General features: G+C 38.8%; 1 protein-coding gene across 1 annotated transcript; it reads right to left on the reverse strand.

Annotated features, from left to right (window-relative positions):
• Nucleotides 1–18,488: 18,488 nt before the first annotated feature.
• On the reverse strand, nucleotides 18,489–81,529 carry LOC308666615 (putative ATP-dependent DNA helicase HFM1; the record flags this gene model as incomplete). Its single annotated transcript, XM_081325509.1, is given in 40 exon segments — nucleotides 18,489–18,555; nucleotides 19,574–19,725; nucleotides 20,947–21,058; nucleotides 21,546–21,651; nucleotides 22,357–22,593; nucleotides 23,378–23,481; nucleotides 24,932–25,014; nucleotides 28,048–28,166; nucleotides 29,372–29,470; nucleotides 30,296–30,430; nucleotides 31,723–31,826; nucleotides 31,917–32,074; nucleotides 33,819–33,902; nucleotides 35,204–35,289; nucleotides 36,224–36,355; nucleotides 36,930–37,027; nucleotides 37,475–37,522; nucleotides 41,210–41,316; nucleotides 44,271–44,362; nucleotides 46,372–46,452; nucleotides 47,763–47,810; nucleotides 56,107–56,240; nucleotides 57,037–57,131; nucleotides 60,564–60,709; nucleotides 62,007–62,108; nucleotides 62,200–62,243; nucleotides 63,262–63,350; nucleotides 63,439–63,639; nucleotides 70,379–70,540; nucleotides 70,622–70,699; nucleotides 71,146–71,297; nucleotides 72,378–72,510; nucleotides 75,932–76,002; nucleotides 76,513–76,560; nucleotides 78,483–78,547; nucleotides 79,402–79,462; nucleotides 79,465–79,480; nucleotides 80,553–80,566; nucleotides 80,761–80,873; nucleotides 81,468–81,529. Coding segments are annotated over 40 exon segments (4,038 nt in total).
• Between the last annotated feature and the right edge of the window lie 43,262 nt (nucleotides 81,530–124,791).

The following is a 124,791-nucleotide window of genomic DNA, read 5'->3' on the forward strand; positions in this document are numbered from 1 at the left end:
CAAAGGAGAAAGACTAGCTGAGACCCATAACAGGAAAGTACAAGGAAAATAATGGAACTGGAGGTGGTCTTTATGGCTTGTCTGGAAGGCTGCTAAGTTCTTCAGCTTTTTATTTTAAAACACATAAGTAAAGGTAAAGGTTCCCCCGCACATGCATGTTAGTCGTTTCCAACTCTAGGGGCCGGTGCTCATCTCTGTTTCAAAGCCAAAGAGCCAGCACTTGTCCGAGGACGTCTCTGTGGTCATGTGGCCGGCATGACTAAACGCCAAAGGCGCACGGAACGCTGTTACCTTCCCACCGTAGTGGTCCCTATTTTTCTACTTGCATTTTTATGTGCTTTCGAACTGCTAGGTTGGCAGAAGCTGGGACGAGTAACAGGCGCTCACTCTGCTACGCGGCACTCGGGATTCGACCCGCCAAACTGCCGACCATCTGATCGACAAGCTCAGCGTCCTAACCCACTGAGCCACCATGTCCCTTTAAAACACATGCATACATACAATTCTATGTACCATTTCTCTGTCGAAAGCCCCCTGTGATGTATTGTAATGGGATGTATTCCTCACCAAGCATGTTTAGAGGAGCTGTAGTAACTGGTAGCCAGCAGAGGGAATGTTCTCTATAAGCTAAGCTATTTTAGAGAGCTAGGAGGAGGCTTCACAGAAAGCCACTTTTAAAAACAGGCAATGTTCCTTTAAGGGCTGGTATCAGAGGAAAAAATAATGCTGGTTTCTTGCTTCCCCCCACCCCACAAACAGATGGAGGTTTCCTAAGCATGCCTCAGGCTGGAGGCTGTTAGCATAATTAGGAAGGGAAAATGTCCAATATGAGACCTGTATGAACGCTATATTAAGCCACTTAGTGTGGGGTGCATCAGGAGGTTTGTATTCCTCCTTGACCTTTTAAACAAATACGTTTTGAAACCTCTGGTTGAAATCGGTAGGCAAGCACAGATGTTTACAGATGTTATCCAGGACATGAAATGATGTCACTAATGCCATTTCCTAGCAAAGACGCCTCTCATTTCAATTCTGCCACAAATGAGAATATCAATGCAGGGATGAAACGCTTCCAGGTCTTTCTTCAGAGGAGTAAAAACAGGTGTTGTGAAAAAGATGGGAGGAAAAGAGAGAAGGATGTTTCATTTTTTTTTGGTTTTCCTCAAAATATTTCTTGACGGATGCACCAGTCACACTGGGCTCGTTTCAGATGTGGCTTTGAGTAACTAGACTCAAATTTGCAAGCACAGGGTTCTGAGAATTTGACCGCAGTGTTACCAGATGTGATTTTTCACATCTGTTGACGTTAGGGCACACATTAGAAGGAAGCTTTGGTTTCACCCTGCCTGTGTCCCAAATCGTGCAGAGTCATATATACATTTCATGCATATGTTCACCCAGATAGACATATTTGTACTGTACTTTTTCAAATGCAGACGTTTTACAAAGCCTCTTTCCCCCAAGGAAATAAAGTGTTGGTGCACATCTAGCACTTGGGCAGACAGATCAGCCTCACAAGAGAAATAAAATCAAACTTTATTGAGAGGGAGGCAGGGAGGCAGAGAGAGAGAGAGAATTCAAGGAGCCCTTTTTTTGCATTAAGTAATCATATGTGTGCTGCCACCACGTGGCTGTTCTTGGGAAATTACCAATATGCTAATTGGGTCTGCCAGTACCTTCCCCCTTTGTGATGTATTTCCTATCCTGCTCATGATGCTGTACTAGGATCCACCCCTTCTGGGTTGGACTTCCTCCTTCTCCTTGCTCCCTTGTGTTCCATCCTCCATTGTAACATCTGAACACAAGCCATGCGGACAGTAATCCTGTTACTGTCTTTTGACCTTAACGTACCGACCAGATTCAACTGACCACGCCTTCTCTGCTGTAACCACCTTCTACATGCAAAATAAAGGTATTTCAGATGAACCAGGTGCTTTATGAGTTCACTGTCTGCAAAGGGCCGTTAAATGTGACTAAATTCGCTTAAACAGATCAATAAGTGTCTTAACAAGGAATTAAAATCACGATCACAACGTGTCTGTAGCAGAACAATATGCAAAACATTTGGTGACAAAGGAAATAGTGTAGAGATCATGAGTAAGAAGGTCATTGCCTTCTTTCTTCCTAATAATGATGGAGTTCCTAATAATGACTTGTTCTTCTGGATTCTTGGGAAAAGAAAGGATGAGTTCTCCATCTGAGCACATGGGAGTCATTCAGGAAGAGAAATGCTCTACCAGACATGTGAAATTCGCGATGTCACGTGACGTCGCGAGACGTATCGGGACTGTTTTGCCATTGCCGGCAATGGGGTGGGCGTGGCTTCTGGATGATGTGTCCGGCCAGCCGGCCGGCAGTTTGAGACCTCTGCATGATCTCTGCAAGCTTCTTTGCAAAGCCCATGTGGAAGACAGAGATCCATCTCAGTTCCAGAACTAGTCCAATCTTTCTGAGCTTGCTGAATATGTCTCATGAAGCAGGTTAATATTCCCATCTAGTTAATTTGTACTTTCCTAAGAGCTATGAATGACTTTGCTTTAAAAAAACAAAAAACAAATAAACTCCAAAGCAACACACATGAAAAAAAAGCATTGCTGGCAGCTCAACTGAATGGGAGCAACTCGTGATCATATTTCAGAATACAGATTTGAATCATTTTGACTGCAACTTTGGAAAACAATACAATGAAAGTGATGTTGGCGATCAAAAGCTTTTGGCCTCTTTCTTTCCCTCCTTACACCAACATTAAAAAAAGATGGGTTTTTTTTGGGGGGTGGGGGGGTATGTATCCTGATGTGACTGATAGAATCCAATAGTTAAATTGCAAAGATCTGGAATTAATGGTAGTATAGCGGTAAAAGTAGCATAAACAACTTGCTTAAAAATCTAGCTGGCAAGAACAGAAGCTTTAATGTAGTCTGAATAGAACATTGAGTAACAGGGTTGGAAGGGACTCTATACTAGGGGTCTGCAACCATAACAACTTTAAGACTTGTGGACTTCAGCTCCCAGAATTCCTCAACCAGCTATGCTGGCTGAGGAATTCTGGGAGCTGAAGTCCACAAGTCTTAAAGTTGTCAAGGTTGCAGACCCCTGCTCTCTACCATTCCGAACAAATGGCTGTTCAATCTCTTCTTGAAAACCTCCAGCAGTGGTGCAACCCGGAACCTCTGCAGGTAAACCCTTCCACTGATTAATTGTTCTCACAGTCAGGAAATTTCTCCTTAGTTCTAAGTTGATTTTCTCTTTAATGGGTGGATCTTCCACCCATTATTTCTTGTCCTGCCCTCCTGAATAAGTTCAGGCAAACCCATTTTGAATCACTCAGAATTCCAGCCCTGGGTGTCATCAGTATATTTACTACCAAATCCATAAGTAGCTAATTGATCTCTTATTAAAGAGAAAATGCTAGTGTCCAAATGCTACTAATTATTATTTTTTTCTGCTCATAAGGTGCTTTAAAAAACCTGATTACCAGCTTTTATAGATGGGGTAATCGGTTATAACTTTGAAGCTATTATCTTATTGGAACCCCCAGAGTAAACTTATCACCTGGAAAACATTTTACATGGACAATTTGACTTTCAAGCAGAGTGTCATAATATACCCTAGATGAAAATCTAAAATAAATTATATGGCATTCAGCCTTTCTAGTGCAGGAATTTATTGTTCCCACACTACAGTAATTTTGAAAACTGTTTTCCTTAAGCTACCAAGATGTGAAATATTATTAATTGCCTGAACTTTTAAGAATATCCTGATTGGCTGATAAATAGAAGTTGGGATTCATTTCTATGGAGTAGCAAGCTTATCACAAACAGTATTGCAACAACTAAACTGCTAACTTAATTTCCTTGCAGGACCCAAAAAACACTTATATCACCACTATCCCCAATGTGTGTTGGCATTTCAGTTCAGCTTTTCAAAAAGGGAGAATTTGGCCATGCCTGTCTCTTAATACAGTAGCCTGGGACAAACCTATCCCAATAAGAGGGGCGGGTGTTGTGATTCAGCATCAGCCTGTTATACCGGCAGCTGAGTCTGATGATTCTGAAGAGGAGGAGTAGGAGGGGTTTGGAGAGCCTTTGGTGTCAGAGGGAGGCTCTGATGCACTGCAGGACTCTCAGCCTGGCCCCTCCCACCATGTTCCTCATCAGACTCAGCCGTGTGAGCACAAGGTATTGGACGTAGATGATTCACAGCTGGATCTATTCAGGGACGCTAGGAGCAGGAGGCGATCCAGCAGAGTAGAACAGAGAAAGGCAATGAGGCAACTCGGTGAGAGGAGGAGAAGGCAATGAGAAGCCACACCTTGGGACTGCTAATAAAAGGGGAAGGTGTGGGAGATGCTGGTTGCTGAAGGCAACCGTTTGAAGATCTTCTGCTAGAGTCCTGGTCTGTTATTCCTGTTTAACTGTTCTTTGAACTTTTGGTTTAATTCTTGTTTGAACTTTTGATTTCTTTGTAAATAAATTTGGTTGGGTTTTTCCAGCCTGTTAACTATAAAAAGGGGTTGTCCCTGACATTCAAACAGGGCTGGTCGTAGGCTGGAACAGAACAGCGGGTTTTAAATCAGCCAAGTCTTTCCTTTCCCTTCTTCAACCCACTGGACCTGAGAATGCATGATTTCAGGCAAATGATTGGGAAGAATAAAAATTGATTGTACTTTCTAATGGGGTGAAGTAAAAAGCAACATATTGAAATTACATGCTTGTGCTTCTCAGTCATGCATTTTCAGTGTCCTCCTTCCTCAACAGAGCTGACTGCACAAGAATAGCAATGCTTTTAGAGGGCAATCACAAAAGATGATGTACACCAGAACAGCCCTGACGTAAGCCAGATCTGCCTATTTAAATTTATAGCCCGGCATTCTGCCTTGTGGCCATTATAGGCTCTCTATATTTCATGCTTCTCTTGAAATGGCGTTGCCAGGGATGCGATCTGTCGTCAGACCATCTAAACTAAACCTTTATTTTTTAAGTGAAGAGCTATAGTTTCTCTCTCATTGCTCTTGAACGGCCAAGAAGAATTTGCTTTTGGAAGGAGACATGGATTTTTTTTTAAAAAATCCACCGAAATAATAAGAGTTGATGACTGGTGTTCCATGATACCCCTCACCAACTGAACCCTCCACGTAGCTCAAGATTTATGCAGATTTAATATTATGGTCAAGCCAAGAGACCAAAAATGCTGGTTGCAGGAACGGTCATCTCCCTCAGTCAAACTGATACACTGATGCATAAGGAGGAATTTGGCAGGCATGTCCAGTTGGGGAGAACGAGTTTGGTGTAGTAGTTAAGGTACTAACTAGAGTAAAAATCTGGAGACTGTGAGTTGAAGCTTCATCTTAGGCAGGAAGCCAGCTAGCTGACCTCAGGCCAGTCACTCTTTCACAGCCCTAAGAAAAATATGATCAACCACTTCTGAAACACCTTGCCAGGAAAACTGCAGGGACCCCAAATTGGAATTAGTGTGCCCTCAGTTGTCTTTAGCATGATCCCTCATGTTCAGCAAATGGGAATGAAAGTGATATTATAAGGACCTCAAGGTGATTTTTCCAAACATCCCCGCTAAGTTCTTCCCATTTGCATCACTGGTTGCTGGTCTTGGGAGAGGGCAGATATCCTTAAAGAGATTCCATATGGAATAGATTCATCCTGGGTCATTCTTTTCTTTAATCTGAGCAATAGACATATGCTTATCAATTGCTTATCTGTTCTTTCTTAACCAAAAGAACATCCTTTTAGGGCCATCAACCTATTGTTCAGGCTAAGAGATCTGCTTTACTGACTCTCTCTCTCTTTTCTCTCTGAAGCATCTTATCAGACTCCCTTCTGTTAGTCTTGACTGCAACTTTTGTCCCTATTTTCCCAAGGTTAATTTCTTATAAAATGAGAAGTAAATTCCACTTTTCTGTCTTGCTCTAACCTCCCCTCTCCTCTCCTCTCTTTATCCATAGCTGAAGTCACTCAAGGAAAAATTCAGAAAGAGCCAGGTATGGATAATAATAAGTCACTGTGTAGAAATGCCAACAGAACTGGGGCTGGGGCAAGACCCAAGGTCATAATAGGAGAAAACATTGAAGAAGTTTCAAATGAAGTTTATCTTTCTGACTCTTCTTCTTACTCTGTCTCTCTCAATATTGAACAACCATGAAGTTGTTCCATAACTCACTGTTAAGCACCAGGAAATATATTTAGAGGGCTACTAAAATTGTCTCAAAATGTTAATTGGAAGATCTCCTAAATCCAAAAAGTTAATAGCCATAGAATACTTACCTACTAGGACTGGAACTTTAGGGAGAAGAAGGTATTTATTTCACTTTAGATATATGCATATAAAATTTGTCATCTCTTTGGGAAAGGTCAAATTAAGGGATAAACAATTCACAGATTACTGGATTACTCTATTGTTATAGATATAATAACAGAATCTTGACCACTGAAATTCTGCCAAGTATCCTTTTAATTCTTAAGAAAATCAAAGTGGGATTATCTTGAGTTTCTTTCTCACCCCTTCTTCTTTCCCAGGATTGTCACTTACTTCATGGTTCTTTCATTCCTTGGATTATCTGCATACACTTCCACATAATTACACTCTTAAAATTTGGGGGGCGGGGGCCTTTCTAAATGCATAGCTTCTTTACTATCACTGTTTCTGTAGTTTTGTTATTTTTAATTCTGAAAAGCTGCTTTTGATTGCCTGGAAAGGACAAGCGTGACATCTGTCAATGACCCATTAAAGTAGATACCTCTTTTTCCAAGACCACACAGCTGAAGCAGCTGGTATAAAATGCTGCTAAATGGCATTGCATAATTAATAAGTCATAGATAAGTGGTACATTCATGCTCCTATACTTCCTCTCTTCCTTTTGGGAACTGAATCTGAAGCCTTCCTCGCTCCTAAATCATATGTTTTTAGAACTACAAGAAAGCATACCAACCTTTGACGTTGCTAGAATTCTTTTTAGCATTTTTCAAATTATTCCTTTTTAAAATAATCCTTTCCTAACATGGCCCTCTTCAGTTTCATGGGACTAGAATTTTCATCACCCCCATGCTGGCTAAGGAACTAATAGGCTTGGATTAATTCATTAGCAGTCACCAGAAACTGAATGGGGTTTCATTTTATTTTTGTTTTTAATACGTAATCAAGCTTACAAAAAGGTAGTTTAATTAGTACAGATTTAAAAATATATAGAGTGGGTAAAATTAACACTGCTTACACACATTTGGAAATGCAATCAATTGTTGCCTCTGCCAAGAATAAACTAGGAAGGGGAGAGAATGGGAAGGACACAATCTGACCTTAATATGTGTAGTTCTCCAAACTTGCACCGTAGCAACGTATATTTTTCAATATTCCTCTCTGAGCTGAAATCATGTCATTTATATGCAAATGAGACCACATTCTGCAGCTGTATCTTCTCTCCTGAAGCTCTGGGAATTATTTGCACTTAATAATATCTCATAAATAGATTTTGGCCTTAAACAGGTGGGGGAGTAGCAAATTGATCATATCAATTTTCAGTTGCAAGTTTCTTTTCATATTTGAAGCCAGGCATCTTTTAATAGATAGTTTCACAGTTACAAGTAAATCACAATTTCATTTACACAAACAAAAGCTTTCTCCCATGTATATATTATTTTACCATCAATAAGAAGGAGGCTTTTTTTTAAAAAAAGACACACAAAACATAATTCTAAACGTTGTAATGTTTGATATTTTATAAAATGAACCATCCTTCTAGAAAAGACCACCATCTTCTAAGTAGCCTGGATAGTGACCTTTAAGAGTTTTTGAATTTTTCTTTTGCATGGCTTTCTTACTTGAAAAATTATGTATATATTACTTATACTAAACTCTTTGAGTCGTTCAAGCAGGGACTGCTAGGAACCAGAAATGGTAAATGGATGCATTAAAGAAATCTTTCTCCAAAAAATGACATTTTCAGGGAACAAAATACTATTGTGGGGCCAGTTTTGCGGATGGATGGGGTTTTTTTTGGTTATTGTCCAGACACATTTATTGTTTATTTATTAACTTACTTATCCATTTGTATACCACCCAGGGTCATTTTAGAGGGAGATGGATGGTCTCTAAATATGATCATAAACAAATAAATAAATAAATTTAGGTACCACCCATCTCACTGTAAGGTGAAAGACTGTCCTTTTGATGTTCTTTCATTTCAGCCTTTATTCCAAAAAGCTATTTTCTGCACTTGGTGGTTGTCTTCTTCGTAGCATACTTTACCGAAATAATACCTTTCCTACAAGAATTGAAGCCTTTTTCTTTCACCCTGAATGTATTTGGTAATAGCTGCCCCTATAGCCGAAGCAGGGTTCTTTCCAGTGATGGGATTCAGCCAGTTCGCACCAGTTCAGCAGAACCAGTAGCTGATTTTTTTGTTGCCCAAGCCCAGAATGGACTTCCAGAAGCAGCACCCACTCAGAGAACCGGTTGTTCACATATTTGAATCCCACCACTGGTTCTTTCTCTCCCCTCTCCTTGCCCCTAACTGGGTAGGCAGTGTTTTTCCGTGTTCGAGGTGGGCCAATATTATTGAAGGGATTTTATTGTGCTTATGATTTTAGTATGTTTAAGCTTGACACTAGCAGCTATTTTATATATATAGTAACCATTTTATATTGATACTTGTAGTGTTACTATGTAGTCATTGTTTTGTTACTTTGTAATCATTATTTTCTAGCCAATTGCCTGAGGAGATGCTTTATGTATATTGGAAAAGTAAAAGTCTCATGTTAAACAGATTGCTTACATGAAAAGAGCACAGTAAGGGGAGGTGGAAAAGGAGTTACGGATGGAGCCTGGGATGCTGTGTATGAGTCATCATCTTGGAATTGTTTTTCTGTGCTACCTGGCTCCTGATACAGACACCTGATCTTTTTGTTCAGAAAAGGTACAGTATAAAAGGTGGAAGACATCTTTCCTGGTTGTTGCCTTCATCCCTCTACCAGCCACGAAGAGAGATAAGGTCACCCCTCTCTGTTTTGAACAAAATTAAGTTGTAATTCTTTGCTGAAACCTCGGCTCAGGAGTTTCTTTTGGCTCTTTTAAATTCCTGAGTAGCGCTGGGACAATTGTGAGGCTAAGTGGAAAACCTCACATTATGAAAGCAGGGCAATATTTTTCTAGATCTCTTCTGTGCTTCTTCTTGTTAAATTATTGCTTATTTTTATCTGAATTATCGGAATATCAACTCATGCACTCTTACATACATCACATGCTAATATGAAATTGAACTAACATAATCTCCCTTAATTTGCAATCTTTTCTTTTCTCTTTTGGCCCTTCCCCTTTTTCTTTTTCTTTTCATTGTTTGTGCTTCTTGTCTTAAGACCGACCTCCTAAGGCACTTACCTATGAAAATGCTATGATATTGATTCCTTGTCTGTGTTGGAATTTGGAACCCTCGCTTCTAGAGACATTCAGAACAGGTGGCTGTGCTCTGGGAAGACGAGCTCTCTGGTATGAAATTTATTTTATTAGGTTGTTTTTTTTAATCCTGTCCTTATTACTTGTATAAGTGATTCCAGGCAGCGAACATACCTAATCCTCCTTCCTCCTCCTATTTTCCCTACAAAAACAACCCTGTAGGAACTGAGAAAGAATGATTTGCCCAAAGTCACCCAGCCAACTTTCATGCCCGAGGCCAGGCTAGAACTGACAGTCTCCTGGTTTCTAGGCCAGCATCTTAATAATCACTAACCAAACTCCAAATCAAAGATGCCTCATTATTCAATTATTCCCCTTTGCTGCAGAAGATGTCTTCACCAAGGGACAGTATGCTGGGATTGTACATCTGACCCTATAAATCATGACTTACAATTATCATGGCTAGTGTTGAATGAAAAAATCTTCATCAGGGTCCAATCCAAGCTGGGGATAAACAAAACAGAGACTGCTTTCGAAAGGAGGTTGTGGTTTATTGAAGAGCAGAACCACAAGACATGAGGCTCTGGAGCAGCTGATCACATGTAGCTGGGAGTGGTTTTATACCTTCTGGGACTTTTGTGTTTGGAGTTCCTGTTTCTGTGGCATGAACTTTGGCCTGAGCTTTGGAGCGTGCCCTTTTTGGTATTGGTGGGTTAGTCCTCTTATGTCCCAAAGGTCATATCCTGCTTCTCTGGGGCTGTGGCTGATGGCTTATTTCCTGTGTTGGATTTCTTGGGTGAGGGGTGGCTGGTTCTAATTCTATCACTCTGCTATTGTTAACTATCAGTTTTGCTGCAAGTTCCTGTCTTGAATGGGCTTCTGCCTGGAAGTATTTGTTCATGAATGGGGTCTCAGACTTTCTGAATGGGATTATGAAATGTGCATTTCTACAGACCTGACCTGTGCCTGGGGCTATTATGAAAAACTGGACCGGGTTTTCTGCCTTTAAGATCCTTTATAATGTCCCCCAAAATATTTTTTTCTCTGGGGGGGCGGGGTGCTGTCCTCCTACACTAGTTACACTTATTTTACAACAAATCCAAGCGAAGAAGGTTCATCTCCTTCAGGGTGATTGCTTCCCAACAAGCCAGAGAAAGGCATAGAAAACACTCAAATTCTACAGGGAAAATGAACAGGAAGGGTCAATGGGAGTTTGCCAGGGCAATGAGCTAAAGGCAATGGTGGGATTCAGACGGTTTGCACCACTTCAGCAGAACCAGTAGCTAATTTTCTGTTGCCCAGGCCCAGAATGGACTTCTGGAAGCGGCATCCACACAGAGAACCGGTTGTTCACATATTTGAATCCCACCACTGGCCAAAGATAGTCTTTAAGCAATTTTCCCTTTTAAATCAAGAGGTTAATTTGAAAGCCTGGGCATAAAGGGAATAAAGAAAATATAGGGCCACCACCAGCAATGCCTCTAGGGACAAATGAAAAGGAACAGATAGAAAGAAGTCTGCAGATCTTGTGGATGTTTATATCACTGCCTGACAATAAGGCAGTGATGTTTGCAGCAAGTGCAGTCTTGTAGTGGTCCTTGAAGTAAATGGCCCCTTTTCAGGTGACAAAGAATTTGTCACATCAAATAAGATTTTATAGCAGAAGCAGGCAAAGAACACACTTTCTGCAAAGAAGACAAGTGAATAAAGGAGTAACCCTACTGGTTGAAAATAAAAACTAGAAATAAGAGACATTAGAAGAGGTCTCTGTTTCCTTGCAATTCAGAAAGTATCCAGAGACTCACAGAAGAAATGGGTCTGAACCATCAGGGGAAGTAAATAAGACATTAAGGGAGCAACTATGTCCTGCAATAAGACAGAAGTATTGTCTTATCTTCACTTCAACAAAAAGCTAAAATTAGATCCAATTTGGTCCTTTTCTCACTTTACTCAGAAATATTGGAGTAGTTGATACCTCACTATTCCAAGGCTTTGAAACAAATGTGTGCCAGCAGGTGTGTGAAATGTATTGTCTACCAAAAGCAAAAATGTGACAGAACAACTTTCAACATTTATTTATTTATTTAGAGGCTGCCTGACTCCAAGCCACTTTGGGTGGCTTACAAAAAGTAGAAATTTATCGAGTCCATTGAAGGCCATTGTTTCCTGCTAATTCACAAGGAAGCTATAAATATATCATGTTGACTTGAAAGATCTAGGAAGGATGTATAACATTCTGGAAGTTTGGATGATGTTTTTATCTGTTCTTGAAGTTATGGAAAGAGATGAGAAAAGAAAACAAGAAATTGACTTTAAGTACCATGAGAGGAGAATTTTGGTTTCTGGAATCATAACTAGAATGATCTAGATCAGTGTTTCTCAACCTTGGCAACTTTAAGAGGTGTGAATTTCAACTCCCAGAATTCCCCAACCAGTGTGATGGCAAACTGGATTAAGGGAAGTTTTAAACTATGGGATCGGAGAATTTTTTAAAAAAATACTGAACAGAGTTTGCCATAAAGACTTATGTGCTGCTAAAAGAATTGGGATGTAACAGTCAGGTTTTTAGAACCAATTGTAAAATAGTAATGAATATCAAACAACAAATATAATTACTTTTCATTATTCAACATTTACTTTGGACCAAATGAAATATAATGGAAAGCACTTTGCTGGCTATTTTATATTTCTATTTTGAACTATTTCATTTCAAAATAAACTACAAAATATAAAACTGCATCTTGCTCTTAAAACAATGTGCCTCCATATTACTGAGCTTATCTGATGTGTGATATTGTATGCTCTGATGTGTTACTGGAAACATGTCTAAGCAGTAAAAGCAAAGGTATTTTTGTGGCGATTCCTTTGAGGTTCTGATTTTTCAGAGAAGGATTTTTTTTTAAAAAATAAATGTTTCCCTTTCATGTTCAGGTGCAGATTCTGTCAAACTCACTTTATAATTCAAATCAATACACCAGGTAAGAGAAAAAATATATATAATGGTGCTGAAATAAAATTAAAAGCAGGTAGCAACATGTACAGTAGTTTATTACCAAACTCAAACCAGTATGATGGCAAATGTGACTCTTGTTATATTGAATTTTCCTTTGTTTACCTTGTTATAAGAAAAATATAGTTGTGATGCAAATTGTATAGACTCTTCTGTTGAATAACAGCTTTAGCATTCTACTATGTCATTTGAGTTAGGTATCTCATTTCTTTCCTTTCTGAATAAGGAGTGCCGTATAGTGTTACATTTTAGTTGAAGAAATACATGATACTAATGATTTAAGTAAGCATCTGCACTTGGAGTAATTTCTGTAGCAGCTGGATCATTGTCCCACATGAGTTCCGTGTAACCCTAGTAAAACTTTGTTTCAGCAATCAGCTTTTAGAGAAACTATAAAGGTACAGGAGTCCTTGGCTTTCAACCATTTGTTTACTGACCATTCAAAGTAGCACTGAAAAAATGACTTATGACCGTTTTTCACACTTATGACCATTATAACCTCCCCATGGTCATGAGATCAAAATTTGGATGCTTGACAAGTGACTCATATTTATGATGGTTGCAGTGTCCCGGGGTCATGTAATCACTTTTTGTGACCTTCTGGCAAGCAAAGTGAATAGGGAAGCCAGATTCACTTTACAGCCATTTTACTAACTTAACAACTGCAGTGATTCACTTAACATCTGCGGCAAGAAAGATTGCAAAATGGGGAAAATTCATTTAACAACTGTCTTGCTTAGCAATGGAAATTTTGGGCTCAATTGTGGTGGTAAGTCGATGTCTACCTGTAGGCACTCAAACTTCCAAAATTTCTCTCATGGCTTTAAAACAGGGCACCCCAAAGTGGTCAATATCAACCTCCAAGCTTCAATGGGACTATCTAAGGCAGGGGTAGGGAACCTTGGCTCTTTTATGACTCATGGACTTCAACTCCCAGAATCCCTGAGTCAGCATGGCTGGTTCAGGAATTCTGGGTATTGAAATCCACAAGTCATAAAAGAGCCAAGGTTGCCTACCCCTGATCTAAGGAAATGATTATTTTTACTATGATTATTGTTTTTGGTAGCTATATTATACTTAGTTAAAGAAGGAATTATTACATTATTTTTCTATAATAAATGATTGGAGGTTGATGAACAAGCTGAAACTTTATCAAGGGGTCAATGAGCTGAAGAGTTTGGGGACACCTACTTTAAAAGTTACAGACCATGACCTTTGCATCCTTCCTTATTCCACTCCTTCAAGAGTCATGGAAACTTCCACTACTGCAAAATTACATGTGGGTGACAGTTCTGTTTCTTCTGCTTTCCTTACCAAAACAGACTTATCTGGTAAAAGGTACAAGTATGCAGTAGAGTCAGCTAGGTTGCTGATAAGGGTGTAAACAGAACAACTAACAAGCATATGCAAGGCGGGCATTTCTTTTTTACCTTCTAATCTGGAGGTTTAGGGCAGTAGTATCCTACAGTTTTCCACAGTACAGTATATTATTCCTAATGTCGTTCATTTCTGATGAATCTTTAATGTGATAAAAGGTGAACCACCAAAATAGGGCTCATAAAACCAGCTCACATGTTACTATAAGAACAAGCTGAGGTCGGGCCAAAGAGTGTTCCTGGAAATTAGGGAGCTAATATGGAAAATGTTCTGGATGCTGCCTCGTGTTCTCCATTGTCCTAAGAAGTGCGGGTATGGTTTCAGAGAGATCTTGGGGTTTCCCCTGTGGATTTGGTGGGTAGTTTAGTTGAGGCTTTGGGACACATTTCCTCTATGTGGCCACTCCTTATGTGCCAATCCAGGATGCTTCTTGGTTTATTGGAAAGCTCTTGGAAACGAAGAAGAAACACTAAGCACCAGTCGAGGAGATTTGAAGCAAATCTGACCAGACAGGTAAGAGCCCACATTAGGGATTACCTTGTAATGATAAGGACAATGAAACATGAATGTGTTTCTGCCATTATTATATCCATTGATAGCCGTCCCTGTTGGGTAAGGAAGGCTCCCTGGAACATCTGCTGAGCCACTATGAAGACTATTTACCCTATCTAGTGGATGGAGGGACGCGGTGGCTCAGTGGGTTAGGACACTGAGCTTGTCGACCAGATGGTCGGCAGTTTGGCAGGTCAAATCCTGAGTGCTGCGTAACAGAGTGAGCGCCTGTTACTCATCCCAGCTTCTGCCAACCTAGCAGTTCGAAAGCACGTAAAAATGCAAGTAGAAAAATAGGGACCACTACGGTGGGAAGGTAACAGCATTCCGTGCGCCTTTGGTGTCTAGTCATGCCGGCCACATGACCACGGAGACGTCCTTGGACAAGCGCTGGTTCTTCGGCTTTGAAACGGAGATGAGCACCAGCCCCTAGATTCGGAAACGACTAGCACGCATGTGCGGGGGAACCTTTACCTTTACCTTAGTGGATGGAAGTCATTCAAATCTACTCCAACTTAGACTCTGAATGGGCAGGGCAGGCTGAGGTGCATGAGGCACAATCTGGGGTTGTGCACAATCCGGGGATAAAATTGAGTGGGTGACTCCTGAGAAGGGGACAGGATTCTCTGTAATGTCAGCACCACCAGCTATTTTGTTTATTGGATTGAACCTCTTCAGGGTCATGAAAGCTGCCAGGAAAGTCAGCTGCAGTTGGGTCCATGCTGTGCTGTCAAATCTCTTTACAAAAGGGAGTGACACTTCTTGCCTTGAAAGTGGAGATGGTGTACCATTTCTCAAGAATCTTATTCTTGGACCTAACTATTGTCAATAAAATGTAAACCATTATATTGATTTTTGAAAATATCAATCATTATCATTCTCAAATTCAGTTGTCCTACATTTGCTTTTTTAATTGAAAGTTAATTGAATAAGGACAGCTTCACTAGGCAGGCCCAAGGTCGAAAATACTGTATAATTGGGTATCATCAATGTACTGATGACACTGAACTGTAAGATGGTGGATGGCCTTGCCCAACTGTAAGATGGTGGATAGCCTTGCCTAGCATGTAGATGTTGAAGAGGAGGTTAAGAAAGAGTAAAACCCTGTGGCACCCCACAAAGGACCCTATTGATCAACCTCTCTCCCCTGACCACATTTTATGATTCTCCTCAATGTAGTTGTTGAATATGCCTGGAGGCTGTGCGAGTGCGAATGGGGAAGAACTGTCTCAAACTTAATCCTATTAAAATTGGCAGAATGCAGGGGAGCAAAAGGGCAGAGATTGTGGGAGATAGGCAAATGAGGGTTGTTGAAGTGCACCCATTGTTGGAGTTGGGCAATGTAAAAATTTAATTAAACATTAAACAAACATTGGAGAACATATTGAAACAGTTATCAAAAAGATTCCCCTGAAACTGATTTCTGGGAGAGGCTAGACTCTAAAAGAAACATGAAACCAGCCAGAATTAATTAGTGGAGAAAACAATATATTTTTTTGTTTGGCACAACACAGATTTTATACTCCTGTAGATTTCATATTTATTATAAGACATTCTTAACAAGAAATGTACTGTAGTTACGAGAGATGTAGCGGAAATTGTTTGTTAAAAGTTTTATTGGACATAGTCTTACCAGAAATCTGTTCTATCATTCATAACTTCAAAACTTGCTGATGGATTTTACTCTTATCCTGTGGTAGAATATGGAAATTAAAGCCTCTTAAAATAAAAAGCGCAGTGTAAAGTATATTGCAAAAAGAACTGAAGCTGTTCCCTAAGGTATGAGAGACAGATTATTGATGAGCAGCATATGAAAATTGAAAGCAGTATTACATAAAGAAAAAAAAGTTGTAAGAAGAAACTTCAAATTTATCTTTTGAACATTAATCACTTTTAAGACTGAAATAAAAACATTAATAACTACTAATCCCACCCTTGGGCAAGATTTAATTTGAGAAGAAAAAGAAAGCAACCCGGAGAGTTATTTTTTTCCGTAGTGCTATCTGATATAAAATCTACCCAAAATGTAAGGTGGGAGGATAATATTCCATTCATTTCATCTAAGAGTCAGACTGATAACCCTCATATATCTACTAAGAATTAAACCCCACTTATGCCATTGGATTTTCTCCTGGGTAGATAAGTAAACAGTAGGACTAAATCTGTTTATATTGATCAATTGTTTCCAGTATGATGGTGGAATGCTCTAGAAAGCTGCAAATCATTTTAACAGGGGCTGCCACAAAGGAGAGGGAGTCAAGCTATTCTCCAAAGCACCTGAAAGCAGGACAAGAAGCAACGGATGGAAACTAGTCAAGGAGAGAAGCAACCTAGAACTAAGGAGAAACTTCCTGACAGTTAGAACAATTAACCAGTGGAACAACCTGCCTCCAGAGGTGGTGAATGCTCCAACACTGGAGGTTTTTAAGAAGAGACTGGACAGCCATTTGTCTGAAATGATATAGGGTTTCCTGCCTGAGCAGGAGGTTGGACTAGATGGCCTCCAAAGTCCCTTCCAACTTCTTCTTCTTCTTCTTCTTCTTCTTCTTCTTCTTCTTCTTCTTCTTCTTCTTCTTCTTCTTCTTCTTCTCCTTCTCCTTCTCCTTCTCCTTCTCCTTCTCCTTCTCCTTCTCCTTCTTCTTCTTCTTCTTCTTCTTCTTCTTCTTCTTCTTCTTCTTCTTCTTCTTATTATTATTATTATTATTATTATTATTATTATTATTATTATTATTATTATTATTATTATTATTATTATTATTATTATTATTATTATTATTTAATTTTGAGATGAGAGCCACAGGTGGCTGAAGAGGAAAGCAAGTAATAGGTATGACTGAAGGAAGAACAAAGATTTGAATCTAATATATACCAGTTTTCACACCAAAATTAAAAAGACTTGTTTCTTTGGCTATTTTCATCACTGAATTAGTTTCTGAGAACTTGGATCTGTTAAAACTCAAAAAACTTAATCAATTTCTATTGATTGCCCTTAAGTTTCTGCATACCAACTGGACACATAGTAAGATTCAGTGAATGACAATGGAATATTTACAAACATTTGAGCCGAACTTCTTAGAGCTATACATTTCTGTTTTTATGATCGACACATATATAAACATAAATGGCCAAAGACCACTGTATGTGCTGCCTTTAGTTCTTTAGTACATTTTTTTCTTTAAGTAGAACCCATGGGCTCCTCCAAAGAAGCTCTGATATTGGGGAAAGGTTTTTTTTAGAGGTCACCAGAATTGCATGCAGAAGGAACAGCTGAGAAACATACATACATTTACAGTATGCTCATGTTTTTTATAAACAGCATTCTATTCTATATGGTAATATCCTAATGTCCAGTTAAAATACGTATATATTTTCTATGACAAAAAACCCCCTCATTCATGAAAATATTTGGATCCAATGCATTCTTACCCTTGCTGAATAAAAACCAATTTGAGATAATAGTATTTAAAACTACAAAGAGTTGGCAATACACTCACAAGCACACACTTAATTTTAAAATGCAAAGTTAATACAAGTAATTGACAGATATAAAAATCTGGAAAAAGTACTTTTTTCAGTAATAATTTAAGAATAAAGCTATTGTGGTGTAGTGGTTAAAGGTGCTGAGTTAGAGGTCTTGAGGCCATGAGTTCTAGTCCTGCCTTGGGTTTAAAGCCAACTGGACAGCCTTAGTCTAGTCCCACTCTCTCTCAGCCCTAAAAAGAATGCAAGGGTAAGTTGCTTCTGAAATCTTGCCAAGAAAACTGCAGGGATTTGTCTAAGCAGCCACTAGTTGTCAACACTGACCAAAGGAAAGAAAACAATAAAAAAATAAAAAGTAGTTCACAAAGATATTTATTTAAGAGATATATTTAGCAAAGATATTATTTTCCAGAATAAAACTGTAAAATTTAAAATTCAAAAATAGTATATTTTGAATACAATCTTATCTAATGAAATGTTTTGACATTTAAATAATATTACAGTTTAAGTATATGAATAAGTAAATATATAATGTTTTGGTAATTACGGTATTATCCATATAGCAAAATTGACTATCAATGAATTATTAGAAACCAAAAAAGTAGAAAATTCTCATCCTCAAAATTAAGATTTATTCTTCTCCACTGATAAAATATTTTGTTTATGAGCATTAGAAAAGGCCATCAAATATGCCAAGAAAAGGCTTAATATCACCATCATCATCATCAAGCTGTTGCCTAGGACAAAAAAAATCACAAAGAAGATATTATTTCTACTATATAAACCTTATAAAAATTTCTATGTTTAACATAATACGGAAAAGCTGTTAAACCAAAATATTGTACTAAAGTATAAATTGAAAGAAAAATTACTCCTGGAAACCACTACATAATTTCAGAATGACAACGGTCCTGATATTGATCTGGATGAGGAACAAAGTGTTCCAGGATTTTCTAGAATATTTCATTCGTAAAGCAATGACTTTTGTAGAACCCTAATTATTTGTATGTCTTGTCTTATGTCAATAATGAGCATTCTCAAGGGTGTAAAGAGAACAGTCAAATATCCATTAACTAAGTCAGGAAGAAAAAGTTTAGAATCTATACTTTGGAGCATACAGACACATAGCACTGTGGACTGCAATAGACAATCTTCTGTGTTTATGGTTTTACTGTTGCCTGAAATATAGAAATTAGTTGAGTTGTGTCTATATACTGTACAGTTCCAGAGAGTGCAGATTTGCAGCCATACATGGGAGAAGTCTGAGATATATAGTAGGAAGGTAAAAAAAAGTTGCTTAGTTGTGAGTTTAAAGGTAAAAGGTAAAGGTTCCCCTGCACATGCATGCTAGTCGTTTCCAACTCTAGGGGCCGGTGCTCATGTCCGTTTCAAAGCCGAAGAGCCAGTGCTTGTTCGAGGACAACTCCGTGGTCATGTGGCCGGCATGACTAGATGCCAAAGGCACACGGAACGCTGTTACCTTCCCACCGTAGTGGTCCCTATTTTTCTACTTGCATTTTTACGTGCTTTCGAACTGCTAGGTTGGCAGAAGCTGGGATGAGTAACAGGCGCTCACTCTGCTACGCGGCACTTGGGATTCGACCTGCCAAACTGCCGACCTTCTGATCGACAAGCTCAGCGTCCTAACCCACTGAGCCACCGCGTCCCTTGTGAGTTTATGACCTTTGAAATACATGTTCAGCAATCATTATGCAAATTTCAGTTTGGTGATTCTACTAAAATGTTTCTTAATACCTAAGATCAGCCCCCTTTGTCATATTTCTGTTGGTTAAAAAAAAGTCTGCCTTTCCAGCAATTTGGTAAGATCTCAAGGCTGTTTCTGAGGTTGCAGTTATTTGTGCCATTTTCAGATTTTCTGGTGGATTATATTCTTCTTGAAGTCTAAACTGTAACACAAAACCCCCCAAAACAAGTGGATATATTTAGCACCATAAGAATAACAATTTACTTCTGTATTACATAATTTTACACAATTGAGTCTTAAATAAAAACTTAAGGCCTAATATTATAACAGGGTGATTCTATGCTATATTGTACAGAGAATATTTCTCAAGGGTCCAAGTATCAAAAGTGACACTAAATTCAGAAATATTTCCCGGTGTATTTCTCTCTACCACAATACAAATATCAAATAAACAATGAAGTCATAACTGATCTTTTCCCCTAGATATCTTCCCTGTAAAATATCCTAGTTAAAATTGATAATTCCTTAGCAAAAAAAGAAAACTATGTAGGAGAAGCTGAGGAGGTAGGCCCCAAGTAGATACTTAAGGCACTGGGGGCCACATTGGTCCCATGGACTGGCATCTTGCTATCCATAATATAGTAGATCAACTACAGAGCTAACTAGTGGGAAAAAATAAAGATAGAAAAAAAATGTGGCCCCTACTTCCCAAACTTGTAGATATGACCAGGACCAAACCCATTTCACCACTGTACTTAATTCCATCACAGCCATAAACGAGCATCCCTGCCTTCAGAAAGAGCTTCTATCTAACCAAAGAATAGAAACTTCACTCACTGCTTATGCTATAACCTAAGGACGGCCTTAATAAAGAATTGCAATAAAATAACTAGGTGATTAAGGTATCATCCTTAATCAAAGTCAGGCAGTTGATTAGCATCTCCTGAACAATGCCGCTGCCTCTTCTGAAAGTGGCACTTTTGCCTAACAACAGAAATGCCCCAGGCACACAGTCAAGGACCTGCTGAATTTCCCCAATATTTACCAACCAATTCAACTCTGAGCATTTTCTGCCTGTAGCCCTCAACCTCTATAAAACTCTTTGCTTTCCCATTGTTTGGCGTCCCACTTTCTTGTAAAACTCATTGAATAAATGTTTTGGTTATTTCTACTCTTTGTGGAACCCTTTTCTTTTTTCTGAATTTTTCAAACAGCAACAATCTTCCAGAAAATGTTACGGAATCACAGACATCCAAGTATGTGCAACTGTTGTCTCTGTTTCAGTCATGTACACAGACAAACGTCAGAAAAATTTAACAGGTAAAATTGGTAATAAACATAATAAAAACTAGCTGTGTTCTCAATACACATTTAGCACAATTTTAGACCAGCAAGATTATCAGATTTGAGAATCATCACTTACAATATTTTGACTTTCATATTCTGTAAATAATTTGCTACTGGATGGAGGAGTCAGTGAGGGGGAGTAAGAATTTTGCAGGTAGATATCAGGTTTCATTTTATCTATAGAATAACTGGGGGGGAAACAGAACCCAATACAAAATTAAATACTGTGAAATAAAAAATTATTGTATAAGATTTTAAAAATGTATAAGGTTTTATGTAACATTTTGAAGCATTTTTATTCTAGACGTACAAGATGCATAGTAGCTGTAACAATATATATATTGCACTCCACTCTAATTATACTTATATTTAGGATGTTTCTGGAGAAGATTTATTTACAACAGGGGTGTCAAACTGCCGGCCCACAGGCAGATGCATCATGTGGAAGCCGCGCCCACCCCATTGCCGGCAATGGCAAAACTGTCCCGATACATTGCACAACGTCACGTGACGTCACGAGTTTGACATGTCTGGTTCACTTAACAACTCTGGCAAGAAAGGTTGTAAAATAGAGCAAAACTCACTTAACAAATGTTTCACTTAGCAACAGAATTTTGGGCTCAGTTGTGGTCGTAAGTCGACTACCTGTAGTTATGTTACTACATTTATAGATACCTTTTAAAAGGTACTCCAGGAGGTTTATTCTGAGTATTTTGGCAAAATGATGAGTTTTTTCTCAAATTCTGCATGCACATGTTTCTGGATTCCAGCGGAGAAGATTCTAAAACATAAAAATAATGCCAAACATCTTGCAAATAGTATCCAAAGATATCTGAAATTGATATGATATATGTAGCATTTTAGTACTATAATAAAAAGGATTGGTCCTTGATTGATTTAAAAAAAAAACACAGCTGTAGACTAAATAAGTAAAAAGTAATCCCGTAAAAAGGCAATGGAAAGACACTTCTGCATTACTGCCAAATATTTGCACTAATATTTTAATACAGTCACAGGAGTTAAACTCAGCAAAACAGAATCTTTATCAAAACAAAATCTAATCAATCACACAGCTTGCTTATTTGTGGTTTAAATCTATCATCTTCCTCAATGATATACTGCAAACTACACCTTTCTTTTTAACATCCTGCTTGTCTATATTCCTAAAATCAATACATGGAAAGATCAGATATGAAAATTAAGTGTATCAAAATTATTAAGTGTATTCCAAATTATTAAGGAATTATCCCGGCATGCCACTATGGGTATGCTATGTTATGTTTTAGAAACTGTATTCTATTATTTTATTTGCCCCTTTTTATAAAATAAAAATAATATTTGAGCCACTTGTTAAAAACATTTTATGCACTGTGTTTGTGGCCAGAGAGGCTTTCTATTTTTAAGCTGAAACTAATAATGCTGATTTTATATACAAAATACTAGTACATAGTTTAAACTAAAATTAGATACTACATTTAATTTTTACCTGGATCTTTTAACTTCTGCATATTAGCAGTAAAAGCATTGCCATTTACAAAACTCCCATTATCATAATCATTCCAAATTTCATTTCCTAATTCAAAATTTACATTCAAAGTTTCAGAAAACAAACAGATGCTTTTATCTGCATCAGTCAAGTTGCTCATTGGAGATTCTTCAAGACTTTTGTTTGAGCTTATTGTTGGGTCATTGTTTTCCTCAGACTGCTTGATAGCAAAGTAATCTAAAATTTGACATAACAATAATATTCAAATACAATTTCTTACATTATTAAAATAATACGTTTATCCAATTTAAACAAAAAGACAAGTGAACACACACCATTTTTGGAAGCAGGTATCTAATAGGGAGCAGATATTTATTTATAAAATGTGCATTGGGTTGCATTCATTTTTACAAGCTTTTCTAATTATTATATACTTATCTGAAACATTCATATTCAGATACTTATGGCACTGTCTTGGACAATACTTGTATAATTTTGTGTCAAAATCTACAAAATAAGAATAGGTAAAGGTAAAGGTTCCCCCACACATGCGTGCTAGTCGTTTCCGACTCTAGGGGCCGGTGCTCATTTCCGTTTCAAAGCCGAAGAGCCAGCGCTTGTCCAAGGATGTCTCCGTGGTCATGTGGCTGGCATGACTAGACGCCAAAGACGCACGGAACGCTGTTACCTTCCCACCGTAGTGGTCCCTATTTTTCTACTTGCATTTTTACGTGCTTTTGAACTGCTAGGTTGGCAGAAGCTGGGACGAGTAACAGGCGCTCACTCTGTTACACGGCATTCGGGATTCGACCCGCCAAACTGCCGACCATCTGATCAACAAGCTCAGCATCCTAACCCAGTTTATTCCTTTATGTTAGCATATAATGAAGCGAAGTAGCATGATATTCCCAAATACTTAGTGCAATTAATTTATATTATTGAAACTACAGGAATTAAAAGCATTGAACTGTGACTAAATTGTGGCCAAGTAAAATAAATGCTAGAATCGTTAGAAATGTACCATTCATTTTGCGAACTTCAGGTTCCAGTTGAAATCTTTGAGAAACATCACAACTGTAGACATCTTCTGCTAAAGGGGATCTTGGATGTTGTACATGCTCTATTCTTTAGAAAAATGAGAAAATGAAATTAGTCTTTTAGTCTCATAAAGCCCTGTAGCTGTTGTCATTAGTTTGGTCTTCTTTATGTATAATTTTAATCCAAGTGCTCCTTGATATTCACTACCAGAGCTTGCAGATCCTTTGCATTTTCAGCTTTCCAAGTTGTGTCATCAGCATACAGCAGATGTTTTTTCTTCCAGTTTTAAAACCACTCTTATCTTCTTCCAGCCCTACTTCTCTTAATGTATATAGAGTATTCATGAGGGCTGAATAAGCTACGGAATGAAATGTAGATTGACCTGTTAGCTATTATGTCATTCTCCAGATTTGCTGGTGTAGCTTGGTTAGAACCTTGACTGATTCTTATCTTCCTTGCCATATTTCTGATTTCATCAGTTCCTGTAATCTTCCTACCAAGTAAAATGTGCCAATAACTATTGATTCTATGAGTGCCGATCTAACTTCATCTTCTAGTACAAGAGACTCTAGTAGAAGTAGGTATATTAGATATTGAATTTCTGCTGCATATACTGTACTTCAGTATACTCCTTCCATCTTTGTTCTTCTTTGAATCAATTACCATCTGCCATTGGCATCCTTTAGTATACCAATTCGAGGTGGGAATCTCCTTCTGAGGTCAAAGATAATGCCTTTGCCATTATCACTAAAGTGATCTTGCATTTCCAGCATCTTCCTGTACTGGTACTGCCCAGTTAAAAGTGCCTACTTGCTTTAGCTGGGCAACTTGCAGAATCTTTATGCCTTGTTTTTTTAGCCCTTCTTCTTACAAACACCTCCTCCTGTCGTGTGTGTCTGTGTGTGTGGTTAGGAGTGTTCACTTTAAATCTAGATGATATACAGTATAGTCATAACTAACGCAGGGCTTCATCTTGGCATGCCCCTTAATTTCTTCCAGATATTGAACTTCACTATACAGTAATTTAGCAACACTCTCAGATTATATTGTTTCCTAGTAAATCAACGGAATCACAACCTGCATACTATTTGTTCAAGTTATTCGGTATTCATTTTCCAAGCGTGTTTTAATGCTCTCCCCTCTGCAGTTATGGATGGCAGGTATAAAGGAATCCCTTGTGTTTCAGGTGAAACTGAAACACTAAAACATGTTTTTCTAAGATGTAAATTCTATGCAGAACTGTGTAGTCAATTAATTCACTTTCTGGAAACGCTGCCTTGCCCCCAGATCAAGGTTATCTAGAAGTTTTCTTAAATCACAAACATTCTGAAATCACTGTTTTAACATACAAATCTTGTGCTGTGGTGATAAAGTTATGTCATATCCAGATTTGTTATTAAAGTACATCATGTATTGAACTGTTATATTATTATATTTTGGGATTGTGTCAGATTTGTTCTAATTTATGTCTTACTAATCTTGAACCGTAATAAAGAAAGACAATGATGATAGATGACTCTTACTATTACTATAGTACCTTGGCAATGCTGGAAGAAAAGCTTTTGGAATATAACTAAATTGTTTAAGATCAACTTTTCCAGATTTATTTGACATCTGCATCTAAAAGGTAGAAAAAGATTATTATTATTATAATATATACGGACACATATACTTGTTTCCTGTATAGAAAATGAGATACCATAACTAATAAAAACTATATATTAACATTATGTTTCATACTTGATATGTTTTTATATGGTAGAAAATAGCACTTTGTGTATGTATGTAGAAAATGAGAGAGATCTACTTATCTATGGGTCCAGAGCTTTCTATGGTTAAGATATTGGATTAGGAGCCAGCTGGGTGATATTTTGAACCTGTTACTCTCTCTTAGACTTAGATCTGGAAGCTGAAAAATATCTTGCTACCAACATGTACTAAACCAACATAATAGATAACAGGGCATAACCTTCAGTGAAAATGGCTTTATATGGGAATGGATTGATCTGGAATGATGATAGAGATTTTATTGAATAGCAGCTTTGAATTATGCAAAGACCTCAGCAAACAAAGGGTGGCTATAAATCTATTTATAGTTTATTATTATAGTGTATTGTAGAAATATAATGTATTATATTTCATTTACTATCATGTTGTAATCATTTTATGGTAAGAGAAAATTCCTACAAAAAGGAAGAATAGTTTGAAATCTGTACATTTGTTTAAGTTTAGCAAAGGGGAAGAATAGATGGCAATCCCACAGAAATAAAAAAGTTTGCACCATAAAATTTTAAGAACAGAGCACAAAATTTATCCCCAAACCCTGCTTAGTTGGCAGGCAAGAAACATTGTCAAACTTTTGTCTGCAAAGAGTAGCACAATGTACAGTATTCAATCTTGATTTGCTATTCAATCCAACAATCATACTCAAATTAGCCACTAATGCTTAAAGAAATCATATATGCCAAAATGCATATAACTTTTTCATTTCAAAGCTACCTACTGTGGAATACTGGTGTCAGCTTCTACCCTACACTGATTCCAAATAAATTGTCTAGAAAATTATAAACATTTATTTCCCAATAGTTTTTTCTGGAATAATTTGTACTATCACCTTAATCTTTTTTGTAGGCATTTTTTAAATGTTAATATAATGTCCTGCCTCTTTTCCTATTTCACATAAAATATTCAACATTTCTGGATTTAAAGTTAATGCACAAAAAACTAAAATTCTGGCCAAAAATATGACAGTATCGCAAAAGGCTCTTTTAGAAGGACTAACTGGATTTGAGATTGTTAAAAGGGTCAAATATTTGGGGGTGTTTTTGTCACCCTCTAATACAAAGTTATATAAAAATAACTATGAAAGATTGTGGGGAAAAATCCAAAAAGAAATGGAGAGCTGGGAAAAATTGCAATTGTCTTTGTTGGGGCGAATCGCAGCAGTGAAAATGAATGTCCTGCCTAAATTTTTATTCTTATTTCAAATGATACCGGTTCTTAAGAAAGATTCTAATCTGGAGGAATGGCAGCGAGGTATCAATAAATTTGTTTGGGCAGGGAAGAAGCCACGAGTTAAACTTAAGATTATGCAGGATACTCGTGAAAGAGGTGGTCTTAAAATGCCCAATCTTAAATTATATTATGAAGCTGCTGCGTTAGCAGGAATAAGTGATTGGATTAATTTGACACAAGAGAGATTATTAAATCTTGAGGGCCATGACTTGTTGTTTGGCTGGCATGCATATTTGTTGTATGATAAAAAGGTAGATAATGTGTTTAAAGCGCATATTTTAAGACAAGCATTGTTGAGAGTTTGGAAGAAGTACAGACATAAGTTAGGTTGTAAGATACCATTGTGGGCAATCCCAAAACACGCAATAGAAAATATAAATGTTGGTTTCAAACATGATGTGACTACGTATAAGGAGATTTTAAGTCTGGAAAGAAATGTTTGGCGTCTGAAACCGTACAGTCTCTTGCGAGATGAGAAGATTGTTCAAACTTGGTTCCAATATATTCAGCTACGGGCCAGGTGGAAAGAAGATCAGAAAACTGGTTTTACAATGACTGATGAAAATCTGATAAAGCAAATTAGAAAGCAGGGTCCAGCACATATTAAACGGATATATCTTGCATTGATAGAAATTGATTCAGAAACAGAACTTGTTAAAGATTGTATGATAAAGTGGGCCCAAAATATTCAAGAAGTTATTACAATGGACACGTGGGAAAAGATCTGGGTGAGGAACGTAAAATTTACACAAGCTCAAAATTTAAGAGAGAACTTTTATAAAATGTTTTATAGATGGCATCTAGATCCTAAAAAGCTTGCAAGTATGTATCCGAATTATCAGCCCAAGTGCTGGAGGTGTGGCGATGAAGATGCAACATATTTTCACATATGGTGGACATGTAAAAAGGTTAAGGCCTTTTGGATAAAAATTTGGTGGAACATGCAGAAGATTTTCAAGCAAAGGATAAAGTTTTGCCCGCAATTTTTTTTGTTAGGTATAATTACAGATGCTGCGGTTGTGGACACTAAGTTGATGTTGAATTTAACTACGGCAGCAAGACTCTTAATAGGTCAATATTGGAAGAAGGAGGAACTGCCGACTATAGAAGAATGGACTTTAAAGGTTTCTGACCTGGCAGAGATGGCAAAGATTTCGGCTTATTTGAAAGATCACTCGCAAGAACGTTACATTATGGAGTGGAGAAAATGGATTGAGTATATCCAGAACAAATATGGGACTAAAAAGTTTCATGTAGCATTTGAATAAGTCTTCCTTTCTTTTCTTTTTTCTTTTTTTATAGTTAATAGTAATAGTGTTTGTAGTTATCCTATATGAGCTAGAGAGTGATAGATTTCAGAGTTTATGGTTGTTAGCATTTGGATGTTTATGAGTGTTTTTTTTTGTTTTTATACCCTGTACTTAGCTCTGGGAAGTCGGGGGGGGGGAGGGGGGGAGGGGTAGGGAGGGTTGGGTGTGGGAGGGGGAGGGGGGATTGTTAAAGATAAAATGTATGTTAAAACTTTTTAATAAAAAAAATATTCATTAGATATTATATTTCACTAACTAAAATGCTCTTAATTGCAAATATAGCTATTTTGTTTAAAAAGGACACATATATTCTTCCAGATTCATATACCTTTAGTCGCTTGACTGGGGGAATGGCAGATTCAGCATTCCGGTTTCTTAAGTCAGTAAGATATGAAGAAAAAGCTGACTCATTCTTCATGTTAGATTTCTCTGAAACTCCAATTTTACCTTAAAAATGTAATATATATTTTCATTTTATATTTAAAATTTATTTTTGTTACAGAAAACTAGAAATAAAAGAAAAATAGTTTATAGAAATTTCAAATAAGCTCTTGTATGGCAACAGCCAACCACTTCTATAATTGCACATACCAATTATTTCTAAATAATTCTTAAATCCATTTTAATAAAAAAAAAAACCAGAAGCAGTGAGGAATATAGGGCAGTTTTGAGTAAAATGCAATGATGATCTGTTCATTTTTATTGACTTTTGGTCTGTTTTTTATTATACTCTTCAAGATGCACATTTTTTAAAAATTGTGGGTTTGGGCTGTATGCCATCAAGAGTCATTAGGGAGTCTTGCAAGCAGTTTTCAAATTGAATAAATAAATATTGAGGCAACGTCATAGCATTCACAGAACAAAGCAGATTAATTTAAAATCTTAACTCAAAAACCCCCACAAATAAACCCCAAACCAACAACCCTTTTCTGAATATATAACAGCTTAGACCATCAATATTTTCCAAAGCTAGCCTAGGCATATATACTGTGAAAGAATGATTACTACCTGGCTATGTTTACTATAAATGTGCATCCAATAATTTGTTAAAAATAGTTTTTTGCCAGTGAAACAAGAGATACACTTGGATATCTTTCTTTAAAATGTCTACCTTTTTGCTACGGGATATCTGTAGCAAGTATGAAATAATCTTGAACAGCAAATTAGAGAAGGCCTGAGAAAACAGCTACATTTTGAGGAGCATTTTAAAGACAAAAGCTCTGTTGTTCTTTAAGATGATGATAGTTTCTGATCTTGTACTTTGAAATGCTTTTAGTCCCAGTGGCATAGGTCCAATTTACCAAATTACTCCTCAGATGCCAGAATAAGGAATAGAATAAACTATAAGGAATCTAAAGATGTCAAAATTGTATATAAATTTTAAATCAGATTTTTTTTTTAAAAAAATAATAATCACAATGACTTATGAGACAATATAATTCCTCATCTCATTCCTCTAGTCACATATCTGTCATGTTCCAAATGCAAAACCTCCTCCAATATGCCCACTTTTAAAAGATCCACAAGAGTTTACATTTATGAGTATGTACACATTTTCTAAATCTAAACTCAAGAGACTGAGTGAATCCTTCTCATAATTCTTTATATGCAAACTATATCATTCATAAGTTACAATAAGAAAATGAACTCACAACAGTCATGTCCACATGTTTCTTTATTTTTGCAGTGGTGATTGCATTTTCTATTTCCATTCTTTATGCTTAGTGATTCTTGGCTACAAGTGGTTTCTACTGTTTTATGATAGGAGAAAAAGCTTTAAACATATCACAATCAAATACATGATAATCAGTGAAAAATTGCAGCATTTGCAAGATATTTTACTGTTTTTTCATAAATTCTATAATGTAATATATAAGTGAAGATGGAACAGATAGAAAACATTTGAAAATGATCATGTAGGAAATAGGATATGAGATGATAAGCCTACTAAAATTACTATATTTTAAGTGAATTTATCCTTAATCTACAAGTTTATACACTGGCACTTTAATGTCAGAATGAAAGGATATAAGGAATACAGTATACATTCTGTTTCTAAAAATTTTGTACCAAATTAAATCCCACTGTGTTCAAAAATTCATCTGAGGATGCTACAATTTAAATAAAAACCAACTAAAAATATACAGATTCAAAAAAACAAGATACATATACATTAGGAATCTATTTTATATATTATTTTTAATGAATTGGCCTAAAATCATAAGAAAGTTGCATGCTATTTAAAGTATTAGAACCAACCTTTAAAACAACAAAAATCCATCAGAATTCTAGCACTATTTATCATCACAAAGAGAATACCTCAGGCAAATTTCAAACATCTACTAAATAAGTGGGATTTACATTTTGAATATTAACCCAAAAGCACATTGATTTTTCTTGTTTGCCAACTCATCTCATAATTATTTTAATATTCTCAATCAAAAACTTTCGAAGTAGGCCTGTACCCTTTATAGTCATACATTATTCACCATCAAACTGAGTTCTGACATCAAACACTTAACCTAAAATCCATTCTGCCGCTAGCAATAAATATTTAGTATAGAATATTTGTTTACCTTTATTTGTTCTTAATTTTGATGACCCTACTGAAGAAGTTTGAGAGCTATCAGGTTTTCCATGAGTGATCATAATTCCAACCTTCTTTGGTCCTAAGTAAAATGGTTTATATTTCTGCTGAATATCCAGTCCAACTATTAGGGGAGAAAATTATATATTTAGCTTTGCAAATATATCTGCATATATATGAATGGAGGGAACAGAAGAAAAAGCAAGTTTAATGCAAGTCCCCCTTTCTTGCCAACAGAATGTTACAATCGCTACATGAACTATGCCCTTCAGGATTTAAATCCAGCCTCCACTCGTCCAGTAGCAAAATTTTGTACTGCTGCAATGATAATGAAGGCTACTGCTAAGCTTGTAAGCCGCCCTGAGTCTTCGGAGAAGGGCGGGATATAAATGGAATTAAAAAAAATAAATAAAAAAAAAATAAGGGCAAACGCCTCAAGAACTAAAGATCCTTATTCATATTACTACTTTGCTTCGTTATTTTCCAATAATTTTTAGAGAATGTATATATTTTAACGTTTACCTTTTGTGCTGATCTGTGACCATAATAGATTTGATTCTGATTCTGAATGTCACGATTGATGCATTTTACATTATAAATAGAGTGTAATACTGGATCAGAAGCTAATTTGAATATTTAAATATATCTGTCATTGAACTTCTCCCTTTTTCTTTTTCCAATGTTTTTTTTCTATTGACTGTATCTTTCAACAAGGCAGCAGAGAGTGGGAGAAAATATAGGTATGCATTCTGTTTGATAACAATAACACTTTTTATAGGTCCACATGATCTAGGAGCTATATACTAGCTAAAATATACATACTATACATACATAATATTTACTTGCCATTATAAAAATAAATCTAGTTTGTTTCATATTTTGTATAATAAAAATATTATAAAATAACAATTATTTTATTAATTATATTTTAAATATTATTTTTATAAATAATACAAGGTGGTGAATATCCTTTCTCCTACTTTCCCCACAAAAACCACCATGTGAGGTGAGTTAGGCTGAGTGACTGGCCCAAAGTCACCCAGCTGGCTTTTGTGGCTAAGGCACTAAAACTCATGGTCTCACAGACTCTAGCCTAGAAGCTTAACCCCGGACTAAATTAGTTTATCTTCTATGACAATCTTTGTCAATCTATTGGGCTTCTCTGACAGTTTGGCTGGGAGCCTTGTATGATTGTTTTAGGATATTTCAATCAATAACTTATGTTTCAGATCTCCATCGCTTTTTGTTCAAATTCACTGGATAACTTTTTTCATTACACAAAATGGTGTAAAGCAGAAATGTAGTTTCACTGTAAAATCAGCATATATTGATTTAAAAAAACATGTAACCCAAAAGATTCTCAGTTTAAAACTTAGGAGACTTATTTTTAAAATCCATATCCATAAATGAATTTACCATATTCAGAGCTGATTAGATTTATATTAAGCTCATCAGAATTAACAGCTCTTCTCACTTCAATCTTTTTTGTCCAGTTTCCAGTTTTCAGCAAAGCAGAATCCCTGCAAAGTATATAATGAATCAATAGCTTAAAATTGAATATACAAAATTGTACAATTGTTAAAGTTTCAAAATAATTTAAATTTACTCACATAATCTTTTGTCTAAAAATCACATTATTATCATTATCTCCTATTACTAGGGTTGCATAATGAGAATCTGGAGCAGTTCTTTTTATCTGCAGCTGTTCAAAGTTGGTTAATATGATTGTCACTATGATTTCAGCTACTGCTTCGTTGTACTTTGCCATCTTGAAAATAAATGACATACAATTCAAAAATAAAACTAGCTTTGGCATATGATATGTTAAAGAAATATGAATAGATTCATATTGACTGAAGTCAGATACCACACTAAGCTAGTTGAATGTTATGACACACCTGTAATGATGCCATCCTCCCCAAATACCACCAGTACATCCCATAGTCTGATACATAAATTATAAAATATAGAATGCAGAATAACAGAGTTGGAAGGGACTAGAAGTCCAACCCCGTGCTCAAGCGGGAGACCCTATACCATTTCGGACAAATGGCTGTCCAATCATTTCTTTAAAATCTCCAGTGATGGAGCACCCACAACTTCTGAAGGCAAGCTGTTCTGTCAGATAATTTTTTCCCTAGTTCTAGGTTGGACCTCTCTTTAATAAGTTTCCATCCATTACTTCTTGTCTTGCCTTCAAGTGCTTTGGAGAATAGGTTGACCCACTCTTCACTATGACATTCTCTCAAATATTGGAAGTCTGTTATTGTGTCACCCCTAGTTGGAGCATTGGTATGATGATAATTTCCCTTGCCCTTGGCCTATTGTATATACCCATAGTATTAACAAATATTTAGAAAATCAAGGCATATCAAACTGAGGAGAAAACATGGATGATGAGGAGATGCCTCTTAACTAGCTGCTATATCTAGTTCCTAGATCACTTTTCCTTTGCAGGATTCATAGGCTTAGAGATCATACCTGGGTGCATTCTTTTTACCCTCCATACCATAGAATTAAATAATCCCAGGCAGAGGTAGACAATAGTTATTTAAGCGCAAACATCACTCATTAGTGATATGGCAGATAGTATGACCAAATAGTGTTATCTTGCTATATTGTAATGAAGCATCTGTTGTTCTAGCCACAGAGCAAATTTCTCAATTTTTCCAATCTATGATTAAGATTTAAGATTTAAGATTTATTGAGATTTTTATACCGCCCTTCTCCCAAGAAATCTTCACTATAGGCTTTCTAGTGTATCACACTTCATACTGTACTAGTTGACTCCAGTACATCAATATGAATTACTGGCTCCACCGTTTGAAGACTTTTTTGGTAATTATTTAGTGCAGCACCTAAAACACAAGTGTAGAATAGAATAGAATAGAATAGAATAGAATAGAATAGAATAGAATAGAATAGAATAGAATAGAATAGAATAGAATAGAATAGAATAGAATAGAATAGAATAGAATAGAATAAGAGCTGGAAGGGACCTTGGAGGTCTTCTAGTCCAACCCCCCGCTCAAGCAGGAGAACCTATACCATCTCAGACAAGTGACTGTCTAGTCTCTTCTTAAAAACCTCCAGTGATGGAGTGTCCATGATTTCTGAAGGCAAGCATTTCCACTAGTTAATTGTCTTCACTGTTAGGAAGTTTCTTCTTAATTCCAGGTTGCTTTTCTCTTTGGCCAGTTTCCAAACATTGTTTCTTGTCCTGCCCTCTGGTGCTTTGGAGAATAATCTGACCCCCTCTTCTTTGTGGCAGCCCCTCAAATACTGGAATACTGCTATCATGTCACACCTATTTCTTTTTTTCTGTAGACTAGCCAAACCCAAGTCCTGCAGCCGTTTTTCATATGTGTTGGTCTCCAGGCCTCTGATCATTTTAGTTGCTCTTCTCTGAACTTTTTCAAAAGTCTCAACATCTTTTTTAGGAAGGAGAGTTTCTTCTAAGTTTTCTTTTCAATTCAGTTCTTTTGCAATGGGAACACAAAACAAAAATATACCTGCTCTATGTTAAGTTCATATTTTGGAAGATGTGCTACTGATTCTTTAATTTGATTTCCAAAAGGAGGATGTCTGTTCAAAATCTGGAAATTTAAATTCAGATAGCACTCATATTAATTTAGAACATAGACCAATATTTGCTAAACAGAGCACAAAAGCTATTTAGAAAACATAGTTCTCCTAGCATTATATTGTTATCATTTTTCTTTAAGTCAATCAAAATGGCAACAGTGCCATTTTGGGATAATTTATGTCAGTTTGTCTGTCTTCCTTAGGGCACATCCACACAAACGTATGCCATTGGATTGAAAATGCCTTGTCAAATGTTCATTAAAAATGTATCTCGATGCAGATTTCCCCTTATCCCCAGCCTATTACTGAAACAATTAACTCCAGATTTTTCCAAACAGATGTGGAAATGCTGTTTTCAATCTTCTCCCAACACAAGCCTTGCATGATATATGGTATTTTGGCAGCATCTATATTGACGACATAGTTAGAAGCAGCAATCTGGTCAGGGAATGAAATCCAATAGTCTCTGCAATATAACTTGCCCAGCAGGAAACTCTAAGCACAATTCTCCAGCCTCATTAATGAGGCAGAATAAAGACTAGCTATGTAAATAGAGCAAATATATTCTGACCTTTTATATCCCACCTTATGGGTTGGAGAACAGGACATTAAACTGGCTATCTGGATATGCCTTCAGGATGATCTAAATAAATTTCCCGTATTCAACCAGCTACTTACTTTTTTTTTTCTTACTTTCAGCTGCCATTTCCAATCCTCCCCCACCACCAATGGCAGTTATCCACTGAATTTATCAAATGAAATAAGAATGGTAAAAACTATGTGTACTACAGCTATAACAAATAATTACATTTTTGTTCAACTCTTCTATCAGTTACAAATAATTCTGCAATTTTGGCAGTATGAATTCCTTTTCTGTTTTTCTCACCTCAGATACCTTACTATACTAGTATCTGGTCTTGAAAAACTATGAATTCCTGACAACAGGATATTTTGAAGATACTGCTTATATCATTACTCAATACATTTTTAAAAATATTATACTTAATCTCAGGAATAATGAATCTAGTATGGTGTGAACAGAAAGTCTCTTGTTTTAAGGCATTTTTCTACCTCTCCTCTCTATAACAGACTTATCAAAAAATAAATATAAGGAAAGTTATAGAGGGAAAAGACCTCTCTTATTACCACTTCTGCAGATGGAAATACTCATTTCACTGGAAAAACAGCTGTGTGTTCCTTCAAGTTATTTGTATGCTTTATTTAGAAAACAGCAGAATACAAATCAGATAACATGTGATCAAAAGTAGAATAGTATATGTAACACACAACATAAAAATTATAAAAGAAGTACCAATTCAAGCTCTCTTGCATTTATATCTTCTATTTTTTTAAAGGATGTCAGTCCTGCATTCATCATTGCATTTGATAAAGTCATGCCTGTTGAAAATGGAAATATGCTAAAGATTAATTTATCAAACTGCATTTCCTCATAACTTATCTTTTTACTAGTAAGCAAGTATAAAATATCATTTAAAGTAAGCATAATAATATCTACTCTGAAATATATTTCAAAATGGCCATCTGTCAGGGAGTTGTGGCTGATGGTTTAAGGATGGTGAGTTTTGACTAGATCGCAGTTTGGGTGGTTTATCCCTGGAGGTATTTTAGACTGAAGGCCAGGTAATAGGGAAAAAAGTGCAACAACAGCAGAGATTGTGGGCAAACTCCAAAGCACCAACAATATCCAGCTGAGTGGCTGAAGCATGGTGTGATGGTTCTCCATTCACTTAATAACTTGAGAAGTAGCTTAATGATCACAACTGAAAGTGCTGGGATGGCAATCATTGAGCAAAGCAGTCACATGGGTGTCTTGTTTACTAAATGCTTTGCTCAACAACCAATATTACAGTCCCAGTTTTGGTTGTTAAGCAAGGATTATCTGTAATTATTTTAAATCTGATATTTAAAAATACAATAGAAAATCTAGGAATCATCCTCAATATTATTTTGCAGTTTGTACTTCTAATGTATAACATACTGCTGTACAAAATTCTCATCACTGTTGCCACTTCCTTTTGTAAAGCTAAGCAGCATATTAATTAAAATAAGAAAGGTCTAGAAATATGCATGGATTCTGAATAGTTTTGCAAGTGATATTTAATGTAATATGATGCACATTTCCCCTGCATTTCAATTTTCCTCAATATCTAGAGAGCTTTCTCTAGTCTGAGGATGGAAAAAGAAAACAATTCTATCATACTATTTTTATGCTATGAGATTGAAATGATTGGACTTTACCCTAAATAGAAAAATGGTCAACTTTTTTATTGTATCCTAAGTTGAAAGGTAGAATAATTTTTATGGTACCTACCAATTTTTTCTAGCTGCTTGGATATATAGAGTGAATTTTCCCAAAGTCTACATCTGAAGCACTTTGCTAAAATCAAAGCGTTTAGTAATACAGTAAAGTTGTTTTGACGGGTAGCCAGAAATTCAGATAACCCTACACAAGAAAAGAAACAAGTGTAAAAAAACAGGAAGAGATAGAAAAAAATACATGCTAATACATGTACATGATAATAGTGTATATTATCATTATTATATTATATGGTTCACTGCACAGTCAGCCAGATGTTGAGACTGGATTTGTCATTTTTGTCTACCTACTGAATTCTTTTCAATGACATGGAATAGGCAAATGTAGATATTTGATGGTATTACAGATATTGTTGCAGGATGTAAGCTTATTATTATTATTTAAAATACATTGCTTCTCTGTTTTACTTTTATAAATCACTCAGACTTATTAGAAAATGAGTGGCTCTAGAAATTTAAATTAGTGACTGACTCATTTAGTGACCATCTCCAGTTATGATGGTGATTAGAAAAATAACTTTGTGTCCAGTCTTTGCAGATCTGTAAAGCAAAGGAAAGCTGAACATTTTAAAATTTGCACTGTTTCATTTAGCAGCCACTATACGTAATAACTGAGTTGCCAGTTCCATTTTTGGTTACTAAACAAGAATTAGCTGTATGCAAATATGTAATAAAAATAGTAATTTTAAATTTTACCATACATTTTGTAAGTCTTATGCCATTTCTAAAAATGTTTCCTATATCTTGCGTCAAGGTGAAATCTTGGATGGGAATGCATCCTAACTGTGCCTGAATAAGACTGAAAAAGAAGTTACAAATTTTTCAAAATATTGAAAACACCAATATGTAAATATCATAAACAGTAAATCCACTGATTTTATAAAAAAGCAAGCTCAATAGCAATAGCACTTAGACTTATATACCGCTTCACAGTGCTTTACTGCCCTCTCTAAGCGGTTTACAGAGTCAGCCTATTGCCCCCAACAACCTGGGTCCTCATTTTACCAACCTCAGAAGGATGGAAGGCTGAGTCAACCTTGAGCTGGTGAGACTTGAACTGCCAAACTGCTGACAGCCAGCAGTCAGGAGAATTAGCATGCAGTACTGCATTGTAACCGCTAGAGCCATCACGGCTCTAGATAAAAATCTAGAGAGGATGGAGTATAAGAAAATACCATACAATAACTCATCAATAATCCTTATTGCTATTTTAAAATAATAATAATATATTGCATAAAATAATTACCAGTTTACTTTCATTTCTCTTGTTTTTATTTTTCCTTCCATTGGATATCTGTACATAAAATATACAGGTTTTTATTTACGTGCTAAATAAGTGGCATTAACTTAGAACATAAAATGAAATGCATTTCCCATTATCAAAATGACATAGCGGTATCATACATATAAAAAAGAGTTTAGTAAGATTTATTTAGAACTATATTACTATAGAGTTATAGTTTCAGAGCAGGGTTATTGGACTTGTGGCCCTCCAGATGCTCTTGAATTAATCTGTTCAGTTTGGGGCATGTGGACTTGAGATGGGGTTTGCCAATCTCTGGGAAAATAAAATTTCTCCATACTTTATGGCTTCAAATGTGCACATTTTTTTATTTTTTTATTTTTTTATTTATTTATTTATTTATTTATTTATTTATTATTATTTTTTAATTCCATTTATATCCGGCCCTTCTCCGAAGACTCAGGGCGGCTTACAAGCTTAGCAGTAGCCTTCTTTCTATGCATATGCCTGCTTATTAGGGCTTTCACACACACACACACACCCCAAGCGGCATTATTACAAAGTCAGCTTAATTGCCCCCAACAATCTGGGTCCTCATTTTACCTACCTCGGAAGGATGGAAGGCTGAGTCAACCTTGAGCCTGGTGGGATGCGAACCTGCACTAATTGCAGGCAGCTGGTGTTAGGAGACATTAGCCCACTGCTCCACCAAGGCTCTATTTATTTATTTATTTATTAGATTTATATACCGCCCTTCTCCCGTAGGACTCAGGGCGGTTCACAAGGTTTTTAAAAGCAATACAACAAATTACAAAACTTAAAATCAATTAAAAAGATTATATTGACCTTGAAATAAAACCCCAATTAAAATACAATTAAAATCCCAATTAATATTCTCAGTCCAGGCCAGAAAGCTCAAAGAGCCAGGTCTTCAGGTCCCTGCAGAATGTGCGAAGGTCAGGGGCAGTCCTAAGCTCTACAGGCAGTGGGTTCCAAAGGGCAGGTGCACCCACAGAGAAGGCCCTCCCCCTGGGTATTGTCCGCCGGCAATCTTTTACCGGCGGTACCCTGAGAAGACCCTCCCTGTGGGAGTGCACAGGACGAAGGGAGCTTGATGCCGGCAGCATGTGTTCCCTCAGATATCCCAGACCCAAGCCATTTAGGGCTTTATAGGTCATCACCAGCACCTTGAATCTCACCCGGAGGGCAACCGGAAGCCAATGCAGCTCATGGAGCAGAGGTGTTACATGGGAGTATCAGGAAACCCCCATCACAACCCACGCGGCTGCATTCTGCACCAGCTGAAGCCTCCGGGTGGTCCCCAAGGGCAGCTCCATGTAGAGAGCGTTGCAGTAGTCCAATCGGGAGGTCACGAGCGCATGAGTGACTGTGTGCAGGGCATCTCGGTCCAGGTAGGGCTGCAACTGGCGCACCAAGCGAACCTGGGCAAAAGCCCCCCTGGTCACGGCTCCTATATGGTCTTCTGAGCCGTGAATCCAGGAGGACGCCCAAGTTGCGAGCCCTGTCGACAGGGGGTAACACCTCACCCCCCATCATTAAAGGTGGAATGGACTGGTTAGTCCGAGATGCCGGTATGCACAGCCACTCAGTTTTGGCAGGAATGAGACGAAGCCTGTTTCTCCCCATCCAGACCTGGACTGCCTCCAGGCAACGGGACATCACGGCGAGGGCATCACTGGGTTGGTTCAGGGTGGAGAAAAAAAGTTGGGTATCATCAGAGTACTGATGCTACCCCACCCCGAAACTACAAATGATCTCGCCCAGCGGCTTCATATAGATGTTGAACAGGAGGGGAGAGAGAACCGACCCCTGAGGAACTCCACAAACGAGAGGCCTCGAGGCAGACCTCTGCCCTCCTGTCAACACCGATTGCGAACGGCCCAGGAGATAGGAGGAGAACCACTGCAAGACACTCCCAACCCCCTGAGACGCCGCAATAGGATACCATGGTCAATGGTATCAAAAGCCGCTGAGAGATCTAATAGAACTAGGACAGAGGAGCAACCCCTGTCCCGAGCCCACCAGAGATCATTCACCAGTGCGACCAATGCCGTCTCCGTGCTGTACCCGGGCCTAAAACCCGATTGGTATGGGTCCAGATAATCAGTTTCCTCCAGGAACAGAGGAAGCCGATGCGCCACCATGCTCTCAACAACCTTCGCCAAAAAGCGAAGGTTGGAGACAGGACGATAGTTGTTTAAAATCGCTGGGTCCAGGGCAGGCTTCTTGAGAAGGGGCCTCACCACCGCCTCCTTCAAAGCGGTGGGGAAGATACCCTCACTCAAAGAGGCAGATATTACTGCCTGGAACCAGCTTCGTGTCTCCTCACGAGCCACATAAATCAGCCAAGAGGGACACGGGTCCAACAAACAGGTGGTGGAACTAAGCCTTCCCATAATCCTGTCCACATCATCAGGGGAAACAGGATTGAACTCAGTCCAGATAACATGCTCAAGACCATCCGATTCCTCCACATCAGACTCTGCCCAGTTAGAGTCCAAACTGGCCTGGATCTGAGTGATTTTGTCCGTCAGATGATGACTAAACTCCTCGGCCCGCCCCTGCAAGGGCTCCTCTCTCACCTCCTGATTAAGGAGGGAGCGAGTCACCCTAAACAGGGCGGCTTTTAACATTGAAAGCTCTAATGGGTGTGGCTCCCCACCCACTGATCCCAGTGAGCTGCTCATTTTTTGAGAGCTCTCAAAAACAGGTGAAGAGATGTTTGGACATTTCCTGTGGTGAGTACAACTGGACATCTGAGCTTACTCTTTCATGATACAATCGGTAGAGCAGGCTTGCTTATCTACTTTATTGCATCTCTAGAAAGTAAGCTGAACTGTTTAAAATGATCTGGCTCCTACTGGCCATAAGACCAAGCTATTATAATTTTTTGTGATTCTTTTATTGAGCAATTTGGGTATGCAACTGTTCTTACTCATTCTAAATTGGAAGCTGGATAGAAAGAATCTTTAGATGACAGATATATCATTTTGTAATGTTACCCCAAACAATTTGGTGGACTGGAGGAAGTCAGTTCATTGGGATGGGAAGAGAGTTCAGTGGTGTTGATCATAGTATCCTTCTAGACAATTTGTATGGGTTTGAAGGCACCATATAACAGCATTTCTATCCCTTACTGAGTAGGTAGGTCCCATTTTGTGTTGGAGGCAAGAGGTTGGTCCCTCCAGTATGAAGTATCCCAGAGCTCAGTTTTTTTCCTTAATTTTATTTAATATTCATGCAAAACTGCTGGGAGAGGTTATCTTTCAGTTCACAGTGAGACGATATCAACATGTGAACGATACAAAGCTGCATCATCTTACAAATAGGAGATCTGGTAGACGTTATGACCTGGTGTTTGGAAACTTAGAAGGGGAGAAACAGGTTCAGACTCAATCCAAGCGAGTTTGGGTTAAAGCCTACTAATCCCCACAAAAATACCATAATAGATTCTTGATGAGATTGTGATTCCCCAGGTTTGCAATCTGGAAGTTCTTCTGAATTTGGGGGTCTTGCTAGAATAGCAGGTAAAGGACATGGCCAGGAAAGTCTTTGCCCAAGCATTGACATCTCCAATATGAAATAGAATTAACTGTAAGGAGGGCAGAATTTATAATAACTTATCGTGTAGGTTTTAAGCACATACACTATGCAGAAGACAAAAATGTTGCTATAATTAAAATTACTCCTTAGTTAAAAATAATTTTAAACTTGTACCTTATGTTCATCCACTTCTTATCTTTGTTCAAGGAATTCAGTACTTTTTTCTCATTTGTTCTTAACTTGATGTCTGAAAATTCACTGCAACCAGATATCAATACAACCTGCAATAGTTTCTTTCATTAATTTTGTTCTATTTTTGTTCTGTTTATTTCAATATATATTTTAAGCATTTACTTTAAAAAGTATCTAATTACTTGGATGGAATTGAGAGAAATAGGTTCAGAATGATCTCTGGCAATTCAGTTTTAATAGTTCACAAGACTTGATGGAGGTATTATTTAGTTTGTTTTTATTTGTGGTTGTTATTTTTATATGGTTATTTAGCTTATCCATATTTGTGGAAAAACAGAATGCATTGATCTTAGTAGAATTTACTTTTGAACAGACAGACATTGGATAATGTTGTTTTTATTACCAAGCCTGGAAGAATAATCTATAGTTTTTCCTGGAATACAGCTGGACAGTTTAATATGCAGCAGCAAGAGGAAAAACAATACATTCATGTAATGGGTTAGTGCTGAGTACTAAGAAATTTACGAACCAAATTTTGAGAATAAAATATATTGCTTACATTGCTGCTGTTGTTTTATTATTTATTTCTTAACTTTATCCAAATTGTCAGTATCAAGATACCACATATTGGGTACATTTAACAGAGTCCCTACACAAGCATGTAACACCCTAAAAAACAAAGAATCTGTTTTTAAAAGTATCCCATGCATTTGAGCCAGGAGGTTAAACAAGCTCTGACTGCTACTGTTGTTCTATTATGAGTTGGAATAGCTGTTCGTGACCTCAGGCATTTATGATTTAAGTTGTTTAAATTGTTGCTCTTAATTTTGTATACCACCTAGAGTCACTGCAGTGAGATGGGAGGTCATATAAATTCTACAAATAAATAAAATTTGATTGGTTCATATTTATCACAGTTGTACTGTAAGGATAAAACCTGGCTTTACATATTAATTTCTCTCATTACTGTATTCAGGGCTTTTTTTCTCATAGAACGCTCAGAACGGAGTTCCGGCACCTTTTTTGGATGGAACCTTGTAGGATAGGCAAGGTGGGTTGTATGACATGTGTGAGTTCCGGCACCTTTTTCTTTTACAAATAAAGCACTGACTGTATTTCAATGAATACTTTTAATTTTTTGCTATAAACAGACTGGCAAAATATGACTAATACTTCTGAAAATCAGGATAACACCAAACAGCCACAGTTGACAGAGCATCATCATAAACCCATGTTTATTTATGTAACATCGAATACATTCAAAATTAAATGGGAACTAAATTTCTTTGATAGATAATCCCAGTGCTACCATAGAAATACCAAAATTCACAGTTCAATGAATATTGTTCAAATTCTTATGCACAGAAAAATGCCAAATAATATCTCAACTGGTCTAATGGAACCCCTCCCAACACTATAGACAAAAAAGAAAAGCAATGAAAAATATTTGTCTGTTTTGCCAGAAAATGCCTTTCTATGTTATATATCACTAAAAACAGTTTAAATATCCTGCTTACATTTATTGTTTCATGTATTGCTGTGGTTCTCATATAATATGCTTCAGCACAAAAACTCTGTCATAAAAACAATTTAAAGGCTTTTTCATATTTCTTTCATTAGGTTTTTAGTCCAAATATTATCCAAATACAGGGAAAATTATGTGTGACATTTGAAGGCAAAGTGAGATTTAATTGCTCCACAGGATAAGTATTTCATGAGCAAATTGCCTAAGCAAAACAGATACCGGTAACTTCTCCCAATTTTTTAGATAATTAATTTTTCATTTAGAATTTGGGGGCAGATTGGGTACATTTTGTCCAAACTGAAATTAAAAAGGGCTTAGATTATTTATTTATTTACTCAGTATGGATGACCCCCCCAACCTATCACAGTAACTCTGAGCAGCTAATAGCATATAAAAAGAGTAAAAAATAAACATAGGCAACAATACATTGACCTTAGATCCATAACATACACTTTAGCTGTACTAAAGTCTGTATTAAATACTTACTAAAGCTGAACCACAATAAATGTATACAAATAATATAAGTAATAAAGGCAAAAAGAAAGATGAAAAGTTGTATCCACTCAGCATTAGTTATTTATTTAAAGTCTAAAATGTTAAAGTCTAAAATGTAATAAGATTTGACATCTGCAGCAAGAACTTTTCGAAAAAATATTACAGTATTTTAATATGAAAGCCAGGTTGGTCAGTAATTAAGGCACCAGGATAGAATTCAAGAGGCTATGAGGTCTAATCCCACCTTGGACACAAAGCTACCTGGGTTCCCTTGGGCCAATCACTCTCTTTCAGCCCTAGGAAGCAAGCAATTACAAACTTCTGAAGTCTTGCCAGTGAGAAATAATGATTTGGTAATGTGGTGTAATGTAATGTGGTCTTCTTTAAATCAGTGATCCCCAACCTTTATGGCTTGGTGACCCAGCAGGGGGCTAGAGGGGAATCGGACTGTGAGCGGTGGGCCAATGTGCACGCGCGTACACACGCAGCTTGACTTGTGTGAGCAACAGGTTGGCGTTCACATGCATGTGTGCACAGTTCAACTTGCACAAGTTGAGCTGTGCGCACGGGTGCATGTGTGCCAGCCTGCCACTTGTGCAAGTTGAGGTGCATGCGCATGTGCCCACAGCTCATAGGGCCTGGTTCCAAATAGGCCACATGCCAGTAGTGCAGGAGCTGGGGACCCCTGCTTTAAATAGACTATTCTTGTGAGTCCCAGAGAATTGGTGATCCAGTTCCACAAATGTTATTTTCAAGTTGAACAGATTGTTTTCTAATAACTTTGCATTAGAGTTTAATGCCATTCCTGATAATTGTACTATACAAATTCTTCTAGTAGCTTGCACAATAATTAATGAACTACAAGTAATTTCTTCTCCAGCTCACAACTCTGATCACAGATCTAAACTAAATGGCATGAATTATGTAAAGTTTCAGTAAAAAGCAACTTTCAAAAATCTAAAACCGTAAATGGGTTTTCAGCTTTGTAAGAATATTAATTCTTCATATGAATAATAACATTACCAGTTCAGATAAAGTTACTGTTCCATTAATCATGAAACACTTTTTTACAGTATCAAATGCAATATAATACCAAGCCATCTGCCGTCCAGTTTCTGTAGAAAAAATACATAAAATTAAATTTTTTAATAAGTGAAATATAAAAGGCAATTTTTTATAGTTGAAAAATCGTTTTAAATTACATGAACACGTATGTTAGGAAAACCCTTTTTAAATAGTAAGTTCTCTTTCGGTACCAATTATCTAAAGAAGTGGGAGATTCCTCTTCACTGGATTGGCTAGACAGCCATCAGTTTGGGATGTTTCAATTTAGATTCTTGCACAAGATTTGGCTCAATGATCTAAAGGGAACTTCCAACCCTTATTATTTTGTGACATTGATTTTAAATCAAAGGACTTTGAATTATTTTTACCTACTCATCTTTATAGAATGGGAACATATCAAAAATTAGATTTAACAACAAAATATGTTTTAATCTATTAACTGGCCTTCTAATTACAACATGTTCAGTATACCATTTCAAAGTGAAAATGTTATTACTATTTAAGACTATACAAAATTCAAAAAATATTCATGAATTTTCCACACTCCCATCACTGAGAACAATCCCACAGAACTTTGAGAAATATTGCCATTATTTTTTATTGGCCTTATAATCATGCTTTTCTACAAATCTGAAAAAGATTTTAGTTTTCTTTTGGTTGTCCATTGGTTAATATCCAGAGGGCAGTTTAAAAAAGAAGAAAAAACAGCCACTATCACACACTTCTCCCACAAGAACGAAGCTGAAGTCACCAGCCTGAGGATGACGGATGAGATTTCGTCGAAACATTGCCCTGATACCTCCAATTCTATGTGGGGAAAAACCCAAGTGACCAAAGATCTACATACAAACACCCGCGAAAACCTCAGAAAAAATATATATATATATATATATATATATATATATATATCCTCTTTTACCGGTCTACTATAGAGAGCGTCCTCTCGTATGGTATTGTGGTTTGGAATGCTGGTCTGACAGCCGCGGATAGGAAAGTATTACAGAGGGTAGTGAGCACAGCACAAGACATTGTGGGCTGTCCCCTGACACCACTGGATGACATCGCCAGGGCTCGTTGCCTTGGAAGAGTGAGGAAGATTCTCAGGGATGACTCACACCCTGGACGGTATCTCTTTACTCTCCTACCATCCGGTAGGAGATATAGGAATATAGCCAGCCGTACCAACAGGCTGAAAAATAGCTTTTATCCGTGGGCTATTAGGCTTTTAAATGGGACATAATCTTATGCAGAATTGACTTGGGAGGCCGGTGTGTGGTGTAGTTGGTTCACATAGTGTGGTGGGATGGAGGGTTTGTTGTCACTGTGTGTTGGGGGGAGAGAGCACAGGGGGAGGCTCAGCTAATCTCAATGTACACATGTTGTACTTTGTCAATAAAGGTTTATTATATATATATATATATATATATATATATATATCTTATCAAGAAGCTGCCCTTAATTTATGGAATGCTCTAAGAAAAGGAGGAACAAAGTTTGTAACTGGAATTGGTCACAGTTAACACTTTTCTGAAACCTGAGAGTTGCAGTGAGTAGTGCCATGATACCGGTAGGCAGAACCAGGGCTTTTTTTCTCATAGAACGCTCAGAAAGGAGTTCCGGCACCTTTTTTGGATGGAACCTTGTAGGGTAGGCAAGGCGGGTTGTATGACATGTGTGAGTTCCGGCACCTTTTTCTTATACAATAAAAGCACTGGGCAGAACCATGATACTATAAATGTGGCTAACATATTTTGTTCTGATATTATTTTCTATTGGATTTTTTAAAAACTACTGTTATGCCTATTTTATGGCTGATATTACAGTTTTCAGGTGTTTACTGAGAATGACAAAAACTACATTATCAATTTTCAGTCATTATGGAAAGAAAGAAATGGATACATAAAAGAGACTTGAGAGAAGTATGAAGTCTTGCAATTGCAGATTGCTCTAGGGTACAGTTTTTATGAGAACAATGCAACCCCCCCAAAACATTTGGAATATTAAAGTATTAAAAAATAAATTCTGAACATTCAGATAATAAGAGATTATGTAATATTACCTGTGGTTTTGAAATAGAGATTATCATCCATTTTGATCAAATCAAGCGATGACAAATCATTCAAATTCTTCAAACACAGTTCTGTCCAAATTGAAGGGATAATTTTTGACATGCAGGAAAAAATATTTTTTGCAGATAGAAAAAGCAGAACATTTATCAATCTGCTGTGAACAGGCAAATCCTGATTCAACTCAGGCAAGGCAAGCACTTCTGTTCCCCACATTCACTGACCCTATTTCCCAGACATAAAATCAACTTCTTAAATATCTATGTAATAACTATGAACATGTGACCAAACAAGAAAAACAAGTTTACACTTGCCCAGATAAAATAAAGGGTTTTCTTGGTGAGTTTAAAATCTTAGTCTCACATAAAAGTAGGGAGTTGCGGAGAAGGTTCTTCTCAGATCTACCTTTGTTTGGGGAAAAGCTTTGATTTGGGACAAAGGGAAACAGCGTGGCTGAAAGAGAAGAAAGAAAGCTTTTCTGGGAAAAGACCAAAAAGGAAGATGCAAGAGAGAGAAGATGTAAGCAAGATAGACTGAAAATGACCACATATTCCTAAAGAGCTAGATCCCAAGAAAAGAAGGAAACTAAGCAATGCTGAAGTGGAAGGAAGCACAATACCGGTAAAAGTAGAGCTGAACTTTGGGATTGGAAGTGAAAAGATTGGAACCAAAACATCTTTGGGGGCATAGAAATAGGTTTGCTTTATTCAGAAAGACAAGAGATTCTAGGTCAGTGATGGCGAACCTTTTAGAGACTGAGTGCCCAAAAACTGCCCCCCACCCCTGTCCCCACTCCGCCCTGCCCGCTGAGCCACCCACCATCTCCACAGCCCGCCACAGATCACCCAAGTGGCCCAGCAGCACCATGGCGGCCACGCCCTCCTCCCGTGCCCCACAGCATCATCTGTGTGCAATGGGCTGCAAGGGTGGAGTCTTGTCCCCGCTGCCCAGCTACCATGTCCTTGGCTGTGCTGCTTCACGTGGGCTGCGCCTGGGGGTGACTCTCCTCCGGGGGGGCTGCTGGTGAGGAGGGGGCCGTGGGAGGAGGCGGGGCTGGGGCAACGGTGTGTGTGCCCACAGAGAGGGCTCCGAGTGCCGCCTCTGGCACGCGTGCCATAGATTCACCACCACTGTTCTAGGTAAAGGGAAAAGAATTCTAGAGTTGGTGGTAAGAGCAAAGCTATCTGTCTCTGCGCTAGAGGGGAAAAAAGAACCACTTCATTGTGGTCCAATAATCTTTAAGGAATCAACAGGAGCTAAGAGGATAAACAAAAGAATTAGCAGAACTAGTACTAGGATGCGAAGCAAAATGAGCAAACAAATTTAAATGTCAAATTAAAGCCTATTTAAATACATTGTTCTTTGCGTTTTCAAGAAATCTGACCTTGTAATTTTGCTTCAATTCCATTTCTGTCAAGTCCAGCTGAAAACCCTTGATTAAAAGAATATTTTTGATTATTAATACTTAATTTGTAAAACAATAATGTGCAGCTCTTTTGTTATAGAAACCTATGTAAAGTTTTGCAATCAACAGATTTGTATACTAAGCACACAATTTATTATGGGACACAAAAGGATTCCTAAAGAGATTTATAAATTATTTATTAATTTTACATTTATCCAAGTTTAAACAAAAAAAACCCACATTACACAGTTTGGGCTTTTATTTATTTGTTGTCATCAGCCACAACTAAATTTAAAAAGTATGTATGTATGTATGTATGTATGTATGTATGTATGTATTCATTCATTCATTCATTCATTCATTCATTCATTCATTCATTCATTTACAATGTGTTGATCCAATGTATATGGCCACCTATCTATCAAAGAAACTCTGGGTACAAAACAAACAAAAACAGGAAATTCTTAAAAAAATCAATTAAAACTACATTGAAGCTCAAATATGTCAAAGCTCCCAACTGACACCTGGAGGAAGAGCCAGGTCTTGACTGCTTTGCTAAAGGCCAATAGAATAGGAGCTGCCTATATTTAAGGGGGGAAGCTGTTTAACAGAGCAGGTGCCATAATAGAAAGCATGCTTCCATGCCCATTCTGCCAAATTTGTTTTTTTTTTAAAATATATATTGTAAAATAAGTAATCCTAAGAGAAGCAGCACTCGTAAATAAATAAATTAAAAATAAATTAAAAATAAAAATAATAAATATGGTTCTCATCCGTACAAGCTTGTCATATGTTATCTTGCTTTACTTTTGTGTAATCATGTACATGTTTTTCCTGTACAGTTCTTCAGAAAATACATATTACATCCAGTCGAAATTTATTTATTCATTTAAATTTATTGGTCACCCAGCTCCCATGAGTGGCATACTAAACTAGTGAAAACATAAAAACATTGGATTACACAGATAGTCCAGATTAAATGGACCTCAAAAACAACAAAACGAAACATGGACCACTGAACAAATAATACAATTCAATCTCAGGCCTGGATCCAGAGCCAGGTTTCAAAGAGCTCCATTCCTGAAGCTCACCAAAGGATTTTCCCTCCTTGCACAGAGGGGAGCTGAAATCCTTTCACAGGCTGCAGGAATGTTCGAAAGCAAAAGGGCTGCTTGCCAGGAGGATTTCAGCTTTTCATGGAGCTTAAGTCCTCTCTCTAGGCAACTCTTTCATTCTTCCACTTAATGACCTAGGACAGGGGTCAGCAACCTGAAACAGCAAAAGAGCCACTCGGAACTGGTTCCGTCACATACACAAAAAAGTGGGAGCTGCAAAATGTGTGCGCAACAAAGCAAAACATGCACCAGCCCTGCCCCCGTCCACCTCTAGCCTTTTGTGAAGCTTCGGGATCAGCTCCTGCCCTGGATCTCTTGCACTGTGCCGATCCTCGGCAGCCCTGACACCCGCACCGCATCCTGAGCCGCACGCACCTGTTGCCACCCGGTGCCGCCAGCTTACTGGGGGGATTCGCAGGCTAAGACGACCACGGAGGGCCGCGCAAAGACGAGGAAGGCCCCCCCTCAGAGGCAATGGGCCCTTCCTTGGCTGAAGGAAGCCTCACGAGCATCTCCTGCAGCGTGGCTCCCCCAAGCAGGGAGGCACTCCCTGGTGACGAGCGCTGGGTCACAGTGCCACCTTCAGCCCGGGCGCCGCTGGAGCCACCCGAGCACCCTGCCCCTCCACCCGGGGCCTCCAAACTGCCGCTGCCCGTTTGGAGAGCTGCCGCCTCCATCAAACATGGACAAAGGCAGAAGCTCTGCAAAGGGATGGTGGAGGTTTGGAGAGCTGTGCACGCAGCTCCCCAAACCACTGCCACCCGTTTGGAGATCTGCCGCCTCCGTCAAACATGGACGAAGGCAGAAGCTCTGCAAACAGGACAGTGGAGGTTTGGAGAGCTGCGCACGCAGCTCCCCAAACTTCCACCGCCCGTTTGGAGAGCTGCTGCCTTCGTTCGCGTTTCTTTCAGCCCCAAAAGTCACCAGCTCTCCAAACCTCCACTGCCCCATTCTCTCAATGGGACTTTTTTACTCCCACTTTTTTTTCAGAATGGCGGAGGAGGACTGGGAGCTGCAGGAGACAGCTTAAAGAGCCGCATGTGGCTCCGGAGCCACGGGTTGCCGACCCGTGAAGTAGGAGATCATCTAAAGACTGCAACCGGGAGAGATAGGATTGCAGTTGTTGAACAAAGCAGTCATGTGGACATCTCACTTAAGAACCGCTTTGCTTAACAACTGAGATTTTGGTTCCAATGGTGTTCATTTACCTCTACTGAATAAGATTTCCTATCACTCTTCTAGCTCTTTTATACACATACACATGTACCATCTCTTCTTGTGCAATTTCCAACTTCTGGAACAGATTTCCAGTGCCTGCTGGTACATTGCTACACATATTGTTGTCCTTCCAATATAGAAGGAACAGTGAATAAGAAGACCTAGACACCATACACTATGTTTTAGAATGTATCAACCCATAAATTCATGCTATAGTATATAGCTGGTCAGCTAATGATCTAGATCAGGGGTGTCAAACTGCCAGCCCGCAGGCCGGATGCGTCATGCCAAAACTGCACCCACCCTATTGCTGACAATGGAAAAAAGTCACGACACGTCGCAACACGTCACATGATGTTGCAAGTTTGACACCCCTGATCTAGATATACCAGAAATTTCAAATTTCCCTTGAAACTGGCTTGTAGAACTAAAGTAATTGCTGCTTGTTGCTCTCACATATAACAATCTGTCATAGCGCTTCATCTTAGGAATTGAATACCCTCCTCTCAGAGCTCTGAATTTCTCCTTTCCTCTTTTAACATAAGCATCCTAATTGCACAAATAAATATTTGTTCATTATTCATGATACAACAAAAGAATCTGTTCCAGAAATAAAAATGGCTTAGAAAAATAATATTCAGTTTTCACAGTTCAAAATGCTTTCAGCATTTGACATATTCCCTATTTTCTATTTCTATTTTTTAAAATCTCAATTACAGAAAAAGCAAGACAGCATTCAAGCATTAACATTTGTTCCATTATATTTGTGGCAACAAAATAGACCTTTATTTTTTTTAAAAAATATTTATTTTTGTGAATAATTTTGCAGTGACTACTACAAAGATTTTATATGTGCTTTCATCTCTCTATCTCGCTTTCTCTCTTTCTCTTTCTCTCACACATACACACATATATACAAAATCAGTGTGAAAACAGATGTAGTGAAAGGTGCTAAATGTCCTAACTGTTATCATTTAAGGGCATTTCAAGAAAGTAAGTATTTCATTTACCACTTTTTCTCTCCCCCCTTTCTTTCACAGTTCTAAAAAGCAGCTGTTCCACATACAGAGAGATCCTACTGTGCTGAACACTGCAGAATGCCTTATGCTGTGGTGATGACAGCAAGAAGGATCAGTGAAGAAACAGAAATTCTGCCTTTGGGGAAAATAGATCTGCATTCACTTGATATAAAATAGTTTATGAATTTTAATGTTCTCATTTGATCCTCTATAAAAACAAGCTTATTTAGCTGAAAACTTTAGAAAAATTATACAGTATTCAAGAAAGTGAATTCATCTTTTTCAAAAGCAGGCAACCTAATACTTACTGTAGGGAACAAAATACTATCTGTATCACATTCCAATATGCTACTAACATTTTAATATTCTGAAATATTGCAGAGAAACAGTTATCAGACTTTTACAAAAGAAATTGCAATATGAATCTGCAATAAGCCTGTTAAAAGTCTAAGTATCCTCAAGGCTATGCATGGAACAAGAAGAAATAGGAGCTTCAGCTACAATATCCCAGACTAATTTTCTGTTTCCAAGTTCTCCAATATAATTTTAACTTTCCGTTTTGACTGCTTAAATCCAAGCATGCCATTTATAAGCTTGATAAAAATTCGAATTTGTAATCTAGGACGATAACTTATCAAGTAGTTTACAGACTATGAAATAATTAGTAAGCAAAAGATACATCAAGATACAAAAGAGGTTCAGTATTCATAAAAGACCTTGCCAAATCTAACTGTTTTGAATTACGTACATACAGGGCTTTTTTTCTCATAGAACTCTCAGAACGGCGTTCCGGCACCTTTTTCTTTGAAAAAAAAAAAGCTCCCTCTGAAAGCCTATTGCAGGACTAGGCAATCTTGGCCCATTTTTATGACTCATGGACTTCAACTCCCAGAAATCCTGAGCCAGCCATGCTGAGGGGAAAGGGAGAGGTTTCCAAGCTGAGCCATGTTGGCTCAGGAATTCTAGGAGTTGAAGTCCTTGAGACATAAAAGAGCCTGCACTAGAGGAGGACATTAAAATTATTTACAGGGTTACTTCTTTAGGAACTAAACTTTTAGAATCTAAAACAGCTAATTCAAAAAAGCCAAAAGGAAAGAACCTCACATTTTTCATCTGCTTCTGTCTTTTGGAAGGTAAAATTAGATAACAAAATAATCTATTTCCTATGTTAACATCTCTGCAATGATGATTTCATAAAGGTAACAGGAAAGAAATGAGAAACATTTTTCTCAATGTAATATGTCTAATTTAGCTGATGCTAGAAAAAAATAGTATCTTTTGTACATACTCTTGAAAACTATTTTAAATCTAACCATCTATTACAACTAAACCACTTTAAATTAAACAATTCTTAAGAATGAAATATTCTTAGTCTGGACTTTACTTTTACTGTTTGGACTGTTGTGTGTTTTGAAAAATAGATTATTTAGAATCTAGTTATGTTGCACTTCAGTCTTTAAATAATTAACCTAGTATATACATAACAATATATGATGTTTTTCATGGTGAGCTTAACATCAATAACAACATTTATTAAAAAGGCTAAAATAATTTCTGGTGGTATTATCTGTACATTAAAATTTTGTTTAGTCACAATCTTTCACTTTTAACATTCTGGAAAAGCAGTGGTCATGTATCTTAGCAAAAGAAGTTACATATGTGCATAAGCGTAGTCAGTAGCATATGCCTTTTTTAAAATATCAAACATGCAAAGTCCAACAAAAAAAGTCCAAAATATTTGTATTACATCCAGAAATGCCAACTTTGCAACCAATATTTCTCATCCATAACTATGGCACCCTAAGGATACCTGCATACATGCAAATGCTTCTCTGGGATCAGGAACGCAGCAGGGATTGCTTTTTCCTTCCAGTAACAGATTGCTGGGAAATACCAAACATGGCCATAAGAATTCCAATGTTTGTTACAAATTTTTCTGGATGTGGTTGGAAAGAGGCCTAGAAATGCCAGCACAAATACATCACACTTGCTGAATGTGCACATGCAATTAATTACAATCTTCAATTATATGTGATATATCCAGAGCTTTTTTTCCCATAGAACGCTCAGAACGGCGTTCTGGCAGCTTTTTTTGCACACACACAAAAAAATCTTTTGCACAAGCTATGCTACTCCCTTATTGGCTTTCAAAAGCCTTTTGGCTTTCGAAAGCCAATAGAAATTGCTGCTGAGTGTGCCAAAAGACCAGGCCGGCAAACGTTGCACCGGCAAGTTGTCTGCAGCAAAGGTGAGTTGGCAGGAACTTTTCATCCCTCCCTGCTGCCCAACTACACCATCTCAACTAGGTAAGTAAGAGAGGACAAGGAGTGGGAGGTGGATTCTGCGGAGTCCATGTGCACTCCTTCCTTGTGCTCACCCGTGTCAGCCAGGCTGGTGGCCTACCTGGTGCTGGACCTGTGCCACTGTCACCTCGCCCTGCATGCCTAAGTGGCCACCCTGCATCGCCTGGTCCGCACCGCCTCTGCTGCCCACCCCGTGCAGCCCCGCCATATAGAGCAGGCCCCGCTGCTCCCACAGCACCACCTGCGCCAGCTCCAGCCCCAGGGGGCAGCTTGCCACCAACAGCCCTCGCACCCATGACCGCAGCATCGCCACCCCCCTGCCACCCCACCTCCTGCGCTCGCCAAGATGACAGTTCCGGCACCTTTTTTTTTTAGAAAAAAAGCACTCCGTACATAGCTACAGATAAGGTAAGGAAAATGTATATAACTTGACTGGGCTTCAGTAATTTTTCCCAACACTTTTATTAAGTGTTGGAGGGATCTGTATTTTCATCTGTGTAACAAAATAATATGTTGCATCTATGTGTATGTATATGTATATAAGCAGTGCTTTTTTTCTTAAAAAAGAGGTGAAGAACTCTCATCTTGTTAATCTTTTATTTATATAATTTTATTTATATGTTTATTTGTATAATTAAAAAATTATATATTCAGTTCTTAATGCATTTTTCAGGCATTCACCAAATAAACTAGAATTTGTTGTGAGCATCTCCTTAAATACAAACAGCTCATAAGCCAGACCTACCTATATTAGCAAGCACATTATTGATGGCTTGTACATACCATTTTAAAGATATGATCACATTGAATGAGATGCTTCTATAACCTAAAATGCATGCTATTAATTCATCCCTGCCAAAATATTTTCATCAGACTTAGTTCATGATGAACTTAGAACACTAAGTTCTGTTTTATCAAATTAATCATGAAGACAGCATAGTAGGCTGCCATAGGGGTGAAAAATTGTGGGATAGCTCCCCCATGTTTATATACTGCAGGTGGGTATAGTAAAGATGGAATATATTTTTTGTCTACTTGGAAAATGATGTATTGCACTTTAATAAATGAGGAGACAACTTTTGCATATATAGTATGACATATATTGAGTTCCTTTTGGAAGGACTAGCAGTGGGAGATAATAGATATCTAATACAAGTGCACATGCTGCCTTCAACGTGTATGTGTTTAATTGATGGAGTCATGTTGCTGACAAGATAATGAATTGCAAAGAAATTGTTATTAATACATAAGTTAAACATTTTGTTTCTATTTCTTTACAACTGCTGATAAAAAATGGCCTGACTATGTTCAAATTATACACAAAAGAGAACAGGCTTAGGTGAGAGGGAAAGTGTTACAATTCAGTCTATTTATGAATATGAATGAATATGTCCATAATTGCCCAGTGTATTTTAACAATGATATAGAACTGTGCTATGAGGAGTTTACAATTTACATTTCTTATTCTTAATGACAGAAAGAAAATAGATTGAAAAAAGTAGATGCAAAAGTAACATTAAATAAATATGATAAAATATAGTTGCATATCCTTAAGTAATTTATGAAAAAAATGCTTAAGATTACCACTTCAGATAGACGTACAAAATCTGCAAGAACCCAGATAACCACTAAAATAGTAGCCATGAGACACAGTTCCTGGCTGAGGGAGTAAAGGAGACTATCTTTTAGAAAGCTAATTTTCACTCTCAGTGGCCATTGAGGACCACTTCCTGAGCTTGGAGCTAAGTAGGGTCAAATCTAGTTAGTGCTTGAATGGCTGACTGTCAGGAAATCTCAGAGATGTAGGTTAGATTGGGGAGTTGGGGATGGGGACGTAAGGACATCATAAAGGAGACAATGCAAACCAGTTATATACTGTTGCAAAAATAAAGGCTACCCAGATGTCTCCATGAAATGAACAAAAGAGGACTTTAACTGAAGAAAAGTTTACCTTGCTAATCCTACATGGTTCTAAAATTAAGAAATGCAGGGATCTGGTGACAGACAGGCCCAGTGTCACACTTTAATGTACCTCCCCTCCCCGCCAGGCCCTCTTCCTTCACACCTGCTGCTAAGCTGCAGCTTGGGCAGCCTCGCGAGCCTCCTCTGAATTTTGCTAGCAGCTGACACCGCAGCAGCAGCTCCCTCTCCGGAAGGAGAACAAAGAAAGACCCTATTGGCTTTCAAAAGCCAATAGAGGGAATAGCACAGCTTCTGCAAAAGTTGAAAGAATCCTTAAAAAAAAGGTGCCGGAACGCCATTCTGAGCGTTCTATGAGAAAAAAAGACCTGTATGCATTGGAATGGACAGGGCAGGCTGTCCACTCTTTGCTCTTGGTCATATGATTAATAAGAACGACAGAGGGGAGTTTAGAATGGAGATGCTAAAAACTATCGCCCATCTCCCATAGGGATGCACTGGGGAACTTTTTTTTTCTGGAAATTTTTTCTCAGTTCCCAGCTTGCTCAAGAATGTTCAAGATGAACATAAGCAATAAGAGATTACATATTCTGATCATCTAGACTTGTACTGAAAAGGTAAATGCATAAGAAATATCTTTAATGTTTTCTATAAATTATTTCCCAACAGAAAACTGTTTTATCATAAGAAATTACCACATCACTTTTAAATTGTCTATTTCAATTCACAAATTTTAAGTGCCACCTACCATAATAAGCTGGATTTTTCAAAGCTCTGATATAGAGGAAAGTTGATCTCACCCATTCTAAAGCTATGTTCACATCTGTGATGGTGTGAAGCACTATTTCAGCATTTAAGTGCTCAATTAGATGTTTGTGCAAACTAATATAAAAAGAGAGAGAAAATGAAAAAATAAGATACAAATTAAATGCATAAAATAGAGAACTAGTGATTTGGAATTTAGTGCTGAATCCCTTAAATATAAACATTTAAAAGAATAATACATTTAATTAATATTAAATATTAAGATGTAAATAGTTGATTTCATTTCTTTATGGGAGAGCTTAAATACATTTTTATGTCATCCAAAGGAAAAACAACAAAACCTGGCAGCCTTCAGCATAGGCCTACTACAGTCTGATTTCTTCTAAGGATCTTGAATTCTCTAACTGAAATTTTCAGACTCAGAAGCAAAACTTATAATACCTCAAGTACACTGTACATTTTATTCAAATGATAGAAGCTTGAGACAGTAGTTCTAAATATGAAATCAAATATGAAACACTTTGCTGAAATACTTTAGTCAGAACCTGATCACCAATCTTCAAGGCATAACAATCCCAAAGCTCCTTCTAAGCTGCTTAAGAAAAAAAGAATATAAAGAATCATATGTATTTTCTTATTCCAATTCTCATATTACTACTATTATACTACAAATGGTTGCATATGAAGGATTGCAACATAAACTTGTTTCTCTTCTATTCAGATTATGACAGAAAATACTGTGTGGTCTATTTGCCTTATTGCTTACTCTTCTGGTTCATGCTTAAAATACTAAGATTTTCCAAACTTTTTTCCTCATAGGCCTATCTTCATGAACCTAGAGAAACATTTTTAGCAATAATCAAACAAATATGGACAGCATTTCTAGCTATATATTAAAAACAATTTTAGTTACCTGCTTTCTATTGTATCTGCACCATTTAACATATGAACATACTTGTCTCTTGTACTTAGCCTTGTCATGATAACTGCTGTTGCTGTTGTATCAAACTGTGGAAATATATATATATATATTCAATACACCTTCAAGTATAATAGGAAGTAAGTAAGCTGAGGTCTTTGGGATTTGTAATTCTAAAAGCTTCAGGAAAGAATTTTGTTATTATTATTATTAGTTAATTCAAGACATTATTTGCTATTGAAAATCACGACATGGCTGAGGGATTGTGGGACTCCGCCCCCAACACCTGATTTCGTCCTGCCAGGGGACCCTAAATGGGTTTAAAGTCGCCCTGGAGAGGCGACAAAGAAAGACACACACACCCCTGGTCAATCATGGAAATACAGTGGTCGATCTGTTTGATCCGGGGGAAGCCCTCCAAACTGACAGGAGAAAGGCTAGCTGCACCGTGGTGACTAGCCCAAGTTACTAGCAGCCGAAGTCCAAAAGCACTAACCAGAACAGCAGTGAACAGCGTGTTTGAAACTGGGTGAGAATACTGATCTTTTCTCTTCTCTCTTGCAACTGATTTCCTGGAAAAGATCCTCAAGAAGAAAAGTCCTCCAAAAGTGAGAAGGAAGGGGACTACAGTTCAACCCTTCCATAGTTGGAAACGGTTCTAATTTTTATGGCGAACGGAAACATATTGAAATGGAATTTAATATAAAGATATAGTCTGGACAAACCTGAAAATTGTGGAAATTGTTGAGATCTTCCCTTTGAAAGAGTATTGATGAAACTATAAGAAAATAATTTTCTGTTTTAAAAGTTGGAAAAAGAAGAGTTACTGATATCTACTGGTGGATTAGAGTATAAAATTATAGCTGCTTTGGCTCAGAAACTGGCAAGATGCCCAGAAACAGATAACAACCTGTCTCTTTGATCTGCAGTGACTCTTAACTAAACAAAGAACAGATGGGAACAGAGGAGAGAAAATACATTGGGCTATCTACTACAGAGTGAGAACTACAATTGTTATAAAAATTGCTGACCTTCTTGGATTATAAACACTTACTGAGCTGTGACTTTCATGCTCAAGAATTGTTTGCAGTGAAAGAAAAACCTTGACTTTTGGCTACTCTTCTAGGGGGGAAGCACCTGGATTGCTTTTAGGTGGTTGAACATTTTGGATTGCAAATTTTGGCTGATTGATAATTGTAGGACCCCTGAATAGAAGAACCATTATAAAATATTGCTTTTAGTGCTGGATTGACAATCAGAAACACATTGGACTATAAAGACCATACATAAAGATAAGAACTACACAAGACTTTGTTGTTTGGACTCTAGGGGGGAGATAAAATGGATGTTGCATACCTAACTAAAAGTGGTAAGGAACCACACCCAAGACTCTTGTGAAGCTCCCAATCTGGAATGCTAGAGACCTATAGGAGTAATATTTTTAAGACAAGACAAATATCTTCCAGGAGGCAATGCATGCTATGTTGCACCTAATTCAAATGACAATTGTTTCAAATCATGATGAGATTAAAAATAATTTAATGACATAAATGAGCACATTTTTAACCTAGGCTCACAACTAAAAAACTCTCATAAAATGACAACAAAGAGTGAACAAATAAATCAGACAATTGAACACAAATCAGAGGAAAGTGACCTAAAGATGAAGACTACAAATGAAGGGAATTACAACTCAGCACAGGCAAAGAAAAATCTGCAAGTTTCTGTTATAATATTGGAAATGGAAAAGGCATTCTATCTTTCAAGACTTCAAAATAAACCAGAGAATAAGAAAGAAGATCTGGTAAAATGGATTATAGAGACATCAGGAGGGAGACAAAAAATGAAAAGAGAAATTGAGGGAGAAGGAAAGTTGAAGCTCTTTAACAAATATAAATGGGTGAAACTCCCCCTCAAAGTATCTCACCTAATCTGTCTTCCGCATTCCTAACAACATTCATAAAAATACAGGAAGAATTCCCTGGCAAGCTGAACACACTGACTTGGAAAGGTATTGGGCAAAAGAAGAAGGCTAGAATTAGATTTAAGAGATCTGATGACTTGAATTATCAGATGGAGTACTATATGATTAAACACTTGTTTGAATATGGCTAAAAGAATAGATAAATTTTGGATATAAATGGGTTCTATAGTAAGAGGGATGTGATTTATAAGTAGTATAGTATTTTTTCTTTTTTTTATGATATGAGAAATGTAAAAATATTAGGATGGCTTATGTTGTCCGGACACTTAAATGTAATTAATTTTGAGAAAATTATAATTGACAAGAATGTTTTGGATATTGTGGGGAAATTAAGCTCAAATAAGAACTTTGAAAACAGGACTTATAGTGATTTAATAAAATAACTTTTTGAAAATACAATTGAAACATAAGCTGTTTGTAAAAAATATTATACACTGATGTTAATATTATTTTTATAAATATTACAAAAATATTTATATTTAACTTTGTATGTATCAAAAGTATTAAGAATTGTATTCACTCAATGTTGGTAAAAGGAAAATATTATTGGAAGAAGAAAAGATCAAAGAAATGTATCACTAGTTGTATGTTGACTATGGAATCATAGAAATTAACTTATTGATTGTTGTTAAATATATGAATCGAGACAACACGTTGTTTACCAAGCTCTAAAAACTATATACATATACATATACATATACATATACATATACATATACATATACATATACATATACATATACATATACAATATACATATACATATACATATACATATACATATACATATACATATATATATGAGTATGGGCTGAACACTGCTCTAATAATTTCTTCATAAACTCACAGAATGAACATTAAAAATAGCAAGTTTTGGATAATTTTAATATTATATTAGAAATAGAACTTATATAAAAATTACACAAAATGGTAAAGTTGCCAGCATTATACTTCATATGCATTTTTCTTGCAGCCTTGCTTATCAGTTGCAAAAGTTAAAATATAAAATTAGAGCATTCTAGCTAGTGCTAACAAGCAAGTTCTTTTTTTCCTATTGATGTTTTATAGGTTAATTCAGAAACATTTAACCTTCAATTTTAAACTCTAGTAACAACCATAATTTTTCTCAGCTATATTAATTTTTCAACAATAGCTCTAATGTGCTAATAAAAACTTTGAAAATAAGATGGTGAGACATTCATTTACAACATAATTAATATATCAAACGTGAGATATAATTTGGTGTAGTATTAAGGCACTAGGTTAGAAACAATGAGAGTTCTAATTTGGCCTTGGGTACAAAGCCTGCTGCATGACCTTAGGCCTGTCATACCCTCTCTGCCCTAGGAAGCAGGCAATGGCAAACCAATTCTGAAAGCTGGCCAAGAAGACATCAGGGATTAATGGAGGCAGTTGCTAAGAGTTAGCCATGACTCCAAGGCGCGCACGCACACACACACACACACACACCAAACATATCCAATGCTAAATTTTACTAATGTCATATAAAAGTTGCTTTAAGATAAATTAATCTTACTTGAGGTCTTCCTGCTCTCCCAATCATTTGCAAAATATCAGTTTCACTGTACTCTTGAAACATTCCTCCAGCATAATGCATTGTTGATTTTATAACTACCAGGTGTGCTGGTAAATTTACTCCCATGGCAAGTGTACTAGTAGTAACTGCAAAAATCAAATATTAAAATGTTACAAGAGATGAATTTTAAAAAACTGAATATTTTTATAATGTACTAGACTTTCTCCCTTTCAATACAATGAAGTGAGGAAAAAAAGTTTTAAACTTACACTTTCAATTCTCTATCATAACATTATATATTATATTTTGCTGACACAATCTCTATTATTTCAATCAAGTATACTCAAATACTGTGTCAAATTGTAGCAAGTTATTTCATTTTGCATATATCATATGCAGCAGTAGTGTAAGTACTATATATGGCACATATATCCAAAAGGCTGGGAAGTGGAGATATCTGTAGGTCCAATTAAAATTTTGAGATATTGATGTTTGCTGATCTTTGTTTCTTCTTCCAATGTTTTATTACCAAAGTAGCTAATATCATCAGTGCTCCGAACAAGGTACTAGAGTTTACACATATAAAATTTAACAAACACATTTGCTTGAGTCAAAAAACTGATAATGTTACTACTTTGGTAATGAAATATCTATAAGAAGTGAATTAGTGAAACTGAAATTCAGAAAATCTGCAACAAAATTAGAATTTGACTCCAAGCCCTCTTCTTCATGTCCATAACCATGATTACTTTTCCATGCTGTGCTGCCTTTGCATTTAGATAACTTTGAATAGCATTTTTTTAAAAAAAAATAATTATTCATTTACCACAGGCCCTCCCAGAAATCCAGAAACCAGAGTTTTCCAGAGTTATAATTAAAAATGACAGCACATAAATATAAAATAAAAGTGCAAAAAACAGAACATCTCATCATGATACTTAGTTTCAATATTATTAAGTGAAAAAGGGATAAATACCTATTCTAAGTCTTACTTTTGAAAGTTAATTTCAAGCCAAATTGCCCTTCTGTCCCCATACCACATTTATAAACTATCATAACAAATTCCATTTTTACATGTTAATGTTTTTTAAGATTATCCTAGTTTTAAAAAATAAACTCCAAGCTCAAACTATCCTACTTTAGATATATTATGTGGAAATCTAGTTTTCTGCAGAAAACTTTAATGCTGGGGAAAGTAGAAGGAAAGAGAAGATGACCAGCAGCAAGAAGGTTACAATAGCGAAGAGTGCATTTTTGGGAGAGCTGAAAGGAACAAATTGTCATGAAGAAATTCTATCCATGTGGTTGCTGAAAGTCAACACTGATGTGATAGCACATAATTAATCAATTAACTAATCAATCATTCAATAACAGGTTGACTGTTAACTTTTTAAAGAAATGAAGTATTAAAATTATTTTTATTCTGAAATGTCTTGTACTCACAAAGAACTGGTATATCTCCCATATTAAAAGCTGTTTCAATTATTTTTCTATCAGACATTTCTACTCCAGCATGATGATAAGCAACTCCACAAATTAAGAGATCTGCAAATGAAATTCAAACTTGAAATATTGTTGATTTGTTCCCCTTATACATAAATAATTATAGTTTCTCCAATTAGCATAACTTACATACCCCTGAGCTTGGCTTCTTTTATTAAATTTGCAGATCTTTGTAATCTTCAGGGAGAGAACAAGAAAATATGGCAGTTGCAATAAGTCATTAAATAAGTACAAAAAAAGTAATAGTTGTGTGTGTGTTTTTTGAAAGATCACTCTGTTTTATTTCATCATTCATCAGATTGGACAGGGATGAAAAACAGGAGAACCCCATTTCTCACCTGATAAAGCTAAAAGGTTTTCACCCATTTCATGACAGCAATAAATAAACTCTTTTAGTTCAGAAAATTTCCATTTTTAAAAAACTGTTCTCATTAAAAATTATTCTCATACCAGCACTTGTCTTCCTTCTTCAATGAATGCATACTTTCTCTCCAGGCTTGGAGATCTGGCTGTGCAACAGAACCTATGCAATTGTTTTGTTGAATGTTGTTGGCTTTAATATACCTTGGTTTTGAATTGTGTTATATAAATTTTACATGGTTTTATATTATTTTATATTTTTATACTGTATTATTTTTTGTTTTGGTTTTAATTGTAAGCTACACAAAATCATATATTTGAGATGGGCAACTATAACATTGAAATAACAAATAAATATTTTTACTGTACTCATACAGAGAAAGATCTATATGTATGCAATTAAAGCAGTAAAATTATTGCTTCAAAAAATCAACTGCAAATCAATGAAGTATATTTTTAAGGAAATTTTAAGACTGGTATGTACAGACTGAAAAAACAACAAAAATATTCAGCACTAATGCTCTGTTTATGTATCTGCTACATAACTGCAGAGGGCAGAGAGATTTACTTTAGATGTTCCAAAAGCAATTACTTTACAAAAGGATGACTTTAACTATATCATAAGTAAGTGGTCCGATGCTATTAATTTGCATTCCCTGAAATAGTCCTATGGAAAACATTCTTAGCAAAATCACTTCATTATCTAATCACCACATGCTATTGTGGGGGTAGTGATGATATAGCAGTCCATTATAAATTGATGAGAAACACAGATTTTGCTACATATAGACTCTGCATATGTTGTAACTAGGAGAAAGCCTGTATTACAAGGTACCTTTGTTTTTGTTCTATAGTCATAATAAATTTAGCATCTTTTGCTAGTACAGAAGCAGCTTGCTGAACTCCTTTCCTTGTGGCACAGAACTGTAAATAAGAAAATCCATTGTTTATAATAATTCTGAAATGTACACTAGAACATGACAACTGTTAAGGGGGAAATTGTGATGCATACCACAAGTGTTGGCTTTTGTTCAGAATACGTTTGAATAACACTAGCTACTTTATAGTTAAGTGTTAAGTCAAATTTGAATGCAGTTTGATTGCTACTGCAGGGAAATCCAAGCACAACTTTGTGAAGCTTCACTGGACGGTGTCTTTCATCTATTTTCAGGCATACAGCAGGCCTCTTGCCATCTGAAAGCCATTCTGCAATCTTTAAAGGAAAAGAAAACATGTTAGGATTGAAATGGGGAAAAGATGCCTTGGGCTGCAGTCCTGAAAGTACTTGCTCAAGAGGAGCTATACTTTAATCATGAAAGCTCCACTGGCAGAAATATTTTTAGATTTACTGTACTGGGTATTCAGTGTGTTTATTTGTGTCATGAATACAAAGTACTGTTCCAGAATTTTTACCAAGATTTACCAGCTAATGAAGGGACGCGGTGGCTCAGTGGGTTAGGACGCTGAGCTTGTCGATCAGAAGGTCAGCAGTTTGGCGGGTCGAATCACGAGTGCCGCGTAACAGAGTGAGCGCCTGTTACTCGTCCCAGCTTCTGCCAACCTAGCAGTTCGAAAGCACGTAAAAATGCAAGTAGAAAAATAGGGACCAATACGGTGGGAAGGTAGCAGCGTTCGGTGCGCCTTTGGCGTCTAGTCATGCTGGCCACATGACCACGGAGACGTCCTTGGACAAGCGCTGGCTCTTCGGCTTTGAAACGGAGATGAGCACTGGCCCCTAGAGTTGGAAACAACTAGCATGCATGTGCGGGGGAACCTTTACCTTTACCTTTTACCAGCTAATACTGCTAAATACTGCCTACATGTCACTCTTTCTACTAGAGTGCTTCCTACTTTATATGAAGATGGGTGAGTGGAGAATGTTATTCATATGCAAGATATTAGATGTTTTGTATAATATTCAATCACTGCATCTCTGGCATAACAGTCAGAAAAACTGAGTAGAAACTGCAGTAAATGTAAATATTGAGAAAATAGAACAATACAATTTCAAAGTCACTTGCACTGATTTATTGGCTGTTCCACGCACAACAGGAATCAGAAATGAGCATTATGAATGTAGTAATTGAGTGATCCCTTATTCACTCAAGTTGTTGTTGTTAGCTGCGAAGTCGTGTCCGACCCATCGCGACCCTATGGACAACATTCCTCCAGGCCTTCCTGTCCTCTACCATCTTCTGGAGTCCATTTAAGCTCGCGCCTACTGCTTCAGTGACTCCATCCAGCCACCTCATTCTCTGTCGTCCCCTTCTTCTATTGCCCTCGATCTTTCCCAGCATTAGGCTCTTCTCCAGTGAGTCCTTCCTTCTCATTAGGTGGCCAAAGTATTTGAGTTTTAGCTTCAGGATCTGGCCTTCTAAAGAGCAGTCAGGATTGATCTCCTCTAAGACTGACCGGTTTGATCGCCTTGCAGTCCAAGGGACTCGCAGGAGTCTTCTCCAGCACCAGAGTTCAAAGGCCTCAATTCTTTTGCGCTCAGCCTTTCTTATGGTCCAACTTTCACTGCCATACATTGCAACTGGGAAGACCATAGCCTTGACTATACGCACTTTTGTTGACAGGGTGATGTCTCTGCTTTTTAGTGTGCTGTCTAGATTTGCCATGGTTTTCCTCCCCAGGAGCAAGCGTCTTTTAATTTCTTGGCTACAGTCCCCATCTGCAGTGATCTTGGAGCCCAGGAAAATAAAATCTGTCACTACCTCCATTTCTTCCCCATCTATTTGCCAAGAATTGAGAGGGCCAGATGCCATGATCTTGGTTTTCTTAATGTTAAGTTTCAACCCAAGTTTTGCACTCTCCTTCTTCACCTGCAACAAGAGGCTCTTTAGTTCTTCTTCACTTTCTGCCATTAGAGTGGTATCATCTGCATATCTTAGGTTGTTGATATTTCTTCCGGCAATCTTAATTCCAACTTTTGATTCATCTAGCCCTGCCTTTCTCATGATGTGCTCTGCATATAAGTTAAATAGGCAGGGCGACAGTATACAGCCTTGCCGGACTCCTTTCCCAATTTTGAACCAATCAGTGGTTCCGTGTCCAGTTCTCACTGTTGCTTCTTGACCCGCATATAGGTTTCTCAAGAGACAAATAAGATGGTCTGGTACTCCCATCTCTTTAAGAACTTGCCACAGTTTGTTGTGATCCACACAATCAAAGGCTTTAGCATAGTCAATGAAGCAGAAGTAGATGTTTTTCTGGAACTCCCTAGCTTTCTCCATGATCCAGCGTATGTTGGCAATTTGATCTCTAGTTCCTCTGCCTCTTCGAAATCCTGCCTGTACTTCTGGTAGTTCTCGATCCACATACTGCTGAAGTCTAGCTTGTAGGATTTTAAGCATGACTTTACTAGCATGAGAAATGAGTGCAATGGTGCGATAGTTTGAACATTCTTTGGCACTGCCTTTCTTTGGAATTGGAATGTAAACTGATCTTTTCCAATCCTGTGGCCACTGTTGAGTTTTCCAAATTTGCTGGTAAATTGAGTGTAGCACTTTTACTGCATTGTCTTTTAAGATTTTGAATAGCTCAGCTGGAATACTGTCACTTCCACTAGCTTTGTTGTTGCTCAGTTTTTCTAAGGCCCACTTCACTTCACATTCTAGGATGTCTGGCTCGAGGTCAGTGACCACCTCATTGTGATTATCAGGGACGTTAAGCTCATTCTTGTATAGTTCTTCTGTGTAATTTTGCCACCTCTTCTTAATCTCTTCTGCCTCTGTTAGGTCCCTGCCATTTTGGTCCTTTATCATGCCCATTTTTGCATTAAACGTGCCCTTCATTTCTCCAATTTTCTTGAAAAGATCTCTGGTCCTCCCTATTCTATTGTTTTCTTCTATTTCTTTGCACTGTTCATTTAAGAAGGCATTCTTATCTCTTCTAGCTATTCTCTGGAATTCTGCATTCAATTGGGCGTATCTTTCTTTTTCTCCCTTGCCTTTCGCTTCCCTCCTTTCCTCAGCTATTTGCAAAGCTTCCTCAGACAGCCATTTTGCTTTCTTGCATTTCTTTTTCTTTGGGATGGTTTTGGTTGCTACCTCTTGTACAATGTCGCGAACCTCTGTCCATAGTTCTTCAGGCACTCTGTCTATCAGATCTAATTCCTTAAATCTATTTGTCACCTCTACTGTATATTCAACAGGGATATGATTTAATTCATACCTGAGTGGCCTAGTGCTTTTCCCTACTTTCTTCAGTTTAAGCCTAAACTTTGCAACGAGAAGCTCATGGTCTGAGCCACAGTCAGCTCCTGGTCTTGTTTTTACTGACTGTATAGAGCTTCTCCATCTTTGGCTGCAGAGCATATAGTCAATCTGATTTCTGTGTTGACCATCTGGTGATGTCCATGTGTAGAGCCGTCTCTTGGGTTGTTGGAAAAGAGTGTTTGCTATGACCATCGCATTCTCTTGACAGAATTCTATCAGCCTGTGCCCTGCTTCATTTTCCACTCCAAGGCCAAACTTGCCTGTTATTCCAGTTATCTTTTGGCTTCCTACTTTAGCATTCCAATCCCCCATGATGATAAGAACATCATTTTTTGGTGTTAGTTCTATAAGGTGCTGTAGTGCTTCATAGAACTGGTCAATTTCATCCTCTTCAGCACTGGTGGTTGGGGCATAGACTTGGACTACTGTGATATTGAATGGTTTGCCTTGGATTCGAACTGAGATCATTCTGTCATTTTGAGGATTGTATCCCAGTATTGCTTTTCCTACTCTTTTATTGACTATGAAGGCTACTCCATTTCTTCTGAAGGATTCTTGCCTGCCGTAGTATACCTGATGGTCATCTGAATTAAATTCACCCATTCCTGTCCATTTTAGTTCGCTGATACCTAAGATGTCAATGTTCAGTCTTGTCATCTCTTGTTTGACCACGTCCAGCTTTCCTTGATTCATGGATCTTACATTCCAGGTTCCTATGGAGAAAAAATCTTTACAGCATTGGACTTTCCTTTCACCACCAGACACATCCACAGCTGAGCGTCCTTTCAGCTTTGGCCCAGTCGCTTCATTCTTTCTGGCACTACTAGTACTAGCCCTCTGCTCTTCCCCAGTAGCATATTGGACGCCTTCCGACCTGAGGGGCTCATCTTCCAGCGTCATATCGTTTTGCCTTTTGGTACTGTCCATAGGGTTTTCATGGCAAAGATACTGGAGTGGGTTGCCATTTCCTTCTCCAGTGGATCACGTTTTGTCAGAACTCTCTGCTATGACCTGTCCGTCTTGGGTGGCCCTGCACGGCATAGCTCATAGCTTCATTGAATTACGCAAGCCCCTTCGCCACGACAAGGCAGTAATCCATGAAGGGGTTCACTCAAGTAGGACATAGCAAACAGTTCCTTCCTCCACATTCAACTAAATAGCCAGTACACATATCCTAGATGTCCGAGCAAACAGGCTGGAGAATCCATAACTATAAATGCAAGCATGTATAAATGCAAGTTGGGATAACTTCTCTTTTTTTTAGCTATAGAGGACAAATACTATGCTGTTTCTGGTATTCTGGCCTTTGGCGGGTAGTAATAATACTGACTGAACTTTCCTGAGGAAAACCAGGAGGAAATTACACATTGTTTCCCCTTTTGTTTTTTAAAAAAATCTATCTTGAGACAAATAACAGGGAGGTAGCTAGACGTAACAAGAAGCAGATCAGTCAGAAAGGACCAAGGGAAAGAAAACATAGAAGAAACTTTTCTGATTGCGGGTAGTAATAATACTGACTGAACTTTCCTGAGGAAAACCAGGAGGAAATTACACATTGTTTCCCCTTTTGTTTTTTAAAAAAATCTATCTTGAGACAAATAACAGGGAGGTAGCTAGACGTAACAAGAAGCAGATCAGTCAGAAAGGACCAAGGGAAAGAAAACATAGAAGAAACTTTTCTGATTGCAGAAAAATGTAAGGAAAATGGAGACTGGAAAAATAACCACATGGGTTTGATAGGCTAGTTTCTAGGAGAAACGCACAACCAAGAGATGCTCAAGCAGGAGGGGTTGTGATAAGAGCAAAGATAACCATTTCTGACACTGGAAGTGAGGAAGGGCGATACATCTGAGCCAAGAAAAACTTTTGGAAACATAAAAGCACTGTTTGCAGGAACAATAAAAGTTTCTACCAGTGGTGGGATTCAGCCAGTTTGCACCACTTTGGCAGAACTGGTAGCCCAGAATGGACTTCCGGAAGCGGCATCCACACAGAGAACTGGTTGTTCACATATCTGAATCCCACCACTGGTTTCTACCTGATCAGAGTGGGACCCATGGTAAAAGCAGGCCAAAATATTTTGGTGTTGGAGGTAAGATAAAGCACTGAGGCATAAACCAAAAATCTGTAGAGAGCCAACAGGAGCTAAGAAGTGTTTCTACAACTCTGACTGAAGGTTGCAAGCTATGAGAGTCAGGGATTACTTAGGACAAGCTAGCTAGATAAGCACAGTGAGAGAAATCACTAGGGTTAAATGATTAGGGTCAAATTTTGCTTTTAGATTCTTTTGTTTTGAAACATAGTAGTCTAATGCATTAGAGGATCAGGAGAGATATGACAGGGTCTGCATATCATATTTGAAGGGCTGTCACAGAAGAGAGAATGAACTTATTCTTTATTAATGGTTAAAACTACAATGAAACAGATTCAGACTAGACATCAAGAGGGACAAAACTGATTGAAGGAGCTTTTAATCAGGGGAACTCGCTGCAAGTGCAGTAGTTCACGGAATGGACAACAGATGAGGTGTCCCCTGGAAAATAGGTGATGCTCAAATTTATTTTATTTTATTTATTTTATTGAATTTATATATCGCCCTTTCCCGAAGGACTCAGGGCGGTTTACAGGGTACTTAAAACATTGATACAAAAATTAAAAACAATTAAAAAGATTAAATTTAATCCCTGAAAAAATATAAAAAACCCCAATTAAAACTCTCAGCCTGGGCCGGAAAGCTCAAAGAGCCAGGTCTTCAGGTCCCGGCGAAATGAACGAAGGTTGGGGGCAGTCCTAAGCTCCACAGGCAGCTGGTTCCAAAGGGCAGGCGCACCCACAGAGAAGGCCCTCCCCCTGGGTGTTATCCGCCGGCAATCTTTTACCGGTGGCACCCTGAGAAGGCCCTCCCTGTGGGAGCGCACAGGAACTTGATGCCGGCAGCAGGTGTTCCCTCAGATATCCCGGACCCAAGCCATTTAGGGCTTTATAGGTCATCACCAGCACCTTGAATCTCACCCAGAGGGCAACCGGAAGCCAATGCAGCTCGCGGAGTAGAGGTGTTACATGGGAGTGGATTGCCCCAAAACAGGAGAAAGGTCAAGATATGAATTACCAAACTATATACTATTGGACAGAAAATCCTGCAAAAGTCATGCTGACTGAGGTTATACAGCTGGATAGAAAAAGTATTGCCTTTTTTGAACTTTGGTTTTGGAGAAAACTCTTGATCATATCATGGATAGCCAATAAAACAAACAAATGGTTCATGGAACAATCATCCAGAATTCTCACCAGATAAAAATGACACTGAAAATGTAACATATTGGACATATTATGGAACACTGACTTGTGGTAAAAAAAACAATTGAATATTTAGAGATGACAGTGTGAAATGGAAACCTTCACTGTGCTAAGCACATATATTACAAACATATGACCCACGATGCATTTTGGAATCCAGTCATTCGATTGCCAGTACTGTAACCCGTAATATATTCAACAAATATGAGAGAAGGACAGAGTTTGCCCATCAAGGATAGCTTTTTAAATTTAAAGTACTGTAACTGTCTTTTCTTTAAAACAATAAAGAAATCAGTTGATAAATGCTGATAAATATTTTTTTCTTTTTTGATGTTTGGTTTTGGATAGCAAGCAGTTGAACAGAGAAAAAAAATATTTTTGAAATATAAAGTACAGTATAAAGTATAAAAAGAAAAGTTAATTCATGTTTCTTACATCTTCTGCATTTGGAATCGTTGCAGAAACTGCCACAAATCTCATGGGAAATACTGAGCTAGGATTGTCAGAACTTTGCAAGAAAGAAGACTGAATAGTTTTCATCCGGCTGACCACAACTTCAAGAGTAGCACCCCGGCTCTCATCTTTTACAACGTGTACCTATGGAATTAAATACAATTGTATATAAAAACATATATTGCTTTCCATCACTATATTTTAAGCCATCTGTTACTACTTTACCTCATCAATGAGGATAAGTCTCACTAGCCGAACTAAAGAGTTATCTCTCCACTTTCTAGTCATGCTATCCCACTTTTCCTAAAGAATAGGGGAAAAAAATCATTGTAATACCATCTAAATCATCTGTTTTATAGGGTTAAAAATACTGTTGGTACTGTCAATCACTATTATTACTACACCTAGCAATGAGCTTTAGCGTTATAAATACTAACAATTATTTCAAAATGTCTTCTTTTCAAGCTAGCAGCAATTTAATATAAAAAAAGTACTGCAGATCAAATTCAAACAGAATTTCAGAGTAATGCTGCATTTTCACTTTTCAGATTTAATTATTGTGTAGCCGATGCTACTCTACGCAACAGCAAAGAAACCTCTCATGCATGCCATGTGACCAATTCACAGTGAAACCATAGATAAATCAACTGGAGACTGATCAGGCTTATTTCTAAACATAAAAATATAACTTGAATGGTACTGAATATTTCTAGTTAGCAAGCCAACATTAACTAATTTTTGAAACTTACTGGTGTGGTCAAAATAATGTGAGCATGCTGTATTTCAAATAAGTCATCCATTGCTGTATCTCCTGTTAACTCCTTACAGATGAGTCCAATGGGTCCAAATTTTTCTTTCCAGTCATCAAAGCGCTGACTGCAGAGAGCTTTAATTGGAGCCACTAAAAACAATACCAAGTGTTGTGAGAGAACAAGACATCCACAAAATAACTCCAGTACAATATCCCCAATACTTTTCCGCTTTTTTCCGCTCACAACTTCAAATTCAAAGTTAGGGCTACACTCTAATGATTTTTCATATACTATATATTCTACTTCTTTCACTGAACCTTAACTGTATACTCTTTAAAATATTAAACTTTTTTCTCAAGTTTATTTTAAAGAGCATACATTTTTATTTTAGTTTACACATTAATTTTGTAATGAATCAACATTTAAAAAGAGCAATTCTACATTACTGGGGAGATTGGCTGTGATGCTGTTATATCTCATGAATTTCTTTTTGCTAACTTGCCCATATTTTATTTATTTATTTATTTTATTTTATGAAACTTATATATTGCCATCAGTAAAGGGCAATTATTCTGATGGCAGTACAGAAAGTAACATATTGAAAAGGACCAGGCGACACCTTGCCGCTGCTGGATTCAAGCCCTATTCCTGGTGCCACTAGAAAGTACAAAAATATTTAGCAAATTTGGAGCTTCTGGATTTATTTTTCTTACTAGTGAAATAAATAAAATAAATGTTTTAATAGAAAAAGGCAACGAAAGCAAAGGATATCCTGCTCCCTGAGCAGAACTATTTTTGCCTCTCTGTGCACTGCCGAAAGAGTGTAGCCCAATCATTACATAGCACTGTCTGCTTAAAACAAGGGTTACCTTTCTCTGTGCAGGAAGAATTTCCAGTATAAAGTGACAGAAGCAAAGTTTAGACCAGCAGACTAAGCTTTGGAGGAAGATCTTCCTATATCTACAACTTTACCCATTGAATCATATCAGGAAAGGGCACAGCTAGGTTTCTAACTAGTGGCCTAAGAGGCCTTCCAGAACCAGACTTATGAAAAAATAAATCAAAACCACATTATGCATAACTATAAAACAAAATAAATTAATCATTATTAAAATATATAAACATAGTTTTGTTGCTGCCATAAGGCTGCATGCAATAACCAAAACAACAAGCAAAAACAAAATAGTTTTATGAGCAGTAATAATAATTGCAACAAATAGTATACTTACTATATACAATTTTAATATTTAACCAAGGTATTGGCACCTTGATTAATAATCTGGTAACTGCAAGCTCAAACATTACAGTTTTTCCAGAACCAGTTGGTGCGCAGATTACAAAATTTCTGTCTGTGTAAAGGAGCTACAAAACAGTAACAAATAGTAAAATATAGCACACCAGCCAACAACACCTATTTTGACTTTTAAAAAGCCACTTTTAAAAAAAACACGAGAAGCAAAGGAGCCTAAACTGGAATATATATATATATATTCTTTACATTTGCCACTGAACAATTGTGAATAATATATGGTATTTAAAATGATTATGTGGCATGGTCTGAAACAACATTGCTTACATAAAACCAGTTCTCAAGTCCCAGGAGGAAATAGTGCACATAGGAGAAAAATAGCATATGACATATCATATATGGACTAGCAAAATATATTAACATTTCAGCTACATTAGTAAAATACAATAAAATATAAATGTTCAAAAGATTTATGTTCAAAAGATTTATGTTCAAAAGATTTATGTTCAAATACCAATGTCTAGGCCAGGGGTAGGCAACCTCGGCTCTTTTATGACTCATGGACTTCAAGTTGAAGTCCATGAGTCATAAAAGAGCCAAGGTTGCCTACCCCTAGTCTAGGCTATCTAACCATTGAATCACACAATATCACTTATATTAAAAAAAAATAATCAGATACTGGACCGGTATATGCCCTCAGCTTATAACTGGTCACTATGTGATCTGCAGTTTGACCTGGGACCCTGCACTCACAATGAGGGGAGGATACGATTCCCCTTCTAGACAGAGAATGCTGGCAGATGCCATGTGAGGTGTAAATCCTACTCAGGATTGTCCATTCCTGATGTGGTAGTTCAAAGCCTGGCACTTTTTTTGGTGGGGTCATTTATATGTCTACCTATGTCTGGGCGTTCAGCGACCCATTTGGCTTTCCATTGGGAATCAGTGTTAAAATTGTTGGGCAGATGTTGTGCAAGTGCCATTGGGGGCTTCCTGGGTTTGAGCCTTCTGGCTGATAAATGTCTTTAATATTTAATTTGTCTTTACAAATATACAATAAAAATTGTCAATCATATACATCCCTATCAACATAGGAGTTTGAAATATTGTATTTTCCTGTATAAATTGCTTATACTGTGATCTTATAATATTTATCAAAAGATAAATCCCATAAAACTAAAAACTTCATTCCAAAATAAGAAGGTATAAGACTGTAGCTTTGGGCAATTATGACATTTGAAAAGATTTTGGAAAATATATCTTATAAATTTGCTCATTATACTCTTAAAAATATTTATTTCTTTACTGTAGCATAGGCCATAATCATAAGAAGAAAAGGAGGTCTGTTGGGATTTTAGCATGCTGCTATAAATCACAGTGGAGATATATTTTGACAGAAGATAACAAACTGCAAATCTCTGGAGCACAATATAGGGAGATGCTGCATTTCCATGGTGACAGGACACATGAATATGATAGGAGGCATTGGTCAAGCTGTTCCAGGTGAAGGTTGGCTATAAGGAAGTTTTGTAAGATGGTAGTGAAGCCAGAGCTACAGACAGTTCTGGAAAAAATGGATTTTCCAGACTCTTTTCAGACTGAGTTGGAAATCACATCAGTCACCCTGCTGAACCACCTTTATTGGATCTTGGAGAAAGTGCACCCCTAACTGTCTCCCCAATGCTATGTAATTATGTACATGAAATTGCCGTGTGAGATCATCCATTTGTTTGGAATGATGTGCCATCATCTGCAGATGATACTCAATTGTATCATTTTGCCGGGACCTGAAAACCTGGTTTTTTGATCTATCAGGCCTGGACTGAAGGGGTTTTAGCTTTTAATATTGTTTTAATTGTTGGGCTTAAGTAATTTAATCTATTTTAATTTATACTATTTTTATATTGTATTTTATGCTGCCCTGTAAACCGCCCTGAGTCCTTCGGGAATAGGGCGGTATAAAAATTTAATTAAATAAATAAATAAAATAAATAAATTGTATAACACTCCAGACCAGATTGGAGATGGGGTAAGGACCTGACCTGATGCCTGGAAGTTGTTAGAGCTTTGATGGGCTTTAACAACCTCAGATTAAATCCCTGCAACCTGAAGTTGTTGTTCGTTGCTGATAAATCTGACTTATTACTGGTTCCAACTGACTCAAAATAGGATTATCTTTAACATTAAGAAAACCAAGATCATGGCATTCGGCCCTCTCAATTCCTGGCAAATAGATGGGGAAGAAATGGAGGTAGTGACAGATTTTATTTTCCTGGGCTCCAAGATCACCGCAGATGGGGACTGCAGCTAAGAAATTAAAAGACGCTTGCTCCTTGGGAGGAAAGCCATGGCAAATCTAGACAGCACACTAAAAAGCAGAGATATCACCCTGTCAACAAAAGTGCGTATAGTCAAGGCTATGGTCTTCCCAATTGCAATGTATGGCAGTGAAAGTTGGACCATAAGAAAGGCTGAGCGCCAAAGAATTGAGGCCTTTGAACTCTGGTGCTGGAGAAGACTCCTGCGAGGCCCTTGGACTGCAAGGCGATCAAACCGGTCAGTCCTAGAGAAGATCAACCCTGACTGCTCTTTAGAAGGCCAGATCCTGAATTTGAAACTCAAATACTTTGACTACCTAATGAGAAGGAAGGACTCACTGGAGAAGAGCCTAATGCTGGGAAAGATTGAGGGCAAGAGAAGAAGGGGACGACAGAGAATGAGGTGGCTGGATGGAGTCACTGAAGCAGTAGGCGTGAGCCTAAATGGACTCCAGAAGATGGTAGAGGACAGGAAGGCCTGGAGGAACGGTGTCCATCGGGTTGCGATGGGTCGGACACGACTTCGCAGCTAACAACAACAAAAGAAACAGGTGTGTAACTGGAAATTACTCCTGAACTTGCAGTTCCTGATAAAGCAGTGAGCTGAGGCAATGGTCTGAAGCATTTTGTCCATGTTTGATAGATGTGTCATTTGAGAACCTTTCTGAATTATAAGGGCAGGATATCAATAATGCACTCTTTATGTGTTAATTTTGAAGATAAACCAGAAATTATAACAGATCTAAAATGTGACAACCCATCCCAACTCTGGACAATAGATTTAACGATATAATACCAATACTGTAGTCACCTCATTAGCTCCCCTTTTACTTGCAATTTTAAAAAGTCTTGTTGTCACCTTTAAAGTCCTACATACTTGATTCCTAGATTCTTATAGGAACATCTTTCCTGGTACGAAGGTCAGAGGACACTGAGGGTTCCCACCTAATGGGAAGTGATGTAAATGTAACCTGATAATGCTTCTCCTCAGTAAATGTCTTACACTGCATAAAACCTTGCTTCCTAAAATAAAGAATGACCTCCTGGTCTTGAAGAAGGTGCTTATGATCCTACTATTCTGCAGGACATTTGGGTGATGATGATGGAAGTCTACTTCTGGATATTTATTTATTGTCTTAAAGTTTTTGTTATAGTTACTTCCCAAGAATGTAAGAATTGTTTAATACCAGTGTTATTATAATTAGCTCATACTTACATCGTCCAAAGCCTTAGATTGAATATAATTAAAATAAGGGAATTCTTTGAAAATATTTCTAAATTGAGAGGCTTAAAACTCGTATTAAGGAAACACTTGAGTGAAGTACGGGTACAATTTTATCTAAACATAAGCATAAAACCTTCGAATTTTCCACATTGCTTGCATTTCATAAAATAGGTCTTAAAACAAAGGAATAAACACAAGAGAAAACTGAAAGAAGAAAACAAATGTCTTGGGGAAAATCTGTAATAAATATTTATAAAATTACCGATTAATTTACGAAACTTAAACATTATTCATGGATAAATTAATCCAACGACCCTGCTATGCTAATGGGCCACTAAAGCCATATAATAGTACTGTACCTCAATCTATGAATAACGTAGAAATGTTTATTATTCATGTTGTGGATCATGACCCTTGGTATAATGATAAGTTTGCTCAATTAGCTTTCCTGATATTATACAGCCATATATAGCAACCCCTTAGCAACATGATGAATTTTTGGATTTCAAAAGTGCTATTGCTTACATCCAAGAAATGTTATATAGTTATAGCAATAACTTATAAAAGGATACGGATTTCAGTCACAGGCCTCAAAATCACGGAGTCATTTTTAGATATTACTAGTAACAAAACAGCAACAAAAAATGTTGGTTTAATTTTCTTTCTTTCTCATTCACATTCACATTATACTTGATCTTAGCCAATATTTATTTAAACAGCACAAATAAAAACAAAGTAGGTTAGACTCTGACCTAGTTGTACTTATTTGTGCAATAAATAAGTAGGGGAGGATAGACTAAATATTGATATTTTGTACAAATCTTGATATTTACAACATGAAAAATGGCAGTAGTAACTATCTTTTCTATTACAGTTTGCTATGCTGAGGACAGGCTGTAATCCCATTGGCAATAATGTAACATTGTTGTTGGTTGGTGTGATGGTTGAAGTTAGCCCCATCAGTGAAGTAAATAGTAGAGGAAGCCAATGCTGGGAATAACAATGAATTGCTGAAGGAGAAAATTTCTTGTCATCTGTCTCCTGGTATGATAAACAAGTATGCTATTTCTGGTGTTGAAGAAATTTTTAACTTCCAGTCCAGTCAGCTTTTGTACATGAACTGGAAAAGACTACCAAGAAAAAAACCAAAATATTTTGGACCAAATTTACTTGATATCTAAAATTTTCAAAAGAGTTATCTGGTGAGATAAGTGTTTTGAATTAATTTGAAATCTGCAAACTATGATTCCATGCTTTATAAAAGTATAACAAACGTATTCACAAAATATAACTTACAAGAAGGTAATGCTTGTAAAAAGCTTCTTTGAAGGCATTAATAAAATATATTCCTACTCCAATTTAAATAATTTCTAACCCTAACTTGATCTTTATAATTGTTTCTGGGTGCTTCTCTGATGGGTGTTTCTAAACAAAGCTTCTCTGATATAATCAAACCTTCATGATTCATATGACCACAGGATGCTGCAATGTCCCAACTGTGCATTGGTCCTACTATAAGTGTCAGTTATTCAGCATTGTTGTAAGTTTGAATAGTTGCTGAATGAGTGGTTGTTAAACAAGGACCACCTGTACTTTGATATTTCTTCATCGCTATATAGCTAGATTAAATTGATAGGGATGGAACCAAAAGAGAAAAGAATATGTGAAGGTAAAAATAATATTCCCCCCATCTATTTGTTTATTTGGTTTTAAAATAGAGGAATACTAAACTCTATGTGACTGGCATTTTCTTGTACCCTATTATAACAACTTCAGTGTTATCTAGCTTATGTATACTTTTTTGTGATTCATTTTTTACTAATTTGAATTTACCTAATTTATCCAATTTACCTTCTACATAAGTAGTGTAGCCCTAACCCTAAGCTTTGTTTACATAATTCTAACAGATTAACTTTCTGTATTTCTGAATCTGATTCTGTTCATGAACATACATTATTCATAGTTATTGCATGAAAACTGTAATTAAAGTACCTTTTTGCAGGAAAAAGTGTAGAAAAAAGTATAATTTACCTTCCATACTAGAGTTCTCTAAAATACATGGGGCTTTTTTAATTTCTTTTGTATTTGTCGAAGCAGAGAAAATATTATTTATAGAAAGATAATTAAAATCTGAGTTTTGGACTATCTGCACATTATTTTTCCATAAGTCTTTTTTCATCTCTTTGTTGTTAATAATATTGCAATATGTATCCATCTCTATCTTTCCCCTGGTATTATCTGCATATGTATAAGAAGCTGGTTTAAATAAGCTGTAAAGAATGCAAAGGATTTTTTTAATAATATACACAAACACACACACCTTTTTATATGACAGTTACTGTATATATATTTGTTCTGTTGCATTGTTTCTAGTAACTAGTTTTAAAAAAACTTTATAAACAACTTATATAACTTTGATTATTCAGTTGACCGGTCCATTAGTGCAGGTAAGTATTGTATGCTCTCTTGCTGAGAGGTATTCCTCAGATCATCTCTCATATATATATCTGCTTTTTCAGTCTTCCATAACATCCGTTTCTACTGAGCTTCTGAAAAATTACATAACTTGGATATTGCAATATGCAGTAATTCAAAGTTTTCAAAGAACTGAAGAAGAAAACAGAAGGAAGCAAAAGCTTTCATTCTAACTTACTACTTTCTTGTTTTCATTTCATTTCATTGTTTATATCTGGGTACTTAATGAAGGAAAAACTCAATGATCACTATACATTCAATAAACGAAGATATGCATCCCTCTTTGAACTCAGCCTAGCTGAAAGACTTTCTTAACATATTCTTGAAGAAGGACAATCTAATGAGCTGAAATAAATCACTAAAAATTACTTTCTAATGCCAAACTAATGGGATGTTACATTCCCATTAATGTAGTAAAAACTTTATGACTAACATCTATAAAACCTGGGTTACAAACCTATATTCTGTAAGATGCCACAGGACTATGTCTTTGTGAGCAAATTGAAGAGTGATGGCAAATCAGTTGTCCCAAAGATGAAACATTTAGCTTCTAATCCAAGAAGCGTCTTCAATTCTAACTGTTTGGTAGAAGAATTTATATTCTTTGCAGTCATCTGGATGTTAGCACTCTGAGAGTCATTGAGCCACGTGGGGGTTTATCTGTATTCTCAGGCACCTGAATCAGAGTGCAAATGGGTGTAGAAACTTCTTGGGATGTTTTCAAAACAAAAACAAGTCCAGTTGCCTTTTGGAAAAAGCATCTTTGGGACAACCATGACTTCAGTGATTGACAATCTCCATAGACGTTTGGCAAATAAGCTGTTTCTTAACTAAAATAAATTAAATTCTGTGTTTAAACTCTTATAAAAGATGTTTTGCCTAAGGCATATCCAATCACTGTACTAAAATATTGTTCTCAGATATTTTACATTCGAAAGAAGAGTAATATGGTTTTGATAATTATTAAAATTGGCATAGAATCATACCTTTTCCTGAATGTTGAACAAGCACTTTCATCAACATTTTCTTCTGGAAAATTAATTAATATTTATTTTCTAAAGGGCTCTATAAGACAAGTTCTGCTTATGTTCTAATTAAGACATGGAGAACAATGGATCTGATTGCAATTTGTTGCCCCCCAAAATACTATATTCCTGCCCCAATTTTAGTCTGTAGTTACTATAATTCTCTTTATAAGCAGTCCTCTAAAAAATAAACAATATCATGCTTGTCATTAATCTGTCAGTTCAATCATGATTATAGTGTACTCATTTTTTAAGATTTTTTAACATGGATAACAATTTTTTATACCTTCCTTGCATATGTCATGCATAATATTCTTTCAAAATATATAAAGCAAAGTATAAATTCAAATTAATTTCACTTTAAAATATAAATTCAGAACACCACAGTAAAATTAAGAAAATCTAAAATAATTTGTCACATGATCTATCACTTGTTACTTGTATGTACACTGAGAGCTTATGCACTGGAGGCAAATTCCTTGTGTGTCCAATCACACTTGGCCAATAAATAATTCCTAATTCTAAATAAAGGGATTCCTCCTCTTTTTATAGACTGGCATTTCAGAAGATATTCATACACTGAAGCACATGTGAACCTTCTGTTCATTTTTGAGCTGATTTCCACCCCAAAACACTTACCATATAGCATGATTTAAACACATAAACATACATTTACTTTATTCAATGAAATGTATAAATTGCCACAAGAATGATAAATAGGCTTGCATGTGGCCAGCAGCTAGCTAGCGAAGGGCCAGGCAGAGTGTGCTTAGTCAGCAGCAGGAGAAAGAAGATGACGAAAGTGGCTGGGGCAGCAGAGTGGAGGGTAGCAGGCTGGGGCCTCAGAGGGCAGGGCAACTAGGGCAGATGGGATTGGTATTGGGCTGGGGCAGCTAGGGCTTTGTGTTGCATTGCTGGGCCAGGCTAGGATGATTTCAGCTTTTGGGGATGGCTATGGATTCACATGGCACTGCCAAGCTGGGGCAACTAGAGCTTCCTGGAGCAGCTGCAGCTTTGCATGGTACTGCTGGGTCAGCTATGACTTCATGTGGCAGTCCAGGGTGGGGCTTCCCAGAACAGTTACAATTGTTTTGTCTAAGGAAAAGTATTACTCCAGGTTTTTCTCCTGGAGTAGGTAGCAAATAGCTTTACAGATTCAATATATGCACAGAAGCATCATCATATATTATCTATATTAAATCATATATGATTTAATTCCTTGTGTTTATCAGGACAAACTCTCTAAAATAAAGATACTAAGTTTTATTTTCTATTTTAACTTTTATGAGTTGTCATATTAATACTAATCACAGATTCTACCTTTTTGGTTAGTTTTTGCAAAATCCATTTGTAGCTCCTGAGTGGGTGGAATTTCAAAAACAGATGGAACAGGTGCAATATCCCAGTTTGTTGGCTCTTCATTTTCTACATACCTTTCAAAATATGCATATACAAAAAAAAACCTTTAAGATCTTCCATCCAAATTGCTTACAAACCACCAAACATATTGACTTCTAAATTTGCTATTTTAATATTACACTTGACTAAAAAGTGTTATATTTAACACTGAAGGTTTCTGTTAACCCACTTCAGTTAAATATGAATTTGCTATGTGGTGACCAATGGTGGGCAGCCATAATTCCAAAGACCCAGGGGTTTTCTGCTTGTACAACTGTATTACATGTAGAAAAACAATTTAGATGCAGAACAAATTTGTAAGATAATTCAAACTTCAAAAAGTATCAAATATAAAATAGAACAAATCATTTACTGTGGAATAAATGTTCAAAGCTGTATCAGTATAGCCTATAAAATCTAAAGGATGAAAGTAATAGGTATCAATTATTTCTAAAAGAACCGTTTTTAAACAGAGATGTTCAATTAATGTAATGGAGATTGGTATTTCATTGTACAGAAAGCATACATGATTGGCTCTGTATTCAGCCAATACTGCATTACATAGCTGCCAATATTGACACCATATTTTAAATTATCAGTATTTTTCACCAATCACTGGGCCAACTTACATTTGTGCTGTGCCTGGTCCTTCAAAAAATAAGTTATCTAAAGAAAAGGCAGGTTCTGTCATTGTTGAAATCTGATTTCTCAGTAAGCTGTAAAAACATGTAATAAACAATATTTATGTATTTCATGTCAGTTTATTCTCATTGTCCTTCCCCACCATTTTATTCTCATAGCCAACTTGTGAGGAAGTTTAGGCTAGAGGGTGATAATAAAGAGCTTAATAGCCACAATTATTTTAATCTGGATGTTTTAATATCTAATATTCTGTACCATATATACATATTCACCAAAAAACATACATATTCTAATCTATTATTAAAATGAGTATCATTTAAAATATCTACCCTAATGATTTAACTAAGCACAATATATCAAGATTCATTTCCTTTTTAGAAAAGCTGGGAGGCCTTTTGGTAAATTTAAGGAGGTGATGCTTGTTCTTAATTCCAAATAAAACAGTCCCAATTTTCATGAATTAAGGTAAATATATGTGTTCCAGGATAATCTTGCAGGATCTATTCTGGGTCGATCATAGGACCACAGATTTAGTCTTCCTACGGTAGCTTTCAACTCGTGCTGGAGCCCATCTTCAGGGAACTTTTCTCTACCAGAATATGTAGACAATTTTGTCCAGTAATGCTGTCTCAGACAGTTGATTTGATGAGCTACGTAATTTTGGAGAATACAGTCTCCCTCCTATCCATTTGGGAAGAGATAAATTTAACGCTGTCTCAAGTTGTTTTCAAATTCTCTACTGGCATTTAAAATCAAATTAACAAGCCATTTAAGCATTGTGAATAGGCAAGGTAATAGTATTTCAAATCAGTAGTTCTCAACTTTTCTCTTTTTCAAATATAAGGAAAGGAAAGGAAAGGAAAGGAAAAGAAAGGGAACAAATTAATGATAAAGGAAGCTTTGTGGAGGAATTCTGGGAAGTGTAGTTTTTTTCCAGGTCTCTCATTTCAAGTATCTCTAATGTATCACTGAATAAATGAAGAGAGACACAGACAAGAAAATTAAAAACTGAATTGCAGCATGTGGAAAACAGTAAAAAAAAATCTTATAACTACTCCATTTTAGCTTCTCATTGTGTGACATATAAACCCACTCATAAAGCACTATTGTCAAAAGTGAGTCCCTTCCAGTGGTGGAATTCAAATATGTGAACAACTGGTTCCCTGTGAGGATGTCGCTTCTGGAAGTTCATTTTGGGCCTGGGCAACAAAAAATTAGCTACTGGTTCTGCCGAAGTGTTGCAAACCAGCTGAATCCCACCATTCCCCTCCCTTATTTTGGGAGAAAATAATATCTTGCTAGAAGTATTTAGAGCATATATACATCAAATGTTTAGGCCTGAAATTGGTTCATGGCTAAATGTAATTATTAATACAGTAACCTGAACTCTGATCAAGAATCTATTTGCAGCCAGTTTAATTTCTATAAATCAAATGTCTCATAGTTATTTTTTTATTAAATTGATATGTCACCCATCTCTCTGTCGAAGGGGCTTTTGGTGGCTCTAGGTCTTTATATTCTGGGAATAGTTTAGGAATAACATACTGGTCTTGTCTCCAGTTTTCAAAATGTCGTTCAGAGCAGTTCTACACAAAGAGAATTGTGATAGTCTATATCAGTGTTTCTCAACCTTGGCAACTTTAAGACATGTGGATTTCAGCTCCCAGTATTTCCCAGCCACTCTGGATGGAAAGTTATCATCAGATGAACAATGATCTTCCCCTAAATTTTAGATTACACTATATTTCATATGTGGCAGTGAGACACTGACTCCATAAGCTGTTTTCATGGTGTGGAACTTTCCAGTTACTCAGGGAATAACCCAATCTCCTTAGAAGAACCATTTACATTGGAACCCATGAAACCAGATTCTAGCCTGATTTCCCAATATTACCAACTTCCAAAATTTTCAGCAAGGGCCATCTTGGCTGGAGAATTCAGGGAGTTGAAGTCCTCACTTTCTGGAGGTTGGGAAACACTAACATACCCCAGTGTCATACACATTTGCTTTCTAGCTTCACATGTTAATGATGGTAGATGCCAAAGGGCAAGGCAAACCATAGTGGAATATATTATCAAGAGTACAATTAGTAGTCAACATGGCCTGTTTTATTTCAGGTAGGCAAGGAGGAAAGGAGGAAGGAGCTGACTAGGAAGTTACCCAAAAAATGTGATACGGTAGCTAAAACTAAACAGAAAATATCAGAAATCTCAAAGTAGCTAAAGAAAAACAAAACAAGCAAGATTAATATACCTCAGTGTGAGGGGAAAAAATCAGAAAAAACAGATATCTGAGGAAAAAAATATTTTAAACTGTGGCTCAGGGAGCCTGCCCTCCTTCCTAGATTCCTAAATGTAGGCCTAAATATGGTTAGATTTTAAGATAGGGAGCATGTTGTTAATTCAACCACAGCTGCAGCTCTACAGTCTGGCAATTTTAACTGGATGTGAGAGGAAAGTAGCAAAAATGATACTGAATTTCTCACATGATTTAATCTACTTAAAATAAATTAAAGAAATAAAACGTATTTATTTTGGTTAATTCTTGGGTTTTAGGTTCAAATCATTAAAACCATTTGCTAAATTTAAAATGAGAATATATATATGTGTGTGTGTGTGTGTGTGTGTGTGTGTATACATATACATACATACATACATACATACATTTAATTTAGTGTTTTAGGAAAAACACTATAATGATTTCTTAACATTGCTATTCTAATAGTGGTTCTGTATATCAATAGAAATTAACAGTGAAGCAATTATAGTTTAATTATGTATAATTCTGAGCCCAGATTCATCATGTAGGATCTGAGGCAACAGTACTCTGTACAGAGCCATTTCACCCAATAAAAAGCAAACTACCTTTATAGGAAAAAAAAATTGTACAGAATTGACTTGTATGTACTCTGACCTTTGCCTAGTGTTCCAACTGTGATGAAAAAAGTCTTTCTTGCCACAAAGTGATCAAATGTTTATATGAATAACATCAGAGTAAAGTTGTTGACACTGATTCATAGTAGGGGGCTCATTGATATTTGAAATCTCTTCAGATTTTAATATTTGAATCATTTTTAGTAAACCTCTAAAATATTAGCCATTAGAAACAATAACATATACAAAACCAAAACAGTCATTATTTAACCTAAAAAATGCAGTGAACACAACCTAATTTAAGTACTTCATAATAGAAATGGCTAGTATTTGTTAAATTGATAAAGTAAAAAGTTAAGGCTGAAATCTTGTTTTATATTTTACTGCGCTGAAAAAAGTTAGAAGTCAGTGCCTTTTTTTTTCTTTCCACCTTTGCCCTACACATCTCTTTCTGTTTAATATTCCCCTACCCTTTTTATTTTCCTTTGTATTTTATATTATGATAATCCTAACAATTTTTTAAAAAACAACCTAATTTAAGCAGCCTAAAACTCCACTACTGATTTCAGCCACAAAGTTTCTGCTGAAGTCACTTGGATTTTAAACTGTTAAACTTCCTGGATTTCATCCATCACAGTTTTCAAAAGCAGGCCCACTTTTTTAATGATTAAAAAGTATGCTCTCCAATCCTTTTGGCTTCAGGCAAGTTTCCATCTTAATTTGTAACATCTGCTTTTAGATGACCAGACTTTAAAGCAACTATATAAACAGTTCATTTTTCAGAACAATTTTTTTCCTCAGAGTTTTTCCCCCAAGATGGCATCTCCCTCTACACCCGTACAATACACACATCACATAAAATATATAGCAAAGGAGACTCTTAACAGCTCTGAGACAGTTTAATTTTTGATTTCCCCCAAGCTTAACATCTGATCGTCCATATGTTTTGAGTCTTTTCCCTCACAGAGATCACATAACAAGTCATAAACCTGTGTATTCTGCAGCAATATTAACAGAAAAATCTCTACCACCAGAAAGTCAAATCCATTCTAAGAACAGTATAAAACCTATCTTGTCTATGAAGAAGTAGACAAGAGGCAAACACATTCTAAGGGACTTTATTGCTGAGAAAAACAAATACAAATATTTTTCTAATGCCCAAAGTATTCAAGACTGAATTGCCATGGCAATAAGAAAAAAATACAAGCAGTGTAAAAAAAAAGTTCAGTCTCCTTATGTGGAGAATTGTCTTCTTTTAGAATCAAATTTTTCTAAAAGAATCCTGCAATTTCTATCTAAACATTAAGTTTTCAGAATAATTCTTACTAATCACAAATGAAACATTGCTACCTATGACTTTTGACTGTCCTTGGTTCTTGTTTTCAATGTTTAGATCTAAGAGATTGTTTTTATCTCCCAATCCCTTTTAAATGAAAAATACCCCAAGCCTCCCTAACTGTTCGATGCATTTTTAATGGTCTTACAATAAGCCACCATAAGCAAGGCAGTTTGCTTGGATGCGATATTGTGATGGGGGTGATTTGACAATGTTTACTGACCTCAATACCCATCCATTTGACTCATTGTGTCCCGCAAACACTTACACACTTGAGTAAGATTGCTCATGCAAAAGACTCCCTTCAAGTTAGCCAAGTGTGTAAGTGTTTGCCAAATTGGGCCCTAAGAGAACTAAACACAGCTCCCTCTGGACCTCACCAATACTGTCGGTATGTTCACCAGAGGGAATCTCCCAGGAGTGAAGTGACAACCTTTTCCTCTCCGGGGGCTGAACATTTTATGCAGGGCTGCCTCACTTCTGCTGGTTCAGGAAATTCAAGTCCCAAAGCTTGTCATTTTCAGTTAAACTTCATTCCTGTTTAGGAAACACATAGACATACACACACACACACACACACACACACACACACACACAGAGTCCTCAACTTACAGCCAGAATTGAGACCAGAATTTCCATTGCTGAGCAAAGCAGTTGTTGAAGGAGTCATGCCCAATTTTATGATGTCTTTTTACCATGGTTGTTAAGCAAATTATTGCAATTGTTAAGTGAACCATCTAGTCATTATGCAATTAAGCTTCCTCCCTTGATTTTGCTTATTGGAAGCTGGCTGGGAAGGTCGCAAATGGTGATCACATGACATGGGGACTCTGCAACCATTTGTAAACACATGCCAATTGCCAAGCACCCAAATTCTGATGTATGTTCAAGGACTTGTTGTAAGTCACTTTTGTCAGTGACCTTGTAACTTTAAACTGCTGCTAAATAATTGCTTCACTGTTAATTTCTATTGATATACAGAACCACTATTAGAATAGCAATGTATATACACACACCTGTATATACACACACATACAAACACACATATACATGTACACATACATACACATACAAACATACACTTGTCTTTTATGGACACTAATACTTCTAGAAGCTTAATAAATGCACATTGCTGGCTGATAGGGCCAAAAAGAGGACTTTGAGTTGTTGAGTCCTTTCATTGCCTTCTAACATAATTTCTTTTTGTTAAATAAAGTTCCTCTGATGATAAGTTACGGATCAAGAAGCACTGAGGGCAAGAAAGGCTTGGATTCCATCAGAACCTCAGCAAGCCATCCATTTGGCTCCTGTTTACTCCTATGCCCCATCTTGTCAAACAAACATGTTTTCAACTCCTAATTATTCTATAGCCACTAAGATCACAACTAAATAACTGCCACCCCAAAAGAAATATTGTCAGTAAATTCATAAATAAAAAGAAAGTCTGGGCTACGCTAGTATCCTTATTTTGGCTAACTACCAAAATGCCAGAGTAGATGGTACCACAGACAGAAATACCTACAATCTGTACCTACAGCCATGATTACATATGTATACCATTTATTTGGGAGAAAAATATATTGAAAATAAGAAGTGCCAAGCCCCAAATTCACTCAGGATCTGCACTCTTGGACTATGAAATAACAATGGATATTTGCTCAGAGGGAAAAAATGGAAACCTGAATATTTACTTACTCAGCCATATAATGCTTTGTGAAAAGATAATTAAGCTTTATCGTATGTGCTACTTCCTTAAGGAATACATCTGTGGCTATGAGTCAGACAGTTTGAAGAACTTTAAAAACACTTGATGACTATTTTTCCCCAATAGGGAAAATGTGAAAGAAAGAAGGGAGTTGAAGTTTTATTTCTGGTTTATAGAATTAAAATAGCTTGTTCTCAACAACAGTGGGAGCTGATGTATGGAACTTTCTAAAATGCAGGCAATAGATTAGTGAAAGAGCTCTGAACTAGAAGAATCAAAAGCTAATCCTATGTTCTCCTCTTCTTCTCCCATACAGTGAAGAAAAGGCTTTCAACTAAACATGGTAATTATTAATAATTTAGTTGTGAAAGTCTCATTTTGTCAGGACCCACTTCAAGCCCACATCTTAAGAAAGCAGAACTCTTGGAAACAATTTCTTCCAAGCAAGAACTTTTATTAAGAGTAGGTGATAGCAGGCATAATAGACAAGATCTGAGATTTTTCCATGCAACGTAGTAGATTATAGTGTCCCCAAGCAGGACCCCACCCCATAGATTGACCGCCTGATGTGGGATAGCCAATCCCCAGGTGTTAAGTCCGTTATGGGAACCAGGGAGATAACATTGGCCCATCTCCAGCTCACACAGCGAGGGTCGGCGGCTTCTTCACACCTTTCTCTGGGAGCATAGACATAAACCAGGCATTGAGGTTACATTCCTTATTTCCTCCTTTGTTCTTAACTGACAGTTTAAAAGATAGAGTTCAGAGAGAGAGATAACTCAGGAAACAGGATACAGACCCAATAAACAAAATAAAGGATTACATTGTAGCGAAAGGAGGAAGTGAAAGCAATAGCTCTGCAGGCACATCCCCTCTCCCCTTTGGAAGCATGGCAAAACCCAGGAAAGGTGGGATGAAATTGAAATGAAATGAAATAGGAATGGGTTTTGACACATTTACTCATATAAATTCTTATTTATGTACAGTTGTAATCACTAGACCTAATCTTTATTGTAGGACTTTATTTTTATTTGTTTGTTTTTTATCCTGCTACAATGGCTCTTAGCAATCACATTGTCACAATATATAAATAGAATTTAATGTAAAAAGAAAATGAAAGTAGAAACAGAAATGAGAATAAGAAGTATTGATGATGTTACCAAAAGGTTCTTTTTAAACTTTTTAAAAAGTTATGTTTTCAGTAACTTACACAAGTTACCAGGAAGGGGCCAATCTAATCTCAGTGGAAAATCTATTCCATAGCATTGGCTCCAGGTGCAATTCAACATTCTGGTCATCACCTTTATAGGCTCATATGACACAGGTCTAGGTTATCTGCAAAATTGCTTTTCCCTATGGACATCTATCTGTCCTAAGGTCAGATAGGATGAACACATTCCTAACCCTGGATTCCCAATGTCTATACACCAATGCACAGAGTATGAACAGTAAACAGGGTGAATTAGAAATTCAGGGCAGATATGATATTGTTGCCATTACGGAAACATGGTGGAATGAAACCCACAAATGGAACACACAGCTAGAAGGATTTAAATTATTTAAAACAAACATACCAAATAAAAGAGGAGGTGGGGTTGCTCTCTATATAAGAAATAACTACATCTCTACAGAAATAGAGCACAACAATGATGAAAACTGTCTTGAATGCATTTGGGTCAATATAAAAGGGGGGGGGAAATGACATTGCCATAGGTGTATACTATAGGCCACCCAACCAAATAGAGGAAATAGATGAACTTTTTGCTAGTCAGCTAACTAAAGTATGTAGGAAGCATATCACAATAGTAATGGGGGACTTTAATTATCCTGACATCAACTGGGAGACAAACTCTGCACCAAGTGGAAGATCAAACAGATTCCTGACAAAACTAGCAGACAACTTTATCTCCCAAAAAGTAGAGAAGGGAACTAGGGGATTAGCCATATTGAATCTAATTCTCACAAACAGAGATGAAATGATAGAAGGTGTTGAAGCAACAGGAACCTTGGGGGGAAGTGATCATGCAATATTGGAATTCAACATTATGGAAGCACAAGCAATATAACACAGTCAAACTAGAGTCTTGGCCTTTAATAGAGCTAATTTCAATAAAGTTAGAGAGGGCTTGCGAAGGATTCCATGGATGAGAATCCTCAAGAATCCTTGAAAACAACTCAAGAAGCTTGGGAAATTTTGAAAAGTGAGATAATAAAAGCCCAGTCTAGCACAATACCAACAAAGAAGAAAAATAACAGCTCTAAAAAGAAACCAGCATGGCTGTATATAGAACTCTCTGATAAATTGAAAGACAAAAAGGACAAGTATAAAAAGTGGAAAGAGGGGCACATAACTAAAGTAGAATATCAGCAAATAGTCCAAGCCTGCAAAGATGAAGTGAGGAAAGCTAAGGCTCAAAATGAACTAAGGCTTGTGACCAAAGTTAAAAATAACAAAAAAAAGCTTCTTTCAACATGTAAAAAACAAGAAAACAGTTAAGGAAATGATTGGTCCATCAGTGGGGAAAGTAGCAAGAAGGTGACAAGCAACAATACACAACTTTCCCAAGATTCAACATTTGTTCCCGACAAAGTCTACACCCCACAGCGGCTCCTTATATCTCAAACCCCAGGTGTGCCTTATGGGGTGGTGTGGGACGCTCTCCTCTTGAGTAAGTGAGCCTGCCTGCATTGTTCCCTCCTCCTCTCCACTCTCCTAGCTTTAGGATCAGGTGGGGGTGGGCCTTGCTCCTCGCCTGAACTCTGTCTCCCCTGTTCCAAACCTGAAGGGCCCTGGCCTGCCTCAGCCTGCTCTTTCCCACAGTCCTCTGAAGCCACAGACACCTCTCCCTGGGCCTTGATATGGTCCTGTTCTGGCTCCATTTCCTCCTCCAATTCAGGCTCAGATGGAGGAATGACAGATATCAAGCTGGCAAGAATAGCCAACACTCCAGAAGATAGGCTTAAGATACAAGATAATCTGAACAAACTGGAACACTGGGCGCTATCTAACAAAATGAAATTCAGTGGTGAAAAAAGTAAGGTTCTACATTTAGGCAAGAAAAACCAAATGCACAGGTATAGTATAGGTGGTACCTTGCTCAATAGTAGCAACTGTGAGAGGGATCTTGGAGTCCTAATGGACAATCACTTAGATGTGAGCCAGCAGTGTGCTGCAGCTGCCAAAAAAGCCAACACAGTGCTAGGTTGCATTAACAGAGAGATAGAATCAAGATCACGTGAAGTATTAATACCACTTTACAATGCCTTGGTAAGGCCACACCTGGAATACTGCATCCAGTTTTGGTCACCACGATGTAAAAAAGATGTTGAGACTCTAGAAAGAGTGCAGAGAAGAGCAACAAAAATGATTAAAGGTCTGAAGGTAACACATATAAAGAACGGTTGCTGGAATTGGGTATGTCTAGTTTAGTGAAGAGAAGGATGAGGGGGGACATGATAGCAGTGTTCCAATATCTCAGGGGCTGCCACAAAGAAGAGGGAGTCAGCTATTCTCCAGAGCGCCTGAAGGCAGGACAAGAAGCAACGGATGGAAACTAATCAAGGAGAGAAGCAACCTAGAACTAAGGAGAAACTTCCTGACAGTTAGAACAATTAACCAGTGGAACAACCTGCCTCCAGAATCGGTGAATGCTCCAACACTGGAAGCTTTTAAGAAGAGACTGGACAGCCATTTGTCTGAAATGGTATAGGATTTCCTGCCTGAGCAGGGGGTTGGACTAGATCACGGGTCGGCAACCTGTGGCTCTTTCAGCCTTCTCCTGTGGCTCCCAGTCATCCTCCGCCATTTGCAGAGAGAGAGACAGAGAGAGGCACTTGCGCTTCCCTTCTCTCTCTCCCCCCCTCTGTGTGTGTGTGTGTGTAAAAAAGAGAGTGGCCTCATGCTGTCCTCTGAGAAGCTGACAAGCTTTTTGAGTGGGGCTCCTGCCTTTGCTGTGTCTCCATAGGAAGCAGGAAGCAGCAGAAAGCAGGGCAGGAGACCCAGCCCAATAAGAATGTGTGTCATTCAGCTTGTCCGAGAACAGTGTGAAGCCAGATTGCCAGGTGAGCAGCAGATCGGAGAGAGGGAGAGAGAGAGGGAGGGGGAGAGAGAGGGAGGGAGAGAAAGAGAGGGAGAGAGAGGGAGAGAGAGAGAGAGAACTCATGTCCAGCACCCTCTATTTCTTTTTAATTAAACTCTTCAGTCAAGCTCCCCTCCTTGCATGCGCGTGCACGCATGCACGCAGGTTTTGTGGCTCCCAGCGTGTTTTTTTCTCTGGAAAACAGGTCCAAATGGCTCTTTGGGTGTTTAAGGTTGCCGACCCCTGGACTAGATGACCTCCAAGGTTCCTTCCAACATCATCATTATTATATTGTTGTTGTTGTTGTTGTTGTTGTTGTTGTTGTTGTTGTTGTTGTTGTTGTTGTTGTTATTATTATTATTATTATTATTATTATTATTATTATTATTATTATTATTATTATATATTGCCCTCTGATGGGAGTGTTGCATCTAACAGCATCATAAACACCATTAAGACTCTAAAAGGTCCTCAGCAATTTCTCAGTAACATTTGAGTTGCCATCTAACCCAATGACTCAGCATCCAGGCTTATGTCAACAATCACTTTTTCTTGTCTCCAGATATGTTTCGGGTAAAATACAGAAACATTTTATCATTGTCTTCTCTTGTGCAGTATGAAATGATGTCCTGTCCTCACTGAAATGATCATCCATCTTCAGCATTTTCCTATATCACTGCTGCCCAATATAAATACCTGCTTGTTTTACCTCTTAATGTTCATTTACCCCTCCCAAGAAAACCGTCCACCATCATGAGTCAGCACAGTAGCAGATATAGTGAGGAAGTGCCTGTTTTAAATCAGTACAATTCTCCCCAGCTTTGATAGATGTAGAAAACAAGGCAAATCAGTTATGTAGATGATCCCAATAATACATTAAATTGCTGGATAGTATCTGACCAGTTTTTAAAATTAACACTCTTTGAATCTGTTATGATATGTAAAACTGTTCAGTCTTGCCCATTTCATATCTCTGTTCAGAACACCCAGAAGATGAACATCCATCACCACTGCCCAGCTGGATTCTTTCCCCTTAGACCTTGTTTTCTTCAGCTTTATTTCTAAAACAAGGTTGTCCTCTTTCTACCTCAATGGAGCTTATTTCAAATTAATTATCAATAGGTCTGGGCTCTTCAAGCTACAGACCAAAGAACTGTGAAACTCTAGTTCCAGGCAAATAACTGGATTTGGGCTCTTTATTAATAAGTAGCCAAATACCATACATCTATAGCGATCATACATTCTTTATTATAAATTGTTATTATTTCAGAAAGCTGTCCTTTAGGTTTATTTAAGTTAATTATTTATTTTCTTGAGTTTGCTCTTAAATTTTTCTTTGAAAAGCAAAATTATAAATAATTTTTAAAAATCCTTATGAATCTCTTTCAGATTTGTCTGTTTTTCAGGTTTGTCCTTTATTTTTTCAAAGAAAGTATGGTAACTGTACATGTGACACATTGCATTTGTGCTCAGTGAAATTAGTTTGAAGATAGCATAGATTTTTAACTGAAGGGAATCATAGAAATATGTAACTGCATGCATATAGATACATACTAAGAATCCAGCACTTGCAGCAATTAAGACAGAAAAAATGTTAATTTCAGAAAACATTTTCAAGGTATATTCCTTGAAAGAATTTTGGGACATTTGAGGAAGGTGTGGAGAGATGCTAAGATACTAGAAGTGTTGGTTCCACCTATAAATATTTGACAAAAGCGATGCTGTATTAATTTATCATAACAGAATCTATTGTGTAACACAAACAATGCACAAAGATTTGCAGGAGAAAGCATAATGGACATACCCAACAGCAACAGCTTATTTTGCCACTAAAATAATTTCACTGAAGTAAATCAGTTAATCCCTTTTGTTACTTGTTTGGCATACTTTAAACAGATGTAAAATAGCTTTAGTCATATTCCCTGTAAGCCTGTAGGGAGTTTCTAAGACTAATGATTTGAAAATACCTTACATTTGAAATGGATATTTGTGCAGAAAAGGGAGGACTTTATACTACAACAATAGTGTATAACAAAAATAAATTCCATTTTTGAAAACTGTACATTGTAGAAATAAAAGTATATTCATATTGTTGTAAATAGTCCCTTGTGTTCAGTGCAATTTCTAGTGATTTCATGGACAAGTCCATATTGTTTTCTTTGTAGTGATAAAAAAATAGTTTATCACTACCTTCTATGATGCCCCCCACCCCCCAAGTTTACCAGTTTAGCAATAACATTTCTGGAAATTTTCCACCTGAATACTATTAAAACTTACTCTGATTAGTTCCTCAGGCCGGATCAATCAATATTCACTTCAGATATAAGATCTCTGGCAAAATTAAAGCTACAACTTTAATATCAATATCAATATCTTATATTAAAATAAAATAAAATGCTGTCATTTTGCAATAGGTCTTAATTCCTATCCAGAATTATTTTTTATTGTAACTACACTGCTGCTACACAGAGCATTTAACATTTCACTTCACAGTAAAATGTGAGAGACTGGGAAGCAGGAGAAGGAGTTCAGTTTGTATGAAAATAAGCAACTCAGCCCAGATGTGGGGGCTGTGGGAAAGAAATATTTCAAAGAGATCCTGCCTTAATTGGCTTGCTAAAAGTCTGCCTAAAAACTTAATTTTACAGTTTTCAAGATTATGTTCTTACTCCTGACTAGAATTAAAGATGCCTTTCTAAAATCTGTGAGGTTCTCACTTCTTGAGTTTGCAAGCTAAGTGGGGCTTGACACGAAAGCAGTGAAAAATAACTATGAAATCATTTCATAGTTCAACAATAATACCTATATACACTGTTCAGACAAACCATTAATGCAATGAAATTCAGATTGTGAAAAATATTCAGAAGGAAACAGTTTCTCAAATAATACTTATCTCAAGTACTACCTACAAAAGATACCAAATTACTTCTGTTTAAAAATATTCTAAGCAATCATGGTTTAGGATCAATATCAGTTAAGCAAAAGTAGTGATTAATTCTTTCTAGTAATAACAAAATCTATGTCTTTTGATTTCCCCTTCCTCAATTCCACTATTATTTATAAATTTTGGAAATTGTAAGTTAAACTGCAATTCAAAACTCATTTTATATGGGGGTTTTGCTTAGTGAACTCACTCAATAAGATTTAATTTTAAGTAAATTACTATCTTAAAGCATACTGAAATATTAACCAAAACCATTGAAATGGAAACGTGGATTTGAATCAAGAGGGAGTGAAAATACAGAATTTGTTATATTTGCTGGCTGACAATAAATACTTCTAATGAAATTTATAGGCAATTATATTATAAATCTTTTGGAATAAAGTTTTAGAATAAAGTTACGATGACAAATCTGGGGAAACAAGACTGCATTTAGTACCGAAAGGAACCATGTCACACCATGTTCACTAAGGGAGCCCATTCAATGAATATAACCTAAGTTTTCCTGTGGAGACCTTTCTTAAGGCTATTAGAACAGATTGCATAAATCTGCATGACTATTAAAAGACTGTAAAGTGTTTTCTGTGTCTCTTTGCTCCATCTGGTGACTGCTTGGATTTTTGCAATTGGGTAAAGCAATGTTATGGTTATGATTCCTGTTGTGTACTGGGTTCATTGTGCAGGAATGAAGACGAGGCGAGTGAGTTCAGCAAAAAGCATGGTTTATTTCTTGCAGGATCTGAACTAGAGAGCTGGCTGCAGATGCAGCAATTTATACCCTGGCCCCTAGGCGGCAGCCAATAGGTTTGAAGCAACCCATTGCCGCCTAGGGGCAACCAATAGCAGCTCTGGAGACGGGTTGTCTGAGGTGCTGGGAGCCGTTAGCTAGCTCCCAGCTCAAACAGCCTACCAACTGTTACCACATGGTGTTACAAGCAAGCCCAATACATTAAAATTCCATTGTCCCTTTCCAATTGTGGAATGGATATACATATCTTTAAGATTATTCTAGAGGATGGGTGTTATGTATATATGTATATAGGAGATGTTCACAGAGATAGCCACTGAAACCACCAGGTGGCAGGGTGCCCTGTCTGGATTGGCAGGGCAGTCTTTGGCGGGAAATCTGGACAATGGGATTGGTTCCAAGTATACCTGGCTAGGTATATAAGAGGGGCAGTTGCCCCTTTGTTTGCCAAGTCTGTGCTACATCAATAAAGAATGTTATGCTGAACCCTGTTGTCCTGCGTCGTCCATCTTGGCCATGCGGTCCAGAGCCCACAATCTAACAGTGGCGACGAGGATGGGATGCTGTTTCAATCAGAGCTGAAGACACTCTGAAGCAGGAAAGGCAGGAAAAAAAATTTCTGAGACCTTCCTAACCAAGCAGCATTCTAGGACCAGTGCAACATGGCTAAATTTGGAGTGACCAGTGAATTTCGTTTCAACATCGACGAGCCAGAGTGATGGGGAGCGCATCTGGGATGAGTCGAAGGGTTCCTGATGATCAACAAGATCACAGAAGATAAAATGAAAGCAGCGGGGCTTTTGTGCTTAAGCGGTCAGGACATGTATGATGTGGCCGTTGGTCTGTGCTCACCGACGCCCGTTGAAAACGTCTCGTATGCTGATTTAAAAAAGTTGGAGGAGCATTTCATGCCAGCGAGAGCTCCAATCTATTGGCGGCATAAATTCATCCAGCGCAGCCAGCATCCGGGTGAGCCAACCTCGCAATTTGTCTTGGCGCTGAGACAGGTTGCTCGCCAGTGTAAATTTCCTGATCTTGAAGACAGGATCAGGGATCGACTGGTGTTTGGACTGAGAGACCAGCAATGCCGACAAAGGATCCTCGCAAAACCACTGATGAATCTGCGGGAGGTTTTAGACGAGGTGATGGCTTACGAAGCAGCCAATGACTCTGGCAAACACACACACCACAATAGCAGTAGCTCAGGAGCAACCATACATCAAGAGTGTGCTTCGAGCGGCGGAAGCGGTGACCTGGACGAAGAGGCAGAGGTAGATGCGGTACAGCACAGACCCGGAAAGCGTCCACCACAGCGGGACAACGATGGGGGTCAGCGGAGACAATCATCAGCCAACAAGATCACAGGGTGCAGCTGCGGATGCGGATGCAAGGAACTGAGGGGAGCCAACTCATCCAACCAGAAATGTGCCAGCTGTGGGGGAAACTATCTGCGAGCGACCTGCCGGTTCAGATCTGTAAAGTGTCATTCCTGCGGCAAGACGGGGCACATTGCAGCTGTCTGCCAGAATCGGAGCAGAGACAGCCTGAACGAATTGCAAGCTATGGCATCGGAGCTTGAAGGTACTGTTCTCCCTCGGCACAAACCCCAGCACAATCCCTCAGTCCCTGGAAAAAGCAGACGGGCCATGTCTCACACGGAGGTCCATCAGCTGCTCAAGCCAAAAATAACAATACAGGTCCATCTGCAAGGGGTACCTTGCACGATGGAGCAGGACTCCGGCTCTGCAGTCTCAATAATCTCCTATGAGACATTTAAAAGAATTTGCGATTGGAGTAAGCAGAAGGTTCCTTTAAATCCCACCTCTCAGGCCTCGTCCGGAGAGCAGGAAAATCAAGCAACCGAGACGAGTGCCGAGTTCTCAGGGAAAGTTTATTGTCAAGAAGCAAACAAATTCCAAAGGAAACAAAGCCAGCATTGGCTGCTACCCGCAGCCAATGCTGTTAAATACACGTTGCATGTACACGCCCACGGCCCACCTGACCGCACCCACGTCTGCCCATCCCCTATTTAACAAATGCCCCTCCCAGAAACCTCCTTTCATGTCCTGCCCCGGCACCCGGCACCCTCCAACCCCAGGTAGGTTTCCCCGCACCCCTCTACTCCACCACCATCAGGATCCACCCACGCGCCCCTCCCCAGACCCGGCACCTCCTGGCCCAACTCCCCGGGCGTCACCCCGCCCCACCACAGGTCCCTGCTCTGCGCCGTCGCTGATATTCCAGCCATGCTGGCCCGGGCACAGGCCGCGACCCCTTGCCTCGCACCCAACAGCTGACGGGGTCCAGGTCGAAGATCCGGGTCCGTCGGTGCTCCGGCAGCCAGTCCCATGGCAGGCACGGACCCAGGGCTCCACGAGTCCGCCGCCGTCGCCGGGAGGGAACGACCAGGCTGTTGGGCGTGTGCGCATGCCACGAGGCCCTCGCCGACCTGGCGTGCGCACGCGGACAGCTCCCAGCTGCCAGGAGGGAACGACCAGGCTGTTGGGCGTGTGCGCGTGCCACCGAGGCCCTCGCCAACCCGGCGTGCACACACGTGCAGCTCCCAGCTGCATCCCGTTGCTGCCGCTGCTGCCATTCTGGTGCAGGAGCGGCCCGTCTCTGGCCGAGGACGACGGAGCGTGATGCGGCACAGGTAGAGGCGTGGGCGCGAAGACGTAGTGCCGGTGAGTGTCGAGCCTGCGGGGCGCGACATGCCGCCCCTCCTACCAGGGCCCCTACTGCAAGGGAAGACAGAAAGGGTAAGCAGCTATCCACCCGGTTTGCGGCCTCCACCCATCCCCCCCTCGGCTTGCCAGGGTATTGTCGGTGGAATGCCTGCACCAGCCGAGGAGCGTGCACGTCCGTTTCCCACACCCATGTTGCTTCCTCCACAGGGTACCCCTTCCATCTGATTAGGTACTGGATAGCCCCCCTGCGCACCCTGGAGTCGAGGACTTCCTGGACCTCGAATTGCTCACCATGAACGGGCCCAGGTCCCCCCTCCCCTGCTGCTGTCGAAGCCGCGGTGGCGGGCTTCAGCAGGCTACTGTGGAAGACTGGGTGGAGTTTACCCAAGATCTTTGGTAGTTGTAGTTGCACTGTTACGGGGTTAATCACCTGCACCACCCAGGGGGTGGTAGTGGGCAAAATAGGGCCCGTATCTTACATTGTAGAGGTGGAGGAGGGTCGTGAGGTGAGAAGACACATTGACCAGTTGAGGAAGAGACAACCTGAAAAGCCACAAAATGTGTTTCCAGAGCAACATCTGGCTGGTAATCAGGACCCCGATGGTGTCCCAAGGGATGACTACATTGCAGACCCAGTTGCCCTTGCTGATCTGGGTGACCAGAATGCGGGGCAATCAGTGAAATGGTCAGCAAGGATCCATAGGCCACCGGCGTATCTCAAGGACTATGTAAGGTCTTGAGACTAGGGTATTATAAAAAAAAAATCAAGCTCCACACTGCAGGGTTTTTATTCCATTAGTTGTTTATTGTTTCCATTATTATTTGGTTTTTTTTGTATGGGGGAAGGGGTGTTATGTATATATGTATACATAGCAGATGTTCACAGAGATAGCCACTGACACCACCAGGTGGCAGGGTGCCCTGTCTGGATTGGCAGGGCAGTTTTTGGCGGGAAATCCGGACAATGGGATTGGTTCCAAGTATACCTGGCTAGGTATATAAGAGGGGCAGTTGCCCCTTTGTTTGCCAAGTCTGTGCTACATCAATAAAGAATGTTATGCTGAACCCTGTTGTCCTGCGTCGTCCATCTTGGCCATGCGGTCCAGAGCCCACGATCTAACAATGGGAGAGCCTTTTCAGAAGATATGTGGCATTCGTGGGTGAAGAAAAATGAGAGAAGTCTGTTTTAGATGTCAAACAGAAGTTAAACTAGGTACATAAAATATAACTCTTTATCCCATTAATTTTTTAAAGATAAGCTATTCTGTCATGCACCCACAATCTAATACTTGTTTCTTTTTCTTTTTCAATCTTTTCTTTTTTACTTATGTAACCTCAATTTCTATATATTTTGGTGGGTTAGTATCTGTCTTCCCCAATCCAATGTCATTATGGATTTGTTTGTATTATACATGTTAATTCATGTATCAGTCTTTGGAACAGTTCATATCAATATGGCAAAGTGGATTTGGCCTCTCAGTCATATACTTCCAAAAGATAAGATGTTAGAAATTGTTAACTTCTGACCTTACTATTTATATCAGTGTCAGGATACTGTTGTATAACTTTATATTGTATTTAACATTCGATTCTGACACTAAAGCATCATTTCATTTATATGCAAATAAGATACTCTGCGAATTCTTCACAGAATAGTTTGAATTATTTACATCTTATTAACAAAGCTTCACAAATACAGTCTTTTTTACTCAGTTAGTAATAACCAGCCGAAAGAACTTTAAGGAGAGCCTAACTGTAGATTATAGGTATGCAACAGAAAAAATGCAACAAAAATGCATTATCTAGATCAGGGGTTCCCAACCGGGGGTGCTCACACCCCTTGGGGGTGCAAGACGATATTCCAGGGGGTGTGAAAACTTGGCTTTTCAAAATTATAGTGTACATGCCTAATTTGTTGCCATTATTTTGAACTTTTGTAAGGGGTGCATTAAAAGAAAACAGAACAGAATACAGCCGACAATCGCACTAAACGCTGAAAAACAAACTGAGGTGAAAAAAAAATGGGAAAAGATCTTCACTGAATACAATGTAATCAGACTAGCCTGTTTTTTTTAAAAAAAGATCACCAAAAAGTCTCTTTCTCTAGCAGCCATTTGCTTATATCTGACTTGGCTTCTGGGTCTAATTCAAGGTGCTGGTTTTAACCTTTAAACCCATGCATGAATCAGCAACTGTGGACCTCCGACATCTTCTCTCTTGACCAGAATCAACCCATCCTATGCATTCACCCAAGGAAGGTTGCTGAGGATCCCCACACCCTATGAAGTGAAAACAATAGAGATCACAGGTACTTCTTGATGGTGTCCTCCCTGCCTCCTGCAGTTAGAACACGTGTAGTTTCTATTCAGAAATATAACTCTTTTAAACTTCAGTTTACAATCTTACATCCAAGCCAAGTGAGATTTATTTCTAACCAAACTAGGAAAGGGGTTATATAATTAATTTTGTAAAAATATTAGGAATAAGGAGATTATATATATTCTAGAGGATATATATATATATATTACAGTTTATCCCAAATCCAGCTCTTTTTACTTTTTGTAATGGTATGTGGGAATTGTAATGTATTGGGATTTTTACTTGTACTGATTCACATGTCTGTTTGAATGCTGCTTAAGGTTGCTCAGTGGTGTGTCTGTGTAACTGTTACTGACTAAGCCAGACTTGTTGTCTCCAAGAAGATCATTGGATGATTTGGGGTGGGAATGGGTTCCTTTAAACCTATTGGCCAACCGTATAAGTAGCTGTGCAGCAGCCACTGTTTCAGTTCTGTTCTACTTGACTCCAATAAAGCATGTTCCTGTTTGCAACCTTCCGTCTCACATATTGCCTGCAAAGAACCAGCTACACAACAGGAATAACCTTGGGAGAACTGGGCAATCAGGTGCAAGCAAGGGAATGGCCAGATAAAAGGCAGTTTAGTCCACTGCAAGCTCAGAAGAGACCCATCCTAGTTTCTTGGGCTGCAATGCAGGCAGGAGATGTACTTTCAGATTTACAATACTATATAACCTTACAGTAAAGTAGAATTTAAACTAATTCTACCCAGTTATATCATGTGATCTATCTTGTGGCTGACACTTTCAGAGGCAAATGATGATTTAAAATGGTTGCTTGCTGAAAACTGTTGGAATACAAAGATCAGATTCTACAGACAGAAGGTGCTTTCTCCAGAGGACAGTTACTAATGTAAGGAGTTACTTATCGTCAGACTCCAGTAAGAAGATGGGAAACAACCACCAGTAGGCTAAATTTGATCAAATGCAAGAGGCAAAAGGCTTATCAACAAATCATCTGTGGATTGCAATCTCAGGGTTGGGGGAGGTCTGAAAGTCCAACTTTGTAAAGTAGGACATGTAGCTTGACCTCTTTGGTTATATATTTCAGAGAGATAGATACTGTGTTTCCTGCAAATAAGACCCAACCAGAAAATAAGCCCTAGCATGATTTTTCAGGACCCTCGTAATATACGCCTCACCCCCAAAATAAGCCCCAGTTAAGATCATCAGCCAGACGGATGCATTTAGTACCGTATTTTCCCCAAAATAAGACCTAACCAGAAAATAAGCCCTAATGCGTCTATTGGAGCAAAAATTAATATAAGATCCAGTCTTATTTTCGGGGTAACATGGTACTAGTTGTGTGACTTACATTCACTAAGAGTAGAAAAGGTCAGGCCTCTCTACCAGAACTTCCCTTTTTTTAAAAGAAACAGATGAATACACTAGGCCAGGGCTTTTAAACCTTTTCACCCATTGTACGACTTTTAGGATAAGGCAATGTCTGACTACCACCAGTCGCCTAGCAAGGTGTCAAAAACTTGACCAAAAAAAATAAAAGGAAAAAAAATGATAAAGTACAGGTAGTCCTCAACTTACAACAATTCTCTTAGTGACTGTTCGAAGTTACGATGGCACTGAAAAAGTGACTTATGACCATTTTTCACACTTATGACTGTTGCAGCATCCCCAGGGTCATGTGATTTACATTCGGATGTTGGGCAACTAATTCATACTTATGATGGTCACAGTGTCCCAGGGTCATGTGATCACCTTTTGCAACTTTTTGACAACAAAGTCAATGGCCGGGGGAGGGGGCAGCTCATCACTCAGGTTGCAGGGTGCCTGTGTGGGGGGAATCCATGGGTCTCTGGTGGAGGGGGGTGGGACCCTTCCTTCCTCCCTCTCTCCCATTTTCCCTTCCTTCCTTCTTTCCTTCCTTTCTTTCCTCCTTTTGTCCCTCCTTCCCTCCCTCCCTTCCATTCTCCCTTCCTCCCTCAGGTTGCAGGGTGCCTGTGTGTGTGTGTGGGGGGGGGAATCCATGGGTTACTATTGTGAATGGGCAGGAGGGAAACCAAACTTTTCAATAGGCATATTACTGTTTATACTCTGAAGGGCAAAGTTCCCTACCTTTCTTCTTTCCTTCCTTTCTTCCTTCCCTCCCTTTCTCCCTTCCTTCCTTCCCTCCCTCTGTCCCACTGTCCCTACCTTTCTTCTTTCCTTCCTTCCTTCCTTCCTTGTTTTTTTTCTTTTAACTTGATTGTATTTGAAGAAGTTCTTTTTATTCCTCCACCAACCTCAGTTCATTCTCAGCAGTTCACAATTCTGGGCTTCTTTTGTCATCTTTTTGTTTTTCCAGTTCTTCCCTAAGATTTTTGGGTTACTTCTTCTCTTCTTTTCTCCTCCATTGTCCGAGCAATTGTGCTTTCAACAAGTCCAACTCCCCCACCCCACCCCACCTTGTCTCCTTTCCCCATTATTTCCTCTTGCTACCAGGCACTCTCGGTTTAGGAAAACTGCTTTCTGAAGTCCAAGATAGGGAGGTATCAGACACAGTCACGCTTCCATTGCAGTTGCCCTTAAAGTCCCGAAATTGGGTTTATTTTGCTTCCATAAAGATCGTTCTTTCCCACATTCTTTGGCTGCCTCAGAAGATCCGAGGGGCCTTGCTCCTTATCGGAGATGCGCAGAGGGAGGCCAGAAATCCACCCTCAGACAGTGGCATTGGGTGGGGGCAGAGCCTGGAGGGAACTCTTCGGAGGGAACTCACTGCCCGTCCGCCCACCTGCCTCCACAGCTCCTTCCCCGGGTGCTTCACGTCCTGCAAAGGGCGATGGGAGAGGAGTGGGCACAGGGCCAATCAAGAGCCTTGCTAGGGGGCAAGCCAGCATGAGGAGAGACACACAGAGAGAGAGTGCCCCCCCCCTCTCTCTCTCTCTCTCTCTCTCTCTCTCTCTCTCTCTCTCTCTCTCTCTCTCCAAATGCTGGAGGACTGGGAGCCATAGTTGAAGGCTGAAACGCCTTCAGCTGTAACTGCTCGTACGTGTTTGGGTGTGTGTGAGAGCAGGGATCAATGCTGCTTTCCAGGTGATGTGCTTCTTCGGGGCTCAGCAGACGTGCTGGGATCAGTGCTGCTTTCCAGGTGATTGGTGCTTATTCGGGGCTCAGCAGCTCTAGCTGGAGACTGGCGCTGATCCTGGTGCTTCTGCTGAGCCCTGACTGCCCCGAAGAAGCGCCAGACAGATGGAAAGCGGCACTGATCCTTGCGCTTGAGCTCTGGCAGCCCTGAAGAAGCACCAATCAGCTGCAAAGTGGCGCTGATCCTTGCGCTTGAGCCCTGGCACCCCCCAAAAAGTGCCGATCAGCTGCAAAGTGGCACTGATCCTTGCTGAGCCCTGGCAGCCCCGAAAAAGCGCCGATCAACTGCAAAGCAGCGCTGATCCTTGCTGAGCCCTGGCAGCCCCGAAAAAGCACCAATCAGCTGCAAAGCGGGGCTGATCCTTGCACTTGAGCCCTGGCATGCCCAGTGCCGGGCCGCCACCTCCCTCCCAGCCTCCTCACTGGCCGGGGCTGCTGCTGGGAAGCCACTGACCTGCTGGGAGTTCTCTGTGGACTGGAGCCCATTGGCGGAGGTCGCGGCCGTCTGTATGGAGTTGCCAGCTGATCGGTGCATACGGCCAGCCCCAACATCTGCCGATGGGCTCCAGTCCACAGAGAGCTCCTGGTGGGTCGATGCAGCAAGGCTGGTGCATGGGCGCAATGTGGGAGGGAGAGGAAGGCGACACCACGTACCATCAGCCCTGTGCTCGCGTACCACCAGTGGTACACATACCACTGGTTGAAAGCCCTGCAGTAGGCCAGGGGTAGGCAACCTCGGCTCTTTTATGACTCACGGACTTCAACTCCCAGAATTCCTGAATCAGCTATCCTGAGTTGAAGTCCATGAGTCATAAAAGAGCTGAGGTTGCCTACCCCTGCACTAGGCAATCTACCACAGAAATAATATTATTCCCCCAAATTAAATCAACTTCAATTCCCAATTCAGTACAATTATTAAAGAATTTAGCAAAGAAGAGACAGAAATGGTGAGTAGCTGTGTAATTTTATCCAGAGATTTATGGCTAACTTTGATAATTGTACAAGAAAAGCCATTACTAAATGGGAAAATTGCAGATTATATAAAGGTGAGCGCAGGAATATATCAAGGAATTTCACCAGGAAGTTCAGCACGTGGTTGGAGTAAATTAGGTTGAGCAAATCACTTTTAGGAAGACCTATTTAAAGAACTCTGGGCTGAACCAGCTTGTCAGAGCAAGACATATAGTTTAGCAGAATTGTTACATCACCACGTAATTACAGAAGAATGCTGTGAAAAAAAATGTCTTTCCATACTTGCTCCCTCTTTTTCTTCCTGATTCTTTGGATCTTCTGTTGTCCCAACTATGTCATTAAGACTACAGTAATTGGAACCCTCCTGTTTACTCCAAAGAAGCAACAGAGGTGGTGTCAGACCTGCCCCAGTCTGATCTCTTAAGAAAGAAAAACCCTCGACTCCATTTGATTGAAGTGAAAGATACTTTTACCAAGAGATGCTGCTTGCAGTAAGGTCAGGCGGAATCGTAAGGTTTCCTGCGTAACAATACAAAACAACCCCCTTCCAACCCATCCCACCCCCACCCCCCCATGACCACTCCAATCCAGCCAATGTGATGTCGCTGCAGTGTTTTGGGAATGCTGAGCTGCTTGGGCTGGTAACTCTCCACACTCAGGGTAAACAACCTTGGAGATGCCTGGCACAAACTGGTTCCACACATCTCTGCTGTTCTTCAGCTGTCATAAGGTAAAGGTAAAGGTTCCCCCGCACATGCGTGCTAGTCGTTTCCAACTCTAGGGGCCGGTGCTCATCTCCGTTTCAAAGCCGAAGAGCCAGCGCTTGTCCAAGGACGTCTCCGTGGTCATGTGGCCGGCATGACTAGACGCCAAAGGCGCACGGAACGCTGTTACCTTCCCACCGTAGTGGTCCCTATTTTTCTACTTGCATTTTTACGTGCTTTCGAACTGCTAGGTTGGCAGAAGCTGGGACGAGTAACAGGCGCTCACTCTGTTATGCGGCACTTGGGATTCGACCCGCCAAACTGCCGACCTGTCATAGCCCTCCCTAATTCCCACAAGCTGTATACAGGTTTATTGTCCATTTGTTCCCCCCCAGCCCTCCCCCCTAGTCCTTTTGATGGCCCTAATAAGCAGGCATATACATAGAATGAAGGCTACTGCTAAGCTTGTAAGCCGCCCTGAGTCTTCGGAGAAGGGCGGGATATAAATGGAATTAAAATAAAATAAAATAAAAATTAAAAAAAAATTAAAAAAAAATAAAAATAAAAATAAGAACACCATCAAGGTGTCAAGCCGGAGATGGTGGAACTGACAGGTGGGCTCTCAGTTTATTGTGTCACCTCAGATGACTTCTTCCTTGCCTACCTTGCTAAACCTGCTTGCCCTGAATCAGCTATGAAATATTACCTGTGGAATCAAAGTCTGCATTGCTATGTTTCAGAATTTGAGGGGGAAAAAACCCTTTCAAGAATACAGAAGGGAGCCATCCAATAACTAAATAAAACTCAGATATCCAATGCGAGAAACAACTTTTTTCCTGCGATCTTAAGCTTTCAAACAAGCCTGTTTGTGTATCATATATATATATATGTCTTAGCGTATTCGGGTCTTTTCCCGTGTAAGATTGATGTTGATTGGTTGATGGGGTTATTGTTTGTGGATTAGTCGGCTGTTTTGTAACATCCTGTGTGGCTGAGTTGTTGGCTCAATCAACATGTAACAACACAGCCAACCAACCTGCTTACAGCAACAAAGCCAGCACCCCCACCCCCCACCAATATTTATAGAGAGACGGCAGCTCCGATCATGCTTTGTTCGCACAAGCACGAAGCCGAAGACACCAGCCTGAAGATGACAAGTGGGACCTCATCGAAACGTTGCCAAGACACTATCAATCTTACATGGGAAAAGACCCGAATACGCCAAGACCTACATACCTGTACCCATGAAAATCTACGAAAACAAATATATATATATACCTTATATGTCTTATATGTTCTCATCATTGGAGTTTGGGATTGGCTAGAAACTTTTAATTTTGATATTTATTAAGGTGAAGAATTGTCTTACAATTTTTCCTAAGAATTCTTACATTAAGAATTGTCTTAATGTAATCTCTTACATTAAAATAAGTGGTAAGATCATTAGTTGCAGGAGCTAAAGTCCCATTCCCCCATTACTGTAATTGTGTTGCATGCTTTCTAAACCTATTCCTGGGTCTTTCTTATCAATTCAGTTTTTGGAACTGCTTCAAGCCAAAATTCTGTGATAAAAAGAGTTGACTTCTTTTGCTAAAATTTGCTGATGGCAACATTAAGAAAGGATTTATTAGAATTTCTTAGTCTGCTGCCTTTGTACTTGTGACTGACCCACACTTTTTTAGTTGACACTAGAAAGAGAGGGTGCTTAAACAAGCTTATTCTATTTACTGAGCAGCATGCCTTGCTAAGTATATGTAGTGAGATATCAAACTCCTAGCTATAAGTCCAGCTAGATAATTATTTCCTGTTTTTGCCCTAACTAAGCGCCAAATATCTGTTAGACGCTTAACAATGCAGCTAATCCTTACTAATATGTAATATTTTAATTAACTGCAATTGTGCTAGTGTATGTGTTCCCCTGTGTAATCCTCCTTTGCTGTCTGACCCCAAAATACTAAAGTGACAATAGAAGATTGTTTACAATTTCACACTTTTGAAAAAGATAACCATCATTATTCACTGTAATTTATCTCTGGTCTTCTGGAACATTTCCAAAGGCAAATATTTTTTTTTACTAAACTTGACTTGTGAAGGGCTTGGAATTTGATCCATATGAAGGATAGCCATGAGTATTTTAATTGGCTTTGACACATGCTGTGGGAGATTTTAATGCCTGGTCATACCCCAAGGACTGTCTAATTGCCCTTCTGTAGTCGTGATATTCATGAACAATGTATTTTCTGAGTCCTGGAAACTTATATCATGGTATATTTAGATGATATGTTTTTATTTTCCCAATTTGACTGTCTACACCAAGGGTAGGCAACCTCGGCTCTTTTATGACTCATGGACTTCAACTCCCAGAATTCCTGAGTCAGCTATGCTGACTCAGGAATTCTGGGAGTTGAAGTCCATGAGTCATAAAAGAGCCGAGGTTGCCTACCCCTGGTCTACACCAATCATGTCAGAAATGTTTTGGAAACACTGTGCATATACAGGCTATATGCTAAGTTTGAAAAAATGTGCTTTTAACATCCTTGCCTGGATCTCTACAGACAATCTGCAAATGGATTCTACTAACATGGACTTCATTCTATCCTGCTGTTCTGCATAGACTACCAGGGATAAGCAGCGGTATTTAGGCTTCTGCAATTTTTACAGGTTTTTTTTTAACCTTATGTTGCTGAAGGTACCAGATTTTAAAAAGGGGGCTTCTGCTTAAGTGGATTGCTGACTCAGGAAGCATTTTAGCATTGAAAACAAATCTTTACCTCCCAGATTTTGCTGCACCATCTGGACCACATTCATTCTTTCATTGTGTAAACTGATGCTTCAGACTTTGCCTTAGGTGGTATTCTCCTTTAAGACACAACCTGAGAGGAGAAAAGATCCCTTGCCTTCTGCCATTTATTCCACACTGCTTTTACCAGTTGAAATGAACCATGATGTTTTTAACAAGGAACCGTTAGCCATAAAATATATTTTCCAATACCAGAAAGATCTTTTACAGCAGGGGTGTCAAACTCCCGGCCCACGGGCCGGATGCGTCACAAAGAAACCACGCCCACCCCATTGCCGGCAAAAATGTTTCGATACGTCATGTGACATCACGTGACGTTGCGAGTTTGACATGTCTGTTTTACAGGGTTCAGCACATTACAAAAGACTCTGAACTGATCATAAAAACTGAGATCATCTACAGACTTCCCAGAAACTCAGTAATGTCAAATCAATTTGGTACACTCTTTTCTCAATTTTACCATTGTCCTCAGGGATTAAACATTTAACCACAATTTTGGTTGTTGCGGATATTGTTATTAAGATGATGCACTTCATAAAAAAACCAAAGTGAACAAGCAGAAATTCATATACTCTGGGCATGCAATATAAGCAGATGAAAGGACTTATCAGCCAGGTGATGTAGAATTCATCTAAGTGCCCAGCAATTTTTCCCATGAAAGAAGATATTAATTTTCTCTTTGAGGTGTAGTAAAAATGGCAGTATAAAAATATAGGTCCAATTAATTTGATAGCACCAACACCGCAGAGACATTTACCAGTTAGAAGCATCTTCTTGCTAAAACTGACAATGGAAATGCATCAACTTTTGCTAATAAAAAAACATTATTATGCAAAGGAATTGAGAAAGGTGTGAAATAACTTTTGATTTGACTGGCTGCAACAAAGATACTTTTCAAAAAAATCATAAGAAATCATGAGAAAGGGGAATTAAGCCTAGAAAGGTAGACTAATTTAAAAGTTTTTCAGCTTGGACTGACTAGAAATGAATATATTATCTAAAATGAATTTTCCATTTCAAATGGTTTATGGTTTCTACCAATTTCAAACAAAAACCTGCAAGATTGGCAGTCAATAGTTTTATATGAAGCAGGAAAAAAATCTGGTAAGTCTGATTCAGTATTACCAATAGGAGGCATTGTATGTCCAATTTTGGGTTGTTGTTTTTTTGGAATCCATGGTCCTTTCCTAGTCTGAAAGGTCAAATGAACATGAAAAGGTATACCTGTACAATTCATAGTATTTATAAGACTGCTTTAATAATTTTGACAAGGATTGGCTCTGGTGCTAATATTTCCATAATATGGAAATAAAGAAATTACAAGGAAAAATTAAAGGTGCTTTTCCAAAAGCCAACTGGACTGTTTTTTTCCCCTGAGGAAGAACATGTTTCACTTCTCATCCAAGAAGCTTCATTGGTTCTGGTGGGGGGAAAAATAGAAAATCAAGCTGAATTCAACAAAAAAGCTATACATTAGTCCCTAATATCATTGGCTTCACCCTTCTCAGAATTAGCCCACATTTGAAAAACTTAGCTTATAAATGTGGAAGTAAATATAGCTTTGCAAAGGCAGGTAAATATATATTTCCAAAACTGTAAGGAATATAGATGCTGTTAATTGCATAAAAAAACATGGATAGCATATTCACAGGTGAAATCTGCTTTCCACTGTTCAGAAAATCGGAAGAGATAATGCTTCTGTAAGAACAAAATGTTAGTAAGATTTAAATTAGATGCAAAAGTGAATATATAGCCCACAGAAACATTTTAGCAATTTTCTTGTAAAAAGTTACTGTCAAGAACTCAAACCAATATTTAGTAACCTGATAGTACGACTGGGAATAATTAATTTGGAATGCATTAGTGGATATCTCTGCATGAGCTGCATGAGGTAGATGTTCTACGTTAGATAGAACAGCATGTAAAAAATTAGATTTAGCTTGCTTGCTGAATATTACTGAAGTATCTGAAATAACAACAAAATATGTTATTAAATTCAAAAGTGGATGTTTTCAAGGAAAATTTTAAAGAAGAATGTCACACACGTAATACCTTGCAATAATGTTAGTGATTTATGGATAGACAAAAGTGCTATTTGTTGTACTTAAACTTAAGGAGACATTGCTACATTTGGAAAACAGTGGGGTGTTTTCTAAGGTGGAATGATCCACAAAAGCGGGTCAATAGCTTTCCTATTATTCAAAAGAATACTGGTAATATAAACATTTGTTAGATCTGCAAGATTTTAATAAGGCAATCTACAGATAAGTCATATGACACCAATCACTAATGTGGTTTTAGGTGGGGTAACAGATAAGACCTTATTTACCATCTTAGATTAAAGATAGAGAGATTGGCAAATTAAACCTCTATCACAGGCATGTCCAACTCGCGACGTCACGTGACATCGCGCAATGTATCGGAACTTTTTCCCATCGCTGAAAATGGGATGGGCGCGGTTTCTCTGTGACGCTCCGGCCTGCGGGCTGGCAGTTTGACACCCCTGCTCTATCACCTTGACTCAGCCAAGTAGAAAAGGACAGATGGCAATAGAAGGACTCATCCTACTATGCAGGACAGGTTCATCTACCAGCCATTGTCCTGCCAAGAAGACTAGACCTCCCCAGTCTAGCAGGGCAACTAGACTGGGCCAAATTGGGAGCTACTCAAACCCAGGCACCCTGTGCTATTCCTGCCAAGGAGTGAGAATTTGAACAGTCAACCATTGATTTCTTAGGATAGATTTCTTAGAATTGTTGGTCATCCATCAAGTCTTTTACATCCAATTGGAAAAGGCTAAGGAAGATTGCAAGTGATCTGAGGATAGACTCCATCAATCTGGCTCTTCTTTAGCCATCATAGATTTAGTCAAAAGATCTCACAACATAACTTCTAAAGCAAAAACTGGTCCATAGCTTTCTGGGCTCATTTCCATCATCAACCTAGTGGTCTTTCAAATTAAATTACCTCCTGGCATCTGTGTGCATCTAGGATTCCATCATTCCCTCTTGGTACCTGCATTGGCCAAAAACCCTTACCAATCTGTGGCAACTTCTATCACCACCTATCAATTCTCAGGTGCACACCTGGTGCCTCAGCTGCTAGATAAAGTTGGTAGAGTGAATAGAGACTTGGAAGCTAATATAAATCTAGTATATATAAGGAAGTAGCAGGGTCTTAAAGCCTCACAAGCCTTTCAAAAAGGCAAACCAGCCAGAGTCAGCAACAAATAATTGTTTTCTCCCTCATTAACTGATCGTCATCATCATTTTAGCCATTGCCTATCTACTGTAGGATGAAGGCCTCTTCCTCATGTTTCCAACCAATACGGTCCTGAGCTTTCTTTTGCCAATTGGGCCAGCAATACTTGCTGATGTCATTGATCCATCTTGTTTTAGGTCTCTTTCGTGGAAGCTTTTTATCAAGTAGGGTCCATTCTGTGATGGCGTTGGTCCACCTGCCATCAGTTCTTGCTGTGTGACCAGCCCATTTCCATTTCAGCTGTCTTATTCTCTTGATGATATTGTATAATCCATGTGTAGGTCTTTCTAGCTTGTCTTGTAACGCTGACCATGTATCTTTCCATGGCTCTTTGTGCCACTCATAGCTTTTGTATTGATTGTGAGGTTGGTTAGTTTTCGATCAGTGTGTGCTACCTGCTCCTAACATATGATGATGAAACATGGACACTAACCTCATAAACTGATATCTTTTAAAACTCTGAAATTACTGTAAATCCAAAAGTGATTAGAAAGTGAGATTAGATAAACCCAGTGTCTTAAAAGGCTCCACGATGGTTGAGAGCTTGTTGACTTCTCTTGTCTCCTGATGCTCAGACCTGTAGGATCACTATTTTCTGCAGTCTCCCTGTCAGGAGTAGCCATGTGGCACACAAATGGGCAATCTGTCAACCTTTCCTTGTTTGGAGAGATTTCACTGGACCAAGCCTACAGCTGATCTGTCAGTTGTTGATATATTGACTCTTTTTGAAATGTCTAGAAATGTCTATTTTTCCCATTTTTCCTCATTTCATGGATAATATAGCACATTTTCTAAAGTCCATTCTGATGTCGCTGCTAAACAGTTGAACTGCGTTGAGTATTGATTCAAGTATTGAGCCTTGGTGGAGCAGTGGGCTAATGCCTCCTTAAGTAACACCAGCTGCCTGCCATTAGTGCAGGTTCGAGTCCCACCAGGCTCAAGGTTGACTCAGCCTTCCATCCTTCCCAGGTAGGTAAAATGAGGACCCAGATTGTTGGGGGCAATAAGCTGACTTTGTAATAATGCCGCTTGGGGGGGTCGAAGGCCCTAATAAGCAGGCATATACATAGAATGAAGGCTACTGCTAAGCTTGTAAGCCGCCCTGAGTCTTCGGAAAAGGGCGGGATATAAATGGAATTAAAAAAAATAAAAAAAGTTCAGTTTGGCTTTTCGCATATAGTTTTAAGTCATCCATGTATAGTAGATGGTTTATCTTGCTATGGTGGCTTGAGATGTGGTATCCCAGTTTTGTTTTTTTATCATCATCATCATCATCATGCTGTAACTGTGTAACTGTAACAATCATTGCAGTAACTGTGATTCCTCTCTGTGTTGTGCTGCTTCTTTTTGGTGGCATCCACAATAAACATTACACTGAATTATTATTCAGTATATGATTATGTGATATATTACAAATGAATCTATGTTTTGTTGCATTATTTTAATTTTCTCTCCTTTCCCAACTTCCCATCACAAGGAAGATGCGATGCTAAGTTTGTTTTGTTGTGTACCTTTTATGTGTGCAAGAAATGGTGCTCATGTTGACAAGAACATTCACAGATTTCCAGAACAACCTACACAGGTATAGGCTGGCATACATTCCCCAAAGAGGCAAGCTTCTTTATACTTTTAAGAAACTTCTTCCTGGAAGAATAAATTTAATAAGTAAAGAAGCACAAAAGAAAAACAAAGCCCATTTTCAGCTCTAGCATAAAAAATTAATTTAGGGAGGGTGTACAAGGTATACAACCAAAAAGCACAAGCTAGTTCTATTCAAGGCTCACTATTGAATCTAATTTAAATAAAGACCATCTTTTAAAAAAACCAAACTGTTTGTTTGAGAGAAGAAAACTTGATTTATTTTCAGCTCTCAGGGTAAATATTCCTCAGGAGAGCAGCAAGAAAACATTTCACAAGCAGCAGTTGCTTTGAAATTTCAGATACGTTTTGCATATTTTATTAAAATGCTACTTTAACGTATATATTTTTCTTACAGTATTATATATTGCTGGGGTGTATATATATTTTCCAATATGAAAATATGATATATGATTTATGTATAAAGATAATACATGTGGTATAATTGTAGGGAAATATTTGTACACGGTAATTATAATTTGCCCTTGTTTATATGCTTAACTGGCTCATACGCCTTTGTATTTCTGGATGACTGGGTCAGGGGAACAAATTCAAAACTTTTAATGAGACCAAGTTTTTAAACATACTAAATCTTCTCCAAAGCTAGCATTCATATGTAGTACAAGGGTATTCCAATTACATAAGGCACCTTCTGTATCTAGTTTGTGTTTTAGCATTGTGTTTCTACTGGAAAAGATCTGCTTTGCTCTTTGCAAGTACATACCAAATCCAACAAAAAGCCACACCAGCTGGAAGGATGGTGGCAGAAGGCAGGAAGAAACCTTTCATGCCCTATGTCATTCTTTCTTCCTTCTCTTCAGACAGAATCAAATAATCCAGTGTATCTGGCTAGTGCCAAATTAGGGAAAGCTGGATTAGATATCCTCTGAGGAAAATTAGAAAATCCAAATTTAACACAGCAGAACATTATTGTGAATTCTCCACCGACACCTCTAAAAGAACAATCCATTGTAAAGAGGTATATAATTTTTTTTTCCTATATAGGGAAAGCTATACCCACCACCCTTGAGTGCAGAAATAGGGATGGTGTGAGCCTTGATTCATTCCCAGTCCATGGGAAATTCAATCTTGGTGCCTTGGAGCCTTGGTGGAGCAGTGGGCTAATGCCTCCTTAAGTAACACCAGCTGCCTGCAATTAGTGTAGGTTCGCATCCCACCAGGCTCAAGGTTGACTCAGCCTTCCATCCTTCCAAGGTAGGTAAAATGAGGACCCAGATTGTTGGGGGCAATTAAGCTGACTTTGTAATAATGCCGCTTGGGGTGTGTGTGTGAAAGCCCTAATAAGCAGGCATATACCGTATATACTTGAGTATAAGCCGAATTTTTCAGCCCACTTTTTGGGCTGAAAAAATCCACTTCGGCTTATACTCCAGTGAACAAAAAAAAGAACTGTCCCTTCGTTCGGAACAGGCTGCTGAGAGAAGGGAGGGCTGGGCTCCCCACGGCTGCCTCAGCAGTTGGCACGGCCGCGGGTCCGGCGTTCGCCCGCCGAACAGCTGATGGGCGCGGGCGTGGCCGGGCTGTCCCCAGAGCCGGGCGGGTTCCACCGGCGTTCGGCGTTCGCCTGCCGAACAGCTGATGGGCGCGGGCGTGGCCGGGCTGTCTCCGGAGCCGGGCGGGTTCCACCGGCTGGGCTCCCCACGGCTGCCTCAGCAGTTGGCGCGGCCGCGGGTCCGGCGTTCGCCCGCCGAACAGCTGATGGGCGCGGGCGCAGCTGGGCCTTCTCTGATGCTGGGTAGTTGCCACCGGTCGTGCTCCCCCGATCCCCACTGTGTTGTCGAGCCCGTAGGGCTCGACACCTGGCAGCACATCCCGCAGGGAAGGTCTGCTAGGGAGGCGGCAGTCAAGCGTTGTTTCCCTCCTCGTGCGTGTGTGTGTGTGTGTGTGTGTGTGTGTGAGACCTGCGGGAACAGCTGGTAGAGGTGGCGGCAGTCCGGCGTTTCCCCCCCTCATGCATGCGTGCGTGTGTCAGACCCGCGGGAATGGCTGGTAAGGAGGCGGCGTCCCCCCCTCCTGTGTGTCGGGCCCACGGGGCTTGACACACAGAGAAACGCAAATGCCGGACTGCCGCCACCTTTACTAGCCATTCCTGCGGGTCTGACACACACACACACACGCACGAGGGGGAGAAACAACGCTGCACTTCCGCCACCTCTGCCAGCCCTGCAAGCCTCTGCCGCTTCTCCAACGTGGAGATTTCCAGAGGTATTGGACTTCCAAGGAGACGCAGACTGCAGGGCAAGTCGGCCGAGTGCCTTGGCAACATTCCGGCAAGGCAAAAGGCACAAAGGGGGCAGGGGTCCCTCAGGCCGGCTGGGGAGGGGGAAAGCGCGTGCTCTCGGCTGGCTTAACCCAGTTCCATTTTGCAAGGCAAAAAGGAGCCGGGAGAGGGAAGCAGGGAGGAGCTCTCCGCCCACCCTCTCTCCCGCCTTTCATTCCCCGCGTTGAACAGCGCGAGTACACACGCTACGAGACGCATCCCTCCCTCCGGCCAGCTTGTTCTGCTCTCGCTCCGTCCGTACAAAACAACTGTTATCCAGCTTTATTTACTCCTGCCCGAGCCAGCAGGGCTTACGTTGTCCTCTTCTCCCCCTCCCCCTCACTGGAGCGCTGCCTGCCGCCTTTATTCTCCCCCCCGCCCCCTCTGCAGAACAAAGGAATGCGAGGCGCCGAGGCAGCACCCTCCAGCCAGCCCCTTCCAGCGCGCGCGCTTCTCACCCAGTCATAACAACCAACGCCTTAAGGACTGCTGCGAGTCCTCCGGCTCCCTTCTCCGGTCGCCGCGGCCGCCGTCGCCCTCCGCCCCGGCAGAGGCTTGCAGGGCTGGCAGAGGTGGCGGCAGTCCAGTGTTGTTTCTCCCCCTCGTGCGCCCATCAGCTGTTCGGCGGGCCAACGCCGGTGGAACCCGCCCAGCTCCGGGGACAGCCCGGCCACGCCCGTGCCCATCAGCTGTTCGGCGGGCGAACGCCGAACGCCGGTGGAACCCGCCCGGCTCTGGGGACAGCCCGGCCACGCCCGCGCCCATCAGCTGTTCGGCGGGCAAACACCAAACGCCGGTGGAACCCGCCCGGCTCCGGGGACAGCCCGGCCACGCCCGCGCCCATCAGCTGTTCGGCGGGCGAACGCCGGACCCGCGGCCGCGCCAACTGCTGAGGCAGCCGTGGGGAGCCCAGCCGGTGGAACCCGCCCGGCTCCGGGGACAGCCCGGCCACGCCCGTGCCCATCAGCTGGTCGGCAGGCGAATGCCGGACCCGCGGCCGCACCCACGGTCGGGGGGGCGAACGGGGGCGGCCATGAACGGCCACAGAGCACACGTGCCGGCAGGGATGGCTGGGAGAAGGCTGGAGACGGCTGCTGGTGGTCGCGCAGCTCCATCAGCTGGGAGGCGGCAAGAAACAGCCGCCGGCGGAGTCAACGAGCAGCTCGTCGTGGCACAGAATATAGATATGTTGCTAAGAAGGGGCCAAGCTTATACTTATACTCGGCTTATACTCGAGTCAATAACTTTTTCCAGTTTTGGGGGGTAAAATTAGGGGTCTCGGCTTATACTCGAGTCGGCTTATACTCAAGTATATACGGTACATAGAATGAAGGCTACTGCTAAGCTTGTAAGCCGCCCTGAGTCTTTGGAGAAGGGCGGGATATAAATGGAATTAAAATAAAAAAAAATCTGCACCAACATTTTGCATTTGTGGTTCACACATTATTTTCTGACCAGAAACACCTTAAGGCCTTCAGAATGCACACTTTATAGCGCTTAAATCTAGTGACAGTTGCCGCCCTTAGCCTGCTAAGTTCTCAGCTGTTTGGCAGCTGGCATTTTTTAATTAACATGTACTTGATCCAATAATGGCCTCTTTTATTTACTTATTTGATTGATTGATAAAACCACCCAGCTCAAACACTGTGTCTCTGAGCAGTGTACAACAACAACAAAACAAACATTAAGCCAAAATAAGAATCACATAATGTTAAAACAGATACAATTAAAATTTGAATATTAATTATAAAATGACGACCAGACACTATAATGAAAAAAAATCAGAACGGGACTCTTGTCAACTGGCCCCAAAGGTCTGGGGGAAACCCCAGTCTTAACAGCTTTCCTAAAGGAAAGCAGAATCATGTTATATATGAGTGAGATCACTGCAGAGAATGGGGACACACCAAAAGGCAGCCCAGGTCTCCTATGGTACAAAGATTTAAAAGACAAGATCTGGATCATGTCCTCCTTGTGGGAACATATTGGCAGGCAGATATTGTTGGAATAAGGCAGTCCCACAATTAGCCTGGTCCTATGCTATATATATATATAGCTTTAAATGTGATAATCAGCACCTTGAATTATAACCAGAAGCCTACTGGAAGCCAATGCAATTTACAGAGCAGCAGTGTTGCATTGGCGTAATGAGCTGGGCCCATAACTATTTACACCACTGCATTCTGAACCAACTGAAGTTTCTGGGTGTTTTCATAGAGTACATTTCAGTAGCTCAAACAGGAGGTAACTAAGGTGTGAGTGACCACGAGCAGGAATGGGTGCAACTGGCACACAAGATGCAATTGTGTAAAGGCCCCGCCTGGCTATAGCTGCCAGGTGCTTTTTGAGCAGAGCTGTGAGTCCAGGACAACCCCCAGATTACATACCAAGGGCTAACAGGGTAACGGCACCCCATTCAGAGCCAAAGATGGAAATATTTCAACTATTGAATCCAGGGGACCCCCAAATCCATTAAATCTGTCTTGGCAGGGTTGAACCACAACCTGTTGTTTCCCATCAAAGTGCCTACTATTTCCCCACATATAATCAATTTCCCTTTAAATTCTTTTTGTAAAATCAGATGCTGGAAAAATCTTCAGAATTGGATCTCTTCTTCTTACTAAAATCAATGTAAAATACAGTATGTGCATTAAATTGTTTTAAAATTGTAAATAATTTTTAAATTGTTTTACTATTGCTTATCCTTTTCACATGGTTTCTTTATTATGTTGTCTTTGTACTGTGTCTGACTTGGTACATAACCTACAGCAGTGAGGCAATTTATATTAAAAAAGGTAAAGGTTCCCCCGCACATGCGTGCTAGTCGTTTCCGACTCTAGGGGCCGGTGCTCATCTCCGTTTCAAAGCCGAAGAGCCAGCGCTTGTCCGAGGACGTCTCCGTGGTCATGTGGCCAGCATGACTAGACGCCAAAGGCGCACAGAACGCTGTTACCTTCCCACCGGAGTGGTCCCTATTTTTCTACTTGCATTTTTACGTGCTTTCGAACTGCTAGGTTGGCAGAAGCTGGGACGAGTAACAGGCGCTCACTCTGCTACACGGCACTCGGGATTCGACCCGCCAAACTGCCGACCTTCCGATCGACAAGCTCAGTGTCCTAACCCACTGAGCCACCGCGTCCCTCTATTTATATTAGTTATAAACAAATAAATTACTGCAATACAAGTGTTTAAAGCCAGCTGGCTCGTCAAGGACATTAAACATACTTGAAAGCAATTTTTGAAAGAAAGCTCATATAGAAAGCACCTGTTTTTCTATATTAAAAGAATGCTATATTAGCATTCTTTTCTGTGCTTTGAAAAAAATAGTTTCATTTATGTGTTAACTAAATGACAAAGTTTAAGGTAGTTTGTGCTTTAAAAAAAAGAAGAAGTATTTATGCTTCCAAACTTCAGTTTAAATGTAGTGGAAACTCTGTATTTGACCAGGAGTCTTGCTACAAGGAGCTACCTTGTAAAGTTAACCGGCTTTGACAAGCCCAGATGTTGTTCTTTTCTCCAAACCAGTGACTTGATAGAGCTCAAAGTGATCATGGAACTATGATTTCTACATTTTCAGCTCTAATAGGTAAGCACATTCATCCAGTATTACGCACCAAGGAAATGCATGCCACAAATTCTACTGACCATTGAATTGCTCAAAAGATTAATTCTTTATCTGTAACTCAGTGTACATCAGTACAAGAGAACAGGATAATTTGAAATTTAATAATCTGTCATATACTGTCATATACTGGCTACTTCCAGTTCTCCATTGAATTGGTTCATCTTTATTTTATATTTTGTACCTCGTTTCCATCTGTAATTCATTGGTCTGATGGCATTTTTAGCTTTAAAAATAAGAAGGTTGATATTTTACTTTCTGAAATTATTTACTAGGCTAATGTAAGGGGTAAATAAGTTATTTTTCAGACATAATCTTTGCCTTTGAGATGATTCCACTGGAAAACAACAAATGGAAATGGAAACGGAAAAGGAGAAATAAATGTCCAAAGAACTGCAACAGCGTGGAAGAGTGGGACAAATTTTATAACCAGAAAGTTATAGAAGACAAAGAAGAATCAGATTTGTTGTTGTTAGCTGCGAAGTCGTGTCCGACCCATCGCGACCCTATGGACAACATTCCTCCAGGCCTTCCTGTCTTCTACCATCTTCTGGAGTCCATTTAAGCTCACGCCTACTGCTTCAGTGACTCCATCCAGCCACCTCATTCTCTGTCGTCCCCTTCTTCTATTGCCCTCGATCTTTCCCAGCATTAGGCTCTTCTCCAGTGAGTCCTTCCTTCTCATTAGGTGGCCAAAGTATTTGAGTTTTAGCTTCAGGATCTGGCCTTCTAAAGAGCAGTCAGGATTGATCTCCTCTAGGACTGACCGGTTTGATCGCCTTGCAGTCCAAGGGACTCGCAGGAGTCTTCTCCAGCACCAGAGTTCAAAGGCCTCAATTCTTTGGCGCTCAGCCTTTCTTATGGTCCAACTTTCACTGCCATACATTGCAACTGGGAAGACCATAGCCTTGACTATACGCACTTTTGTTGACAGGGTGATGTCTCTGCTTTTTAGTGTGCTGTCTAGATTTGCCATGGCTTTCCTCCCCAGGAGCAAGCGTCTTTTAATTTCTTGGCTACAGTCCCCATCTGCAGTGATCTTGGAGCCCAGGAAAACAAAATCTGTCACTACCTCCATTTCTTCCCCATCTATTTGCCAGGAATTGAGAGGGCCAGTTGCCATGATCTTGGTTTTCTTAATGTTAAGTTTCAACCCAAGTTTTGCACTCTCCTTCTTCACCCGCAACAAGAGGCTCTTTAGTTCTTCTTCACTTTCTGCCATTAGAGTGGTATCATCTGCGTATCTTAGGTTGTTGATATTTCTTCCAGCAATCTTAATTCCAAATTTTGATTCATCTAGCCCTGCCTTTCTCATGATGTGCTCTGCATATAAGTTAAATAGGCAGGGCGACAGTATACAGCCTTGCCGGACTCCTTTCCCAATTTTGAACCAATCAGTGGTTCCGTGTCCAGTTCTCACTGTTGCTTCTTGACCCGCATATAGGTTTCTCAAGAGACAAATAAGATGGTCTGGTACTCCCATCTCTTTAAGAACTTGCCACAGTTTGTTATGATCCACACAATCAAAGGCTTTAGCATAGTCAATGAAGCAGAAGTAGATGTTTTTCTGGAACTCTCTAGCTTTCTCCATGATCCAGCGTATGTTGGCAATTTGATCTCTAGTTCCTCTGCCTCTTCGAAATCCTGCCTGTACTTCTGGTAGTTCTCGATCCACATACTGCTGAAGTCTAGCTTGTAGGATTTTAAGCATGACTTTACTAGCATGAGAAATGAGTGCAATGGTGCGATAGTTTGAACATTCTTTGGCACTGCCTTTCTTTGGAATTGGAATGTAAACTGATCTTTTCCAATCCTGTGGCCACTGTTGAGTTTTCCAAATTTGCTGGCAAATTGAGTGTAGCACTTTTACTGCACTGTCTTTTAAGATTTTGAATAGCTCAGCTGGAATACTGTCACCTCCACTAGCTTTGTTGTTGCTCAGCTTTTCTAAGGCCCACTTCACCTCACATTCTAGGATGTCTGGCTCGAGGTCAGTGACCACATCATTGTGATTATCTGGGACGTTAAGCTCATTCTTGTATAGTTCTTCTGTGTAATTTTGCCACCTCTTCTTAATCTCTTCTGCCTCTGTTAGGTCCCTGCCATTTTGGTCCTTTATCATGCCCATTTTTGCATTAAACGTTCCCTTCATCTCTCCAATTTTCTTGAAAAGATCTCTGGTCCTCCCTATTCTATTGTTTTCTTCTATTTCTTTGCACTGTTCATTTAAGAAGGCATTCTTATCTCTTCTAGCTATTCTCTGGAATTCTGCATTCAATTGGGCATATCTATGTTTTTCTCCCTTGCCTTTCGCTTCCCTCCTTTCCTCAGCTATTTGCAAAGCTTCCTCAGACAGCCATTTTGCTTTCTTGCATTTCTTTTTCTTTGGGATAGTTTTGGTTGCTACCTGTTGTACAATGTCGCGAACCTCTGTCCATAGTTCTTCAGGCACTCTGTCTATCAGATCTAATTCCTTAAATCTATTTGTCACCTCTACTGTATATTCAACAGGGATATGATTTAATTCATACCTGACTGGCCTAGTGCTTTTCCCTACTTTCTTCAGTTTAAGCCTAAACTTTGCAAGGAGAAGCTCATGGTCTGAGCCACAGTCAGCTCCTGGTCTTGTTTTTACCGACTGTATAGAGCTTCTCCATCTTTGGCTGCAGAGCATATAGTCAATCTGATTTCTGTGTTGACCGTCTGGTGATGTCCATGTGTAGAGCCGTCTCTTGGGTTGTTGGAAAAGAGTGTTTGCTATGACCATCGTATTCTCTTGACAAAATTCTATCAGCCTGTGCCCTGCTTCATTTTGTACTCCAAGGCCAAACTTGCCTGTTATTCCAGTTATCTTTTGGCTTCCTACTTTAGCATTCCAATCCCCCATGATGATAAGGACATCATTTTTTGGTGTTACTTCTATAAGGTGCTGTAGGGCTTCATAGAACCGGTCAATTTCATCCTCTTCAGCACTGGTGGTTGGGGCATAGACTTGGACTACTGTGATATTGAATGGTTTGCCTTGGATTCGAACTGAGATCATTCTGTCATTTTGAGGATTGTATCCCAGTATTGATTTTCCTACTCTTTTATTGACTATGAAGGCTACTCCATTTCTTCTGAGGGATTCTTGCCCGCAGTAGTATACCTGATGGTCATCTGAATTAAATTCACCCATTCCTGTCCATTTTAGTTCGCTGATACCTAAGATGTCGATGTTCAGTCTTGTCATCTCTTGTTTGACCACGTCCAGCTTTCCTTGATTCATGGATCTTACATTCCAGGTTCCTATGGAGAAAAAATCTTTACAGCATCGGACTTTCCTTTCACCACCAGACATATCCACAGCTGAGCGTCCTTTCGGCTTTGGCCCAGTCGCTTCATTCTTTCTGGCGCTACTAGTACTAGCCCTCTGCTCTTCCCCAGTAGCATATTGGACGCCTTCCGACCTGAGGGGCTCATCTTCCAGCGTCATATCGTTTTGCCTTTTGGTACTGTCCATAGGGTTTTCATGGCAAAGATACTGGAGTGGGTTGCCATTTCCTTCTCCAGTGGATCACGTTTTGTCAGAACTCTCAGCTATGACCTGTCCGTCTTGGGTGGCCCTGCACGGCATAGCTCATAGCTTCATTGAATTACGCAAGCCCCTTCGCCACGACAAGGCAGTAATCCATGAAGGGGAAGAATCAGATACCGTAGTCCAAAAGGTGATAAAGGAAATGTTGGTGATAGTGAACAGATACTGTAGGCATCTGCACAAGGATGGAAAATTGGCTATAGAGCTACTGTAGTGATAAACAAAATGTTCATAGCCATAAGATGGAGGAGGAAACAAACATTTCAACTGGGCCTTAAGGAACCAAACTTTAGGAAGAAGATTGATGCCCTCTTCTGTCATAATACAGTCAAAGTGGATTTGGGTTAAAAAGTATCTTATGCAATCAACTACTGGACAAAACAGAAGTCATGTGATCCTAAATAGAAAGGCTATCACTCCAATTCTGAGAGCTGAATTCCACACTTCTTAAAATCTGTGGCAAACAAATCAGTGGAGAGGCAGTTTCCTGCAAATAAATCAGGCTACATATTAATGAAGAGTAACCAGGAATATTTGTCAGAAGCACTTAGGCTAAAAGGAGCCCAGATAACTGTTTAGCTGTAGACCTCATGCACCACTATCACACCATGAATGAGCAAAGAGGAAAGGCAAATAATATAGTTTCTCTCCCCAGACTTTTGCTATCGGCAATATCTGCAGCAAACCCTAATAACACCAAAATGACAGCACAACATCAAGCAAAAACTGCATTTATGGACTTGGGTCAGGACATCCAGTTCAAGCACATTTAAAATCCATCATTTACATGGTTACCTTATCATGTATGTACCATCAGTAGAGATACAGAAGATACTGATGTCTGCTAAATCAGGGGTCTCCAACCTTGGCAACTTTTAAGACTTGTGGCCTTCAACTCCCAGAATTCTGAGAGTTGAAGTCCACAGGTCTTAAAGTTGCCAAGGTTGAGGACCCCTGTGCTAAATAGTTTGGTTCTAGTTGGGCTATGAATACTTTGAAAGAGATACAGAAGTTCTTTGGAGCACACAAGGGGACATCTCACCTCTATTAGTTAAATTTAGATTTCCATGCACATCTGAGAAAAGATGCCACTACTTTAAGAATAACATTAAACTTAATTAATGGATTTATTAAGAAGCAAACATTTCTTTTTACGTCCTTCAGGAAGACATTTTTTAACAGGTACTGCTTATCCACATTATGTAATGTCATAGCTGTCATGCTTGCCCACCAAAAAAGAGATAACTGCTCATGGAATAAGAAAAGATCGATATGAATTAAAGGAAATGGATAAAGTTTGTCCTTCAGGACCACTGCTTTGGGCCCTTTTAAAAACATCAGCTTTATAGATTAGATGAAGGTGGAAAATTGAAAAAAAGAGGCACTTAATTCATGGCTGTTGCTTTTGTCTGGAAAGATGGAGGAACTGCATGAAGTGTTGGTAAAAATAACTGTTTGCTACGTAACCATACACATTAGTCTTAAACCACCCTCCAGTCACACAATGATGCTTAAGTTTGTGAACCCTTTTGAATTTTCAATATTTCTGCATAAATATGACCTAAAACATGATCTCTTCTTCACACAAGCCCTAAAATCTGATAAAGAAAACACAATTAAACAAATGAGTCAATACATTATACAAGTTCATGTATTTATTGAGGAAATTGATCCAAATCTACCTGTTTGTGAACAATTGCTTTCAGAAATCTACTTTTAAGTCATATTTCTCCTTCAAATGAACTGATAATCCTAGAGGTTTGTATACAGTATACATGACATACACAAATACTGTATATACATTTAGATAATTTTCCTCAATGAATAAATGAACAAGTATAATATTTTGACTCATTTGTTTATCTAGTTTCAAGGCTTATGGGAAGAACAGATTACATTTTAGACCATATTTACACAGAAATATTGAATGTTCAAAAGGGTTCACAAATTTTTCAGCACCACTGTATGTTAGTGATAGGGCAGTATTAATAAGGGCCTGAAAACCTCTTGTGGAAAGAAGATACTATTGTTATGGGGATGAAATGGAATAGCCACATAAATACATCAGAAGAAAAGGTAAAAGGTAAAGGTAAAGGTTCCCCCGCACATGCGTGCTAGTCGTTTCCGACTCTAGGGGCCGGTGCTCATCTCCGTTTCAAAGCCGAAGAGCCAGCGCTTGTCCGAGGACGTCTCCGTGGTCATGTGGCCGGCATGACTAGACGCCAAAGGCGCACGGAACGCTGTTACCTTCCCAACGTAGCGGTCCCTATTTTTCTACTTGCATTTTTACGTGCTTTCGAACTGCTAGGTGGGCAGAAGCTGGGACGAGTAACAGGCGCTCACTCTGTTACGCGGCACTCGGGATTCGACCCGCCAAACTGCCGACCTTCTGATCGACAAGCTCAGCGTCCTAACCCACTGAGCCACCGCGTCCCTTTCAGAAGAAAAATAAATAGTCAAAAGAGTGTAGATTCCATTAAGAATTTTCAAAAACTCCTTTTTTCAAAAGACACAGTTGATATATTGATTGTCTAGAAATTTATTAGCTTTGAAAATTTTAAACTTACTCTTGTTTTTCTTGTATATAAGCAGAATCTTAAATAAAATACTTCCCATACTTCCATATTTTTCCACATTTCAAAGCCAGT

This window comes from Vipera berus, assembly GCF_964194415.1.
Source record: "Vipera berus genome assembly, chromosome: 3".
Lineage (NCBI taxonomy): Eukaryota > Metazoa > Chordata > Lepidosauria > Squamata > Viperidae > Vipera > Vipera berus.